This window comes from Simochromis diagramma, unplaced genomic scaffold (assembly GCF_900408965.1).
Source record: "Simochromis diagramma unplaced genomic scaffold, fSimDia1.1 OVJJ01000321.1, whole genome shotgun sequence".
Taxonomy (NCBI): domain Eukaryota; kingdom Metazoa; phylum Chordata; class Actinopteri; order Cichliformes; family Cichlidae; genus Simochromis; species Simochromis diagramma.
This window is the reverse complement of record NW_024386772.1, coordinates 7,722,257-7,842,603: the sequence shown is the minus strand read 5'-3', so window position 1 is coordinate 7,842,603 and position 120,347 is coordinate 7,722,257. Positions and strand designations below refer to the sequence as shown.

The following is a 120,347-nucleotide window of genomic DNA, read 5'->3' as shown; positions in this document are numbered from 1 at the left end:
ACAGGTTGTCAATCTGTCACAGGGCTAGCACAGAGAGACAGACAACTATTCACACTCACATTCAGACTTATTCAGGATTGCCAATTAACCTATCTCCATGCTTGTCTTTGGATTATGGGAGGAAACCAGAGTACAGGGAGAGAACCGACGCAGACACAGGGAGAACATCCAGCCAGATGGTGGTTCTTCATGCTGTGAAGACATGGCTAATCACCACTGTGCCACCCTGTTTTTTGTTAGTACATTTTTAAAGCTCTTCTGACAGCATATATTGACCACGCAACTTTAACCAATTTGTTTTCCAAATGGAAGTTAAGTGGAAAATATCACAGAAAGTCAAAATATATTCTCCTAATATTCAATCAAACAAGAAGCATTACAATTGCATTCATGAAGCCAAATGAATGGTGGTGCAGTGGTTAGCACTGTTGTCTCACTGAAAGAAGGTGGAGTTTCACTCCACCATCTGGCCAGGTGTGTGTCTGTGTGAAGTTTGCATGTTCTCACTGTGTTTGCGTGGGATCTTCCTGGGGTACTATGGCTTCCTCCCACTGTGGGTGGGACCAATTAGTTAGTTGGTGATTCTAAATTTTCCATAGGTGTGAATGGTTGTCTGTCTGTGACCATAATAAGAATAAGCGGAAGAGAATGGAAGGGTGGAAGAAAAATTAATAAACAGTTTTATCGTTCATGAATTGCCATTAATCTACAGTATAAGGAACCTGCTACTTCTATTTCCTAGAACTTATTTTAATTTATGTATTTATTTAGCTCATAGAGCAATGTTTGAACCCCAGGTAAGGCATTAAATAAAAACAATTTTACCAGCTTTAGTGTAGCAGAGAATTTGGCTCCCCTGTTAATGGCCCTAATTAAGGAGCCTTAATTAATAATACAACGTCTTAAAAAACAACATAAGCGGTGGATGTTACTGAAGCTTTAGTGCCATTACAATGTAACTGCGTTATTAAGTGTTTTTAAAAACGCTTGAATGCTATCAGTCAGTTATGAATTACTATGGTATCATAGTAATTCTGTACAGAATACTGTTTGTTGTTGATAATAAATGATATAACGTGTATTTTCCAACTGTGATTCTCCAATAAATTTGGAAAGGGAAGTTTTAAAGCTTTTTGTTAAACAGCAAATGTTTTATTAAAAGGACCTTTTTATATTTTTCATTTTAGAATATGAAATAGTGTGAGTCTGATATGGTTGGATAATACACTGGGGAATGTTTCACACCCCAACAAGCATGAATTACTGGGCCAGTAGCGTAAATGAATAAAGGGAATGTTTATCTTCCACAGGACATGTGTTGCTTAAATTTAACCACATAATCTTTCTCAAATTTGATACAAAATGCACACAAAACTGCTGCAGGTCACACAGTTTCAGTTAGCTCATTAATTTTGTGGTAATTATGAAAACAAATCCTACGGGCTGTGTTCTCTGTATTCTCCAACTGTAAAAAAGAAAAAAAAAAAGCTCTTTAATATTATTTAGTCGTACACATTTTATTTCTTACATTCGCTATATTTCATCACATTGTACATATTTACATTTTTTAAAAAACACTTGTGAGAAACCACAAGACAGACTATTCTAACAGTGAAACAAGAAAAAATCAAACTAATCAACTGTTGTGTGTCAGATGACTGTTATCATTGTTTTTGCATTTCAAATTTTATTGATGAAAGCATTCAATTCTAAAATATCTCAGGCAAATCCAGCCATAACCAACTTTAAGATGAGAGGAAAATAATCTTTACACATTAGTCTAAATTCTGAGACTCTCTCTGGGTTATTTTCACCGCAGAAGAATGCTGATTTAATGTGAAGGGGTGTATATTCATTTCAGGGCACAGCAACAAAGCAACAAATGGAACAATTTTCTGGCATCGCTGACTCCGCTGCGAGATGCCAATGATGAAAGCATAAAGATGGCTTCATTCAACAGAACTTCACAAAATTGCATTAACATACTGAACATTCAACCGCCCTCTACCCACTTTGTTAGGTGTATGCCACTAATGCAAGGTTAGTTCCGTTTTTTCTTTTAATTCTTCATGGCATACATTCAGTGAGGTGTCGAAAACATGCCTCACATATTTTGGTCCATGCTGACATGATAGCGTCGTGCAGTTGTTGCAGATTTATCAGCTGCATATCGATGATGTGAATCTCCCATTGCAACACATCCCAAAGGTATAAGATCTGGTGACCGTGGAGGCCATTTGAGTACAGTGAACTTTTGTCACGTTAAAGAAAGCGGCTTTTTTATCCTGCTGGAAGCAGCAAACAGAAAAATGATCATAAAATGATGGATATGGTCAGCAACAATACTGGAGTCACTTGGTACATAGGGGCCGAAGAGTGCTAAGAATATATCCCTACAACATTATACTCCCTCTACAAGCATGAATGGTTGGTAAAAGGCAGGATGAACCCATGCTTTCATGTTTTTTATACCAAATTCTGACCCCACCTTCCAAATGTCACAATAGAAATCAAGACCCATTAAACCCGACAACATTTTTCCTAACTTTTGTTGCTTAATTTTGTTGAGCTTCTGCAAATTGTAGCCTCGGTTTCCTGTTTTCCCCTTAATTTTTTTTTTTTTTTTTTTGGTCTTCAGCTGCTGTGCTGTACATATTTTAGTGATATCACCTCAATGAATGGCCTCAGTCTGGTCATTCTCCTCTCACCTCTGGCATTAGCGAGGCATTTTTGCCTGCAGAACTGCCACTCGCTGGATATTTTCTCTTTTTCAGACCATTCCCTGTAAACCCTAGAACCCTACACCCTAGCTCCTTAAATAGTCAGACAAGACCAACTGGCAACACTAACCATGCCACCGTTCTTTCATCATATTGATGCTCAGCTTTAACTTCACCAAGTTGTTTTAAGGATATATACATGTCTACAGCAGGTTCCTGCCTTGTAATTGGCTGATAAGATATTCCTATATATACAAGCAACTGAACAGGTTTACCTAGTAAAGTGACTGTTGAGTGTACATTTGAACATTTTGTTTTATATTTTAAGATCTTCTTTTCCTCCACTGCTCTCCTTTATTTATTTTTGACAATCTTGGGGAGGTTTAGTCAGCTATGATGGCTAAACCTCCTTCCTTATTTGGAAAGAAACCTAAATCTCTTTCTGTACTGCTATTTTATTACATGGGAGGATCTGGGGAAATGTATAATACCACGTTTTTTCCTTCCCTGACTCAGTGGCTGGCCTGAGTCAGGGACTCTAGGTCTACAGGGTATTACAGGAACACTTTCACATCTCGTATTAGCAGTTTTATTTCTCATTATTTGTTTATGTGACATAAATTAACAGCTGTTATGTAAATTAATTGTCATCTGTGTTATTTCTGTACAAACTTTACAAGATTTAATTAGTTGCAGGCCTGTATTGTAGCCGTTGTCATTACAGATTAATCTGCTGATTATTGTCTCCATAAATTAATTCAGTCTTTGGTCTATACCAGGGGTGGGCAATTCCAGGCCCCGAGGGCCGGTGTCCTGCAGGTTTTAGATCTCACCTTGGGTCAACACATGAGAATCACATGATTAGTTCGTTACCAGGCCTCTGGAGAACTGCAGGAGCTAATTTAGCCATTTAAATCAGCTGTGTTGGTTCAAGGACACATCTAAAACCTGCAGGGACACCGGCCCTCGAGGCCTGGAGTTGCCCACCCCTGGTCTATACCCTATCAGAGGATGGTGAAAAATTATTTTCCAGGGTCTAAGCTGATATACTGCAGGCAATAAGCATTTTTTTTTTTTTATTGTATATCAAATATTCCAATAAAACATTCAGTACACTGGGATGAGAGGGTTGGGGTGTGGTCTCTGTTTAAGTAGACATAAACACTAATGTATCTCACACAATTTGCTAAGTGCAGTGTTATAACAGTTATCAAAAATAAATAGCTATAAATAGCCATTTATTTACCACATGTGTTTGCAGCTGCCACTAAAAAAAGTAGAGTATGCTAAGTGTGTGCTAAGACAATTTTGTTAACATTAAAAGAATGGCAAAAAGAATAAAGAAATTTCATATTCTCCGCTTTTTATTGGAAATGAATTCTGCTAAGATACAGCAGTATCGTGTCGGAGCATGTCAGGCAGCAAAACGGTACAGTGGTTAGAAGGTTCTACAAAGGTACTCTGTCTTCTTCCCACAGTCTCACTAAGTATGTTAAATGGTTATTCTAAATTGGCTGTAGGTGTGAATGGTTGTTTGTCTGTTCTATGTTAGTTCTGCAATAAACTGGAGACATGTCCAGTGTGTACATAAAACCATCTGTCCTTTTGTACCCATTCATCTTGGCAACTGTATAATAGGAGGGATTAACCACAGTATATGTGTAAAATGCCACCAAAAGGGATTATGCTGTTTTATTGATTAAACTATTGTGTAAGATGCTGTATATGGATTACGCGTGCATAGCTTATGTTTGGTCACGTATGTTTTTCGAGGATTATCGAAGTATTTGTGGGCTGACACATAGAAATGGACAGCCTTGTGCCTCGTGTCTGTGGAGTGTTTAGCATTACACGGTACATTGGACAGTCTTTGGCACACGAAGTCTATGTGCAAGTCAAGTAACTAAAAAGTGGTGTGATACAACAGTCCCTGAGTTCAACATGGAAAAGTGAGTGCACTATTGCAGTATTCAAACATGTTCCTCTATTTTTTGACCAACACATTTTGGAATCTGGCCACAACCCACAGCACACTGGTGATATGAAGAAGATTTCCTATATATTATGTTTGCAGCGTCAAAGGTCAATTCTAACATTTTATGTTTCAAGACAAAATTTTAAAAGATCGTCTGGGACATTACTGCTCTTAAAATTAAACGCAACCTCAGATTACCAACAAAATGTGACATGTTACACTATGCCAATATTTATTTAATAAAAATACATCAAAATGTAGATGCAATGTGTGGAAAAACAAGAGGGTGAGTAGCACTAGGTACTGCTAATGAAATAAATCTGATTAACTGGTGATCAAGTTTTGGCAGTTTGCTGAGATGGAACATTCATGTGTGTGTTAGCACAATGCCGAAGAGGAAAAGCATCAGCAATGATCTTAAAGAGGCTATTGTTGCTACCCGTCAATCTGAAAAGCGCTGTAAGGCCATGTCCAAACAATTTGAAGCCCATCTTTCTACCGTGAGAAAGATTATTCACAAGTCTAAAACATTCTATTTTCCCAAGAGTGGAATCCCCAGCAAATTCACCCCAAGATCAGACCGTGCAATGCAAAAAATCTAAGCGCTACATTTCAAACTCTACAGGTCTCAGTTAGCATGATAAATATTAAAGTTCATGACAGTACAATTAGAAAAAGACTGAACAAATATAGCTTATTTGGAAGGGGTGCCAGGAGAAAACCTCTTCTCTCTAAACATGATATGGCAGCATGACTCAGGTTTGCAAAATTGCATCTGAACAAACCACGAGACTTTTTGAATAATGTCCTTTGAACAGATGAGATGGTTTTGCACCCACGGGTAAAAAACTGATCATTGTCAGACAGAAAACGATTACTTTAAGTTATTGCTGCCAAAGGTGGTTCCACAAGCTATTGAAGCATGGGGTGTCCTTAGTTTTTCCACACAGTGCTTCTGCATGTTGGCTTAGTTATTGTTAAAGAAATCATGACCTGGTATAATACGTCATGTGGTGTTGTTCTTCTGAAGATGAGTTGAAATCATTTTAAAACCCTTTAAGGACCAGATCATCTTTTTTAATAATGTCCTGATATGTAAAACCTTCTATTTCACATGAAATATTTCACGCTTGGAGCCACTGATATACAAGATGAATCTATAAATGAAGGAATGTTTGCTAGGAATAGTTTTGGTGATTTGCAGTGCAAAAGTGTGCGAGAGGTCAAAATCTATCTATTTTGCATTTTCATTTAGAAATGTAAAACAGATTAGACTAATGATTAGACATTATTCACTAAATTAAAACAAAATAAATAGTATGAAAGCTATCACAACAGTCGATGTTGTTATAAAGAAAGTGCCACCTTGGTCACACTCTGTAATTGAAAGGGGCGCCTCAGAAAGTACATACGTCCCCGAAGAAGGAGGGGTGACTGGAAACTGGCTGTAAACCTCTGGGCAGTTGGCTGTCAGCTGGCTTGTAGTAGTTGTAGCTTTATATGATCCCAATGTGCAAATGGGGTTTTCAGGACAGCATCCTTTTAATCCACTTAAGAATTAATCTGCAGGTTGCTGCAAGACCTAAAATCATAAACAACTTAAGAGCAGCAACCTTTTAAAGTTTTTTATTGAGCAGCAGAGTGCCATGTCAGCTCTAAAAGACGATGTAGTGTATTAGACTACAACTACCTGTTGTAGAGCTCACATGCAGCTCACAGTTTTTGAAGTTTGCTCTGTGTTAACTCAAAGAAAGTTTAAATTTGGTTTGTCCTTTCCCATCTTTTTTGATTTTCACATAGAATATACAGTAACTAAAAAGTATACAGTAACCGTTTAACAATAAAAGCACAGAGGTTTTGTGCAAAAACATATTTGTAAATTTCTTCTTATTGCAAACATAAATCTCTACTACTGCTGGATTTGGTGTAAGACATAAAATTCTGAGTCTGCTACAACCAAAGGACCCAGTAAGTCGACCAGCAGACTCTAGTTTTTATATTCAGAGATAACATGGCCATTACCCTTACTGTAATGACTGTACATGGCAGCTCACTCAAATTTATCTCTGTAATATGAGAATCGCCACCTCCTCAGGTCATAAACCCTCACAAATATCATATAAAGGAGGAGGAGAATTACTATTTGGTTAACAGTCATATAATAAGACGATTCCACTGCAGATGAGTTACAGGTTTCATAACTTTATTGAACAAGCTGGAAAACTGCAATCCCCAGTGGCTGATAATGACGCTATGTGTTTTTGTCTTGCGACACGTCTTGCAGCATGAAAGTATACCTCTCAAACACCTCAAAATTTGAAGAGAACCAAAATAATAATGCAGTTGAACAAGATTAATGCCTCAATTAACTGTTATCATCCAGTCAGGAGCAGCGTCACAAAGTCTAAGATACTCAAGATTTACAGCGCCACCTGATGGAGCAGATCTGGCAAGCAGTGTGTTCAAACAGTGGTTCATTTACACGTGTGATAATACTAAATAATATAAGTTCAATGGCCATGTTTTGGTCTCTATTAACTCATCAGAGAAATATGCGGCTCTTTAGGAGGTAATTGCTCTGTTTTGTTTACCAGCTAGTTGCAAACTTTATCTTTCTGACATTTCTTGCTGGACAGGTAGCGAAAGTGGATTTCTGAAGTGTTTTTTGTTCAAAACAACTGTTTACTGGTTCCAAAAGGTCAGGGAATTAGGCAGAAAATAAAAATAAATAGTAAAAAGCTTGGAAAATGAATTCAATAAGGTCAGTCAGGGCATAAATAATTGTGAGTAAACCACTAGAAGCTTAATAAACATTTGTGATTAGAGCACTTTTAAGCATGAAATTGAAATGTTAATGAAAGCAATAAAGACACACGCACTGCTTTCAGTTCAACAGGCTGGACCTGCAGTCACCTGCTAATGTAACCCACATGTAGATGTTTTAAACAAGTTTCACTTGCTGAGCGTCAGCGCTAAAGATACATAAAAGTGCCTGACTGTTGGCCTGAATTAGTTGTATGCCGGGGGCTGTGCCCAAAGAACTTCTGCAATCAGGTGGGGAAACGTATGAATACCGTGAATGAAGGAAAAATGGAGAAAAGTCCATGACATTTAAATGTTTCATGCTACATATGATACAAAAATCTTTCCTTTATTATTTCATCTATTAAATATTAACATGAATGTAAATATTCAGTAGATAAGTAAGTAATAAGCCCAAAGAACCTGGAATAATGGATATAATTCATACAAAAACGTACTACCATAAAATATCAGTGAATATTGCTGTTTCATTTTGTTTTTTTGTTTTTGTTTGTCTATTACTTTCATACAAAAATGATTTTCTCAGTAAATACTAATAACCGTCTTCCCTAAAACAGTAGCAGAAATGCCTTCAGGGCAGATTACCACCTTCTCGCAAGGTTTAGAAATGCAATTAAAGTTATGAACAAAATTACTCAGCCAAAGTAGATTTGTTTTTGTCTCCTCCAGTTTAAGAACAACCCTCCGATGATAAGTTACTCATCCATTGTCACTGTGATTGCACATCCAGTTCCATGATAGAGAATAAGCTCATTTCAGTTTTGTCATGGATAATGTCACCTGATTTTATGCTGCTGAATCACAACAAAACAGCGATCAAAGTATCCACATAAATCATCACTGACAGGGCATTTAAAAACAAATATACATTAAAATTTCAGATGCAAACTCATACCGTGCCTTGGCTGTGCGCAGACGTAAGCTTGGCAACAGCACACCCACATCTGGCACCAGATCATCAGTTGCATCTCTGTTTTCTACTTCTATCAGTATATTGATTAATAGTGACATTTTATTTATTTATTTATTTATTTATTTATTTCATAACTGTAATCGCTTTGTGTGCAACAATGTAAACAATAAGCAGCAGAATACAAAACCAGATGGACAGCAGTATGGTGCGTGCGTAACTTCCCTGGCAGTCAGTTTGGATCAGTTATACCTTTCAGCTACATGACTCACCAATTTGGATGAACACACAGAATCAGGATATCATCGAACTCGGATGCGCCACTGGCACAGAGACAAATTTCCTGCTTCTTGGAAACACGCAAAACATTGGCCAGGAATAATCAGCGAGTATGCTCTGCCATTTCTTTCACAATTCACACTGAATGACCAGGAAACATGCTGGTGTTCTTCTCTCCGACGAATAACAATAATATCTACCTATAGTCCTGTTGAGAAGGAGCAGCTATTTCCATGTTTAGTGCTGCAGTTGTTTGTCTGTAACACTGGAAATGAACCGATAAGACAATAGAACTTTTTTGTCATTGAGAGCAAAATGCAACAATCCAACTCAGTCTCCCCGAGAAATGACTCTATAGTCATAAGATTCAGCAGTGATATTATGTCATTTTCAGCCCTGATGGCGGCGTATCAGTCGTTCAGTTCACCGCTGTGTTTCAGACTGAAATGTCCCATCAGCTGTTGGAGGGATTACTGTGAAATTTTGTGAAAATAAGGCTCCATCAAGAAAAGAGTGTCTTCTAGCAAAAATGTTGGACCAAGCTAAACTTTTGCTGCAGTGCGATTTCTCATGCTGAGCCTCTAGAGATAAATTTCCTGTCTGAGTACTGTGCTTTTTCTTTAAATTCTTTAGATGCATTAATATATTACTTAAAACAAACATTGTCCATGCTTTTCATTGCCTTATAGGTCAAACAAGGCTAGTCAATAATAGGTCAATGACCCCCAACGACCACAGGTTATTTGGGAAAAATCTATGTATGTAATATGCGTATTCCCTGACTGGGTGGCAAGTAGATTCTGAAGATTGTGGTAGTCACTAGGTGAAACTAATCATAAAGAGGTTTAATATATTGCACCAAAAACCTCCTTGCGCTTGATTTGGACACTATCAGGTTGTTGTGGTCACCCATTATTTGCATAGAAGATACCAATTTGTGCAATACACTCTTTGTCAGAATACACATTTTTAACTAGCAACCAGTGGTTCCCATTAACTGGTCTCTAGACCTGTATGACTAACAGGGGATTTATACTTCTGAGTTTAATCTATACGTAGGTATGTCACAACCTCAAACTCTACCCTAAACCCCTACCCTGATGTGCAGCTTCCAGGAGGTGATACTACACATCACATCAGCACTGCTCACCACTACTGCAATTTGCCTGTTCTGTGCTTTTAATACCTCCCATGCATTTCTGGTTGCTTTTTTGTGCCAATTTTTAAATTTTTATCAGTAAGAGAGCCTGAACATAAGGGAAAATAATAATAGCCTCAATAGAAGGACTCGCAGCTGTCAGCTAATACCTGTAAGGAGATTGCTGAAACAGAATGGATGCGAGGGAAAGTACAAAGAAGTGGAAAAACTGGGCAAACTTGTTTGCTTACAAAAAAAAAAAAGAAATCACCACAACAAAGAGTGGGAACTCTAAAAAAAAAAGGTGCATCATTTTACTTGTGGCTATTGTGGCTGGCACCACATTAAAAACGTGGAGCAAAAACATAAAACATAAAACACCAAGCAAAAGCATGAGTGCTGGTAATGACATCAGCCACTTACAAAGCTTAGATCTTAGGCTTTACAAATATTTACTACAGAAGTCTAAATCAGCCACAAGGCTTTACTAGTGACCTTAAACAACGTGTCTCCCATTTACATGGGTGTTTTCCATCTGCTTACATACTTTTCCACATACTTTATTTTACAATGGCATTGACTCCTTGTCTTGATCTCCCTCTGTATTTATCTTTCTTCAGTCATAACCAAATGGTTCCGTCTTGTTCTTAATCACAAACTTGGAGTTGTAATGAGCACTTTTTTCCCTAATCAGCGCACAACTGATTGCCACCCCTCTTACAGCAGCTGAAATGCCCACCATATGAAACAAAACTCTTTCATATGGAGGGCACTGTACTGTAATGGCTTTTCGAAACAACAATGTTAAAACAATCTGTTGTTGTTTGTCGTTTCGTTCCAGTGAGCCGTGACTCATGCTGGCAGCTGCCCTTTAAGAAAAGGACTGGCGCAGGTGTGTATGTATATGTGCGTGTGGGCCGTGTTCGGCGAGCACAGTGATACAGTTCATGTGTGTAAATGTACTCAAAAAATGGGGAGAAAAAGTTGAATTGAAGATGAACATTGTGTTTTGATGTTTTCTATTTTATGTCTTTATTTATGCAGGGAATGTGAAGAAGAATTGCCTAAAAACGCTCCAGGGCATCAAATAGTGCCACTCTCCAGGCAGCGTGTTGTACAAAATGAATACAGCAGTGTAATATGTGCAGTCATATGCATCTATCAAAAACGTTAGAAATGGCAAATAGATTAGCATTTTACTTGAAAACGGTGCATCCCATAGACTATTGCAAGGTGTAATGAATTCATCCGTCATAAGACACAACGACAACCACACGTACAAAAGCAAAAATGTCGGCACATCAAAACTTTCGGTTAAAACACTAGCAGGTGAAGTGACTTGCCCTTTAACCTGGTGTGAAGAGGACTTTTCTGGTTACTGTGAAGAAGGGACAAAAATAATGAATTTACTGAATCAATGAAGTCCTTGATAGTTTAAAGTAAATTTGCCAGAGAATGCTTGGATGAGCATGATGTCATAAAGTTTCATTTGGAGTGAAAAGCTGTTCAAAGTAGTCACCCTATGTTTTGGAGTCCTGCTGGCACAGGTTCACTCATGCTGTGTGGTTTCTGTCATCTCCTGAAGCTTTTGTGGTTTAATTGCCATTCTTTCATAGTTAATGACGATTTCCTCATTCGCTGGCCTGGTTCGTTGCGGGTCTGATTGCTTCTTCCTTAGCAATTCAGAGATGTCTTCGGTTAGACAAATTACAGTTTTCTTGAGGTAAATTCTTACTTACATTGTTTTGGTGCTCTTTTGTGCTCTTGATTTCATGACATTTTGTCCTGGTTTAACTTACTATTGCAATGAGTTTGTTTCAAAATACTTAAGAAACATGCAGTTCTTCTGACATTTGTGTTTCCTATAACAATATTCACAATGCTTCTATTGTTCTAAAAAATCAGACATATTTTAGATTTCAGATTTCATACAATGAGAGGACACTCAGGCCATAAATGTATGCTTTACAGAACTGAAGGCTGGTTTTGACCTGCTGGACCTTACTATGATTCTGGCAGTTTCAGAAATCATCTTGGTTTATAAAGAACAGGAAGTCCACTTCTCATCTAATGAGCATTTCCATATAGAATACCTTATGTTCTTTCATCATGTCTCTTATAGTCTCTGCTGAGACGATATAATTACCGCTGCAGAAGATGTTTGCCTGCTGTTGCAGTTTCACGGGGTGCATTTTCAACACCAAAGTGGTCCCCCGGGGTCTTGTCAGTTCATGTGATTGTCATTTGCTTATGGTGATCCTGACACAACAGAGGGAGCAGGCTGAGGGGAGATGGATGCACCATTTATTAGAAGTTGCAAAAATGCATAACTTTTGGCTACTTTCTCCATCGCAAGTTGTGATTTTCAAAAGTCCAGAAATGAAAATGTTCAGGTGTTAAAACTATAAAGAACTTGGTTAAAGCAAGTCTGGAGCTCAAGCTGATTTAGCTGCCAATTTTGTCTGCTGCTATTAGCTGTGTTTTCCTGAATTAAATGTGAAGCAACTGTGGCATTATTGACTGAGAAGTCCCATTTCAACACTCAGCAGTGGAAGAATTGTGTTATCACCATGACTGCAAGCTACATAAACTTTCACTCTTGAGTAATAATGCTTTAGATTAATCAGGCAAATCGTGTTGTTGTGTGTGTTTCATCAACACACAGCAAGCCAATACTTGGTCCTTTCCAGGAATGAACTGCCACACTTTGGAAACAGTTTTTTCTTCTTTTCACATCGTGAATGAGGAATTGAATTGGGCTTTAGTGGAGTTCTCAACAATGTGCCATAAAATTGAGGCTGTGGGCTCCAGAGCATTCTAGCTTCTTCATTCCAGCAGCAATTGGTCACAAGTGATGAAAATCAGAGCTAAAATGTTCCTAAAACAGACAATCAGTCTACAAAAAAACCTGAAAATATACAAATATGTGAAACTAAAATGTTTAACTGTCCTTGCTCTGTGGAAACATAAATTATGTAAAAGATTATCTATTATGAATTAATGTTTTAAATACATCCTTATGATACTTAATTTTAAATGTTATAAATCTTATAATAACTTTTTTTTTTTAAAACTGAAATCATCTCTAGCCATAACTGGATTATCAACAGGCCTAACAAACAGGCCTAGGAGCCCAAAGAGTCAGAAGTTTGGGGGGCAATCTGCAAAACCATCGACTTTCATACCGATTTATCCTCTTCGTTCTTGGGGCTTTTAATTTAGCCAGCTGATATTCAGGCCAAGACTTCCTGTTACACATTGCTCTGACGCAGGAAGTATGGCAGGCATTTCAACTGCCTGTGGCCCATGTTCTTTGGCACCTCATCCTCCCATGCCACTAGATGTGAAATTAAAACCAAACAAGTTCCTCTGAACACGCAGAAAATCAAGCCAAAAAGAAAAACCACTGGTATTAAACGTCATATTTTTAAAGACGACTAGCATTTTACTGTAATGTTGTTTGGATCTGCTGGGTCAGTAACCAGAAAGCCTGTCAAAAGGCAATATTAATAGTTATTATACCCTTCCATTATATGAACCATCAATACTATGGATGTTTTTCTACAACTTGCTGCTATGATTAACTCACTATATTAGGACTCCTGGGCTTGTTTCACTTCCAACCGCAATCAGTGTCTTTTCTCTTTGTTAATGGTCACATGATCCTGAATCGTATTTTTAGCAGCAGAAACATTTACTGCTTTGCTGACATGCTGAATCTGGATTATGTGATAAATTTCTCATGCCTGCTTTAAAAATGGAAAAACACCATTGTCAAGCATTTCATTTTAGTCAGTCAATGAACAATTTTTTGCAAAAGGAAGAATTAATGCAGAGCTATTTTAGTCATCTCTCTTCATTAAAAAGAAAGTCCACTACAATTCAGTATTGAAACATGCTATTCCCTTGACTTTCAGAGTGACCTAACTTCATAATGATTCAGTTCTTATGAGTGAGTTTGGATTACTCTTCTGTCTTACAGCTCAAGCAGCAGAGCCACGAATCTCATGAGGACTGTTAAGCTGCTGCATTGGTAGTGATTGTCAGTTAATGACTGTATCCTGAGAGGCTGATATGAAGCCTAGTGGTCAGAAACATTTTGTCATTTTCATACAACTAAAATATTTTAAAAAAAACTATAATTTCCATGCATTGTATTGCTGCATCTAAAAGCATGCAAAGATTTAAAGATTAATTAGTATGCACACTTATTATAAGACTTATTTACCAGCAGAGCAAATGCATTAGACTTTTCAGCAATATTACAAGCTTAAATATCAGTGCTGAGGTCTCCAGCAGTGTGCCATCAAGTCTTTTGGAGCAAACTGACAATAAACCTGCACTGATCATTTATCCAGCCAGACAGACACAGGGGCTTTCTCAGCAGAGGTTAAAATTTTGCTTCATTAGTCATTCTTTTTTCATTAATTCACATTCAAATTGCATCTCCTGTTGAGAAAAACATCCAATTGTTCAACATCAACAAAATGCACCAATTTCTTTGTTTTTTCTTTTTGTATGACATAGTCGATTTAACACGAACATGTTTTAAAAGAAAAGCAACCAAAAATACCGCCTTGGTTTTCAACTAAGCTGCTGCATTTTGTGTGGATTTTACTCAAACAACAGTGTCCAACAATACTGGTGGTGTTAGTATCTGAATATATTTTACTGCCTGATTCGTAAGCTCTGAGTTGCTGATGTGCTGTAATGGATGAAAATTGATGCTTCATCCGGGATGCCTCCAGAAGAAAGACTAGCATGCTAGAATTGTATTGAGTCTTCTACCATGGTTCCCTCAGGTAAGGTCAGGAAGGGGTCGCCATCGATCATGTTTGCAGACTACATCTTTAGTGAAAGTAGAGAACATGTGGAAGATAGTCTGGAGTGGCGGGTGTGTGCACTGGAAACAATAGGAAGCAACACAGAATACACCGATCGGGTATAACATTTTGACCGACAAAAAGGAGTAAATAACATTGATTATCTTTTCATCATGGCACCTGTTAGAGGACAGTATAGAAAATTTTGCCCTCAAACGTTATGTGCTAGAAGCGAAAAATGGGACTGCATAGCCTCAGACCAGTCAGGGTGCCCACGCTGACCTCTGTCCAGTGCCAAAAGCACCAACAATTGATGCATCTGAACTTGACCAAGAAGCCATGGAAGAAAGTGGCCTGTCTGATGAGTCATATTTTCTTTTAGTCACATGGATAGCAAGGTACGTGTGTGTCACTTACCTTAGGGACACCTCACATAAGAATCAAAATGTCAAGATGGAGATGGCAAACAACTTGAGGTTTTATAATGACTAATAACTAATAAGCTGACTAATTAACAGGTGATGCAATGGTGATTAGGTTTGTCATTTAGAATCTCTTGATTTGAAATAAACACCATGAGACTTTGGACACCCATGTTGCACACAGGAAAAAATTGCCTTCTATTGTATGATTAAAGTTGTGAAAGAGTGCAACTCTGGCCACTGTAATTTATGGCATTGCCAGCCCTCCATTATTATCTCCAACCAGAAAGTGACGGTGGCAAATAGTTGGTTTTCATATTTCATCTGGCAAAAGAGCAACAGCCTGTATTGATGCTAAAGGGGCAAAACAGTGCTGAGAAAATAAACTGTGGGTAATAACACAAAAGTTTCATTTATTTATTTATTTTTAGGTATTTTCTGATTAATAATAAGTCTAAAAAATACACTTAAAAGAGATTGTGGTGCATTCTTTTTATTGCAGCTTGCTGTGGAAACTTTCCAGTCAGCAATGCAACGAGGTTGATCGACTGACAAACTCATTTTGCCATCTCTAGAGCTTTGACAATTGGGTGGGAAAATATTTTCATCCAGCAGCAACAGTGTTTTCTTCAACTTATACGGGCTGTGTTTAATATTCAAAGATATGGCTGAGCACCTCATCCGAAAAAATATAAACTGATTATGAATATAATGCAGATATTCTGATGCAGCACATGTAATGGCCACAGTATCACAGCAGGCCACTGATATGAATAATTAATCAGATCCCTCTCTTAAAAAGCAGTACATAAACTAAAACTCAAGAAAAGGCGGTGAGAGCAGAGCTCTACACCGACTGCACAGACCAGCCAAATAAAAGGACAGGAAATTGTATCAGAGAGAGTTTGTTGTTCATCATGCTTTCAGTCCAACTGAGAACATTTTCTGCAAGAGATAGGATACCTTCATCCAACCAAGGTTATTTATGAGATGGAAATCTACTTTGAAGGAAGTCCTGGCCAAACTGCAGCACAATTACATTATATAAAGCTAAGGAATCAGCACAATCATAAAGAATAATCACAACAAAAGCAACAAAATAACAAAAAACTATATATTAAGTCTCCATTTACATAAGTCTCCATTTACAAATTGCTAAGACAGACAGACAGACAGACAGATAGATAGATAGACAGATAGACATGTATGTATATATGTGTGTGTACACACACGTAAATGTGTGCCGGGTTTCGGCAAATGGCAGTATTTAAGTAATTTCCCCTACGGATCAATAAAGTATTCTGATTCTGATTAATATGGAGAGAGAGAGAGAGAGAGAGAGCTTGGATCCTATAAATGAATCACAATTGATAACACAAAAGGTTCTTGCATGTTTTGCTGCTGTGCGTCTGAGAGCCTCTGTTTATTTGGGAGGCAAAAGGATGGCAAAAAAGAGACAAGGACAAAGTGACCTGTGTAGTTATTATGTTGATGAGAGATCATATCATTTTGGCTGCTTTGACAATGGTGATTTTTCACTATTAGGTTCCATTAGTTTTAGTTTAAGACTTTATCAAGGAAATTACCCAGGATAATTTTCCATCACAGCACATGAGATATTGTAGTTTGGCAGTTACACAGCCTCCCCAACAAGAGTTGTTACAGATTTATGCAGTGGAAGAGCAAAAAAAAGTCACATTAAGGGTGAAAAACCTTTTATATTTCTGAGATAGAGGCTTGAGGTCAAATTTAACAATAAGCTTGGTAATAAATATGACAAAAAAGACACCTATATTCATTTAAGAAGAAAACTCACATTTGTTTCGAATAGAAATATTTCTTTCAACATACAGGAACGGCTACTTAATGCTATTTTCCCAAATCTATAGCACTATTGTGAGGAAACAGAGGAGAGAGGACTAAAAAGCAGGATGCAGGCAACAGACTGAAAAAGTAAGATGAAATTATTTTATTCAGACTAAGAAGGTTGACAAACAAGTCCAAAAAATAGGTATCACCAAAAAAAGGAAAAAAAACAGGAGGAATCATAGAAAGCAGAAAATTGAGGAGCTCAACAGAAACGTTGACAATGCACAACACGAAGACTTCTACTTATACGCAAAGGGCTGCTTAAACAACAGGAGACATGTGGGGAATGACAACAGCTGAACACAATTAACACAGGTGAGAACAATCAGGGAGTCAGGGGAGATAGACAGGAAGCAAAGCCAACAGAGGACATGAAAGAAAACTAACCTTCAAAGTAAAATAGGAAGCGTCCCAAAAGACACATTTTAGATAATAAGACAAAAGTGAGAACAGATGAAGGGAACGCTGGAGGAACAGATGGGGAAAAGTAACAAAGTCATGAAAAAAGTACAGAACGCAAAACCAAAGCTCATCACTGGAATAACCATAAGCTAAAAAGCCTTATAAACGAAAAAGCCGATTTGCCAGAAGAGAAGGCAACGGAATGTTTTGTGGGGTTTTTGTTCATGAAGACATCGGTGAAGAGTCCCAGATATTTAAACCTTAGTGGGGTTTTCCCCACAAAGGATCTGTGAAGGTGAAATGTCTTCACATGTGTGACTGGGTGAATAAAACAAGCAGAAAGTCATTTGATTGCTCATGTTATGCTAAGTGATTAAGATGCAGACATATTATAACTCAATATGTCTCTTAATGTTAACATGATTAACATGATTACCTTTTAAGAGTCATAAATATGTAGTTATAATAACTCTGTTGTGGTGATGGAGGGCAGGCGATGTATCTTCCCTTGTTTTCTCCAGAGTTCAGAATTATACCTTACAAACCTCCAGTTCAGACAAATTAACATCATCTATCTTGTGCTGTACTAGTTCTTGGCAAACAACAGAAATATAGAAAAAAAATACAAGCACAAAATTTGATTGAGTCACCCAATCAAATTTTTCTTTGAAAATGGGAAATAGGAGTTTATTGAAATATGTGCAAACGTGAATGGAAATAAAGTAATATAAGGCAAGAATGCAGTATGTACAATTCTGATGAGCTTTGAAGATCCTAAGAAAGACTGGAGATCCACTGCTCAAGACCATTAAGAAAAAAAAGGAACACCTGGCTCCTTGGAAGCAAAATATAAAGACATTAGGAGTGATCTGAGACTTTCACACACTAAATATCTTTAAAACTGAAGTTCGTAATGATAACATCTGATACATATTGCTTTAACTGTGTAGGAAGATTGAATAAATGATTCAGACTCCAGGTGTGCAATAAAGTATAACACAGGCAATGATGCATAAGGTTGTGCCCCAAAAATCCATACTGCATAATGACACTGAATCCCTACCACAGAAATAACAAAATAAAGAATATTCAAAAGAGACATCATGCCTACTAAATACAGTAGATTTGAGTGCAGTCGATACAGAATATTCTCCCACACAAAGCGAATGGAAGAGCTCCAACTGAAGAAGACATAAAACACTGTGGGTGGTGGTGAAACACCTCAAAAAGAAGTCGTGAAAAAACAAAAAAGTAACTGAAGTTTTGTAGACAGTATTTTGATGTTTAATTCTCAGTTGCTTTGCAAAGTTGGCGTTTGAGTCACGTTCAACATAGTTTGACAGTAAAAATGCTGAGGAGCACTGATATTTTGTTAAAGTGTGCAAAATCAGTCTCTACAATAACAGTGTCTACACTGTGAGGGAGCATAAAGTACAGGGAATAGAATTAGTATGAACTTGAAACTAAGCATCAGTCTTCTTAAACTCATGTGCACAGAAGCTAAAAAAAAAAAAAAAAAAAAAGTCACTCAGCTGCCCTTTCCCCATACTCTTCTTTTCCAGTTTAATCTTATTCCATTCCAACTCAACTCAGCAACCTGAGCCAAACCTAGTAAAACTACTATGATGCCCCCAGGAAAAGAGGCGCACAGCAACAAGCCCAAAACACCAGAGGGAGGTTTTTCTTTCTTTTTCCTGAACTCTTGCTCTTTCTTTCCTCTTTCATTTCTCCCAACCAAAGGACATAGCAAGAGAGGTTCATTCATTTACCAGCGAGCTGAGGAAAATGGATGATAGAGCAATTCTGAAACAAAATCAGAACAATAAAATGGGAAACAAAAGGATTGCTCATCCCGCAGGGGTAGGCGAGTCTTGTCACAATTGGAGAAGTTTTCGAAACGTCTCCTGCTGAGCCTCTCCTGCACCTGAAAAGAAATGAAAAGAGGAGGACGGCAGCAAAAGATTATTTTCATGAAATAAAGTCCATACAGCAAAAGATGAAGCCACCATATGGCGAAGCAGTGGGAATAGGTTGTAACTGTGCTGAAGGACGGGGACAGATATGGAGAGTTAATGGGACTCAGCTGCTGCTCGTTGCCTCATCAGGCCACCCCTCACCTCTCTCCGCCTCCTGACCAACAACCTGACGCGACCTTGGTTGCCACATGCATCCATCTTTTAGGGAACTTATTTCTTTGGTAGTTTTCATACCGATTGAATCAATGTAGTATTCTTGAATATTCGTTTTTTCAAACATGTCAAATAGAGAAATAAGCTAACGTGAGACATCTTTCCCTTGTTGTTTCTCAAAGAACTCATATGGAGATGAGGGTTTCATTAGCAGCCTCCTATACAGTTCACTTCAAAGCCTTTTTTGCAAGTTCCTGTGGCATTAAGGCAAAACAAGAAACATCCCACAACATCCACTGTAAACACACAAAATTCCCTCTTAAATCCCAGCTGATTATTTTCTCTGGAGACAACCACTGGATTAAAATCTGTGGGATGCTGCAGAAAAGCATATGCACCAAATAGTTAAAAAGAAAAGAAAAGTGAGTAAAACATAAATAATGGCCTGGATTTTAGCTTCTGTATCCGTGTATCAGTGATGCAATGTTTATTCTCATAGCTTATTGTATCTCAACACTGATACTGATGCACTGTCCTGAAATTGGATAGTGCTTCAAGTTAACACAAGATCATTGCAAATTATATGAATATTTAAATTCACAGCTTGAATCAACCAAATGCAGTATCTATAACAACTATAATTCAGTCTTCTTGCATAACAATGAGGACATGTTTTTCCTCTACATTCATCAACCTCCTGCTGCTCTCCTCTCTGAGAGAATGTTAGATGCCTTGCCAAAAGTGTTATCTTCCTCTCCTGCTGATAGAATGACAACTCCCCCAATAGGTGAAGTTTTGCACCTTCCAGAAATGAGACAAGTCGACCATAACAACCAGTAGAGCACTGCTGGAGCCGGCAGACACCTCATCGGACCTGTTTTTCATTCTGCTTGAGAAAAACAAAACCCAACACAGCGCCTCTGGTTGTACAACCAGCTCTCAGTATAGCGCTGACATGAACCCAAGGGGCGCTCACTGTACAACCACGTGAAGTCCTGTCTTCAGCATCTCTAGAAAAATTAATGAGCATGCCCACTCCAGAAGATCCCCTTGCTTCATCTCTCACTTACTAAGTAATCCAGTGGGCTTATAGTCATTACCTGAGTTGCTAAATGGATGAACTTTACTTCAAAGGCTCAGATTTGATAAACATTCTTCATTTATATAACTACCGCTAAGCAGACTTACATAAGCTTTAACACAATGGGAATATTGCCCGATCTACTGAAACATTTTTCAGCATTAAATGAAACAATATTCACCAGCTGCGAGAAAATGTGTATCTGCAAGCAACAAAGCGTGGTGTAATAAATCTGTTCAAAGCAGCTCCTCTTATATTTCATAAGCTGGAATTAAAATAAATTAAGTGCCTCTGTCTGGTCACAGTTACATGAAGTAAGATGTCACACAATTTGCCATTGCACCATCTGTCTTTAACCCAGTCTTCAATCCCAGTTGTATTTTCTCATTTGTCTGCTCACCAGCAAGCAGACTGGCTACAAGATCCCCAGAAGATAGATCCGCACCTGTCCCATGGTAAGTTAATTAAATGGAAAAGAAAACAACATTTAAACTTGGATTTCATAATTCTGTTGTTTATGGAGAGTTGCTACTTACAATCTTAATTCCAAAAAGCTGTTATGCTGCCTGAGATATAGATTAAATGTGTTAATAATATGTTAAAATATGTTAATAAAATACGAATAAGTTAACTAGCAACACAAGGGTGGAAAAGTAAGTGGCACTAAAAAGAAACAGCTCGAAGAACATTTTGCAACTAATTAGGTTAACTGGCAATTGGTTGGTAACATGACTGGGTATAAAAATAGCATCATAGAGAGGCAGAGGTTCACCGATCAGCAAAAAAAAAAAACTGCGTCTATAACTTGGAAAACAATTGCAGAACACAAAACAAGACTTTGAATATCTCATCATATATAGTAAACAATATCATAAAAAGATTCTGAGAATCTGGAGAAATCTCTGAGTGCAAGGGACAAGGCCAAAAATAAATATTAGATGCCTTCAGGTGGGACGGCATTAAAAACAGGCATGGGCTGAGGAACATTTTAGGGAGAAAATATAAGTGCCACATTCTTCTGACAAAAGAGAAAAGGGACCATCTAGACTGTTATCGGTGCTGCATCTCTGTTGGTATAGGAGTGCATTAGTGCCTATTGACAACCCCCGCATCTTGAAAGGCACTATCAGTATGTACTGGTCTTAGGGTAACGGATGCTTTCATCCAGATGAGATTTTTTCATCAAAGGCCTTGGGTATTTCACCAAGACAATGCTAAAATGCATACTGCATATATTACAACAGTGTAGCTTCATAGTAGAAGAGTCCAGGTTCTAAACTGGCCTGCCTGTAGTCCAGACCTTTCACCAGCTGGAAGCATTTGATACAGCATGAAATGAAAAATACAACAAAGAAGATCTAGGACTCTTTAGCTGCTAGACTCCTATATGAGATAAGAATGAGACAACGTTCTCCTCCCAAAAGCCCAGAAACAGATCTTTTCGGTTCTCGGGCATTTGTGGAGTGTTGTTAAAAGAAAAGAGGATGGTACTCTGTGGTAAAGATGACACTGACCCAACTTTTTAAAGACATGTTCTTGCCATCAAATTCAAAATTAACTTTTTGTTCTTTAAATGGTTCGTTTTTTTTTTTTAGTGTAAGCATTTGAATTTCATATGTTCAATGCTCAGTGTTCCTATGTTCAATCGGATTTTGTTTACATTTTCACAGCAGCTTTTCTTTCTTTTGTTGCATATTCTAAAACAATGTTGATGCAGCATAAGGATTCTGCAGCAAAGATTATTTGTTTCTAAAATATCTAATTGGGGAAAATGGAAAATTATGACATAAAAACAACATGTTAGTTAAAATTAAAGTATATTTGTGTAGCCTGTGGTCCAATAATCATCGGTCCAACAACACTCCTATTAGTAGACTGAGGATTTTATGACTATGTCCCCACATCAGATCTGGCCACATATATTTCCTGTGACATTTCTTCCAATTGAAAAAAAAAAAAAACTAAAGTTGATATTTCTGTATAAATAATTACCTAAAACTACCTGAGTTTAACACATCCAATGAAATTAAAATAAAAGAACTCAACTGAACCAAAGAAAATATTGCACTTAGCCATATATTTGTTTAAGACATTAACTGTTTTTACAGAGGGGAGAAGGAAAAAAAATATGTGGTTCCTGAGGATATGCAGTAAAACTGCAAGAGAAATAAGAATCCGGTGGTCTCAGTCAGTAGAATAACCATCAGTCATGAGTGTGTGCACTGGTTTTATTCAAAGAACCAGGATCTATGAAAGTCTTATCCTCACAATACATATTTGAAGTGAATTATTATCATGAACAAAAGAAGATTTATGAGTTCTTCAGGGGAAACAAAACACAATGTGCTGATCATGACTCAAATTCACAGTCAGACACACTGTGTGCAAATGATTGAGATTCAAAAACAGTATCAACCTCTTCAGAACCAACAAAGATTGCTCCAAGAGCAAGATGTGTGATAGCCCTGAAAGTCAAAAAGGTAATTTCTAATAAATCCTATCTAACACTGGCCACTGTCCATGCTCACAAGTCCACCATCAGGAGAACACTGAACAACAATGGTGTCCTTGGCATGGCTGCAAGGAGAAATCGAGCACTCCTCAAAAAGAACACTGCTGCCTATCTACAGTTTGCTAATCACGAGGACAAGCCAGAAGGCTGCTGAAACAATGTTTGTGGGTGGATGAAGCCAAAATTAAAGTTTGATTTTTAAAATGAAAAGCACTGTGTTTGGATAAAGGAAAGCACTGCATACCAGTGGTATTACTGTGTCGCAGCAATGAAACACGGTGGTGTGAGTATCATGGTTTCAGTGGTATTTTTGCATCTTATAACAGAAATAAGCTTAATTTTAAGTGAAAATGGATTATGCAGCATGACAAAAAGCACACATTGTACCAAATACTTGCCAAAGAAGAATGAAGTCGTTTTGGATTTTTCTCCAACATTAGTCTGGAAATCCACCAACATTCCCAATATCATAATAAATTTACTCCTGAAAAAATCATATTCACTTGACTACATTTCAAGGATCCGGGCAGAATGCTGATTTAAAACTGATTTAAGACTAGGATCATTCAGGAAAAGACATTTGTTCAATATTAAATAAATCACAATTACTATTTAAAAGAGCAATGATTGATATTGTTTTTCAGTTAAATTAATATTAACACTGCCAAGAGATGTGAGATATTTCTTGGGTTTGAGTATACCAGAGATCTTCTACAGTGGGATTTGGAGATCAGGGAAGAAAGAGAGGATTTACAGTCTAATGCAACATTCTGAGTCATATTTCAACAGTGTGACCTTTAGTCAACAGATATTCCAGCGATGTACCTGATCGAACTAGTCTGGTCTTTGATGTTTGTTATTTTGACTTTTCATGCCAGAGTTAAAAGTCCTATTATATGTGTTAAATATATATTGTATATGTTATTTTTAGAACCATTATTAACCTCCTATTTTAGCAAAACTGAAAGGTTTTAAATGATACAAAGCGATTAGACATGGAGGAGGGCTTCACAAAAAAACCCCGAAGGAAATCAAATCATATGTACTCTTTAGCTGATTCATGGGGAACTTGGTGTTAAGATCTAACCATTTCAAATGCTTGAAGTGTTTGCAAAGACTGATAAGTGGTGTTCAGTCTTCAAAAGATAGCTGACGGTAATAATGAAGCATTATTATTCCAGAGCTCCAGTGGGTTTGAATCTAAACGTCAAAGGGCGTATTTTTTTTTAAGAGCAGCCATTTTTTAACATAATGTTTCATCAGCTCAGACCTCTTAGAGTAAATGTTGCAGTTATCAGTTTACAGAGTGCTGCCTATAAAAAGCAGTAAGTGCAACAGTAGTGCAGACATTATGTTACTGGGAGATGTGGACATTATGTAATATTCAAAGCATAAACACAATTGGCATATTGTAGTAATAATGTTGATCAAGCACAGACAAACAACCAAGACAGAATAGTAGGTACGAAAAGGCACTTTGATAACTATTAGGGGGGGGGAATTAAACGCGTAAAAGGTGCAAAGCATATAAGGAGCCAAATGAAGACATGAAAGCTGAAAGTGGGAATCCTAACAAGGAAGCTGACAACAGAACAGACACAGACTAATGAAGAAAAGGTAACCAGACACAACAAGGGTGGAAAAAAGTTGGGAAGTAAAAACAAAGAAGCCAAATGAGGGACTAATCTTCAAAGTAAAACAAGAAGTAAACTGAAAGGGAGACCAAGGGTGCAGTCAGATGATTAAATTTGCAGAGGGACACTACTAACGGAGTGAAGTGACCTGGAAAAATCTCTCTGACAGCCATAATTGTTTGATTTCTCTAAATAATAAGGAAGGATCCCTCATTGGAACAGATTAAAGGTTAACTACAAACAATACAGTGCTGTGAAGAAATCTGCTTCTTATCAAGAAATGATCTTGCATTATAGAAGCTCTCTAAATCAATATTATGAGCTACATTAACTGATCAAAGTGGTTTTGCATTTTGCTATAGTTCAGTTGGCATTAGTCATGTCCATTCCTGTATTTTCAGTCTCTAGGATTATCATAAAGTGAACTTTGGGTCATCTTGGATAGGCGGTAAAGGGGAGCAGGGAATTTTATTTTGTGCACAGAAATCTTCAACAAAAAGGTGGAAAGGGGTTACCCTGGATCAGTCTCCAGCACAAAATACTTCATTTCAAAAATGAATACATTTCATTTTTTTAGGCAATACTTTACTTTTTCTGCAATTTGCAATTTCATTTTTTGTAAGTTCATCTTCTGGACATTCTAGTTTCAAAAGGACAGACATTCATCATCACATTGTTAAGAAGTCTAGTGCAAGTGCAGTCAGATTGTCCACATACTTCACATTTCCTAAGCTCTTATAAATTCTGTGTCCCACCTTTTCATGACATTTTCCACTGAGGTCAAGGAAAAGTGATTAGGAAAAGGATTTAGGAGGTCAGTTTTCTGGACCATATGTCTGTACTCCATCATTAAATTCACCTACAAAACCAGCAAGACAAAGACAGTGGGAACATAAAAATGGCAAACACCCTCAAATACACAAGGAAATAAGAAGAAAAAAGATAAGAATTGAAAACACAAACAACAGCTTATTAATAGGACCGTGACAACAATATTTGATCACCATCTTCTTCTTCTCTGCACTCTTTTATCACACATTAGTTTACTAACCCAGTGTGACAAATCACCAGAAAACATCCACACTTGCAAAAATCTTAACACAAAATTAGTTCAAAGTTTTTATCTCTCGGTTTCCCTTTTCCGCCCCGTAAATGTCAGTAGATATGGGGTTACAAATGTACACCGTGCTTTGTTTATCCTCAGTCTCTTTAACCCTCGTACCACATCCAACCTTCACCCCGTTTGCAATAATGTTCCTGACATTTTTCTGCAGGACTGCTGCAGCCCCCGATGAGCAAAGATCAAGATTGTTCACTGATATGCGTCCTTTTGTATAACAATGCCAGGGAAACAGACACAAAATACCTGTAAGTTTTTGTGTTTTGTTTTGTTTTTTTACAGTTGTCTGAGAGGCAATGAGGCACTATAAAAATGATGTCTGAAGAGAATATTTTCCCTCCCACGTATTCTTAGAAACACGCTTGTTTACCAGAAAATTTCCATTATATTAAATGGCTTGCCATCATGAACTAAAAGAGTTTCCAGTAAAAAAAAGAGTTGCGGTCTTCATACAGCCCTAAGATTTCAGATTCTTTTTTTCCCCCTGTGAAGATGGTATGAAATTATCATCATAATAGTATTCATTACTTTACCTCAGTGAATGCCTGCTTGGCTCAGTCTGCTAACATTCAGGGACAGGCACTGGGAATGATGAATGTTGTCAGACGAGCAATTCATTTTGGCAACTCAGGTCAGCCAAGGGAATGAAAGGCACGATGGTTAGAAAAGATATTTCCATTTCTTTAATTTCCTGCCAATTTGAGAGTTCCACTGTGTTAATATTAGAGGCAATGTTTGTTTTTATTAGTGGGACAGAGCAAAATTCAAAAAGGAGGTCTTTTTTCCAGAAAGATTCAGAGTTTTTTTTTTTTAAACCGTTTTTCCAAAAAAATCTGTTTGGTAAGAGATCAATTCTCTTTTCAAATCATTTGAGGGCTTTTCTAATTGGCAGTCCTCTGCACTCTTTTGCCACCAGAGTAAATAATGTCAGATTACACAGGAAGAGGCTTAAATGTATTTATTATTCATGTGAACACATTTTTATTTATAATGTAAGAAAGGTAAGAAATTTCAAATTAATTCCTGATTAGGATGACATTGAATAGCTGTTAATTATATTCTTCTGCCTTTTCAACAAACTTGTCAGCAGTACTTTTACTTCTTGTCTTACAGTCAAGGTAAAAAGCATAAATTATAAGGTTTACATATCAAGACATAATAAAATAAATATCTGGTCTTTAGTAGGTCTTAAATACAACCTGAGATTAAAAATAAAACATGTATTATACAGATTCATTATTTAATAAAAACTAAACCAAAACACAGAAGAAGTATGAAAAAAAATTTATTAGACCCTTATTGCTTCCGTGGGAATTAATAGGGTTAGTAGCAGCCAGGTGGTAATTATAAAATGAAGTTGATTAATTGATCATGAGCAAGTGTCTGTAAATCAGACGTTTTGCCAGTTTGCTGGTCTGGACTATTCAGCTGTGTATTATTACAATACCAAGGAGGAAATACATCAGCGCTGATCTGAAAGAAGCGCTTGTTGCATCCTGTCAATCTGGGAAGGGTTATAAGGCCATTTCCAAACAATTTGAAGCCTATTGCTTCTACAGTGAGAAAGATTATTCACAGGTGCAAAACATTCCAGACAGATGCTAATCTTTCCAGGAGTGGACACCCAAGCAAATTCACCCCAAGGTCAGAACGTGCAATTCTTAAAGAAATTGCAAAAAACCCTTGAGCTACATCTAAGACTCTACAAGCCTCAGATAGCATGCTAAATGTTAGAGTCCATGACAGTACAATTAGAAAGACTTGGCAAGTGTTTCTTGTTTGCCAGGAGAAACCCACTTCTATCTAAAAAGAACATGGCAACATGACAAAGGTTTGCAAAGTTGCATCTAAACAAACCACAAGACTACTTGAACAATGTCCTTTGGACAGATGAGACCAACATGAAGATATATGGACCTAATGCACAGCATCACATTTAGATAAAAACCAAACACAAAGCATAGGCAAAAAAAAAATAAAAAATACTTTGTGCCACCTGTCAAGCATAGTGGTCGAGGGATGATGATTTAGGCTTGTTTTGCAGCCACATGAACTAGGCACATTGTACTCACTGAGCTGACCATGAACTCCTCTGTATACTAAAGTAAACAAGATAATAATCCCAATCACACCAGAAATCTACAATAGATGCTGCTAAAGGACGTTGGAATGTACTTAGAGTTGTAGTTTTTCACACATTCTGCATTTTGGCTTTGTTTTTGTTAAATAATATGTCATGTTTTGGAGTTCATCTGAGATTAAATGCTCCAGATTTTGAGACCTGCTAAGGATAGAATACTTTTTATGAAAAGTAAAGTTCATATAATCCTTTGCAGCAATAACAAACCAAAGCAGTTAAAACTGGTGTTACGTGGCAGATTGTAAAGGTAATTACCACATCTCAGCAGACAGATCTGAATATCAAAATTTGTGGCTTTCTGTTTTCCTCTCTTCATTTACTATTATTTACAACGATACCTGCAGCTGTCCAGGGAAGAATGAATTAGCCTGTGAATGAATCATCATTTATCCTGAGCCGAAACACTCGAGTCCAATGGAATTTACATAAATCCCACAGTAATTCTGAAATAATTTAAATCTAAATAGCAAAGGGTTGAATAATCAACAAGTAATGAGAAGTAAAATTGGTCATCTGTTCACATCTTGCACGATCAGCTTCATCAACAGGCATGGCTGCTCCTGTTCATTCTAAGCAATCATCTTTAGGGGTCAGTCTCCCTTCTATGCAGTTAATTTTACCAAGAGGCATGAATGTTTCAGTTCACACTGTATTACTCATCACTCCTGAGACAGAGAGGCCAGATAGCAGCCATATTAATTTATTCATGTGAGCAATCTCTTTCTTTGCTGCATAAATGCAAATTTGAGCTCAATTAGGATTTTAATTTTCTTTTTATGGCAGGATCAGACTTTGAAAAAAAAAAAAACAATTTAGGACTAAACTGATTTCAAAACAAGAACAGCTTGTGAGTCATTTATTATATTGTATTTTCATAAGGAATAAAATATTTTCAGTTACCGTTTGTGACATAGATATATTCAGATATACATTCAGCATTAAACACATTTGGGGAAAAAAGGCAAAAATGAAATTTAACAGAATATTCATATTCAGTAAAATTACATTCAGACTCGAGCCACGCCTCTTTCTTTTTTTTCCCCCCCATTCTTTTTTGTGTTTTCATTGAAGTAGTTTTGTTTCTGCATCAGTTCTTCTTTCTTTCTGAAGATCTTTAAGGCCTTTTAGTTTTCTTTCTTTGGACATTGGCTGGTTTCTTCACTCATTCTCAGTCCCGTCTTTGCACCTCACCAGGTTTCTTTTGTCTTGTTTTGTTTGTTTGTTAAGCCAAAGCACTGACCTATAAATCATTTAAGCACCAAAGAAACCAAAATCAGTGGATGAACCAGTGTTGTGCATACACCTAACAGTAAGCAAATAATCCATTTGAAAATGTATCTTTGGGTAATTTGTTACCAACAACCTGTCAACAAAACATAATTGGTTCCCATTTCTTGCCAAAGATAAAACAGTTTGAAAAAAAAAATACTATTTTCTGACCATCAAGGCGATTCCCAAAAAACTATTAGCTAAAAATGTCACATCTTGGCAGGGTGTGTGTTATGTTCTTTTAAAAAAAAAATTGGAAACTGGACAAGTAGAGGACAAAAGAAGTGTCAGGCCTAAAAAGCAAACTACAGCAGATTGCACATGGTCCTTCATTTGATCCATCTACTGTTCGCTGAATCTTCATCACAAATGGTCTTGGTGGAAGGGTGACTGATGTGAATTCCTTCTTAAGAAAGGAAAATAGGGAGAAAAGACTGAGGTGTGCCAAAGTAGAAAAGAACTTGACCAGACACAACAGGAAAAAAAATAAAAATAAAATAAAATAAAAAAATAAATCAGGAAAAAATAAATCATTGCCCCCATTTGAGATTTTTCTAGCAAAACATTAGGAAATATGAGGTGGCTCAACATTTTTGCACAAATTTAGAATCTAAAAAGCAACATGCACATCCTCTAAATGTTATGCATCTTTGACCTCATTACTCAACTGTTGTAAATTACTAACTTCCAAACATTTCTACCCAAAACCATAAGAGAGCCTCTTTAGGCTGTTTATCTCTCTAGAAACTGGATTCGCTTTGACTGCAGTACTAAGGATTACTATACCTTTAAAAGCAAATTTAAAGAACTTTATTTTTATGGTAGACTTGTTACAAATCCACCCACAAATTAATCAGAATTCAAAAGAAAAATACTTATTTTACTTGAGATCAAGCTATCGTCTGGCTTGACCTAAGAACCAAATGTTTGCCAACACAGATGTTAATCTTTTGTACTGATTTATTTAACCATGAAAGACATACGAGCTGTAGAAGTATTCAGCAAATTGCATCTCTGTTTATAATATGAATGGAGATTTTTCCTTTTAGAACCAGGGGTGCCTGAGATAACTCCTTCTCCTTTGAACCTCTGCGCATGGTTGCATTTCATTGTTATTCACTCATTTGTACATGACAGAGCCCTTTTGGCCAAAGGGTAAAGCAACATCCCAAGTACGTGTCCAGCTGGAGACCTTTGTGGCAAGTCATTCCCAATCTATTTCTGTCACTGGACTAAAAGCATAAAATGCCCTCCAAAAATGATAGTTGCTTGTACATGAAAACGAATGCACTAAGACGGGAAGAGAAGATAAAGATATCGTATATGCATCTGGCTCTGGTGAATGGCGCTTCAAGTCAGGACAAGACTGTGACACTATACGACTACAAAATGTGCTTTTATTTCATGACCAGTTGTACTAAAAAATAAAAACAAATGAAAGTGTTCACCTCAGTGATTTAAAGGAGATCTGTGAAAATACGAAAGAAAGAAAAAAAGAAAAACTGAAATGACTGTGCTTATCACATTTTCACAGGAAATGGACATGTTTTCACTGTCAGAACCCAATAACACTTGAGTAGCATCCCACTTCCAGTTAGTCATACTGTGTTTGACTCTTATGTATTAGTTTTCCCTCTCTGTGAGCTCTCAGTGAGAGAATTATTACATATTTCTACATGGCTGGCAGTGCAAATTATTAGCATAAGCACCACTGGTAGATGACTTTCTGTAACAAAGCAAATACCAGTCTGAGTGTGTAGAACAAACACTTGGGGCAAACAATAACTTCAGAGAAGCACTGCATTGGGCTCTTGAGGAATATCAAACTGATTCTTGCATAGGTTTACATATTACTGATTCACTGCTGCTGTGTTAAGTTTGCAGGGCTTAAAAGCCAGCATCACAGTGTTTAATGTGTTTGCTTCTGTGCCTGGAGCAGTCAGCCTTACTGATGCCTCAACAGTGCCATCTTTTGATGACAGCCACTAAGAGAGCCCCTTCGTCATGCTCAGACTGAACGGAGCACACACTCCATAATTAAACATCACTTTATTGGCCTTCTGTACATTCTAGCAAGGAAATATCGTTCAGCTGAGTCTTTTCTGCTGGAATCTGGCTTTAAAGTCCGAACACTACTGAACACACTTGAGAGCGTTTCCTGCAGTTTATGAGCAAGGATCCCGTCCCAGTATTTACAAAGAAGAGAACCCTGGGGCTGTAAAATTTTCTCAGCCAAGTCTATCAAAGACAAACACATTGTGATGAGTTTCTCGTGGTCCATCTCTCTGAAACCGCTGGCATTGGGTGCCATGTCGCTCAGGATGACATGAGCCTTGCCGTGGGGAAGAAGCTCCAACAGCTTGGCATGTGTGGCAGGGTCTGTGACATCGCAATTGGACAGGAAGTGAGCACCATCCAGAGGCGGTATGTTCAGCAAATCAATGCCAACAACCATACCACGAGGCAACTCTGGATCTAAGGTAATAGGAAAGATAGTGACTTTAATTTACAAGCTTATTTTTTCTATTATTTAAGGCTGAGCTACAAGAAAGACAAGTCTGGATATAAAAGCCAGTTTATTTCCTTGCACGATCAACTAGAAAAGCAAGACAACTCATTTGATAATTATAATAACACATAATTATATCAAATTATAATAGCACGTGTTCTATATTATCATCAATACACGTTTCTTTTGTGAATTTTCTGCTTTTATTAATGCATCTGCCATAGGCTTCAATAACTTTCAGCTTGGTAATACATCACAGTCTATCACATCTGCTTCTGTTTTTTGCAGAGCACTGCTTTTTGCTTGTGTGGTAAATGTAGTGCAGACTCTTCCCATCAATCTGCATCACTAGGAATAAACGCCGACATGATGGATATTAAGAGCAGCTTCGGTTTCTGAATGCTAATATTCAAACCACACTGCAGATATTTAAAAACGAAATCAATCAATATGACATTTTATGATGCCTATATAATCTTATTAGGAAAATTAGGCATGAGCCACAATACTTTACGCTTGGAAAACTACAGAACCGCTACGCAATAGGGAAAAATCGGACAAAATATTGTAAGGTTGGGCTCAAAGTCGTCCCTGACATACAGTCTTAGCAAAAGCACAAACTCTAGGTTAAACGTCGTAACAATCATATCGTGGCGCCCCTCCCACAAACCTGTGTGATCTCACCTGTCCTCTCACCTGTCACACCTGAATTGACCCTCTGGACTGCCACCTGGCTCCAGGCTCCAGGAGCAGCTCCGCAGTCCACCACAGTGTATCCAGGTTGTAAGAGCCTGAACTTGTCATCTATCTCTAGAAGCTTGAAGGCGCTCCTGCATCGAAAGTTTTGGACCTGGGAAGCTTTGACATACGGGTCTTTAAGCTGCCGTCGGAGCCAGCGCTGCTCCGCTGGCGTCTTACCCTTCAGTTTCTTCATCAAACACAACGAGGAGTGCAGATATCTCCTCTGCAAGGAAAACATCCACATTGTTATTACAGTGCGCAGTCACGTGTACCGCATGCTGAACTGCGCTTGCGTCGAAACACACGAGCCCCCCCCCTCCTCATTGGTTAAGGGCAAAATCGTTAGGTGCGTGCCTATATACGTCCCCTTACTGCAAAACATGTACACAACAAGTGTTCCTATCTGGGACAGATTGAAGCTAATGTGCCTAATTTATTTTTCCATTTGTTTTAAGTTTATACTATACTGAGAAATCCTAGGTCACATTTCTTTATTTATTTTTTACTGTGTACAAAATCTTTTAATGTGTGAGAAGACAGGCAGGCTATATTAAGCCAGTTCAGCATCCAGACTCTTATTACAGTGCTGTAATATGTGCAGAAGGTGTGACACTGTCAAAGACAGACGAGGCCTTCCCTAATGCAGCATATGTAAAGCACAAATGCTTTTCAAAACGCTTTGGAGAGTTTGATTGACGAATAACACATTGGCTCACCAAGGTCACCAATTCGATTCCACTCTCTTTGGGGGTTCTGTCAGGAAGAGCATCTGATGTAAAACTTTACCAAATCAAAACATATGGAGCTACCAGCTGAGGCAAGTACCATGACATCCAAGTACAGGAGCCGAAGTGGCATTTCTTCATTTCCCCTGCAGTGATTTCACATTATGGAATGTTGTATGCTGTTAAATGTAGATTCATTTGAGGGCCGGGAGATCACATCTGTTAGTAATGATCTTTACATGCAGATAGTTCTCCAGATTCTTTATAGTCCAGCCATTGATCCATTTTCCTTTGTTTATTCAGTTGTTTATCCGGTTGGGTTTCTCTATAAACTTGTAATAATAATATGGGCCACAAAGATGATTTGTTGCAATTTTAGATTGGAAAATGTTCTTCAGTTTTTGAATGGTAAACTGAACCTTAAATTTTACAGATTTCAGATGGAATCTTTTTTTGTAAGGCATGACTAAAGTGCATTTAAGTATTATTGCTTTTCTTATTATTACTAATAGTCTACATAGTAATGAAAGCAAGTAAATAAGCTTCTAAGACCTGGATGACTGAGAACCATCAGAGACATAACGAAGCTTTTAGAAGCAGTTTTTGTTATATTAACAAAATAAAAATAATCAATCAATAAATTACTGATAACCTCCATTTGTTGTTGGGTTATCGTGAGATAACACGTGCTGTAACTGCAGCATTAACCAGCTGCAGTTTCTAGTCGAACACATTTCATGGTAACCACGGTTAACCGATCTAGCAAGAAAGCGATGGACCCGGTGAGCTGAGTTTACGTCAATCGTACTCATCCACGCTCTTACGTATCAGCACATCACGTGACAACCGATCTGCAGCTGCACGCGGGAGTTGTTGAACTCAAAGTATACTGTTTTTATAAGCAGTTTTTCTTCTTTTTTTCTTTCGGCCACCGCTGAGAAAAAATTCCTTTTTTTCAATACGCTAGCACAGTTTTACTTAGCAGGTAACCGTGTTAGCACACAGCGGAGTGTGCAGCTGATTACGCTTACTGTGCAGCACAGTGGAGATGCATTGCGTTAGTTTAACATCAGATTTCTTTACCTCCACACTCAGGCGAGATGTTGAGCTCCAAGCTGCTGACCCTTGTGCTCATTGTCCAGCCGGGCAGAGTGCTACTGGGTATGAAGAAGAGGGGCTTTGGTGCTGGAAAGTGGAACGGGTTTGGGGGCAAAGTTCAGCCTGGAGAAACCATTGAGGACGCTGCTAGGAGGCAAGTTTAGTTGCGTTCGACATTTTTTATATTAAAAAAATAATAATTATAATAAAAATAGACTCACGATTTAAATGATTTTGAAATGAAGTGATCTTAAGTGTGACGAAACTAATTGGGAAGCTACGATTCTCATGGGGACCAAAATTGGACAATAGAAGACTGGAAAAATGTGAAATGGTCTGAGTCTCAATTTTGACTGTGACACTCAGATCATGGGGTCAGAATTTGTTGTAAACTACAGGAAAGCATGGATCCATTCTGCCTTGTATCAGGGCAGTATTGGTTTAATGTGTGGGGGATATTTTTTTGGCACACTTAGGGCACCTTAGTACCAGCTGAACATCATCTAAATGCTACCAGCCTACCTGAATATTGTTGATGACCATGTCCATCCATTTATGCACCACGGTGTGCTCATGTTCTAACGGCTCCTTCCATCAGAATAATATGCTTCATCCCAAAGCTTAAATCATCTCAAACTATTTTCTTGAATCCCCACCACAGCACGTTTAGATGTGCAACTATGTTTTTTTGTTTGTTTGTTTTTCTAGTTGGGTTTTTTTTGGGGGGGGGCACAAATTTCTGCAAACACAAAGCATCTTTTAGGGTTTTACAGGTGTAATTTTTATAGCCCTTGTGGTTTTATCTAAAGTAGTTCTAAATCTAGTTTAATCAGTTTCACAGTCCATATTATCACATCAATATCCACTTTGATACCTGCCAGGGTATCAACACACTTACAGCTTTAACATGAACCATTAAAAACATATGACAAAACATAACACTGGGTTTGGGATTTTAAGACGAAACTCTGTCTGTGTTTGTATGCAACAGCAAAGTACCAATGTTGTGCAAGGATTAAGAAAACGACTGAAAAAGAGGGAGTTTGATATGTTTTGAGTACTCTGTAAGTGTGTGGGGGGGAAACACATTAATGTGAAGTCTGGACAATCTGTGATCAATCATCTGCAGGAAATTTGCTTCAAAGCAAAGGAAGGAAACCCCCAAAAAGCTATCGGGCGAGTTCTCAAGCCGTTTTTCCTTAAACACGTAGTGAGACCAGCTTTGTGTTTAGGATATTTGGATGCGATGGGTAACAAGACTGAGTTAGAAACACTTAGTTCTTCATGTAATGGTCAAGTAAGGGCAATAGTGAAAATCATCTTAACCCACTTCTCAATCCTAGCTTCACTCCTTCCATTTAATAAGTCCTGGTCAGTGAATAGGCCAACACCAATCAAAACATTTCTTTTAGTGAAGGGAACTTAAGGTTGTGTTTGGCTTGAGTACTGGGGGCTAAAAAGCTAAAATGAGGACCCTTAGATAACGTGCTGTGACTGAGAATATTACTAGACAAAAGAGCTTCTTTTAAAAAGTGTGATTGATTAAAGAAAAAGAAAAAGAGGAAAACTGCAGTTTGTAATTAATAGTCCTAATCATATAAATTAGTGTCTGTTAATATGTTGAGTGTAATGTATAATATTCTGTGAAAGGAACGTTAAAATTCACTTGCTGCTGGCATCTACCAGCAGCTTTTAATGTGGAGTGTTTTCTTGGATGCTGCTAATGCATCATTTTTGCAGTTGTTGATTTTTTTTTATGATTGGGATGAATCCCCTGAAAATAAAACAAAAAGAGCTACTGCATCGTTCCAGAAAATCTGAATTTTTTTTTCAGTCTTTTAAAAGTCGTCATCCCTGCCCCTAACAGTTCTTATCTCTGAAGCTCTTGTGATGAGTAAGATATGTATCAAGTGTACCTTTACTAAGATTTAACATTCTGTAAATGAATGATGACACACACGGCTGCAGCTTTCCAGCCACCAGCCGAGCACATCACCAACAACAGGAACTGACAGGACCCAGTACAGACTCTTTATGCCGGCGAGGCGTGATTGCGGATGCCGCTCAGGTGCGTCCGCCTCCTCTGCAGCGGCACCACAGACCACGCCCTGCCACACCTTCATAGAAAGCGACAAAGCTCTTATATTAATTTCTTCTCTGATGAATAAAGATGGGAGAGAATAAAAGTACTACAAATCTGACATTCAGTCAACCTGAACATGCTATTTTGGCATATTTTACTACCCTCTGCAGTTTGCAACAACACTTTGACCCCGATCTCAATGTTCAGCCCACAAGCTCTTATCCAGACCTTTCACTCTCATACTAATTTTTTTTAATAATCTTAAAATGTTTTGCGTAGAGGGTAAAGCAAATGCCACAAATAGATTGTGTCCTAGAACCACCGATATCATTACTTTGCCATTTTTAGTTGCTTTTAGTGCCCGTGTGAAGTCTACGGTGAGCTTATTTTTAAGACCCACGTAATTAATCATTTATTTGATGTTTTTTCCTTTCAGAGAGCTGGAAGAAGAAAGTGGTCTCACGGTGGATGCACTCGACAAGATCGGAAATATCAAATTTGAATTTGTGGGAGAGACGCAGCTACTTGATGTCCATGTTTTCAGAGCCGACACATATAATGGAGAACCGACAGAATCCGATGGTATCACATCCGCTGCACCACATTGAAAAATGAAGAAATCCAGTGGTATCATAGTTTGAAAGTGGTTGAAATGAGAGGAAGCAGAGAGCTTGGGGTGGTGAATTTTAGTTCACTGTTGCCTATACGTTTCAGATAATGGTGCCCTATGAGAGGAGATGCAAAGATTGTTTGTTGCACAGTGCCTAACAGTTTGGCACGAAAATATTTTATATTTCAATATATTTATAATAAATATAATTGAGTCCTAATAACGTGATATAAACCATTTTTCGTAACTTACTGTTAAAGTGATGTTTGACCCAAACTTATATCAACAGTTCGTTTTTCATATCTGTCACATTTCTTATTGAAAATAATATTTTAAAGGTTTTATAAAATCAAATTTGTTGAATATGCAAATCCATCCACTTTGGTGACCCCTTAATAATAAGTGAGCAGCCGAAAGAAGCTTTTTAAATGGAGTTGAGTAGAAATGTTAAGTAGCAAGTAAAACTATAATATAGCTAATAATTGTGCAGTACTGGAGCAGATGTTCATAGTTAAGAGTTCTGTGAAGTCTGTGAAAAGCATTTGACCTCCTCCTGACATCTTCAGGGGGCTTTGTTTTGCAGGCTCTTCTAGTTTTATATTTTTCCAGCAAAATTTAAAGTGAAACAAGCAGTCTGAGCAAAGCAATTGAAGCCAAATTCTTCTAATAACTAGAGTCAGGCTCTGACATTAGGTTTTTTTGAAATGTTGGCCCACTCTTCTATGCCAATCTGTCATAGTGCAGCTACACTGGGGGGGTTTCATGGCGTTTGAGTTCCATGCAAGGTTTATGATAGCAAGAATAGGAATAGGCGTGATGTGCAAGCACTTTGTGGTTTTTGATTTGCACTACTCGGTCCTCCCTAGCAGGGAGGACCGAGTAGTGCAAATCAAAGGTAAGGTACAATAACTTACAGCAGACAGAAGATTGGAGTGTGTGTTCAAAGCAGAAGGTTACAATAAAGGTTTGATTTTAGTGATGTTTCTTATTTGAAAGAAATGAGTACATGAGGTTAGAGAGCTGAGGTTCAAAATTCAAATGCTGGTCAAAATAACTGCCAAACTCCTCACAGATTATTTGATGTTGCAGGGCTAATGACCGATCTCCTTAAAGAAGCTGTCAGGCCTGAACACATGGGCCTCAGTTTTGAGATGCTTAAAGACACTCAGTCGGTAATGATAGTGAAAACTGGTTGATAGGTGTAATAGGAAAGTATAGCTACATATTATCAGATGAGCAGCAGTAAGAAATATGAGATCTCTAAAACATGAAATATGTAATGAAAGCAGAAATGGTACAAGGGTGGAGCTTTGAGAGATGTCACATGGGAAAAGAGAAGATAAAGACAAAGTTATTATGAATTTTGAAGTCTCTGTCAAATAACTATTATTAAAACCATTTGAAAGCAGTGCCAGAAATACCAGATCAATAATATGTTAATTGGTTTAGTCTGATGACTGGTATACTTTTTTTTTTTTTAAGTACAATGTCCCTCAACCAGCTGAAAAGGCTGGTAAGCAGTAGTTTTGTGAGTTATTTTAGAAATTAGTAGAAGTCTGGAAACGGGATCTGCAATGTCTAAACCAGTCGTATCCTGTGTTAGATTTTGTTTGACTATTTGACTGTTTTGTGTGAGATACACAGAAGTAGGAGCGTGTATAGTATATTTGTGAAGTGGAAAGAAAAATCTATAATTGTGCTCTCAGTGGTAAAGATTGTAAATAAACAAAGAAGAGTTGATGCCCTTAGCAGGAAGAACTTGCAAGGATGTCTTTCCAGGCAATTTAGCCAAGGTCAGCAAGGTGAAGTCTGGAGGCGCTCGGCAAACCTCAGCTCCTCGAGCGTTCCGGCATTAGCAGTGAACCAAAGAGTCTGGAGGGTAAAAGAAGTCAAACAGTCAGGAGGTGAAGTGATAAGTAGAGGGAAAAAAGCTTAACTGAAATGTGGTGAAGTTAAGGGAAATTGTGTAATGTGGTTTTAACACTGATTTAACAAGACAGAAATTAAAGTTGGAAAATACTAATAACCAATTGGGGGATTAAGTAAGTATGAGGTTTGTTTAGTCAAGAATAGTCTAGTCAAGCCATTAAATTAAAAAAAAAAATAAAGATCCAACCATTTCTATCATCTTCTTAAGGTTAAGAAGGAATGAATGAATATGGTGGAGTTTTTTCTCTCTAATCTTTGACTAGAAAAATTCTAAAAAGAGTAATTTTAGTGACAATAATTATTTCAGCACACTTATGAGCGTTTTAAGGCACATCAAATAACATTAAGTGTTTGATTTTAACAGCTTATCATATAAAAGTTTTGTTTTGTATAAAACAGATAAGATAAGGCAGGAATGAGTGCAAGTGTTATCTGCACTGCCGTAGGATTGAAGTCCTAAAGCAACTTGAATTGATTTAATAATAATTCTCTCCATTCTCTGGACAGTAACTAAGAAATGACAGTGAAAAGGCAGATGATATCTGAAGGCAGATGATAAAATGCTATTTCATTCTCCAGAGGTCTGATTATTTTTTCTTTTGTTTTCTAGAAATGAGGCCCCAGTGGTTCGAAAGTGACAAAATTCCTTTCAGTCAGATGTGGGCCGATGATATACTGTGGTTCCCTCTGATGCTGCAGAAGAAGAAATTTGTTGGATACTTCAAGTTTCAGGGTCACGATGTGATTCTCAGCCACACGCTGGAAGAAGTGGAGGAGCTCTGAAGGGAAATAATCGAGCTGTTACTGGTGGCATTTACATCAGGGACCAATATAAAACCTGTGAGAAATACCAGGAATAAGCCAACGGTTGTTTTGTGTCATTATGCGGAGGAAACGAAGATATCCTGTGGAGGGTTTACATGTTACGCAGCTGTAACACAATTAGAAACCTTTTTATTTCTTTACAGGGTTTTTTCCCCATGAAAATCAAAGCAGCACTACACTGAAAGAAAACATCCATACTCTCATTTTATTTTTAGAGTATCCGATTCAACACAATTCAGGAAGCACCTCTTTAGTGGAATATTTACAGTATATACAGTTCTGAATTCATTAGGTTTCATATTCTGTGCAGCACGTTTCCAAAATAAGGCGATTACCAAAATAATTGTTTCATACTGTGTGGGAGTTTCTTCATAAAATACACGTTTAAACCAGTTCATTTGCAATTTGAAACATAGCTTCTTTAACATGAACCCCAAATTGCACCTTTGTTACATATATTTGAGTAAAGTATATTCTCTGTTATATGACAGTATGTGTGTACAAAAAACCAAAAATGTACATAATTTTAGAAAAGTACAAAGTCAGACAGCGAATGAGAAGAAAATCCAGCAAAATTCAGACATTTTTGTCCGGATAATAATACATCTGTTGGCTGATGTGCGCAAAAATCTTCTTAAAAAAAATTAAAGTGATGATTGTTAAATTGGGGTGATGCAGGAGTCCTGCTTTTATGTACAGCAAAGGAGTGTATTTAGGCAGCTTTGTCTTTGGTAGTAAATCAATAGCTTATAGTGTTATTATTGACATTATGTCACTAGTGCCAGACATTATCCTTTCATAGATCTCACCTCTGCCCTTCATATTATCCTACAGTTTAAGGTCAGATGTTTGAAATAGCTTATAAAATAAAAACTGGGACGCTTGCAAATACTTCAGGCAGCGAAAACTCTTGTTGTAAAAAAAAACAAAAAGCAGGAAAAGTATGCCAATACACATCCCTACGAACTAACATTTATAAAATAAAATAATATACTGGTTCAATGTTATTAAGCAAGAACATTAAGGTTTTTAATAGTCCCACCCTTTAATAAAGTCAGCCTTTCTGTCCTTTACTACTTCTTTCATCTTAGTGTGGAAAATTTAAATATCACATACAGGTGCTTTAACTAAAGCAGAAATTAATGCACCAGCCTTGTATCTGTTGTAAAATAACACTTCATAGGATTTTCCTGACATGTTCAAATAATTATAAAAAGTTAATGGTGAACTGGACTTTAAGCAGAAGCAGAGCACAAAGTGTTTTACGAGCCAGCTGTTCCATGCAGGTGATATGGCCAATGATCAGACAAAACAAAACTGAATGAAAAAGCTGTGCTCCCCCCCCCTTTAGCATTATTTTGTAGTTTGTAATCCTCAGTGGCTGTGTTTTTCCTTTTTCATCTCATGTACATTTAGGTTTCAGATGGAGTGTTTCAGTCCATTGTTACCGCTGAAGAGACACCCAAGCTTTGGCTGCAATTCACTCCACACCTCCCCCATCTAAAAAGAAAGGGAAAACAATAGTGTATTTTACTGCACCGAATATATTGCTCAATAGTTTCCAGCTTTAAATAAAAAAAAATAAAAAAAAGAAGCATTCAAGTACTTGAACCACAGAAACTGAAAACCAGCGATCAGAAGGAAGTACATAACCATTACTGCTTTGCTTGGTTTCTAATCCCAGATGAAAAAGTTCGGTCTGTTCAGCTGTACCATCCATCAGTTTCAGTAGCCAATTTAAAACTTATTTGACCTTCCTGGAGTGGTGTCGCCATAAAGGCGGATCTGTAGAAAAGTTATTTTCAAAAAACTGTCTCACCTCTCGGTGTCCTTGGACCTGGGAGTTAACAAAAGATCCGAGAATGTGCGAGGTAATCGGAAGGTAAGTGAAGATAAGCTGTGTTTCTTGATGAAGGCAGAATAAGGAGAAGTAGTTACGTAGCTCCATGGTCTGGATGGCATTTTCTTGCTGTTATTAGAATAAACATACAGGAAGATGTCTTTACCGTTTATTAAAGGATGGAAATGATTAGAAATAAAACACTTTATATATGGAGCAAGCATTGTCTAATTTCATATGTACAAGTGTTGGGACTAAATAATGAAAAAAAAAAAAAAAACAACATGATGAAGCTCTACTCTCATTGCCAAAACAAGAAGCACACAAATTATTCAATTACATTTAAAAGAGTCTATAGGATTTAAAATTTTCCATTTTGTGTTGTCACGTCAACACTGCAATTACCTTTCATCATTCATTTATGACTGTTGTACATAATAATACATATCTCACATATCAGTCAACTAATAATCTCTATTTTTAGAGAGCATTATATGCATTGACGGGACACTTTATGTATATTTTGCCTGCATAACCATCTCCAGGGTTTACAGAGAATGGCTTGAAAATGCTTTGTAATGACAGAGGTCAGAGTGGAATGGCCAGGCTGCTTCGATCTGACAGGAAAGCAACAGAAAAATAAATAAAAAGTAGCAAAAGAGCGTCTCTGAATGCACAACACATCTAACCTTGAAGCAGAAGGGCTACAACAGTCAAAGACCACACTAGATACCATTTCTGTCAGCTAAGAACAAGAAGCCAAGTCTACAAATTCACACAGATTCACCAAAACTGGACAACTGGAAACTGATGAGTCTTGATGTCTGCTGTGAGATTCAGATTGTAAGGTCAGAATTTGGTGTAAACATCATGAAGGCATGGATCCACCCCGTTTCGTTCAGGCTGGTGATAGTGATGTAGAAACACGGGGATATTTTCTTTGCATATTTCAGGTGCTTTAGTACCAGTTAAGTGTTTAAACAGTCTATTGAGGAGTATGCCTGTCCATTTATGACCACATTGTCCCCATCTTCTGATGGCCATTTTCAGCAGGTTAACATGACAATGTGTTCACTGTACTCGAATGGCCTTCATAGTCAATACATCTCAATCTAATAGAGCACCATTGGGATGTAGTGGAACAGGATAATGTGCAGCTGACGAATTTCTCTCATCCCCAACATTTATTTTTTATTTTTTTAATGGCTCACAAGGCTATTGCTCCATTCATATGCAAACCCACACAATTATACGGTCAGTGTGTGTGTTTTCAGGGCACATGTTACTTTTATATGAACTTCAGTCACTGTAGAATTTTACTTTTAAAGCAATAAAGAAGTTCACACTCTAAAGGCTCACAAAAGAGAAGATGAAATGATCACCTGAACAATTCGCGATTCCAGCTGCTCCACAGATGCCTGCTCTTTGTGCTGCACAGTGGCACTCATCATCTGCCTCTTCATCACACTGTACTTGTGCAATGCTTTCTGGTGCTCGTGGAGGACGCCCTTCTCATGCCGCTCACAGAGATCCTTGAGAAACAAAGTACTTCTTTATTTGACTCCAAATTGTAGGGAAACACGCTGTGCTGCACATAACAACCAGGGGTAATGGAAGAACTTTATGCATGTTGTTTTTTTGGTTAATAGATTTGATAGACGCTGTGGAAAATGATTTCTTGTTAACCCACCAGCTGCTTTGCAAAATCAAAAAAAAATTCCACCCACGAATAAAAACAGCAATTTCAATGGAGTGAGGTTAAAACAGTCCATTACATAATAGTCTGACTTTGGTTACTAAATGCACTTCAATTTAAATTTACAAATATTTATTGTGCTTCTATCAGAAAACAGCAGGCAGAACAAAAGTAACTGCCACACAAAAGGTTGAGGATCCCCTGGAGGCGGAGTGAAAGGCGAGAACCAAAAGTGAAACTCACTCACCCTGTACGACTGCAGCAAATCCAGGAAAAGATTCAATTTTTCCACAACATCATCTTCTTCTCGCCGGCCCTGAGGACATTAACAAAACAACATTTATTACCCAGTGCCAGTTTTGGACAAACACAGCAGAGCAGGTGGTGAAGATGAAAGACTGAGGGCTGTACCTGCTGAGCAGCTTTGTCAGACAGCACAGCAAACTCCACAGAAAGGCTCTTCAGCGACTGGCGCAAGGTCCCCCAGGTGCTTTGTGAAGAGGCCAAGGAGGGAAGAGGCGAGGCATCTGAGCCCAGTGTACTGCAGAAAATACAATATTACAGAGGGAGAAAGTAATATTGTGGTGTGCTAGCTGCCAAACTCATTTCAAGTTAACAACCAGGAACAGAATCACAGATAACACTGAGGATTTGAACCTTATTACCAAAAACTCCAATACCTGCGGATACTACAGAAAGATTAAGTTTATACCCGTAATAATAAAATACCTGAGCTCTTTGCCAAACATGAGGAGATCAGATGCATTGTCCTTAGAGCGCTCCACCATTTTCTCAGCTCTGTCCCGCAGCCTCTGGAAGCTGTTGTGGATATTTCTAATCATCTCTCTGCTTGTCGAAAACTGAGCCTGAATGTCAGCTGGGAGATATTCCTGTAACGCAAGCGAGGCAAAGCTCTTTTGTGCCGTCTGAATCCTTAAAAGCAGGCGATTCTTTATGAGAAAAGTACAACTGGAGTCATCAGCCATGTGCAAACCTTTGCCTGAGTTGCGATTCTGTTAATCATGAACTCGTCACCCGTTTTCTTACAAGTGTCACGCAGCCTAGACTGAACATCCTGTGTGGGAAGAGGAGGGTGAGGAGGTCAGAGTTTGGGGGGGGGGACGACACAGATTAGCTAAAACAGGATGCATTGCACTGTCAGTCATCATGACCATAATGCTTACTGTGCAACAGCCAGCACAAAAGAAACAGGGAGTAAGTTAAAGAAACGACATACAGAGCCACTGAAAGTGAGGAAGGTCTTGACCAGCTCATCCTCTGAGAAGAAGGGATGTCGAGCCACCAAGTTAAGAAATCTGCCGAGACCACGTCTCCTCCCCTCAATGAACTCCCGCTCGGAGAGCGAGGTCAGGACTGTGGACAGACGCAGCAGAGAGCAAACACGATGAGCAGTTTGACCAGGAGTGTTAGCACTGACAGAGAGGGGTGTTCGGGGTATAAAAAGGGGGCAAACTTTAGCTTAAACTTGAAGTCCATGTCAATTTACTCAAAAACCATAAATGGAGAACTCTTCCGATGTTATGCATCAAAAAGCACCAATGGTGGGAAGGTTGATTTGCATATGATGATGCATTTTTTAAAAATATTCTACAGTTGATTAAGACGTAAGTGAGTCGGTGTCTAACCAAGCGTGTTTGTGAGGATTCATCAGTGCATAAGAATCTACATAAAGAGGAAACAGCTGGATTTTTACACATCACTAGTTTCTTTGAAAAAAAATTTTGAAATTAATCAGACACATGATGTAACAGCTGTTTGAAACCTCCTGCATTAATATTTAAACTTTTATACTTTACCCGGCCAAACTGCTTGGCTACGTGTTTGTCAACCATTCTGTCGAGAGTATACACCCAAATAATCTCCAAACAAATCTGAAGTAACAGACATGTTCAGCTAAAAAAAATAAACTGTAAAATGATTCGATGCAGAAACAAAGACCCTGACCTACCTCCTTTTAACATCCTTTTAGGTGGCAAAGCTGGCACGACTCTGTAAGCAAATCTCTGAAGCAAAACCTCGTGGAAGACATCAAAGTCGCTATAACGCCGGTAAACTGATATCTTATAACGCTGAATAAAACAAAAAGACAAGAAAATTTAAGAGAAAGAGTAATAGTGTAGTAGTTCACATAGTGTTCTAGACCATTGTAACACACATATTTAATGTATCAGGTTTTACCTGGCTGGTGACCTGGTACTCCACATGTTTGAGGAACAGGCCTTTCTTCTCAGGAATGAGCTCCACCTGGACCGTGTCTTTCCCCAGAAGCTCGTCCAGCGTCTGCGACAATGTCAGCACGTCGTCCTGAGCCGGCTGCATCCTCAGCGTGCTCAGGTCCCTCGGCTCCCCGAGCTGAGGTTTCGGTAACTCTGACAACCACACAGCAACAACCAAGATCCAATATTTGTTTTCCGTGATTGAATCAATGAGTCTAGAGAGAAGTGAATTTCCCAACTGCGAGGAATGCCGATGTTAAAACCAAGACTACGTGTTTCCCTCTGTTTGTCTCCTGCTAGCCCAGTATTGTGTGTAGCATTCATGTGATCTGCTTTTCATTTCTTCTAGGACATTCCAGGAAGAACGTGAATTGAATGTAATGTACTCCCACAAATGCATAAGACTCATTCTGGAGCTGACAAGGAAGTGGCATGCAGCAAGCTGCCACACTGGCCACACCTGAAATAACAGAGAGGGCCTTAAATAATCACAGAAGGTTGGGGATGGATCTAACTCAAGCCAGCATAATGGCTACCTCAATGAAAACCATAAAAACCTCTCCCCCTGTCATCTTCCCTCTGTGGGGCTAGTGAAAGAATGCAACACTTAAATATAGCAAAGTCTTCCCTACCAAAATAAAATAAAACTAAATGAAGCCACGTGAGGCAAGTGAAATGAATATTTTATGCAGTTGGTACTTTTCAGTTTAGAGCTGTCATTTAAAAAAAACCCTTCTATTTAAAAGTGAAACCTTACATCTACATGGTCAATAAAAAGAGTGACATTTGTATCTTTGCAAATGATTTATCCTGACAGCAGAGGAAATGCTGGCGTTGCCATTTTACACACTGAAGACTTTCCAAACTACTCATTAAGTAAAACATTTACTACACTGCTGTCACTGTCCCCTACCTAGTATGCAGTTCTCCAAGAGTTTGGGACTCGGTTGCTTGCCCTGCTGAGCGAGAGCAATCAAAGCGAGTGCTTTATAGAGTGATAATTTGCTCAGGAATCCATCGGAGGAGTCAAGATGCTCAGCAATCTGAAGAGAACAAAGACAATATGGCCTCAGGGTCACAATTTTACAGTCTGACAACCAAATTCAAATGTGGTTTGCATTCCTTTTGCAAAAAGTGCGCAGTATACACAAAGGCAATGATATGCAATGAGGTCAGGGAACGGGAAACCTGCAGACATTGTGACTTCAGAGGAATTTCATATTGTGGATGTGTTGTACATCTCAGCATTAATGCAAACAAAAACCATGGGATACACCGCTATGTATTCAATGCCTACAAGCCAACAATACTTCCTGCTGATAAGATATTCATCCCACTATCATTTGTCTCAACCACTCCTCCAACTCAGGGTGACAGGGGCACTGGAGCCTATCTCACAGTGGCAACCTGATAAAATATTATGTCTTTATCTACTCTGTCTGCATTTGCTAACACTAACTCACAAAGCATCCCTTATCAAAATTAAAGTGAACAGTTGAGCAAAAATGTGGCATAGCAGCCCATTTAATTTATTAAATTGTCTCTTTGGCTAAAGGATTCAATTCACCAGTCTGTAATCCTTTTCTATGCCAGCCTCATGTCACTATAAAACTGTGAGTGCATGTGTCACATTGGTAATATGCAAAAATAGGGATGAGTCAATGGGATATTCCTCTATTATTTCGGTTCAGTGTGGGCTGTATAGTCCATTACAGTAGGCTGCTTTGGGCCAGTGCCGGTTAATAAGTAAAAGTTACAGTTTTAAATAACACTGCAGTCTCTACTTGTCGCAGCATGAATGCTTTAAATGTGGACCCCGCACCTGGTTTAAGACCACCTTGGAGAGATCGGTCCTTTGGAGCAGCCGCTGAAAAACCTCAACCTGCACTCTCTCATCTGTCCTACAGCGGATGGCCTCATGCACTTCCCTGTAATAGGCAGGAACTGAGCCTAAAAGAGGAACAACACCTACATAGCATCACAACTGCCCAAATATGAGAAATATGCCATCATTATAATGAAGTGGTAACCAGTGCAGGGGTCACGAGAAACTAATTTTATGAAACTACAGGATTTATTTCCTATCTCGTGGTTTTATATTACCCCTCATAGAAATTACAGGCTACTGTGTTGCCTTGAATCTTTTAAGGCATCCAAAAAACAGACAAAAAAACAAACAAACAAGAAAGAAAGAAAAAACATCGGGAATTATTATATTAACAACTTCAGTTTTAGAGCAGTGCGGACTAGATAAGATTAATACAGCTCAGATAAGATCACTACGGGGTTTTTAGGTATTTCAGTGGACAAGGGAAAGTTTTCCAAATGGAAGTAAAACAGCTCCCAAACTAAGTAGCACTGTTCACCGCTTACATAACCTTTACCGGGAAAAATCACCAAGACTGTAGCTTTACTGGTATCAAGAAAGCATCAACTGGTGAGATAAAACGCGCACATGACGGCTATTCAAAAGAAGATTGATTCCGATCGTAATGTTGCCTACTCAGAAATTCTCATAGCGATTTTAGTTCGCAGGAATATTCACACTTTAAACTTTTCCGACATCGCAACGTCGAGAAAAATAAATAAATCCAATGTGGAAATCATTTGGCGATAGTGTCATAAAAAGGACTTTAAGAAGTTTTGGCACTCTACCTTCACTGATCTCTCCTGCCATGGTTCAGCCTGTCATGTGAGCACGGGAGCACCTCCATGTGATTTCCTGAAGAAAAGAAAAAAAACATGCAATTTATTTCTTAAAGTTGTAGCGATCGCTGGCTCAAGTCCGAGCCCAGAGATGAATAATCCACATGAATTAAGTGCAGCAATTTACTTACAGCCACAGTTAATCACCAATTGTGGCTTTAAACTGCATTAATCCGAACCAAGAAACGGATTTGGGGTGTGAAGAAGCGATTTATGAAGCTCCCAACTCTGTGAGACCGAGGTTTATCAGACTTGCAATGGGGGAAAATGTCTCGAAGGGGGATATTTATTTCATGGTTTCACTTGGGAGGTTTAATTTTAGTTTATTCTCTGTTCCTCATTCTTTAAACTTGTCTGCATGAGCAATGGTGCCTTCACGTGCTCCTTCTATATTTTAGCTTGAGGGATAACAAGATGCACAGGCACGTAATTGACGTGATCGTTGTTGCTGTACACATAACCGTACTGTTTTTAGCTGTATTATCTTTACGTGTTGTTGTTGTTGTTGTTTTGTCGTAGATATCAACAATAAAGCAGAAAGAGAATAGAAACATGAAACAAAATAAACAGAAAACACTCTCAGATTATCAATACACATTATTTTCAGGAATAATGTGCAAAAGGCTTGAGCCACACTTATTTCATTATATTTTGTTAGAAATATGAAATACAAATTTTCCCTCTGTTCTCCTTCCTTAATATTTTTTAGATAAGTTTATTGCATTACTTTTACAAGACTTAATTTTTCTTCCCGCTGTTCAAAAAAAATAATTAACTATCTTAAACCCCTTAGTGGAGACAATTTTCTTAGCTATGACTCAATAGACAGCTAGTCATACTTTTTCCGACATTACCCTGAACCTCCCAATAGCCCTACGCTGCGGCTCCTCTGGGTGGCGCTGTTGGGTCATGTTTTATTTTTTAAAACATATCGACGGTGTTGGGCTACTTTTTGCGGGCCGGGGCTGGGTTGGCTGCCAGCTGGGTGAATGTCGTGAACAGTCGCCGAGTTGGGTTGGCTCCAGCCTCCCGCACGAACGATAACTGGTTGGAGATCTCGCTCGGTAGTTTGAGTCGTTGCGGTGGGATAAGACTGCGAGAGATGAAATGAGGAACTACCAAATGAGCAAGGCAGGATGCAATAAACCGCAGAGGAGAATGCCAAGTGAAACAAAAGAGACTGGTTCTTCTGATTCCTCCTCGACTCTCAGCGGACTCAACTAACTAGCAGCTAAACCGGCTAACGTTAGCAGACTTAACGCTGGCTAACCTACTTTACGGGTATAAGTAGCTCTTAAAAAAACGAAGATTTTATGTGATTTTAAATGGACTTCTGTGCTTGAGAGATTACAGCTAACATTAGAGCAAAGTCCCAACTGTCACACAACGCCAGAGATAGTTAAGTTGACAGAAAGTAACTAGCATGACTGAGGTTTACATCGAGTAGTTAAGGTTAGCTGAGTGCTAGCTGCATCAGTGTTTGTGAAGTTAGCGAGCTGTTGTTTTGTCCGGGCTCGTATTAATATGTAATGAAAGCATTTAGGATTTTATACGTAGGTAAAAAAATAAATGAATGCAATGTTTATGATTGTCAGAGTGAAGAAAACACTTAAACATTACTGCATGTGTTTTTGTCATCCACCCCGGCTACAGATTGACTGTATGAGGTGGATTCCCCTCCGTGTTTACACTTTGAAGCATCCCCTCTCTCCAGCCCGCTGTCCGTGGATCTCATTGACATTTGCTCCCCATGGCAGCGGTGGTTAGCTACACTCCACCATGGTGGGTGAACCTGCTGCACAGACTTCCACATTTCAACTTAAGGTTCGAGCAAACGAGCAGTGACTTCAGACCAGAAGACTGGACGTATCAACAGGTAAAATAATACCCTGCAAGTTCCTAGACTCGCACTTGGGGCTGTGATATTATCAAGTGCTTGTTTCGGTATCAGTTTGATAAAATCCCGAACCTCCATTTCGCAATTGTAGCATGTTTGGGCATGCTGGGCTACAGTCTGTTTTTTGTTTTCTTTCCTGTAAGGTTGTCATTTAATATTATTAGTTGTATTGGTGGCAGCTGATCGTTCTCTCCACCTTTTGATCCCTGACACCATCTGTGTGTGTAGCTTTCCAGACACTAACCAGCTGGCAATGTATAGTGTAATCCAGGCCACATAAGCTGACCTAAGCAACCACTTCCTTATGTCTTATTTTCCCTGTAATCTTATCATGGTCAGTATTTGTTACACCACATGGGGGGCATTAAGACTCTGGAGTACCCAAAGGAAAAATATATTTATTCTAACAGACTCACATCGGGGAGGTTAAACTGAGAGCAGGGGTTAAGGAGGATTCTGCACAGTCTAATGAGTAGTTTAGACTCTGGGGGGAAGGGAAAGCAGGGCGTTTGTTCATGTGATTAATATTAAATAGAATCTTCTACATTTAGGTCACATAAAGTGAGAGTTTTGGAGAGTCTCTGCAACTTGTTATGTTCATTATAGGTACCCAGCTCTAGGTGGTTATTCCCTTCTTCAGACCCATTAGTTCTATTGTCCTTTAATCAATAAATACATTTGAATTGCCATGAACAATGCATTGCTTTCTTTTTGAATTTATGTTCAACAAAGATGGTGTTTATCATCTGTGAAAGCCATGTTGTTAGATCCAGGTAACACTTTGCAGTCCTTAATTGTGTGGAAACTGGTACAGCTAGTCTGATAAGTAATTGTTTTTATTTAGGTTTTAATAAAGAGAGATCTGCAAAAAGGTTTGATAATAATTATAATTATGACGACAGACTTAAATTCCTCTTTTTATGTATGTTCTTTATGCTGTTGGTGTTAGAAAGCGCGTCATTACCAAATCCTGAGTACTTTTGTGGTTTTTAATAAAGCTCTGGGTCAGTGATTACTAAGAGCAGGCAGACTAATGTAGAGGAGCATTTTGAAAACAAGTGTAAAAATCTACAGACGTGAGTTAACTTTAAGAGATGCATCAAGATCTAACCCCGTTTCCCTTTTACCAAGGAAGAAGATTCAGAAAATCGAGAAGTGAATCACGATTCCTCTGAAACGAGGAAGGCGTGTTCCAGACATGTGTCTGCAATTCACGGTCATGGTCCAGATCTTATACAGTTAAAAGGATGTTTACACTTTCACTTCTGATTATTTCCCTGTTCGAACTAACATGTTACCTGCTATCAAATTCCTTTAGTTAAACATTGATTTTAATGGTGCGATTAGATTTTAGTTTGGAGCAAGTGAGCATTTTAAGGAGTATAAAGTTCACAGCTTTTCACAGCAGCTATCCTGGTAGGAGTTGATGGATATAACAAAAGAATAACAGCTCTCAAAAACTATATTTCACTTCATGCCACAACTTGAGAAAAAAAGAATTCCTTTGGTCCCAGTTTGCGAAATGTTACACCCCTACTGGATAACAGCTGTTCAGGAAGTTCAGTGTGAACAATATCTCTTTAAAAGCAACAGATCCCTGTTGCTTTTAACAAGACTAATTAAAGGGTAATCCAGCTGTTATCTGCTATATGTTCCTTTTCTCAATTTTTCTCATGACAAGTGCTGCACATAAAAGGTGTTATCATTGGGACAGCTTACAAACCATAATTATTGACTGACTTTAATTACAGGCTGCTAATTATTGCCAGTGCAATGCTCCCTCTCAAGCTTCAGGGACATTCTTGACTCATCCAGATGGCTGAGACATTAATGGGGCTCAGGCTGCATCTAGGTGATTCAACTTTTGAGTATGTCATTCTTACATCTTGCCCAGATGGTAAAGATGTGATGCACCAAAATTAATCCTCATTATGATCACAGTCTTTCCTCCTGGTTGAAGTATGCAGAGCAGCATGGATGAGGCATGGCATTATTTGTGTATATCACTGGGAACACGGGGAGTAGTCAAATGCTGGCTGTGTTCACTCGCTGCTTTGCACAGGTCACTAGGGCGTGTCATTCACTGCGATGCTTTGTTGGGGAAACTGAACGAGTAGAACAACACTGGGTTTTTCACAAAAACAAAAGTGGATGGAAATCTGCCCCAGCAATGAATCCTCAGGAGCATGCAGTGAACACATAGGCCCTCTGTCTGACCTACATACGAAGAGCTACAGTTAGTGGAGAGAGGTTTGACTATCACATTGTACATCATTATACATTCTTGCGGTTTTTGCTGCTCTTTGCAGTTGTGTCTGAGATCAAGTTCTCAGTTAAGTCTTTCAGTTTGCAAATCAGTCAACAGACTATTTTGTCTTCATGTTTCTATTTAACATTGAAGCACACACCACTGTTTAGACTGGGTGTAAAATAGCACTCAGATAAGATAGCAACATACTTGAAGTTGTGTGCATTTCCATTGTGGGACACTTTAAAAGCATTTTATCCCAGTTGTTGTTGTTGTTGAGGAGAATCCAGTAACAGCTATGACGTTTTCCATAACTCCATTCTTCTTTTTACCAGTCAATCCTGTTACTGGGAGGTGTGGCGCTTGCCTGTCTGGCTCTGGACCTCCTCTTCCTGCTCTTCTATTCCATTTGGCTGTGCTGCCGGCGGAAAAAAAACGAGGAGCAGCCCAACGCCGACTGTTGCTGCACAGCTTGGTGTGTCATTATTGCAACGCTTGTCTGTAGGTGAGTATTAACATGGGACTGCAGTGGTGATAAACAGTGTTGGTGATAACATATTACTCTTGAACAATACAGACAGCCTAAACACTGGCAATGGTTCAGTCCATGATGTCAGATCCCCAAACACAGAAGTTGGCAAAGGATGAATCTACTGAAATGACTCCAAAAAAATCCAGAAATGTTTTGGTTTTTCTGATTATGTTATAATGAAATGGATGTTTGATCATTTTGGTGTTTATGAATTTCCTTCTTTGTTTCTAAAGCTTGGAAAACATGGCAAGTGTGACTGTTTATTTAGCGCTTGTAACTCATGGCGCTACTCTTGTTCTTCTTGTTTTGTAATAGTGTTTTGTAAACCAATTTTGGTTGAGCAAATTGTTATACGGAGTTATGAGGAGCCCAATGATAAAATGAAATAATTCAATCAATGATAGCTTTTTCAGATAACACATGGTTTATGATTTGATTTTGTTTTAGAGTATGATTAACAGTATGAAGTGTTATAGAAGTTTGCTTGGAGCAAATCATAATGGAGGTACTGCACTCGGCATTAAGATTTGTCTTTTTGTTGTTTTGTTGTTTTTTTTTGGTACTGGTTGCTTTGCATTTGCATAGCCAGAGATAAAGCCTTTGAAGCATTGGTAAAGGGCAGTAAACCAATCTAAAGCCATTATTAGCTGAATATGCAAATAATGTGGTCAGCTGCTACAGATTCAGAGTGGGTTGAGCCGTGCTGAGACAAGCAGTCCTTTGTGACATAGTTCATAGGGATGAATTCAATAAATACCTAAATTTGTGCAGTTTTATAGTTTATTGGTTCCCGGTGGTATTATCATATTAAGTTTGCAAAATTGGATGAAAGTGCTTACGATGTTGGAAAATAACCACATCGAAATAAAGCCCAGACTTTGTATCTGATGGTTATTAATTAGTGGAAATGTCAGGGTCTGGCTGCATAGGTAAATCTCTAATGTATTTACAACCTGATCTAATGTCAATCAGCAGTATCCTTTCCTCCAGTTGATAGTCCCATCAATTGCTTGTCACAGAGTTGATGAAAGTCTAATTACTGGCCTGCCTACTTTGCAGTACTAACAGCTGTTTCGCTTTTGTTGCTACAAGTCACCTAGTTTCATTCAGTGGTTTCTGTATTGTTGCTAATGTCTTCCTGAACCATCTAAGGCAGTACATCACTCACACCCACACTGAAAGCCTCCACATACCATTGTATACAGAATAATTTAAAAACTGTTGCATTCCTGTGTATGTTGGATTGTTGCCACCACAACTGTGCTGATGGGAATAAACAGTGTGACAGGAATTTGTAAAGAGGAGGATGTACAGTATATGAGCATTATGTACTTTTAGGTTTTACATTATTCTTTTTTTTAAGTGCATAGTGTGAGAATTGTACCATCTGGACACAGTTTTTGTCCTTGGAAACTGAATTTGTTTCCTGTTTTCCTCCTCCTGTTGATGGGCCGCAAGAGAGCCATCACATTTGATTCAGAGTAGCACATAGAGCTTGGGGACCTGATGAGTACAAGAACTGCATTACAATCACCGTATCTGTGTGCGCGCTTGTACCCACGCATAAATGCTGAGCAGGGGGGGAAAAAAAAAGTTGGAGAGATCTGACATTTCTGTTTTGCTTTGCTTTTGTTCTTTGACAGTGGGTCCACGCTCAGCATCACAGTATCATTGCACAAGAAACTGCATCACTTAAAAATAAAGGGATTATCTTCTCACTTTTTTTTTTCTTTTTATGAATAGTATAGTTTCCACAGGGTCACATCTCACCAGGGAGTTTAGTTTGTTTTGTACTGTGAAGCTGCTCCTATTTACCTTTATCACACTGCAGAGTGTGAGAGGAAGAGATTAGCAGCACTCCAGGAAAAGGGAAAACCTTCTGATCTACTGAGTGCTGTTGGCTGAACACTTTTAACCCACAATGGTTCATTCATAATCATTTCATCTGATACAATCTGTTTATAGGATGAATGTCATAGCATAAGTGCTTCCAAAATGTCCACAGCTGCAATGCAGGAACTGATGTCAGAGCTAAATCTTTATTATTGTGCAGAATTGGAGTTGATATTTTATCACTGAAATATTAGAATATACCAAACAGTTTTATTGTAAATATAGTTAATTCTGTATGTTTTCAATGATATTAGGATTTTAATAAATGTGAAACTGTTTGTGCCATCGATGTGCCTTCGGAAACTGTTGCTCATGCATTAGAGAGAGCTGTTTTTCTGCAGCTTGAGGCCTGCCTGTGCTAATGGGAGCAGACCTCCTGCCTCAGTACAGCCTTTGTCAGTCATAGTGTGGGGCTTGGGGCATAGCTGGTCCATTCCTCTGTGTTTCCATGGTTCTGTATGGAGTCTTTCTGCAGAAGCTCAAAGGAGCCTGTTGACTGGGGTCTGAACCGACAGGGTTAATGTAGAGTTCACACGCCTCGCTCCCTGGCTAGCTGTCCCCCTGGCTTGCTCTCTTCTCTGTCTCCTCTCTGTGTCTTTTTTAGCTAATCCCTCCTCCTCACCACCCTGTGTCCCCTCCCTTCCTTTTGTCTCCCTTCAGCGCTGGTATTGCCGTCGGTTTCTATGGGAACGGCGAGACTTGTGATGGAGTGAATCGAATGACGTATTCTCTCCGCCATGCTAACCGCACGATCACTGGAGTGCAGAAGTTGGTAAGACACAGTTCACAAATTATACCAAGAGGTTTAATAATTAATCGCTTTGCTGCCACAAGCAACCCCAGTTTCATTAGAGCTGTGTAGTGAGCCCCGCTTTTCTTGTCTGAACTCTTATCATGGCCTTGTTTGGCCCTGTTTTGGCTCTAGGTCTATGACAGTACTTCCTCACTGAACCAGACAGTTGATGACAATCTGCAACAGCTTGAGGGGCAGTATGCACAGCATGCAGACTACCTGTCCATCATCCAAAAGCTGCAGGGCCAGCTGGATGAGCTGGTCAGACAGATGGTGGAGATTCCCTTCTGGGAAAACTCCAACATCTCCCTGGATGAGTTTGCTGGCAAGATTGAGCTTTTTGACTGGTACAGGTAAGACTGGGACAGTGGAGCCAAAGCACCACTTTTTGCAGTGGTATAACAGCAGGCTAATTATCTCATGCTACATCTATTTTATTAAAATGATGCAGAAAAAAATTGAACTGTTTTACTGGTGCTTATTACAGCATTTATATTTCATTGAAATTTAGTTAGTTTTTTCCTAGTTAGACAGTGCTGCTGTGTTGGATGTATTTCTGTATTAAAATGTCTTAAGTGATTCAAGATAGCAGGATGCAATGGTAGGTACAAGCAAGCAGGAATGTCTTTAAATTATTCAGCCCATAATTAGGTAGCTGACGTGCTTAAAAATTGCAAGCCTGGACTACATTTCTCTGCTAGAAAATTAAAGCAGTGTTTAATTTTCTCATGCATAAAATATATCCTTGTTTATCACATAGTCAGAAAAACCAGCTGAATGTACTGATTTCTGTCAAATAAGGTTACAGAGACTCCTTGCCTTTACTATATGTGGATCAGTTATGCTGATATCTGCAGCACCCCCAAAGGACAACTGTGAGTGAGAGAGGAAAAATACCCTGGAATTGTGGTGTCAGTTAAATATACCAATTATATCCTTGAAGAATAGGTTCACAGTCTGTTAACAATAAACCCTTTCCCATAATACTTGCTCTTACATGCATTCGAAAGATGTGATTTAATAGTTACAGGGAAGAAAAGGAATGCTACCACCTAGCTACAAGCATATATTTTTGTTTAAATTGTGCTCTTTTAGTATCTTATCTTATCCAAGTTGCAGGGACAGCAGCCTAAAAAGGCTTATTAGCCTCGCTCTTCCCAGCCACATCTTTCAGTTTAAACAGGTGGACACGGTTTCCAATCTTGGGTCTTGCCTGGGGCTTAATCAAATTCCCAAACCACTTCATTTGTGGAGGAGTAGTGGCTCTACTCTGAGTCACACCCAAATGACCAAGCTACTCGCCTTATCTCTAAGGGAGAGCCAAGCCACCCTTTTGTATATGCAAGTAGAAGTCCCGTCCTCAGTCAGCCAATCCACAGGCACTGCTGCAGACCTCTAATCAGTATTGCAGAAAACATTGTGGAAAGCTGTTGTGGACAGCCCCATAATATCCAGAGTTTTAAGAAATGCAGGGCAAACCTCATTCACCTAGCCACCCAGAAGATGTTTAACTACAGTGACCTCCTCTCCTGCGAGAGATGAGTCACCCCCGGACTCTGCTTCTACTATGGAAGGCATGTCAGCGGTATTAAGGAAATCCTCCCCAATCCCCATTGCATTTAGAGCAATGGGGCAATTTAGAGTAGAGCACCACTTCCTCCTATGAGTTGTTCCATAGTCTCATTGAACTCCTTGGACGTGAGCTATTGCTTCAGCTACTGCCAGAGCTGCACTTTGCTTGAGCTACCAATATCTCTCAGCTGTCTCTGGAGTCAAACAGGATAACCAAGTCCAACAGGACTCTTCCAACAGCTCCCTTCAACTCTGATGTCTGTGCCAGCACCACAGCTCAGCTCCTTTCTACACCCAAGTGTCCAAGTTATACGGCTGCATCTGATCATTTGATGATCAAACTTTGAAACACTTAAAAACACTTATGCTTGTAGATGGTGTTCATTGTGCACTAACTGTAGTTGGCACAGAAGTCTAAAAACAGAACACCACACAAGTTCACAGTGGGCAGACCGTTCAAATCCAACCAGGTTGCACTGTCATTTCCCATGTTAGCATTAAAGTTCCCCAGTATCGATGACTCACTCTTTCACCTGAACATGCAGGGAGGTACTGAACGAGGAGATTACAAATATACCCACTCCTGCCCACCACCACTCACCTAGACAACTCCTGAGTGGACCTGATGGAAGTTCATCCCCCACTCCAGGAAACTGGTTTCGTAGCCTGAGCTGTCCATTAAGCTCGGGATATCTAATGCAATTATCCCACTCACCACCTCAGACTCCTTCTCCACCAGAAATGTGACATTCAGTGGTACCAAAAGCCAGTTTTTGAAAGCCAGAGGTGAAACCGCTAGGGCTTCTGCACCTGACTACCATCAAGTCCTTAAGGCTTTGAACCCACAGGCGAGTTGACCCCTATAGCTACTTTGGGCTGCTCTGCCCAGCCACCAGATGCATGGTGAACTGGTCCCTTGATATTTATTTATTCATTTATTTTGGGGGTCATCAGAGGGCTTTTCTAATTCGCTCTTCCATCTGGCCCCTAACCCTCCTTTGACATCCTTTTCAGTAAATGAGTATAAATATTCGCTGGTAACTTTAATTCTCACACACCAGGGTTGCCCTCTGGGTTACTTATGACATGTCACTTACAAGTTGCCCCAAAACAAGTATGACTTAACCTCAGTTATTTTCAGGTTCTCATTTCTTTATTTTTTTAGGTTTCATGTTCAAGTGTAACAAACCTTTCAGGAGGCATACCTATAATACACAGGATAAGCTGAAATCATTGCGACTGATGTTAAGAGAATTACTTCTTTACTGAGAGATGGTTAGCTGTGCTGCTTTGACCATTTGTTGTTAATGACATGTGTCTTCACAGGTGGCTGGGCTACATAACCCTGCTTCTGTTCGATGTCCTCATCTGCCTTCTGGTGCTGTTTGGCCTCATTCGCAACTCCAAAGGAACACTCATAGCGTGAGTCTCACAAGATTCAAGGGGAAACTCTTGTGACCTGGGAAATGATTTAGCTGAGTGGCGGTTACCATACATGAAACCACTTCTTCATTACTGTTCAGTTCATACAAAAAAGTTTGTTTGAAATTTCGGCCCTTTTAAAACTAATTTCACGGGAGCATCGCATCATGATCAGATCAGTATTTTTGATAACTGCTGTTGACACAAGTGACATTTTTGGCCTGACAGGTTTGCGTTTATTTTGTTATGTACTATCTTTGCACATAATAACACAGACTCTCAGTATCAGTTCTTGATATTGGATATCCTGTGTTCTTTTTGGATCACTCAATATTGTTCAGTATTGTTGTTTAGCTGCATCTGATTTTAGTTGCTTATGTAATCTATCCATGTATGTATGTTGGTGATTTCCTTTGCTTTCCTCTTCTATCCTTCTGCCTTTGCAGCTGATGCTATTCTTTAAGATTGATCTGCAGATCTTTGTGTGTTGAATAAATTGTCAAATTTTCTATCTTAAATATCTTTCTTTCTTCAGTGGATTAAGTTGTTTTTGCACATGAAAGCTGCTGCTGGTTAAATATACTTCTCACTTCCTTTCTCTCCCCAGGGTGTGCCTATTTGGTGTAGTGGCTCTGGTAATCAGCTGGGTCTCCCTGGGGCTGGAGTTTGCTGTCTCTGCTGTAAGTTTCTGCATCACTGCATGATCCTGTTGGGAAAACAGTTTTTGTGGGCAGCCTGTGGCTGCAGAGCAGAGTTTTATTTCATTTAACTAGTAGAGTTCATGAGTCAAGATATAAGGAGTAATACACTAAATAGTCATGAAAATAGCAGTGCCTATGAGAAGTACTATGCTACACAAGACCTGTTTATTTCTACTGAAACTCCTTTTACTAAGTTAGAAAAATAAATCACCTGTAAATTAGTTATAGTTAGTTATAGTTATATTAGTTATAAGTACTTATTACAGAAATCCTTAAGACTAATGATATTGATTAAGATGTGTGATTAGAAGGAAAAATAACTGGTTATTATGCACTATGGGGGTAATATTGCAATTTGTGCTCCCAGAAGCAGAAAGTGATAAAACTGGCTGCTTCACTCAGGTTAAAAAAATAAATCCATATATTTTGTTTATATTGTTTTGTATTACATAATTTAAAGAGGCATTTTAAATGAATTTTCCAGGAGGTTGAAAAATGTTGATGAACATTAATCTTTATTTATGCAAATTAAATATCCCTGTGGAGGATTTCCTCCCCTGCAGATGAATCAAGCTGTTCACACCTAAATGTGCTTATTTTTATTTATTTATTTAATTAATTTTGTTTGATTGCTCTCAGCAGAGATTGAGGGAGCCAGCGACATGAAGTGTTTATTTTTTGGTTTGTTTATTGTTTTGTTTTTTTGTTTTTTAAAGCTGCAATCAGTTCATCAAAGATGATGATTCATTTGCAATCATGCCTGTGATGGCGTTTGACTGCATTTGAATGCAAATGTCACCAACTGAGTCCTGTTCATTTATAAGTCTAATTTGTGTTGTTTTTCTAGACCACCAGTGACTTTTGTGCATCTCCTGATACGTATGTCACTGAAGTGACAAAGCAGTATCAAGTCATCAATAAAGGTATGAGCTCCTCTTATAAAGATCATTATGTGGTAAAGATTCAGTAAGTTCTTCAAAATAACTGAATTTTGAAAGGGCAGAGAACAGGATCTGAATGCTTTGTTGTGCTGCACTGAGGTCTCATTGTTCTGAAGGGTCATCCTTGCTCTTCCCCATAGACCATAGCAGGTTCCAAGTACTACTACCACATCTGCATTGGGGGCAGAAGGACAAGGGGCTGCTTTTTAAAAACCACTACAGACAGCTCTCAAACTGTCTGATTTTAGTAATTGCCCCATCTGTCTCATGATGGGACTCATGTAAGATGGAAAATAGTGCCTTGGATTTGCATGAGGAAGATAAGAACCAAGGAGCACAGTATCCGGGGCGCAGTATATTTCCTGCATCCTCCTTCAGTCCTTGGAAGGGGGGAAAAAGATAATGTGTCTCTGAAATAAGACCCATAATCACACGTTATAAGCGCCACCAAGGATTTTGGTGCTCCTATTTCTGCTTAAAATCCCTTATTTGACATCAGCTTAACAAAATATATCTTCTTCTAATCTCTTAAACATGGAGATTGCCATGCTTTGGGCAGAAACCAGGACATTAGCTCTACATGCTCCGTTGTATGGTTAATCTGAACAATGAGCACTGGCTCACTGTATGCACTGAACTGTATAATGCTGCAGCTTTAACGCTTTATTTTACCCTAGGGCTAATTTATGCAGTGTGGGGGTTTTCAGTTTTGCTTTTTTTCTCTTAAACACATGCTAACTATTTAGCAGGAAAAAGGAACTCACTTATTATTACTGTGATGAGGCAGTAAGTATATTGCTATTACAGTATTAAGTGGGGGGAAAAAAACTGCTGTAAGTCCAGACTCTGTTCTTGTGTTTGTCTTTTTCTCCCTTACAGCTTTTGCCTTCATGAAATTGGACTAGACAAATCTCTGGATACCACAAAGTGTTATTACAGCACTGGATTTATTGCTTTTCTCCCCTCAGTGGTTGTGGTAGCATCATTTCAACAACACTCAATGTTATTTTTCATGCGTGTGCTTTCTCGTTGTGTGGTTGTTAGGCATTTTATCAGAGAGAAATTTAGGCTGCATTTTGTTCTGCTGCAGCCGGTTTTTCTCTATTATTATGATGGTTTGTTTTCAACACAAATAGTGGCAACAGTGACAAAGATGAGCTGCAACTCTGAGCAGGCTTGAACTCCAGAAACTCCATAAATGCTCAAAACAGCTGCATTTGTGCGTTTGATCCCTCTGTGTTTGGAGGAAGTTGGTTCCTTGTGAACATTTGCTTATTTAGTCTATATGACATCTGGTTTTCAACACATCCTAGTGTTTGGGAATACTCACAGTGCAACTCATTCATTTGTTCTGACTACTAAAAATCTAACCTAGTGCAGTGACTGGATGCCAAAGCTATCTTGATGGCATGGCTCACTGGCTCTAATCATAATACCGAACAATACGTGTTTGTTGTCCTTTCTTTTGAGGGATCCTCACAGAGTTATGAGCAAAACAAATTCTTCTACACGGGGAAATGGCATAATACTATGAAAATTATATAAACCCACTTCCTGTCCGTTATATTTATTTGATCATGAAAGCCATAACTGAGTCATCATTTAACTATGTTCTGATACCAAGTGACACAAAAACTGATCCCAACCCCATGATGAGGCATCCGTAGTTCATCCACAGACTTCAGGAAATCTGCTCCTCCTGATATAAATGTGTGGGTGTAGTTGTGAGAGCTGGACCAACAGAAGCTTGCTGATATGTACTTTTAAATGCCGGAAATTCGCTTCTCATGCTCAGCTGTGTGGGAAAGGCTCCTGACACAGCAGTGAGTTTGGATGTCACTAACACCATGTGTCAGGTTGGTGGTGTTCTTACTGCCTCTATCCGTGGACGTTTCTGTATTCCACCGCTTCTGAGTCACGCTCTCACGCAAAAGCATTTCTCATCCACTCCTTCTCAGTTCTGTGATTTTTAACCTAACTGAAGTGGCCGGTAATAGCAAGCGAAAGTCTGAAAAATTAATTAGTCTTCTTTGGCTCATGGTGTACTGCAAGCAGTTGCAAGTATGGTCATGTTGTAATTTAACAATGACTCTAGAGGTGTTGTTTTCCTGAAGCTGTTTGCAGTAAAGGCTTAATCCTAAGTCTCTCTTTGGCTGTGTAGTGCTGATTGTTCAAGTGTTGCTGCGTTAGGAGAAAAACACATTTCCATTTAACCTCAAAGCTCATGATTAACTTGTTCATAGTTACAGTAGCCATCAGTGTCTTACAAGGCAGCATTCAATGACTCAAAACTAGACAGTAACATAGTATATTTTGGCCTTGAACCTTAATGTCTGAACCAGTGACTCTGTGAAGACGAAGCACAGTGATGCAAGAATGAGAAATATAGAAAAAAGCCATAGCTGTCTTGTCCTGCAGTAGTTATAATCAGTACTTTTTGACAGTATCTCATGTTTTGAAAGTGGTAACTTGTACTGATAACCATGCAGAGAATCTGATGCCCACCTTTACACAGCTATTTATTGAGATTGAGCCCTCTCTTTTTTCTTTTTTTTTTTTCTTTTAGTATTTAACATTGTAGGATCTTTAGGCTTGGTAAAGCCTTGAGGCCGTTGTTGCAAATTGAAATTGCATAAATAAAATTTGATTGTTGAACTCTGGGGTTCACAATAAACATTCAGAAACCTGCTGCATTGCCTGGCTAGTGCTAAAAGGCCGACACACAAAGTTAGCAGCTGAATACCTCTGTGTACTTAATGTTCCTGGACTCCGACTTGTACTAGTAGTAAGTTGACTTTTTATGTTAGTAATTTGTTGTTGTTGTTGTTGTTGTATGTTTCCCAATGAAAAAGTAGATTCTCAAACATGGCTATGTTTTTAAGACCGAAGGTCAAATTTGCACAAATAAACTCATGAGTCAAAAGCTCAGGCTTCCTGCTGCTCTAATTGTGCTGTTTCTAGCACTTGTCTATTTTCGGCTTGACGTCAAAGGGGAGGGATATCCTTAACATGGTCATTGCAAGCAGTCGGCACAAGTTGTGAGCACAGAAGTTTTACAGATCTCCTGTGCAAGAAAGCTAAACACAAAAAACCTTTAAAGGGGCAGGAGCTTTAATAACTACTTTCACACAATGGATGAACTGATATAACGCGCTAAGGCCCAGTATTGCATAAATGCACATTTGTTTTTGAACTGTAAATCATGCAGAGCTATATTGCTAGACTACAAGAATAATATATGGTCCTTGACATTAGCTTACTAGTTCCCCTTTAAGGTCAGCTTATTGTGATGTGCAAGACATTTGGACCATATTACAAAATCTGACAGTGATATAGCAGTTTTTTAGCTGCTAGTGGTATCTTTTAATTTAAATAGATTTGTAGCTGATTAATCCTCTATTTGATGGTAGGGTTTTTTAAGCGTCTTAATTTGTCTCAACCTATGAAAGCAAGGATTTCCTTTCATAGGTTATGTGCAGGTTGTTTGTGAATATATTTTGCTCTAATTTTTAGTGCATTTTGAGTTAAGTGGAATGTGTTGTCATATCTGTTTTTATAAAAAAGTGTTTATCAAACAGTGAAGCTAACGGTGCCTGTAATTAATTACGTTGCAGGCTAGATATTCATTGTATAAAAGACAAAGAAGAATAATGAATATAACAGTAATGCAATCAGGATAAAAAGAATAATATTAATACATAATAAATAAGCAACATGTCTGTTTTCATACATGAGCAAACTGAACAAGTGCACATGAAAGATTCCTGGTTCAAACGCATATCCCTGGAACAGTTGCGTCAGGAAGGGCATCTGGCCTTAAGGGAGCAGCTGAAAAAGCTGCCACATTTGCCATATGATAAGCTAACAAATGTTGTTAACCTCTTTGCAGTTGAATAGAACAAACATCCTGAGGAAACTTAAAAGTTCACATATTTGGCAGTTAAAACCGCTTTCAAGTTATGTCGTCATAAAGACTAGCCGCAGCCCTACATGTAACTTCTTGTGGCTCTGCCAACATGTTCATATGTGTTCTGTTTTTTCTTGCAGAAACCCTTCAGTACTACCTTAGTTGCAGTTTGGAGCAGAGCAATCCCTTCCAGCAGGTTTGTTACATGTGTTATTAGATCCATCTTTGTGCATGTTAAAACAAACCATTTTAGGCTCATAATGCTAAAATCTCAACAGACATATTTTCTGCATGATGTATGACCTTGTTATTAGGAGGAATGCAAGTAAGCACCATGGGCCACTCCCACTGCCTCAAAGCAATTTTTTTCCATGCAGTAGTACAATACATTTCATTATGCCAGCAGGAAAGCTGATGCAGAGCAGCACTTCCTGTACGTCCATGGCGATAGTGTGGGGCTGCTTCAAAGGGTGTTGGGCATGAGAGATGTTGTACAGAAGTTACAGTTACTGTGAAACTGCGGTTTTCTTTAATGGAGTCCCTACATTTAATTTCTCAAGCTCCATGAATAAATTAGAAGTTTTGAGTGCAGCTAAAGCTAGGCATCTATTGTTAGTCCTTGTGTATAGAGAACGAAGCGCTATATATACATTATATAAGCCTTGAAGCTCTATAAACTCAGCGTGATTTCACAAGACATCAGCTTGACTACAAAAGGAGACAGCCACTGAAAGCCTCTGGCACTGATTTAAAAAATGGAAATACTTTTGAAATATGCTGGACTGCTACAATATTCAGTCTTTTTTTCTTTTCAGAGGCTTTCCGGGAGCCACAAAGCATTAGTGGAAATGCAGGATGATGTGTTTGAACTGCTTCGATCTGCCACCAGAGAGTATATACAAACCAAGGTATGTTTCCTACACCAATAAATTACCCTTTACTTGTAGTCCCACATTACATGGTATCTCTAACGGTTTGTGATGACACAACATACAAGTGAATGGGACCTGTGCGGCCTGCAGAGAAGTGAAGTGCACCTGTCCACATAAAGGCCTGCTGACAGCCCACCTGGGACCTGCATTATGTGCATTAGGCTTTCAGTGGCCCTTGTCAATACAACACTATGCTATTGTCCAGGGGTGGTCCTTACTCTGTGTTGACAGAGGCCTAAAGGAGAGCTGACATGGGGAACAGAGGGAGGCATATTTCACTTCACATACCCACACAGTGAAATTTGCTGAGGTGACGGAAACACTTGTTTTTTTTTATCTGGCAATCAGACATTTTCTGCCAGATCTTAAAAAAAAAAAAAAAAAAGAACTAGAGGGAAAAAGGGAACTGTCCATTAAAATGTATCATACATTATAATCTGCTTTTTCAGCTCTGGCTCCTTTGTACTGCTGTATAGTGAAGCGAGACAAATCCCTCATAAATGTGGATTGAATAATCACATTATCTCATTCTCCATTGTCAAGTGTTTAAACTATTAACAGACAGGATGAGGAAACTTACTGTGTAGTGTGTTTTCAGGTAAACAATGAGAACTGCTCTGATTTTTACTTTGTTCCACTTTTTTTTGTGGTTTCAAGCCATTGAGCCATTTTTCAACAGTGCACATTTTGAGTTTCCCATCGCTAATTTACAGGGACGCTTGGAAGAGATCCAGAGGATACTGAACACCACAGAGATCAGCCTACATCAGCTCACTGCATTGGTGGACTGTCGCAGCCTGCACATGGTGAGTAGAAGAGTTACAAACTGAGACACTGTTAACTGTGGGGTTGCTCGTTGTCTGATTGAAAAAGGGCCGGCGGACTTGATTTGTACTGACATCCTTGTAGTGCAGCTTAGTTGTATAAAGCAGCCCGTCTTTTATGCCTGTGCAGTTGACTACACCTGCCATCATAAATAATGTTTCCTTTCCTGTATGCAAGTTCTTGTCCAACTGATGCTGGCTGTGTACCATTTATGAAGCTGGCTGAATGACAAGTACTTGGCTATGTCTGTGCTTTGGAAGATTGTCCCTCAGTGGCTTCCAAATTCCAAGTGCACATGTGCAAGTGAAGCACTTTTCTCGGTGCTATCTGCTCTCGTCTCTCTCAAAGAGTTCCTTGGCTAGCAACACAATTATTTTATGTAAAGAGAGAGACTTTAGCAGAATACAAATATTTTTTTTCCTGCAGTGCATATAGTCAAAACTTTTCAGTCACGATGAAAAGATGAAAACCTACTCTGCTCCCCTCTAGTTTGCCAACTGTGATCTCATTTGTTTGACCTAGTTTAAACAAGAAGTCAAAGCAGACGCATGTTAAAGACCCCTTTTTAACTTCTTCTCTTCTATTTTGCCCTTTTCCCCTTATGTTTATCAAAAAATAAATAAACAAAACAGTTTGAACCTATTTAAATCTTCCAAAAACTAAAATGAACACCTGTGCTTGTTACAGGACTACGTCCAGGCCATGACGGGACTTTGTTATGATGGACTTGAGGGTCTCATCTACCTCGTGCTCTTCTCCTTCGTCACTGCTCTCATGTTCAGCTCCATTGTGTGCAGTGTGCCGCACACCTGGAGAGGCAAGCGGTACGACTTTCATTGACCTCATACAGTTTGCACAGTCCTCCTCAGAAAGACCTTGTAAAGTGGTGCAAAAGCTTTTAAGCTAGGTTTATATTGAGGACTTTATACACAGTGAGAAATAATTCAAGAGGAAAAGCCCATTAATTAATCATGAATTTGTTGCATGTTTTTGTAGCCACTTGTTTTTACATTACAAAGAAATTACATGGGCAGAGAAACATGATTGTTTTTCTGTAAGACTTGCGTTTGTCTGTGCTTGAAAGACTGGTCTTTGTTCACTACTGGGACAGGTCCAGGAGGCTCTAGCTGCATCCTCAAATAGATTACTTCCTGTTAAACCCCCATCAAATGTGCAATCTCACTACGTTTTTTTTGGTTTTTTTGCAGGGGTGGGGTGAAATCATTCTGATTTCTCTCTTATTAACAGCAGATATGGTTTGCTAACAGGAATGTGGTTTCTCAGGCTCAGCTCAGCTGCTCCATATAATTAACTTACCATTGGGGGGGGGCATGTTCATCAGTTTGATCTCAGCTAGAGCTTCCTGTTATAAAGCAAGCGATTACATGCTACCAGTCTGTTTTTCTCAGTTTCCCTGCCAAGCTTGTTTTATTTTATTGCTGTAATAATGCAGCTAATTACTTAACAGCTTGAAATGGCAGGTCATTATCAAGATGTGCTTTTAGTATCGAAGTTTAGCATTTCCAGTGCATTAGTGTTGTCAGTAAGTTATTAGCACAGTTTTCCTGACCATGTAGAATCAAGTGATTGTATTGTGAAGTGCTCTGAATGAGATTCCATGATGTCATGGATTAAAAATGCATGAAATCAGCCTGTGGGAACACTAGAGGGAGACAGGCTCCATGTTGCCAGCGTTATTGTTGCTCTGTTTTGACAGGCCATGTTTAATCGGTTAATGTTATCTCATACACTACTGAGCTTCCATGTTTGAAAAGAAGCAAATAGAATCCCATTGTTCTTGCAGAAGTAATTTTTTTTTTCTTGGTCTGTTAAAAATCACATGCAAAAGTAGGGCTCTTTGAAGGAGCAGGGCCAATTAATTGAGTCATCTTCTTTGCTTCAAAAAGCAGAGACCTTATCTTATTGTCTCCTCCCGAAGCAGAGATGAAATTGAATCAGAATGTGACTCAGACTAATGAAAAACGTGACCACGTGGCGTCTTTATGTTCTTTTGTTATCAGTGAGATGGGACACGGGGTCCCCCTGGTGGTGGTTTTATATTGTTGTGTGGTGTTTTGCAGGAGCGAGGAGGAGAGTGAGGACGAGTCTCTGAGCCATGGAGGGAGGCAGAACCATGATAATTTGTACCGGGTTCACATGCCGAGCCTGTACAGCTGTGGTAGCAGCTATGGTAGCGAGACCTCCATCCCTGCTGCAGCCCACACCGTCAGCAACGCACCCGTCACAGAGTACATGTAAGACATTACTGGTGAAATTTAAAGGGAAAACCACATTAAAGGCAAGAGGGGTGGATGATATATTTTTACAAGACAGCCCAGATTATGCACAGTGAGGCTGACATTAGATTCCTTGTGTATTCAGGAGCAAATTTATCTGTCCCCAGACAGAGCTCTACTCCTATAGCAAGCCATGTTATGTGCAGCAGATGCAGCTGGTGTTCTCCAGCTGTGATGCCTGTGAAAATCAAAGCCGTCTGCCTCCTGAATAATGCACACATTTTGGGAAACTTGAGGAGGGAATGATGATTTTTATCGCTATAATTTACTTGGAGATTTTCATGCTCATAGTGTATGGTTTCAAATCTACAAATCTGTTTGTGAGTACTGACACTGTAGTTGTGTGGTCACTGAGTTTGATCCAATCGTGTTTTTTCCACTTCAGGGCTCAGAATGCCAACTTCCCTAATTCTCGCTGTGAAAACACACCACTGATAGGACGAGAGTCTCCTCCACCTTCGGTAAGTGTTGTTTTTCCTGTCAAAGCACCTCATAAAAGTATTCAGTCTGGACCTTTACACCAGAGGAAAAACTGAAGAACTAAACTAGAAACTGTTAACTTTATTTTAAGAGACATGTTGAATGAAGCTAACTAGACAGGTGGTGTCTATATACTGCCGTGTGACTTTGATGCTTCCTTGGAGTTTAATTAATTAATGGTAAGCGGACATAAAAAGGTGGAAGGAGAGACAGAGAACTTCAGAGCATCTGTCTCCACTGCACATGATGCACTGACTGTTTGATGGATGTTTATCTTTGCTTAACGGCATTGGCACCATGAAACTATCGGGAGATTGTTCGCTTTCTCTGCTTAACTCGCTTTCCTTTCTCGTTATCACCCCCTGCCTCTGCCCTTAGGTTGTTTACACACATTTTTCTTTTAATGTATTTGAACAGAGAACCTATTCAAATTTCTTGTTATAAGAAAAAGTACCCATATCTTTAGTATTACTACGTAAAAGCTCTAATCACTTCTTTGTTTTGTGAATCGTTGAAGAAGCTGTGGTTTCCGTGTTAGTCATGGAAAACCCCAGTAAATTCACCAGAACCCACCAGATTTAGTTCCTGACTTCCTTAAAAGATTTTTGGAAACTTTATGCTGTGAAAGTTGCCGTGCCAAAAAACAAAAGCTCATTTGTTAGTATAAGCCTTATAGAGATGAGTCTCTGGGAACTGTTTTGTTTTTGTTTTGATTTGGGTTTTTTTTTGTTTTGTTTTGTTTTTTTTGTTTTTTTTTTAAGGATCCACCCTTCTGAGTCTTAATCAGTCTCTCCCAGCTTTAGCAGTGCTGTGCTGTACTTGATCTTGTTAAAAGAAGGGGCGACAGAACTCTTGCTTTCTCCTTCTTGAAGCTCCAGCTTTCTCCCACAATTTAAAAATACAAAAGGTGCCTTAATAGGGAACTTTAAATTTCCCACAGATGTGGATGTGTGCGTGAATGTTTCTCTGCCTCGCTGAAGTTTCGAACCTGTCCAGGGTATAGTTTCTTCACAACCCTTAAAAGAAAAACTACCATAGCTAATGGAAGTGCCATGCTGTCACCAGTGTTTTCTGTGTGTCACTTGAACAGTTACAGAGAGGAGAAACATCCTGCATACTGTCCATAGCGCGTTGCTTTTATTGGTGATCATAAATTCATTGAGTAAACATAATGTAAACAAATGGCATAACACAATGCTATAAATCCCAGTGCATGTGTTTTGATGCCGAAGAGTTATTAAAATGGTGTTGGTTTGTATCACGAGGCAACCTCGTCTTTCCCTTCTGCGTATACCTGGCCTGAACATCACCAGATTTCCTGCTCTCCCCGGTGTCTGTGTGTCTGTCTGGACCTCGACACTGCTTTGTGTATCTTCTCTATATACTCTCTTCTTGTCGTTTTTGTTTTTGCTTCTGCGGATCCATACAGTTGTATTTGACTGCTGCGGACAGTAACAGCGGTCACTGCTGGCAGTTAAAGCCTTCGGAGAGTTCAAGATCGTTTTGGTAACCTCATCTGCTATGCTAACAGGTACTAAACATGCCCGCTTCCTCCCCCTGCTGGCCTGTTCCTCCCCTGTACCACTTCCCAAACTCCCAGCTCCCAGCTCTACTCACCCTTTATTTAGGACCCACCAGATCTAATGGACCCCTCACCCTCACTCCCCCTCTCTCCCGACTCTTGCTAAATGTCCTACCTGGTGTCTCACCTGATGTTTGTTTCCTGTGGCCCCAGGCTGCATGTCCATTTACCCCCTGCAACTCTGATATATTGGGAGGAAGCTGTAACTCTGCCTTAAGGCACACCATGATCTATGAGTCAACAACAGTCAACATTAAATTAAAAGTCCATTAAACCATTTCAGTGATAATGTGGATGTGCTTTGTCTTGATTCTTGGCTTTGAGGGTGATCTCATGGGAGTTACAAGTAGACATTTTAAAGTCTTTTAGGATTGTTTACTGGCGTGTAAAGCAGGGACATATCACTTAAAGGTACTGACTTTGGTATGACCTTTAGTGTCTTTCTATTTTCTAACATTTTCCTCACTGACACTACATTTGATGATAAAAACAAATTCATCCATCATTTCTTTACATTCTCAAGCACCACCATTATCACTACAGTGGTTACTGAGTATGTAAACGAATAGTTAACACCTGTGCTTGTTAGTCTCTGTAAGTATTTATGACAATGTGGATGAGAAAGTAATGACGGTGTTCTGAACTGAATCCAGCATTGCCTGAGTTCTTGCATTGAGAAGAAATGCATCGTGGGGAAAAAATATGAAAATACTGATATTTGTTTTTAATTTATTTATTTTTATTTTGTTTCTGGACTCGAAACATTGAGACAAGCTAGTAAGAAAACTGCAGGGTGCTGACAATGTTTACAGACAGTTCAGCCTTAATAACTTTCCCCAGCCTAGAAGATTTTAAACTGTTCAGTAAAACTGGAAAGATTAAATCACATTTCATAACTTATTTTTAGAATTCTAATCCTTTTTGCAAAAAAATAAAACAAAAAAACAATAAAATTGTAAACTTAACCTAAATTATTATCGCCATGGTGATTGACACTGTTCCCTAACAGCAAGAAGGTCCTGGGTTTGAATCCCACCATCTGACCTGTCCAGAGTGTATCCTGCCTTTAGCCCTGTTGTAGCTGGGATAGGCTCCATCCCCACCAGCCCCCTGAATTGGATAAGTGGAAGAGAATGGATGGACAGACAATTACAGCCATAGATTGCGTATAAAACCTGCAGATAGCTTTAAAGTCTTAAAAGTGAGCCCAGTGCACAAGTGTTTAAACCCTGCATTCTTTCTAATAGCCAGAAGGGGGCAGTTACTTTACCCGAAAAAAGTCTGGAGCCGAGAGCAAATGTCGGAGTCCAGCAGTATAGAAGTCCTTAGTAAAACTGACCTCTTCTCCTTTTTGATCTGTGACTCATATCCTGATGAGTTAATTATCTCAGACACTTTTTAAGTCTTACGTTGTGCAAATTATAATCACCATTATAGGCAAAAGAAAGAATCCAGCATTGCATGTTTCAGGGCGTGGCTACCTATTAATTAATAAATCACTGCTGAATGGGGGGTGTAAGGTGTGGTATCTGTCAGTTACACAGTCACATCTGTCCATTTTATCACATCTAGTTTAAAAAAAGAACAGTGAAAATGCTCAGCCAAGCTTTATAGCAGGACTTAAATAACTGATGGGTAACGTCACAGCGGCTTTGTCCCTCTTTAGCATACAGCCTACGGTTACAGCCCTTCTAATGTTGAATATTTTACTTAAACGTGCATGGTAAGTGTTGATGTTTCAGCCCATATTGTTGGAAATACTTGGCTTTCATATCAGCAGGCTGTCTGGACGGCTCTGAGGGTTGATCTCAAAATCTGACAAAGTGCCAACCAAGTGTTTCGACAGGAGTGTGAAATGCAGCCTTTGTGTTTGCATCACCTGTATTCAAAGAACGCATGGCTGTATCCTAAATCTATATGAATGTTTGGCCCTGCAAGCGAGCACGAAGTCTGGCAGGATAAGAGGGTCAAAATGATCCTAAATTGCGTCCAGCTCTTTCTAGTCTGATGTCTGTGTACTCTGTAGCTGTTGTACATGTATGTATTTTGTATGTCTGTTTGTTTTTCTGCTGCTGCTTACCTTTTCTTTTTATTTATTTCTTTTTTTTGTAAGGGTAAAAATCTGCCTTTTGAATCCTACACAGAATGTGGTTTCAAGTATTTTTGAGGAGTGGTACCTGGAAAAAAGTGAAACCATGATGTGAATTGTCTTTTTCTTTTTTCTTTATTGTTTTTCTTCACAGTACACCTCCAGCATGCGGGCAAAGTACCTCGCCAACAGTCGACCAGATCCCAACAACACTCCAGCGCATTAGACCCCGACAGGCTCATCTGGTCTGCAGCACTGATGCCACTGAAGTCACTCAGAAAGCCCCTCCATCATCTTTTTTTTTTCCCCATAGATAATTTTTCTCTCAGTCTCTTGCTTCTTGCTGCCTGACTTGACTTAATATATGAAACCAAATGTGCTTTCGCTGGCTGGTTGAAGCAGAGCTTTGGGACATCCATCAAATCTCATCTCATGAGTTATGAGTGCAGGAACTTATCTACATCTCCTCGGCTTACGTTTACTACTGCACGAATCATCATTGGTGCTGGGAAATTAACTCTGACATGATGGTGCCAGGGCTGACTTTGAATCTTTCTTTTCTTTTTTTGTCTTTATGAATGCACCATGACACGTACCAGTCACATCTAACAAGCATTGCTGTGTCAAGGACTCTGGAAATGCTCATAGACTAACATTGATTACTACTGGTTGTTTTGATTTGTAAAGTACTGTACCATACTCAGAGAGGAATACATTGCACATTCATACAAACTTTTTTTTTTTTTTAGTTCATGTATTTTTTTTGTCTCCTCTAAAGCATAACATACAGGAAAAAAGAAAACTTTTTTTTTCTCAGTTCCTCAGCACTGCTTTCTGCTTACTGGCTTAAAAGTACAAGGTATTGTTATTTTTAATGTGTACACGTGACACATGCACCACACACTTGGATTTCTCTGGCACTGGCATGCTGTTGCATTTTTGTCTTAAACCTGATTTCTGGAAACCGCTTTCCTGCAGTATTGCACGTCTTATAGTCCTTTGAAAGAGAACTTTATTTTCTTCTTCCTTCCGAGACCCTGTTATTTCCTGTGGAGTGTGCGTGTTTTATTTTTTGTTTGTTTTCAGACTGTGTTGAGCCCCTGTTACACAGCCAGGACTGTGTGAAGCTGTGATTGTGGCTCATAATTTGGATTGGACAAAGATGAACTGTGTTGTAGGGAAGCAGCACTTAGTGAGATGATTAATTTTTCTTTTATATACTACTGGAAGCAGTAAAAAAGCAGACACTTTTAACTATCTATATATAGAGAGAGAGAAAGATGGTGAAGCAGGGGAGTGTGTGAGATTTCTTTTTATATTCCTTTTTATTTTCTTTCCCCTTACACACTTCAGGATAGTATGCATTAACCATGTTCCTGTTAAATAAAATCATGTGCTCCCTTAGCAAAACTGGGACTTGTCCACACACATCTATATCCGATGATACCCTTCCCTGCAAAATGAAACGGCTTCCTCCTCCCAGTGACTAACTCTCTTAATCCACATGTGTATGTAAAAAGAAAATATGCATATCTCAACAGAAATTTCAGGAGAAGCTTCATGCATAGGCAGTGCAGTGTTTCTCAAATGTGTTTTAGCATTTATAATCAAAAACTGTTACGGGTGAGTGGATGCTGTGAAGGGATTGCAACAACTGTGCTCTCTGTACAATCTGAAAATTCTTTGCTACGTTTCCTGTTGAAGCATGACAAACTTTGCAACGTGCAGTGAGATGTTTGTACTTCTGCTTCCTCAGCTCGCTTCTTAGATGTGCTTCGTGATCAGTACAAGAGGTGATGTTGAGACTGTGCCAACAAGTTAAGCACAACCCTTACTGTTTTGTTTTTTTAATCTCTTTACTTAAAGTCTGAGAAAATGAGCCTGACTGGTTCGAACCACCTATATTCTGTTAAATGTTATTACACTGATGCAGTTTTTCTCCTTTAGATAGTCATACTCTTTGTTGTTTTGTAATGCAATGCTATTATACTGGTTATAAACTATTACAAAATGAAGAAAAAATATTGAAATTGGCATTTTAATTTCTTTAATTTCTACATTTTTAAACAACTTTTTTTCTATTGGGTTTGCTAGTTTATTGTTTTTAGTTTAGATTTGTAGAAGCACCGTGTGTTACTTCATTAATGTGAATATGGTAAATAGACTTAAATTTTTCATTAAAATTTTTGTGGAGGAAAAAAAATCACTGTAGATGTAACTTTTTTTGTAAACACTGTGGTCGTCTTGAGCTTGAATGCTGTGTTTCAAAATTAAAGAAACCTTAAATGTAGTGCAATAGGTCATCGCACTTCTTTGTGCTGTTGAGACAGAAAATCCCTCCTGACATCCAGTAGGTAGCAGCAAAACTTCACTGTAGTTCTTAGAGACAACTGTTCAACTGCTCAAATATTTAATCAGCCAGTTACATGGCAGCGACTCAATGCATTTAGGCACGCAGATACGGTCAAGACGATCTGCTGAAGTACAAACCAAGCTTCAGAATGGGGAAGAACGGTGACTTAACAGACTGTTGCATGGTCTGATAATCTTATAGATTAACATACAAGATTTTCTCACACGACCATCTCTAACGTTTAGAGAGAATAGTTTGAAACTGAGAAAATATCCAGTGAACAGCAGTTCACCAAATTCCTTCTTGATGCCAGAGATCAGAGAAGAAAAGTCAGACTACTTAAAGCTGATAGGAGGCAACAGTAACTTATTACAACTAAGGTTGAGAGTGCAACTGAGTTATGCACTCTCTGAACACTCAACATATGTAACCTTGAAGCAGAAGATTACAGCAGCAGAGGATCACACCAGGTAGGAAACTGAGCCTACAATTTGCACAAGCTCACCAAACTAGAACAATAAAAGACTGGAAAATATTGCTGGTCTGATGAGTCTTTATTTCTTCTGTGACATTTGGATGGCAGGGTCGGAAATTGAAGTAAACAAAGTATGGATCCATCCAGCCTTGTATCAACAGTTCAGGCTGGTGGTGGTGTAATGATTTGGGTGATACTTCTTTGTGTACTTTGGGCTCCTTAACATCAGTTGAGAACTGCTTAACCTGAGTATTGTTGCTGGTCGTGACTATGCCTGCATCACGACAGTGCACCCATCTTCCAGTAGGATATCACGCCATACCTCAAGCTCAAAATCTCTTGGCCGTCCCTTGTACAAGACTAAAGACTAGGAAGGACAGAGCCTTTCGGTCTGTGCCACTAAGGCTATGGAAAAGCTGACCACTCCAGCTCCATTTAGCTGACTCTGCAGAGTCTCCTGCTACTTTATGTTATGTTTTAATGTGTGTGTGTGGGTGGGTTTGTTTTGTTTGGGGTTTTTTTGGGGGGGGGGGGGATGTTTTAATTCTTGAACAGTGTTTTGTGACTTATGTCTGTGAAAAGCACTATAAAAGTAAAGTTTTACATACTTACAAAGTTCAAATCATTGCAAATGGATTTCTTGAAAATGACAAGTTTGATGGACTAACAGTCACCAGATCCTGATCCAATAGAGCATCTTTAGAATAGGGTGGAATAGAGGTTTGAAATTATGGATGTGGAGCCAACCAATCCACAGCGACTGTGTGATGTCATCATGTCAATATGGCCTAAAGTGTTCGAGGAATGTTTCCAGCACCTTGCTGAGTCTATACCGTGATGAATGAAGTTAGTTTTGAAGGAAGAAGGGAGTCCAACTCTGTACAAGCAAAGCGTACCTAATAAAGTGGCTGGTGAGAGCATACATCTAAATTGATGCTGTTTAGAAATTATGTTTTATGTTCACTTTGGTCTGTTCTTTATGGGTTGTTGTTTTTTTGGTAATTCTCTTTAAGCATCAAGTGCTCTCCGACGTCACTACATTTAATGTAAACATACAGCACAAACAAAACAGGATATGAGTCGTGACGCTTGACTATTTTAAACAGCTAAGTTTCTCAGAAAATGTTAAGGCGATACTTTCATTTTCAGCCCCCACAGGCTGCTGTTTTCAGAGACAGAGCTCTAAAATTACAGTACGCTGTTGGTGAACTTCGTGCAGCATTTAGCAGCTAAAATGGCGGGAATCCTTTACAGTCACTGATGCAAAAATGACTCCAAATAACTGAAAATGTTTAAAATGTTTCACGCTCTTTAAAATGTGCTGATAAATCAGTTGGTTTAAAAGCTTTTGGACCCTGAGGGGACATTTGTGAGAGCTCAAACTCCAGAAATTCATTTTAAAATGTGCTCCTCAAACTTCAAGTCTTCAAATCGACTGAAGTCAGCATTGAAGAGGAAGTGTCCTACTCAAAGAAATCTTTGGCAGGCAAAGTAAAACTCAAGCAAACATGGATTCACCTCTGTTTGCACCATTTTGTTATGAGCTGTTGCATCTGTGGATGCCAAAAAGAAACCCTTCATAGCAGTGACTGGATACTGACCTGATGCTAACTGTCTCCTGCATGTAACGCATGTAGTATAGATAAAGCTATAGAATTTAAATTTACCAAGCCAATTATCAAAACTGGTAATAGTATTTACATACAAATGAGCTGAACTGAACTGAATTAAAGGGGGAAAAACCCCAACAATCCCTTACGAGGAAGCACTTGGTGACAGTGGTGAGGAAAAACTCCCTTTGAAAAGGAAACCTCCAGCAAAACCAGGCCCAGGGAGGGGCATCTGCCTCTGGATTGTTTTTTGGGGGGTAACGCTGGCCTCATTTTCTTCTTTTTCTTGCAGATTCTCCTGGAGTGTCTCATTTTGGGTCTGACAATGATCTGGTTTGGAAATGTTGGACTCAAAGGCTGCCGCAGTACAATCTTCTCTTCTTCTGTTTGCTGGAGTTTGTTTTTGATGTTTGTGTTGTCCTGGTTTTACTTCTCTGCAATTTCCAGGTAGAAAGTTTTAGTCTTTTCCAGTTCTTGTTTTAAGTTTTGTGCCTTCAAATAATTTTTTTCACTAAGGGTCTCAATAGTGCAGAGTTTGACTCTGAGCTCTGTGATCTCACAGCGTCCTCTTCCTGTTCTCTGCGTTTTGCAATTTTCTCTTCAAGATTTTTGAAGAGCTGATCGCAGAGTCGATTTCATCCTGCTGTTTCTTACATCGGATCTCCAACTCAGCTTCTCTTCTGCATTTTCTCTACTCCACTTTAGCTGCAGGCAAATCCAGTCATTCTGGGATTTGTTCTTGGTACCTTTGTGGTTTGCAGCTACCAATTTGTAGTGATTTGTTTGCTGCCCGTGCAGATAAACCTTCAGTTGGAATCTCAGCACAGGAATCTCATCTCTTATATTACATGGAGGTCTGTCATCATTGGGTAGAAAGTGAGCATTGGGCCAATGTTTGTGTTTCGTTGCATACTTTTCACGTGCCTCATCTTTATTCTAAAAGCTCACTGTAAGTCTGAAAGGGAAGGTTTACTAGATAGTAGTGAGGCATCCTATGAAGTACAGTTGGGAGATAGTAGCACTGATAAAAAGACAAGAGGTCAAGCTGAAGATCCCAGAATCAACAAGAAGATGATGGTAATTCACATCTTTCTGGTTTGCATTATAAATTTTAATTTCCAGAGTTATTTCAGTTACTGTAGAGAAAACATATGAGTAGGTTTGCCTCCTCCGAGGAATTTACAAAAATTATATTAAAAGGAATTGGCAGGAAAAATTTGTATTACCATTTTTAAAAAAAAGGCTGAGAGGGGTTTCCAGTTGCCTCATAAGTTACGGTGTAGATTTCCCTCAAAGCATAATTCAAGCATAAAAGCATCTGTTTCTTCAGCTAAAACGGGGGCGGCATGTCCAGCTAATGTGTAAAAATTACATGTGCCAACATTTTGAATGAAATGTAGAGGAGAAAATTTGAAGGTTTTGGGGTCATTGTTGCCTTCCTTTTGCAGAAGAGTCGGATTTTTTTTTTTTTTTGTCTCAGGTTTATTTCTGTCGCTATGCAGTAACATACGACAGTGTGGTTGTAGTTCAATGTGAGCTGAGGAGAATAGGCAGCCTTGTGTTTGTGACATCTCTGGGCAGACAGCAGGCGAGAGGTCAGTGTCAGCACCGGGCCACTAGTCTGGTTTTGTCAACTTCCTTCATACCGCCAACCAGCTGCTGTTACCCTGTTTGATACTGCAACTGATCATTCAAGAACAGACAAACAGACTTTTGTATTTTAAAAATACCCCTTTTTTATCTTAAAACTAGCTACTTTATTTTAATTCTTTAACTATGTGTCACATTTGTCTATCAAAAATGTCTCTTCTTAGTTTAGCCTGCTGAAAAACAGTTGTAATATTCAGATTCACTTTTTCCCCGAATGATAAATGCCAAGATTACATCATCTCCCGGGCTCCTGCTGTTTTTTGTGCGGGCTGAGCAGTAAACAAACAAAGCACGATGGAGGCAGGGAGGTTTTCACAGCCCGTCTAATACAGAGACGCAATTGAAATTTCACACAGCCTCACTGTCGAGGAAATTGAATTGCACTGCTTGTTGCTGGACTGGAGGAATGCATTACTAATGCTTTGAGGTGACGAGCTGAATGGAGAAGGGGAAGGAGGGGGGAGCAGTTGGGGAGGGTGAGACTGCACCCTCTGACCCCCCCCCCAAAACCCTCAGACAGACACTTCCTGAGTCTGCTTGGGCTCTCTTCCAGATGGTCGGACCATGGCTTTCCTTCTTCTCTGCCTTCTCAGTGCCAAGCAGCTGCATGACTGACGGCCAGGAGACACACAAGAGTTGAACCTCACAAGGCAATTAAGACCTCCATTTAAAAGTGCACCAGTGTAATCAGCCTAAACCTCAGGGCTGATATTGCCCCTCTGAAATCTTTCTGGCGCATCCTAATTCAGCTCTTATATCAAACAGCAGGCATTGGGGAAAAAAATAAGAGGATAAGCAATTTTAGCAAAAAAACAAAACAAAAAACAAACCAAACAGAACTTTATTTGAATTTATTTTTTCTTGACTTTCTGGAAGCGTCAAGTTTCCATTTGGCAAGTGAAGTTGATGATAGTTACACACAAAATACCTCTGTCAGGGTCAAGTTGGGCTCCGTCTGTCGGCTTTAAATGTTGACCGCCATTCACTCTCTTACATACACCATAAAAAAGAAGGTCCACCGTCTTTCAATTCAAAGGTTTTATGCATTAAGATATAAACTTTTAAAAATGCAATGTTACAAAGTTTCTTAAGTTCATTGAGGTTTGCAGGCATTAATTTATGCACAGATTTCTTAAGACCCTGCTACCATTGTGGTACATTGAGGTCTGGCGATTGCTACACTCTGTTATACATTTGCTGTTGTGCTTGGGATCATTGTCCTGTTGCATGAGCCCGTTTGAGCCAAGCTTACCTTGAATATGTTGGTATACCAAAAAGTTCATGATCGAGTCAGGTGCCCCGCTCCCGTGGCTGCAATCATCACTGCTACATCTTATTGTCTGACAGTATGATTTGTTTGTGCTGTGTTTGGTGTTCTGTAAATGTGGTGCTGTGCATTATGGACAAACATCTCCACTTTGTTCTCGTTCCTCCAAACGCCGTGATTCCAGAAGTCTCGTTGTTTAATTAGAAGCTACAAGTCAAGTTTTTAATCATATTGTCATTAACTTTAATATCTAACATGATATCTGATGCCTGTAGGGGGTTTTGTTTTTGCAGATTCTCTGTGCATTGCACTCTGACCCTCAGGAGAAATTTGTTGGACATCCAATCCTGGTAAGATCAGCAAATGTCTTGAATGTATTCCACTTGTGAAAAAACTTTGGATGAAACTGATCAATTGATTATCTACTGGCTCCTACTTACCCCCTTAATGTCTTTGTAAACAGTAAGTATGAACTTACTAGGCTTTTTTTTTTAAACTCATTTTAAGACCTGCAAAGGAGCAGATGATTATTTTTATTATTTTTATACATCCTTTTACGCAAGGTTTTGAACTCAGAATAGCTGCTTTTATTCAAAGTAATGCAATAAGAGCAGTGAGAGTGAAGCAGGAATAAAAAAAATATGTGTGCTGAGTAACTAAAAGAGGAGCAACTGCTTACTAAGTTCAGTAAAATAAAGGCCTCCTCACGTTTGTCACAGCAATACAGTCATGTCACTTTTGTGGGTTGTTTTCTGTGATTGACTCAAGGAATGAATCTCAAGGAAGCTGACTTTTTGTGATGAAAGACACTCATCGGAGTAGAAAGTTGAAAAATGTTGTTGGTATATTTGAATATTTGAAAAATACACACAACGGGGTTAATGATCATCATTGTTGATATGCAGGCTAATTAAAATAAAATAGTAGAATCTTTTCAGAAGGTTTGAGAGATGATTAATGAAAGACTAACGTTCCACACACTTTTCTATTACCTGTGATTTTAGTGAAATCACTTTTATTTTACAATTAGATGGCGTCAATTATGCTGCCTTTGTGGTCACAAACCTAAAAGATGATGACCCACTGGTGTTATTTTAAAATGTGTTGTACATCCTAAGATTATCATAGCTTTTGTATTTAAACTACAGCTGTTAGTGGCATAAAATGGAAAAGTTCCATGTAATTATGAATGGTTCTCACGCTTTGCCATTCCTCATCTTGTCATCACAGTATAGTTGAGGCAAACTCTACACGTGAGCACCTCCGTGTCCTGTCACTGCTTTGTTGCTCAGCGGGAGTGGAGGAAACCGGGCGCCTGGCTTGTCCCTTTTGTGGCAACGCTCCGAGGGAGGCTGCTGCGTCCTGAGAGTCAGCGCTCACATCATTCACACCTCACCTCCTCCTTTGTGCACATCACCCCAAGCAGTCAGTGGGAGCACGTAGCCGAAGAAAGATTTATGGAGCAGGCCATTTATCCATGTCCTTGCTTTTCCCCCCCTTTTTTTCTGAGCCCTGCTCACTGAGATGCTTCACGACTTTCTCAAAGTTTCCTTCCTGTTCTTCTGTGTGAAGAATTTGTCATGATCCAGTGGTTCACCACCAACTCCAAAGAAAAAGCCCACATAAGACATTTAACCACATGATCTCATCTAGCAGCCAAGACATTAAAGTTTTCTTATTACCAAGGTTACGACAAACATTCAAAAACACCGTCTAAATGAGGAGAGAGTCACAGTTTTTGCATTCAGACACATCTAAAAGGTCTTTTAGTGGCTTTGGTCAAATATTATGAGCATAATGTAAAACCTTTGGTTGCTTGGTGAGAGTGTTCCACCAGCTGTCCTCCACATAAAAGTCTGGTGCATATCAAACCAAAAATATCCTTAACAGTTGGTTACCAGAGTGTTGCATTGTTATGTGGAGATGAGTTATCAGTGCCTGAGGTCATACACCACCGTTTGCACCCTCATTTGCATTTATGCAAAACCTCTTTAACCTTTCATGCAAATGACCTTCAAACAATAAATTTACATAGCAGTACCAAATAATTAAAAACCCAGCTCGCCCGTGATAGACTCGAGACCTGTCCAGGGCTTACTCTGCCTTTCGCCCTCTGACAGCTGGGTTAGGCTCCAGCCTCCCTGCGGCCCTGAACTGGACAAATGGTTGAGGCAATGAATGTGTAGATGGATGGATTAAATCACCATGCAGAAATGTAAGGTTAGCCATGTTATTTTAATGCAGAGTTACTGAAATCAGTCTTTTAAGCCATGTATATAAACGTTGGGTCACTTTGTAAAATGTAAATTTAAAGACAATGAGTGGTACTAAAAAAGAAACAGGAGGAGGAACATTTTAGAGTAAACTGACAACAGGTCATAACATAACATGGAAATCATTGCATAGGTTTAGGAACACTTCCAGAAAGCTTACCGTGCCATCCACAAATGCATGTTTAAGCTAAAGAACAAGCTATGTGTGAACATGGTACAGAAACGCTGCAGTCTTCTCTGGGCCAAAGCTCATTTAAAACAGAATGAGACAAGGTGGGAAACTTTTCTGCGGTCAGACGAATGAAAGTTTCAGATTCATTTTGGAAAACATGGACACCGCATCCTCCGGGCTAAAAAGGAGCGAGACCACCATGCTTGTTAACGGGACTCAGTTCAAAAGCCTGCAATTCTGAGTGGATGGGGGTGTGTTAGTGCCTGTGGAATTGAAAGCTTGGACATCTGGAAAGTCAGTGCTAAAAGGTATATACATATTTAATTTTCCCGATGTTTATGAACTGTTGCTTAAAAAAAGAAAAAGAGAGAGAGGGTGCTAAACAGTGGTAAATCAAATTCAAACAAGCTTGTGTTTTTCTTGATATGATAATAAAATATGGTATACGCAAATCCTCACATTCTGTTTTTATTTCCATTTTTCTAAAAATTCCAACATTTTGGGAATTTGAGTAGTATGTAAATCCAGTATCTTTTTAGATGTTATCATCTTATCCATGTTTGTAAAGCTGATAACTCCTGATCAGCTGTGCAGCCGAATGAGAAAATGAGCATGGCACTTACAAACCATCTATGCTCTGTTGAACATTTCCAAAACATCATTACACTGATGCAGTTTTCTTGTTTGGGGGAGCTGTCATATTCTCGTTGCTATGTCTTACCCAAGGCATATACAAAGTGATGGGTTTTAACCTCGTCATTTTGTATTTTTAATCTTATTAAAGTCAGTCTTTCTAACACTTTTAGTACTTTAAAAATCATCATGTTGAAAAATGTGACCTTTTTCTCCCACGAGCAGCACAGTAACATGGAGAATATACTCATTTTAATTGCTCATTATGACTGTTTTACTTGTCTGTCTAACTTTTATAAACTATTTACATCATCTCATGCAGTATAATCTAACTGTATTGATTACTGCATGTCAAACACTTTAGCTGCTTCAGTAAAGGATCAGAAACTAAATCCTGCGCAAACAACCAGGGGGCCACAAGCCAGTGTACTCCTAGTGCTGGTCCCAAGCCCAGAATAATGAGGAGGAGGGTTGTATCAGATCTTAGCCAAGTCAAATATGAAGAAATGAGCGTTCCATACTGGATCGGTTGATGCCTGAGCTAACAACGACCAGCACTGGTGTTGGTGCTGATCAGCAGGCTCCCATTGGAAACTGTTCTATTGTTGGACGGAGTTTGGACTGTGACTTGTATAGGAGAGAGCTGGCTGATATGATGAAGACCGGGAATATAGATGTATAAATTATACGTACAGGAGACCAGGTGGAAGAGAACGAAAGGCTAGAAGTATCCAAACTGTTCTACCATGATGGAAGTAGGGGTGTGGACAGGATTAGGAAAGAGGATGTCAGAGGGACACTTCAGGTTGAGTGGATTAGACATGGAGGAGGGAGAGTGGACACAGTAGACAAAGGATGCTGAAGATTTAGCTGCTGAGTAAGAGCACCACAGAGGAGGTTTATGGATATAGAGAAGAAGCACATGCAGAGAGTTGGTGTGACAGAAGAGAATAAAACAGAGGCACTATGGTGACCTCTAAAGGAAACAAATGAAAGAAGAAGATGGTAGAAAGCAGTAGAGTACAGTAGAGTATAAAGCCCAGATACTGATGACAAAATTCCAACTAAAACAAAGAAATATAATTACAATTTTGTAAAAATGTCAATGCTTAAATTAAACAAGATTTCTGTTGGAAATCAATCAGGACGATTATGTGACTTTTTTTAAACATGAGAGCTGAGATAAGATTTCTCTACAAGCTGGTTTTCCTCAACATTCCTCAAGCCCTCCACTCGAGTGCTGCTTAGTAAGTTCAAGTCGTTCCATTGCCAGGATATGTGATACCTGGATTATGGTAAACTCCCAATTTAGGATGGCCTATAGAGCACATGCAGAGCAGGATTAAGTTCTGTGCCAGTTGTTGTGAGATCTCTCCGCGGGCCCTGTCCCGCCGCTCCTAATCCTGCAGACAATGCAGGCTGTTAATTGGAGACTGACTGATATAGCAGAGGAGAGTCACGAAGACAATGTGCGAGTGGCCTGCGTCGCTGTAATCCTCTACACTCTGAGGAATGTCCCTCTGTGGCAAGCATCCATACCTCACCAGATCTACTCCCAGCACCCCTTTTCCATACACACACACAAGGGGTTTTCCATTCTACTGACAGTTACAGTGTTGTTAATGAGTGAAACACGAGGAGGGGAGCACCTTTGCAGAGTTGTGAAATTTCACATTTTCCTCTCAAAACACTGATAGGAGGTGTAAAAAAAACACACGGGGGTGTTTGTGTTTTAAACAGACTGTTAACAGGCTAATTCAAGTGTTTCTGTCATTCCAGACCTGTGACACTTTTAGATCTGAAAGATACTGACATCTCTTCATCAAAAACCAAATCTAAATACTAATGTGTATTAAACAAACCTTAATTAAATAAACTATCAATGCTGTCGCACAATGACAAGGAGTAGAAAGATCCCCAGGCTTTAGTTAACTTTACATTTCTTTTATTCCTGTTTTAGATATTTTGTGTCTCTTAAGTCATTTTGAATTTTGTTATATTTCTCTTTGCGGCTTCTTTTTAAGTCTTTCTGGTTGTTTTGCGTCAGCTTGTCTCGATTCTTGCTTTGTCGCTGTTGTTATTGTCTCTGCGGTTGTTTTGAAAGTCTTCATGGTCACAGTTTCGATCATTGTGTGGTTCCAATGTGTGTCGTTGTGGTTGGGGTTTTGCCTCTTTGTGTTGATCTGTGTGTTTTGTGTGACTTTTTGTGGGTTGTCAGTAATTTAATGTCTGTTTATTTTTTCTCCTGTGATGATTTTGCATTGCTTTAATTGTTTAGGCTCTTTGCGGTTGAGTGTTTGACATTTAGCATTTCACTTCATACTGAGGTTCTGACCCTGGCTCCATACCTGGTAGGGTAGGGTAAACACTGTGGATGGCCATCTAAATACCAGGTGGACTAGTTCTTTATCATTTTGAACTGAGTGAAAAGCTTTCCCAGTAGTCATAAAACACTTAAAACCGCTCTCAGTCTGTTGGGTCATTACATGGGTGACAGACAAGACTCTCCGTGTTTTTATATTCAGTTTCTCCCCCTCGGTGAAAACATGTGGGTGGGCAGAGAAGCTGCATTTCTCCTAAACCATGACTCAAACTGAGACAAACACAAGTCATGTTGGCTTTTTTATGTTTTGTCAACAGAACGCAACAGACATTTTGGATACTGGATTCTTTATTAGTGAACAAACCCAGAGAAACAGCCCCCGGGTAACATTTCACCACGGTTCACCGACGGGCAGGTGCTCCGCCTGAGGTGCCTGTTTGCGGTGACAGGTGAAATCGTTCACCTGTCATCGCATCATACATATGCAAAACACTTGAAATCATTCCACCTCTTTCAACCAGTCATTCTAAACTTTCCATCAACATTTCCTACGAGCCTTTCAGTGACATGCAAAGTACCTGATTCAGTTTTTACTGGACTAATTACTCAGGTAGTAAGCACACTCTTTTCATGTTTTGCAAAAACAAAAGTATTTATAGCTGTTAAATATTGCAGTTTCTAAGAGTCTGATTGCTGCTACATTTTGTGTCCAACACGCTCTCTCCTTTAACAAAGCTCTGTTCAATCAGTCTCCCTGTGTGAGGGTGAAGACTTGGCCTAAGCTCTGGGTGGAAATTGAAATGCTAATAGCATACACTTAAAGCCTCAGCCTGGCTGTGTTATCCTGCATTTGCTAGCTGGTAATGGATATAATTAGAATAGCAAGGAAGGCAAATATTGGAAAACCACCAAAAGAAAAATATGTAACAGTGATAATTGTTTCAGAGTTGCTCAGAGATCTGAATTACACGTAACCTCCAGGAATTGGTGTTTTCCAATCCGCTCTTGGCAAATTTGTAAAAGCATCCAAACTTCTTTTTTTACTGACTTGTACTTTTAATGATTTACAACTGGGAAAACTGTGTAAAACTGCAACCGACTCTGAGTTTTCCTCCAAGGTTAAAAAGATTAAAGACAGATTAGACCGAGATTCTAATGATTTGTTGTTTATATAAAAACCTTTCCCTCTTGCAGGAAAAGATCAAACTGCTGCTGATCCAATTACTGTTTGCACATTCACAGTTTAATAATACAAGAGTTTTGCACTTAAGCCACATTGTCTTTTTCCCATGGGTGCAGTGCCAGGGAACAGATCTTTCTCTTCCTCTTAGCAAGACGAAGAAGCAGAATAAATGTCTACGAATCAAAGTGCCTTTATTGCTCACTTTAGTTATATGTGTGAAACCCGTGTGCAGATTAATTGGAAATGTTTTGTGAGTTAAAACAGAAGAGAAGCGGGGAAATTTAGGCTGCAGAGGGCTCTTGCTGTGTTTGAACATGAGCTTTAGACACATGAAAGACTCAAGCTTTTCCCACTATACATCCATGGAAGACAAAGCTGTGATTATGGTTTGTGGTGAGGATGTTTGCTGTGAGTGATTTGTCTCCCATGCAAGGCTTTGGTGATGGATCTTCAGTTCAGTGTCTCCCAGAGTTCAGCCGGGATGTGCTTCGTTTCAAGTAAACTATTTATTTTAGGATTAAAAAAAAGAAAAAAGAAAAGTTGTTTTAATTAATATTTCATTCTCTCACAGTGCAGAAAATAAAGTGTGGCAGATTTCTGCCTTCTTTAAAAAGTTCCCGTGTTAGTAGTAATTTGGGGGGCTTTTTGTTCCTTTGACATGTTAAATCCCTTGTGGGAAGACACTGAATTGCCGTCCGTCATAACAAGTGGTGGAAAATAAAAACTAGATAAAAATAGCAACACTTCAGTGTAAAAAGAGTCCATTACAGACAAAGCTGATAGTGTTGATACATAAAAACATTATTAAATATAGGGCGGAAAGTGTGACCCACCAGTAATTTTTTATTTTGAGCCCAGCATGAAAAAGTCCACTCCTGTACATTTAATCTATCACATCTTGTTATAGCAGCACACAAAAACATATCATTTCCCTTAAATGACAACTCTTCTGGTCTACCTGTCATAACAGTGACTCTAACAGCCACCTCCACTGATAAATAAACATATAAACTGACACAACAATCAAGAATTTGTTGTGTGTGCGGTTTTAAATTTCTTTGGACTCTTTTTTTAAATATTAACCAGGGTGGCTGTAGCACAGAAGGTGGAGTGGCTTGTTAAGAGGTCAGCGGTTTAATATCTGGCACTTCTAGTCTGCGTATCAAAGTATCCTTGGGCAAAATACTGAACCCTAAGTTGCCCATGACGAATCCATCAGAGTGTGTGAATGAGGCTTGTGACAAGAAAGCACACTGAGTGTTCAAATGGAATAGAAAATCATTCTATGAGTGCTTTAATTACGTGGTTTCTGTTTGGTCTTGTTCTCTTAGATTTGATGATGGTTAGGCTCTGATTCCTGTTTTGATGTTCATTATCATTCCTGTGATAACTGGAATGACTGCGCATTGGTTATTCTTGGATTTATAGAGTTTAGTGTTAGTTTTGTTTTATTTTAGCTGTTATTTGTGTTTCATTTAGTGCGCGGGACGCTCCTGTGTCTAGTTTGCACATTCTCCTCATGCCTGCGTAGATTCTCACTTGGTACTCTGGCGTCTTCCCACAGTCTAAGAACATGTGGTTTTAGGTTAGTTGGGGAATCTAAATTGTTTGTAGATGCCAATGGTTGTCTTTATGTATGGCAGCCAGTCTAAGAAGTACCCTTCCTCTTACCCTATAACAGCACCGATAAGTGCAGGGAGGGCTGAGAACACCCTGCTTCTTTCATCATAGTAATATCTGTTGAATATTGGATTATGAAAAGCCATCTCTGAATGTAGAGGGGATGTGTATCATGAGTGTAACCACTACAATTCATGCTGAAAGGGTCATTTTCTTTCATTGTAAAGTCATGTGTACTACAGCTATCAAATCCACACAGAGGAATTAAAAATAAGCCTCAGCTATAAAGTAAAACTGAAATACTCATATAGACCAGTCTTTAGCATAGTCACAGGTCTTTAACCTGCCAGGCTGTTTGTACAAAGTCTGTTTGATATCTAAATGCAGCAACGTGAAAATCATCATCATCCTGTGTCTTGCAGATTCTACTAAGGCCGCTTCCACACCTAAATCAAACTATTTCCTGTACTGACATGTCATCTGAAACAGGCTGTCTTTTGTTGTCTGCTACTCCCGAGAAAGGACAACTGTGGAAAAAAACAAAACCTTGAATCTCCCAGTGTCGTCCAGATTTCACGAGTGACAGTTTTGTTACAAGATTTAAAGTTCAAGTGTCCATAAAGGACCAAGTACTACAAATAGGATTAATGTGAGCATTAAGTGTAACATCTTAAGCTTGCAAGACAGTCAAATAAAAACATTACCAAAAAATGGAAAGTTTCTCAGTGGTTATACATTTTTATTCAGAGTTTTAGGTCCCACCGTGGGTCCCATGGTAGTTAATACCAGGATCAGCTCATAATCCCTGAGGAGCCAGTTATTGGGAATGAACTGGTCAAACCCTCCAGATACTGGAGAATAAAACACCACAGTCATTTAGCACAGTTTAAAGCAGTCCAAAACAAAAAAAAAAAAAAAAAAAAATACAGGTCATTAAGTGTATGTAAACCACAAAGGGGGAAATTACATTCTAAGCATAGACAATCCCTACTCGTTTAAACAAAGGCACAGTACACAATACTGTAATCAAGATGTATAGCGTAACCCAATATGGGTGAGAAATGACACAGAGGGAACACAGACACCTCCATGAGGAAACGCTGATGTCGCTTTCACCTCGCAGGCCTCAACAGTAACCAGCTGATGTTATGTGTAAATAAGGAACATTCATATTGACAACAACACAGAGGCTCAACAGTCTTTTGTGCAAACTATTATAGACTGCGGCTCAGTTTACCCATCTGGTTCTCCTTTTCTGTGCTACTGATTCAAACTGCTCTTGCTTTTCTTCTTCGAATGGGAATCATCCAAACTAAAAAGACAGTAATTCTTCTCTGTTGTACCTTTCAGAGGTGAGGAGCAAACATCAGCCCATTTGAAACACAGCTGTGCAATATTAAAAAAAAAAAAGACTTGTCAAAGCAAAGCAAAGCAAAGGTGACTATAACCCCAAAGCAAAATCTCTACCACTCATTACTTTTCCTTGATTGTAACTAATGCAAGGAGTGTTATTAAATACATCAAAAGGAGCAAATGTTGAGATTTTGAGGGGTTATTTTTGTTTTTTTTTGTTAGTTTGGCTACAAATCTGAAGTATATCATTAGAGGACGTAAACTAGGTAAGTTCGTGAAATAAAAACAAAACTATGAGGAAGGGAAAAGTGCTTTGTCCTGATACACATCAGATTGGATCGCCAAAGGATGCATTTGAAAATCTGCCAACTGCCAGCTCAGGTTATGGGGAATATAACACTGTTAACTTAAAAGCACAACAACATCTTCATATTAGAGCAAATGTCCGGAGTCATCTGATACAAAAGAAATACCCAAAAAAGCCAATTAAATGAGAAAAAAAAAGCCCAAAGCCTACAAACATAGACTTGAAGGGCTCTGCATTTTAAAAAGCAAAAAAAAAGTGTTAATGTAAAGCTGGCAAAAGGCTCAAATATAAGACAATACATTCTATGAGAATAGCAGATACATTTACAAGCAACATGTACATCACAAAGCTCAACTGATTGCCTGCAAAGCTTAACGATGAAAGCTACTTCCTGCAGAGCTGAAGTCCTCCGACCGTACCCCATAATACGGGATGAGGCTCTGGCTCCAGAGAGGAAGGAAGAGTCCCGAGGCGGGCCGCACAGCAGCCCAGTAAAACTATTAAAAACCATGCACCACTGCAGCAAGAATACAGCAGCCACATGGTCTAATACCAAACACTGGTCTCCACGAGCCTTTCAGATACCGAGGCAAGACGGAGACGAGGATGAGAAAGGAGCGGTCGCCCTAATAGGGAACCTGGGGAGGACACCACGGGGTGTCTGGGTACAGGAGACAGTGCACAGACTTGAACCTGGAAGACAAGAAAAAGACTTAGATCTATGTTGAAAATGTGCTTAAATTAATACGTCTTATAATTAAGTACAACGGCCCCTCACCTTGATGGATCCTCCTCTACTGGAAACGCTCCTTTCAAATTGATGATATTGCTCTTGTTTTCAAACATCCCATAACTTAGAGTGATCTGAAAAAAAAGAGCAAAAACGTGAAAACCACATTCACTCGGATTTGTCCTTTTCTCGAGGATGCAGAATGTCCTATAAGCCTCTCACCTGCTTATGAATCTCAGATCTGGACACCTGTTGCAGGTTTTCCAGGTGGGAGTGGAACAGGTTGCTGCGGGTCAGGGGGACCCCCAGAACCGACTCGATGATGTAGCCGATGGTGCAGTCGTCCGGAAGACGGATCTTCTCGGCTGTGTTCATGAAGTGACCGCCACTGAAAAATAAGAAGTCACCTGGTCAGTGCCAGTGTACTCTGCTCTACTGTACGAATCCTTTCTACTGACAGGAAGTCACTTTGAAATTGTAACATGCCTCTGAAACACCTAAAGCCTTGCACCTACTTTCTTATAATGGCAGTTCTAGAGTCTCTGGGTGTTGCAAGCTGGTTACAGATCCAAGTAAAGACACGCCCAAGGTTGGCATTGTGGTGTGGGTGGGGATTTGGGGCACTACTTCTTGCCTTTATTTTTATTGGGCTTTAGCTTAGAAATTTACTATTCCAAATGTAGTAATCCATTGGATCGACTATTGAGGACGTTTGGGGTGTTTTGTAGTTTATGTGTTCACTACAAGGCAAATGCAATCTTAGTGCAGTATAATTATAAATATCTTACCTGGCCCATGGGCTCATCTTCAGCGCCAGACCCCGACTCACACAGAAACCTGCTCCTCCTGTTGCAAACCAGAAATTCACTGGTTTCTATAAAAGGAGAACGAAAAGGTTATTAATGCTACCATCTGGCGAGTCACCATTGAAATATATACTGCGATATCAACAACAATCTTCAGCATACCATCTTATTGTCGCCCAGCCTCTCTGTGGCCTCTATTGGCCGGTCCAGACTGGGTTTGCCGAGGTACATGTCCTGGGTGTGGGGGTACTGGGACAGGTGCTTCACCAGGGCCCGGACATTCACGTAATTGTCATCATCTACGTGACAGAACCACCTGCAAAACAGAATAGTTATTAGATCAAAGACATTCTCGGCTAATGCACAAGTGAGCGTTTTCTAAAGCGATGCTTACTTTTTCCCCGACTCGATGAACTTGTCATATTCCACCGCCATCTTGCAAGACAGAGCTTGTCGGCTGTGTGCCGCAGAGCAGTTGGTGTTAATTGCATGACTCCCTGTGGCGGTCATGAAAGAAACAGAGTTATGGCTTAAAACATCATCAAAGAAGCATCTGTGTATTTCAAAGTCATCTTTCACAGAGGCAAGAAGCTCAGAGCAAAATTTTTATGGCATTTAAAATGGGATTGGGTTTCTCATTGATGGTGCCTTTCTCAAACAAAATGCATCTTTGTTGGCAACTTGAAAACTCCCTCATAAAACTTACCAATTTTCTTCTTCAGCTCATCATCTTCTCCATCTGTGAAGATGTACGTCTGTAAATAAACAAGGGAAGTCACAGATAAGGAGACTTGGCCTTCAGAACCACAAAATTATAGCTACTCTGGCTGATCATGTGAAGTGGCCACACGGTCTTATTCAACAGTGTGTTCAAAGTCTCTCTCCGTCACATCCAGCTGGTGTGATTAGCATCAATCAGCGTTGCTTTTATGCAGTGGAAAACGCATTGAGTTAAACAGCCTCCTGCTCTAATAAAGGCCTTTTGTCCTGCATTTTACTCTCACCATGGCAACTATGCAGCCGCCCCGAAGCATCCCAGACAAACAACAAAGGAGGAGGCAGACTGTCCACCTCCCACACACACACCCCGTTCGTGTATCACATCCCGTGGCTGAGCCTCGTCGCTCTGCTGGACCTGCTGCCGAGCTTCAAAATGATTAATGCTGATAAAAACAGCAGCATGAAAAAAAATGTCTGTCTCTTTGTCTTCGCATCTGTGTGACTGACAGATTCAAAAACGTTAGAAGAATTAAAACCACCAGACTGCAGGCACTTGTTAAATGTAGCAATTAGTCATAAAAGGAGTAAAGAACAAAGGGCACCTTACAGGAACACACTTAAAAGAAGCGGGAAGAGATTAGACTTCTCTTTATGACAACTCACACAGAGCAGGTGCGAGCTGCTGAATAGCGGTGATGAAAAGGCGGCCGGCCCCAGGCTTTGTAACCGCCAGTAGTCTGTTTACTCTTCACCTCAGGTGAGGCAGCACCTGCCGAACACCACGCTATCCTATCTACGCCACGTGTCTCTACATGCCAGGTCATGCTCCCTTAACCCTCACTAACAGATAGAGCTCTAATGCCTGCACGTTCACCACCATCGCCCTGCTGCTGAGCAACTGCAATCTGTGATGTGCATCTATAAGCAGGCCGCTGACTTTACTTGAATTAAATGAAACATCGGTTGCTCCAGTTTAGTTTTTGTTTCTCCCCCCCAACACAAAGCGAGGCTGCTCAAGCAGTTTGTGGAACAAATTCTGAGCAGATGTTGCTCAACGCTAAAGCCATGAGCCTGTATTTGTTTAGGGAACAGTGGTGGTTTCGCTGGTGAAGGGATCAGAGGCTGGCGCTGTTTGCTTTAAAGCTCGTTCAATAGACAGCCTAATCACTGAGGCAGCTGCCAGAGCTGCCTGGGTACTGACAGAAAGAGGAGGAGGGTGGATGGAGGAGCGGTGGTGGGATTCTCACTGCTGATTAGTAAATCAAAAACCGTGTGTGGCCAATCACCCCCTTTTCACCCCCTGTCATCTCCCCCCCACACACAGCCAGAGCCTCTTGAATAGAACAATGCTGTGAGTTTTCATGCTGGGTAAAGTCTCCACTGGGTAAATGCTGAGAGCGTTTGCCAGCATTTGCATACAGCTGCAGGAGTTAACTAAAGAGAAATCTCCCAGTGAAGTTTTTTCCTTAGTCATTGTTCCTTCACTGAAAACTTAAAAGAGCTACTTTCATGGAATACTAATTCAAACAAAAAGAATGCACGAGAGAGAAAAGAGATGGTCCTGTGTGGAGCAGAGATAAGAGGCGAGAGGGCAAGAGGTGAGGAGAAGAGCGGCCCTGCGCTCCTGATCACAGGAAGATCTGGCACGGCCCCGTCTGAGCTGAACGTGGTGCCTGGCTGGCTGCCTCCAGCTCCACAGGAAGGAAGGGCACTGGGCTCCCTTCTTTTCCATCATCCACCTCCACCCCGATTCCTTCCCCTTTTTGTCCCAGCTTTTCAAAGCATTTCAGCACATTTTGTGCAGACTAATAATTTGGCAGACATCACACAGGATTAGAATTGTTTCATCAGGGATGCAGTAAAAGATAAGTTGATGGCATAAAACGCATGCATTTGTTGATTTCCAAATCAGAAGTTGCAGATTAACAGCAGGATTTCCTCCTTAATGACATCCACCCACTTTCTGACCGCTTGTATTTTATTTCTTTACACTGAAGCCATTTGAATAACTGAACTGCAGCTCCAAGTGGGTTTTTTTTTTTTCCTAAATGCTAAAAGATCTCATTGTTGGACGGCTGGCTAATTATCAGACTCTTAAGAGAGGAATGCATGGCACACCACCGTGAAGATGTCAGTGCCAGCTGTCCAGACACTTGAAATAATTTTGCACACTGGAAAAAAAAAAAACGCTCATATGTGCCAGATTTCCAAATGAACTCTGGAAAGAGAGAAAGTAAAGCGGATGGTTAGGAATTAAACTTTAAACGTAAAGTCCCAGCTACTGAGTGTTTTTTTCCCAAAAGCATTTATTAACAATGCGCATAAAGACCCAAACAAGCTGGATTTACAAAAGTGTTATTTATGCTATGTATGCGCTCAAAGATTAAGAAGGCCACAAGCACTATTGTGTCAACAAACCTATCACAGAGATAATCTACCTTCCCTGTTCTCACAGAAACACCACCAGATCACATACTGAGCAGATGTGAGAAGCAAGCAAGTGTAAAAGCCTGCAGAAACATACTTGCTTATACAGAAATAATACTTTTTGTCCCTTGTGTCTGATACTCCAACATTGATGCAAACTCCACAGATGTCCATCAGCTGAGCGTGAGAATCAAATCTGATCACAGAGGATGGCCATATGTACATGGTGGGAACTCTGAACATCATATGGCTGGCATTAAGGCCTTCCATTGTGCTGTCTCCCCTGACCACCTGGCACCCCTTCTCCAGGAACTCCTTCATGCATTGTGGTGCTCAGTCTGTCCTTTTTGTCCATGCAGCCACCTACCAGCTGCCTGCCTCACAGCCCTGCTGATAATTCTGTTTTAAATGGGTTAACTAACATCATCCACTGCAGTAATTGCAAACAATTAGCAGAAGCTGTTCCCATGTAAGCAGCTGTTGCAGATCATAGTTTGATCTACTCCATCTAATCATTACTCCTTTTCACACAGTGATTGTGACAGTCTATTATTATTTGAAACCCTGGCATCAAACAGATCCCCTTCAACTTTATTGCTGCTTGGAATAAAAAGAAAACCTTTATGTGACTGTAGCCGAAACAAATTACAACGACTTCTGCAAAAGCGCATGTGAGGTGTAGGATAAAATCACTTTGACTAGCTACTGTTTCCTCAGCCTTGTCTTTGTGCACCCTCTAAAGGAGCTTGGTTTTCAAGGACATTTTCATACTCAGCGTGCTCTTTCCCAGCATAAGCAAGCCTATAGATGCACCCTTTTGTCCCAGGCATCCCCTAAACGAAGCCCCCACGTTCCCATCCCTCCACTAAGCTTGACCCAGACTCAGCTCCCACGTTCCCATGGAGAGAGGGGAGACAAGGGGCTGGGAAAGCTTTTCTTCCCCCTTCAGAAAGAAGCTTTGTTAGCCCTGGAAGGGGGACAGCGTTGGAGTCGGTGGCTGTGAAGCATCCATTGCACCGGGGACATTCACAGGGACACCTCAAAAGAGGGGGGATAATAGAGAGAGGGGAGAGAGGGGGGTTGAGAAGAGGGAGTTCTGAAACTGCTCCCTCCGTTCTCAGGGACATCACTCAGGGGAAAATAAAAAGTGACAGAGCAGAGGGAATTCAGCATGGTGAACAGTGTGGCCGTTTCAGTATGTCATCTGGTGACAAGGGGAACAATAAAGCACCGTGAACAGCGATGAAACATCATCATCACCTGCATGCGTACACTGGATTATTGTTACAACTATGCAGCGCGGGCTCAGTAACAATGACATAATCTACAAAGTAAATCACTGAAATCTTTAACTTTCGGATTGTGCACGCGCAGTGTTTTGATAACGAGCTGAAAATGTTCCATGCTACACTTTTCCCATTTACCTGTTGCACGTTTCTGGAGATCCATGTCTCCAGAAGCAGACTCAGCCGGGACTGGTGGAACTTCTTGGTGGTCTTCACTGCGATGAAGATGTCATCCGCGCTGATGTTCTCAGCTGGAGGGGGGTCCGCGAACGAGCGTGCGGGCTTCTCCACCTCCCTCCGTCCCCGGGTCAGTTTGGTGAAGTAAGCCGAGAATCCTTTCTTATCCCGTGCGCTCTCGGGCGGTGCGCTCTCCCCTTCCCCCGGCGTGGCATCTTGGAGCAGAGCGCGCGTACCGATGTCCCGTTCGCTCGTCACCTCGCTCACCTGCACCCGGTGATGCTGCACTGCAACCAGGAGCAGCAGCAGCAGGCAGAGACATGCTGTGCAGGCTACTGAGATTGCGGTCTTCTTTCCATTATTTTTCAACATGATTAAACCTAAATACGACTAAAACCTATAAAGCGCCTAAACGAACTCCCAATGCAAAGTCCATATGGTATTTTTTTTCCTCAATGAAACGCAAAAGGACAAACATCAACTCAGTAGCGCCGCATAGCTGTATAATACAGGAGCGAACGTTCACGAGGAAAATATATAAGCTTCGACACTTGGCCACGCCTCGTGGGAGGTCCGTGAAGCCAGCGTTCAGCCTGTGATGCAGCAACGGGGCGTGCGTGCGTGAGTGCAGCTTGTCCTTTCACAGATCATGAAAGTGAACGTTTGACCCAAGTAAAACAAAAATTGCAGCTGGTCACGAAGAAAGGTGTGTTTCAGAGACTGCACCTGGAGAAAAAGTGCATCATCCCCACAATGCTGTGACTCATCGGCTAATAAAAGGATTCTGTTCACCACACTGAAATCACGCTTATTTTTCCCCTCTTTAAATTTCTTTCTTTTTCAAAGTGAAGCTATTTGAATTCGCCCGAGTGTGAGCCGGGTGTTCACCAGACAAACAGCCTCCATTGTTCTCCATTGACCTTGAGAGGCCACTAAACAGTTGGCCATTCCTGAACACTTGTTATTCAGATTTTGGCTCTGGCAATGGAGTGCTGGGATGCTGACCAAAAGAGATTCATTTAGACCAACATTCAGCTGGTGGAGTCTCAATAACCCGCAGCAACCGTCAGGTTTAGGCAGTCTGGTCAATCACATGGGCAGTGTTGGTCAAGTTATCAAGTTATCAAGTAATCAGTAACTAATTACTGATTATTTCCCCAAAAAGGTAATCCCGTTACTTTACTGATTACTTATTTTCAAAAGTAATTAATTAGTTAGTTACTTTATTACTTTTTAAAAACACGATTTACAACCTGAATAGGTAATAAAGCAATAGATCTTTCAGCCCAATTCTACTTTTTCTGCATAATCCATCATACAAAATGTAATCAAATGGAAAAGTCTCTTTTTAAAACTTGTTTTATTAGTTTTAATCTTTTAACTTTATGCATCAAGCAAAAATGTAATTATATGCAACATTCTCTGACTGTAAGAAATTTGTTTAACATTTAAACCTATTTTCTGCACATTCCAGCACATAAAATAAAATATTTTTTTGTGTTTACACTCAGTCTTTCAAATAGATGCAAGTAAAACACGGCAGAAAATAAATAAAATCAAAGACTAGCGGTCCTGTTGCTCTATTTTCACCTGTAAAGCAGGAGTGGGGTAGGCGGAGGTTTGCCCAGGTGCAGGTGAGCCGCAGCGGTCAATTGAAGACTCCGCGAGTTTCCCCATGAATTTCCCATTACGTGGTAGCGTGGTGCTTGGAAGTTTAGGGGTTTTTTTCGCTGTAAGAATAAGTTTTCTTCCCACGCGCAAGGGACACTAATGTTTTTGTCACTTTTTATGTAATCAAATTCAAAGTAAGGTCAGTACTTCCACGCTTTAAACGCTGCACGCTCATACTCTCTCCCGCACTCGATATATTATCCATTGTTGATCTGCACACAGCTGTTGTCACGAACGTGGCACTCGCTTACGTCATTGTCATGAGACATTCTCGCAAAAAAATCACGTTTTTAGTAACGCAGTGTGCTTACGGGAAAGTAACGGTAATCTAATTACCGTTTTTGCAATAGTAATCCCTTACTTTACTCGTTACTTGAAAAAAGTAATCGGATTACAGTAACGCGTTGCACATGGGTTTATTATTATCACAGTGTTCTCCTAAGATGATCAACAGTATCCAAATTAGGATGAAAAACTGCACAGACCATAATGATTGTAATACCAGCAAACTAACAGTGTCCCAAAGACTAGGCGTATCAGGGGCATCAGGAAAAGATCAACAGTCACACTTGTCCAAGTCTGAAGTCTGTGTTCCTGTTTGACTCTGTAAGTCTTTGCAGCAGTTGCAGTTCAAGAAATGAAATCAGTCTTTTTAAAGAATATGCACAAGAACAGCATATTCTCCGCTGCAGGTGTTTCATTCTGTCTAATTCTGAGACACGCAAGACAGAAGTTACTTCTCCGCTCTGCTGCTCCAGACAAGGCTCTTTGTCCACCTTTTAACAGTGAGCACAGAAAGGCGTCTAAAAGAAAGCATGAGAAACCAGACAGAAGGGGCTGTCTCTGTGGCTTTCATTAATCTTCAGTCAAACGCCTCTTTCTGCTGGGTTTGCATGGATTTCTTCCTAGCAAGGAAACTGTGTTTTGGCTCTTTAGATTTGTGAAACAATGTCAGCTGTTAAAATGGCCAGTCAAAACTCTCTCCAGTCTTAGAAGCCTCTGCTCCCTTTCCCGCCTCCCTCTCGGTTCACTTGATTTCAGCCATTTGAAACGCTTTCAGATGCCTTTCCTCTACCTCTTCTTTGACCTCTCCATCTAACATTACTGCTGAATACCAGCGGTATTAAACCTAGTTTATTCAGACGAGGCCACTTCCTCACCACATTGACCACAAACCCACAAATAAACACACAGTGTGCTTGATTTTTCCCTTTGAAGGCATCAGTCTGTCAGGGGATCTGAGCCCAGATGATAAAATTAAAGGGTTGCTATATATAGCTCTTCTATTTCCAAAGGAGGCTGCATGTGAAACACATACAGCAGGTAAAGAAACCCAGGATGAAGTGGGACAGCGTGATCACCCAAGCCCACAAAAAAATCCACAAAAACCTGAAAACACACTCGGCTATAAGACAGAATGGAAGACATTAGCTCAAGGCAAGATTTTCTTTCCATTTCTTTCCATTTGTTTAACATTCCCGAGGATGGCTCCATGAATGCTGCTGCTTTTTGAAGCCTTTGTTTATTAGTGAATATTTCAGTTCCAGTCTTCCATGGTATATGCCATGTTGCTTCAGTACCGAGTCTGTCACTTTCACACAGTGTCAGCAGACCAGGTCAGGACATTATTTGAAGTTGCCCTTTTTCATATGCAGTCTACTTTGAATGCAATCTCATTACTGGCAACACTCCATTTAGTTTCAGCAAGAGAGCTGCATGGACAGAGCTTGCAGGAGGGAGCATGGATAAAGCACGCTGTCTAGAGCTGTGTTTAAACAAGAACTCTGGAACATGTTAAGAGAGTCAGATTGGAACAGTGCTCAAAGTTTTCTCTTCTGACACATGCAGGAGGTAGAACACAGGACAACAATAATAATATGCCAAATTATTGTTACCCTGGCACAACTGGAAATCACTCTATAGGGCTACTAGATATGCAGCTGATTAAAGATCATCCAACAGTGTGAAAAGAACTAATGTCTCCTTTAATGTTCCTTAAAATGGGCTTAATAATCAGATCTCAACATTTAATAAATATTTCTGTGAGTTTTGCATTTATGAGTAACACATAAATCCTATTACTTAGGATTTATAAGTAGACAAATGTTTGATAAATTGAGTATAAGACTCTGTATTTTCGTTCTAAACTGATTTAAAAATAATTATTTAGCTAATTTCCTAAGGTATACATGAGTTATTACAACTGCGTTTCACTTGTCATTCATTTTGGAGGATTTTGTTGCAGTTACTAATATAATTTCTGACGTTATTATAAATGCTAAAAAGGGCGAAATGAAGTATAAACTAGTCAAGTTTGATTACTTTCATTTAACTTGCTGAACTGATCAAATGAATGTAAAGAAGCAAACATATAACCAGTATGCAGCGCATGTTTCAGATATAGCACACTGTCCAATTTTATAAAAACACTAACCAGGGTGGAGGGTGGTACTGGGCACCCCGATCAAAAGTGGGACTGAATCTATAAAAAAGTACAAATGGAATAACACCACACTGAGATGGGAGCCAAGTGGTGGGATCAGTCTTCAGTTCTGTTTATTTTCCCACCGTGGACACACTATCTCTGATGGGATTACAGGTCACACCAGAAGTGAGAGCCAGGGGACCGGCCGTCCGCCTCAGATCTCGGTTTCAGTTTCCCTCCTCATGCTACATTAGCGGAAACTCTCCAAAGACTGCAACCGAGAATGCTTCAGCTGCTTTGAGAGGAGTAAATATGACCCATTTTTCTTGATTTACACACAGAATTCCCAAAAGTCTGAAAGTAGTTCCTTCACGTGAGCACAATGGAAGAACAAAACAGAGTATAATACGAGATAAAGTTCAGATAAAACACGCAAATGCTCCCATCGTGAATATTATTTTCATACTGTATTAGTGTGGAGATATTCAGATAGTTTACTTGAAGAAATATTGCCTTTTTATGTACATTTTAGATTTGGTTGGTTTCATGAAATATCTATACTGTCCATCCAAACTGTTGCGCTTGTGATACACTTCTCTGTTTTCACAATAGGATGTTTGTCTCTAAATTGTACAAAACCACCTGTTGCCACTGGAAACAAGACACAACAGCGATACTTCACAAAGCTCTCAGTAAACCCAAGAGACCACTAAAAGCTGATGAATTATATAACAGGTGAATTATTTCCATATCACAATGCATACTGTAAGAAGTAAGTTGGTGGATGAATAGCCCAGAAAAGCTCGTGTTTAACAACAACGCAGTGTTATTACATTCTTTTCGATTGCATCAGAGCAACTCATATCCTGTTAATTGTTTGATGCATTCCTTCCTTCTCATTCCATATTGAAAACCACTGCAAATGGGTTTTGCCTAACCCATCTTTTCAATCGCAAAGTTTTCTATGTTTGCTTGCCATCACGTTGAGTACACTTAACTTTTGATTTTTTGAAGAAGGAATCAGTAGCAATAAAGTTTTTTCTTAGATAAATATAAAGGGAAAAAAACCCACAGCAGTCTGAGCCAAGAGAATTTTTTCCTGAAGAGGAGAAAACCATAACTCTGCAGGTCCAGTGAAAACAGGAAACTCACTGCTGGTAGCTGATTTTAAAGTTCCACACACACCGCCGTCATATTTGTTCCCTTCACACTCTCCTCTTTAGTACTACAGCTATTTGCATAACTGTTCAGACCTGACAGTCACCCCCTGCTTCTGCCCTACTTCCAGTCTGTCAGCCTAATGCTTCCCAGCACTCTGTCTTTGTGGCAGCTCTTGTTGTTCCGGGAGCATCAAATGATCAACATATTAAACTGGGAGGACTCTTGTCTATTCTGGTCTGGTCTTCTGCCTCACATCCAAGGCCCCGGACTTAAATGCATTTAGTGGGTTGGCCCCAATTATGGATATCGGCTGGGGGCTGTCATGGTTTCCTACTTGTTGTTTCACCAGTGTTACGGGGGGGCTTTATGTTGTGAAACACCGAGAGTTGGAGAGATATGATCTCTGTGTGTATTGTGGTGGAAGAATAGGGCTGTGGGATCTGATACTGTGGAAATGACAGGGCAGTCTGATGTGTCAGACTCTCACGGGACGGCAGACACAGTGGAGAGAGACTCTGGTGGGAAAGTGCTGAAGTTTCACTCCAAGAGTGTTTGTGTGGGTGTTATATGTATTGTGTCATTTGTCTTTTCTTTTTTTCTCTTTTTCAGAAGATCGGGGTGACTTGTGCATTTAGATGCTCACAGCCTGAGTGAAAAGGTTACAGTTTAAAATGTGAACCAACTGGAACAATGTTAAGTTTAAAAAAAAGACAGTTTCCCACAGACTGCAATCGGATGAAGCGTTCTACTTTGTGATTTGTCATTGTCATTTTGTCATAGCTGGCTGTATGGGGGTATAGCTCAGTGGTAGAGCAATTGACTGCAGCTCAAAAGGTCTCTGGTTCAAAGCCAGATGCCCCCTTCCTCTTAAGTATAAAAGACTCACTGCACAGGACAGTACTTGACAAATAGGTGTTCAGTTGAAAAGGCATTTCAAGACTCACTAGGCGGACAAGTTCATGTTATTGAGGATCTTACAGGGAAAAAACAAAAGCTGTTTTAAAAGTAGATCTCCCAGAGAAAACTCACCCAAGAATGTGCAGACTGCTTGGGATTCTCTTACTGTGAGGCAACAGCGCTAACCACAGAGCCACTCTAAACCAGTGATGCCAGCTGACAGAGGAGTGGTGCACCAATACATTATTAGGATCTGAACCCAGCTTGTATGGAAGACTTTTATGATTCCCTCTTTCCGGTGGCTTTGTGACCAAATAAAAACTCCCTTTTGATCTTACACTTGCAGAGGCTCCTGTCATTCAACCTGTTAACCAAACCTCTGCTACCTCTTTTTCCAGGCCTTTGGATTTAGTGGAGACCTCCTCCAGGCTAAAAGGAAACTACCACTGAACAGTTGTCATTGGGGAAACCTTAATATCTCTAAGATGTCCTGATCCCCTGAGCTTTTTTTCACAATATTCACCTCTGATACCACAATACCTCACACGGCGCAACGGCAGATGCTCGGTCATCTCTGCATCATTCTACATCTGTTGCTGTTTATGACTTTAATGAATGTTTACTCTGCAGCCGAAAGTCTATTAACAGCTAGAAAGAATAAACACCCTGCTTTCAATTTCACAGACTACAAGGAATCAGTCTTTTACATGTTGTTTTTAAGACTCGTGAGGACTTTCGTTCATGTTTTTGTAATGCAGAGCAGCAAAGTTCAGGCTTTTTGTTTACTGGGAGTGAACTCTACAGGGAGGAGGGTGATATACAGCAACATGAGGGACTGGGCAAATTAAGGAGCCATGACAATGAAAAGCAGATGTGACTGCTGGGCAGTGAAATGACTTTACTGCCATGTGAAAACATTAGACAGTGCAGCAAATACCAGTTAATTGTTGAAGACACTTGCACCAGTAGCTGGTTGAAATCATCTAATTTAAAGCATGTAGGTGACTTTTTTTTTCTCTGCATATCTCAGCCTCACAAACTTTGTTTTTATGACTGGCTAATACCCTTAAAGTAGTATTTACACAACTTTGGGGGGGAAAGTAGCTTTTTTAGCCCATTAGATAACACTAGTGGAAACTTCAGAAATTTTTCCTCTGTAAAATGAGTACATTTGCATAACTTAATATAGACAAATGAATCAGAAGTAAAATGTTGTTCTTTTGATTGCTTTGTTGGAATCCAAGGGTTGTTGTTTTCTCATTATTTTCTCAGCGTTGTAAGCTCTTTTAGTTTCATGATCTGATAATAGCTATTAATATCAGGGAGCTGGTGTTAACTGATAGCTGGATGGCTCGGTATTAAAGGATGAAGCTTGCAGTAATAAGGCCAAGTACGGTTTGCCACATGGCATGGTTTGAACATGCCACCTGTCAGGAAATCCTGCATGATTATGGATCCCACAAACACACACTTTCCTCCCAGACTGGCCACCGTGGTCAGTGGAGGGAATCTGTTCTGTTTTTGACTGGGATTAATTCCTGGCACCGTCACTGGTTCAGCTCCAGCCGGGAAACAAGAGCAGCTTCCATCCCACAGGGCAGCGGTTTATCTCCTGTTGTGGGTCCAACTGGGCTGATCCTCTCATATTAAATGGATTAGCGGAGGCCTTATTCTACTGTCAGTAGGATTGTAGAATTTGGGCTTTTTTTCCCCTCCCAAAAAGTTAAAAAAATAGTGAATTTGAATCATGTATTTATAAAATCTGATCTGTGTGCTTTTCTTTGAGGTATTTCTGCAGACTAGTGTCAGAAACATGATTTTCACCTGATCTCCCTAAGTACCAGTCATGTTTAACCCGCGTTTAGTCGTGTTTAGTCCGTGGGAAACTGCAGCATTAGTGCTGCTTACAAGCCTTTTGATTTCCCGTGGGAGACATCACGACAGAAGCAGGCTACTTTGGCACCCAAATGCTGCATGGCATGACTGCAATCGAACAGGTCATATTATGCAAATTTAGGAAAAACTCACATCAAGGCTGATCAACAGATGCTCACCAAACATTGTGCACAATCACAACTTTACATCTCTTTTATGATGCCCACTGCAAAATTTTTATCAACCTACTGTCCACTTTCTGGAAGATTGCACTTTAACAACAGATAGCCTGCTGCTAGATCTCTGCCAGTCTTGAAGCAGATTCATGAAAGGTGCACCTCCCTGTCTGTAGTCTTTTATATTAATCTCCTTCAGGCAGCCGACTGAATCAGCCTCACGGGTTTCCATACAGGCGCCACTCTGATCACACAGTTTAATAGGAGGCGATGTCTGACCGAGCTGAGATCAAGCTAGCCACAAACAGCCCTGACCCTGGAACACAATGCCTGGAAGTCAAGAACCAGGCTCTGTCAGCCTATTTCAGGCCAACAATGTTAACATGATCTTTACAGTGTTCTTGCTGTAATGAGGAATTTGTGTCACTTGACAAAAAAGGCAGATAGTGGGTGTATTGTTGGGTTTTTTTTTGCCCTTGTCAATGTTATTTAGTTTTGCTTTGTTTGCTAAAAGTTCCCATCCACTGAAATATGGTTTTTAAATTAGTATTTCACTTTTTGACCTTCAATGTTCAAAATGATGTATGCACAGCATTTAAGGGTTGGATTATAAGAACTGCCAAAACTGAGAAGCCCAAAGACTCCAGTGGAATGGATTTTCAGCAGAGTAGGGAACATCTTGTGATACTCCATATGCAGCCAAGCTTTAAATATCCACTGTTTTTCAGTGATTTTAACCACTGAAATTGGATCTTTTGTTTTCCTTAAATAGTTAGTCATAAACACTAGACTCTTACAAGCAAAGGGTGGAGAGAGAGAGAGATCAAAAAAGAAAAGTAGGCAAAAACAGGAAGAAAAAAAAAGTTTTTCAGAAGTTTTAGGAATCTTTACTTGGCCACTCTGAGCTAAAGTTTCCTTTGAAGACCTTGAAGGCTGGAGTCTGAAACGATGCTCATCAAAATCTAACATGGTCGAAACTTCCAAATGCATCAGTGTAATTCAATTCAACTCAAGTGCATCTGCAACTACATAAAAGAAAATTTGACAGTATATAAAAATATGAAATAAAGCTTAGGTTATATCACCCTGATTTCTAGTAGTTTTAGCACTGTGATCTACACCAAACCACCCCCACCTTATGATGGACTGAGATGGGCCTGCTATCGTTAAAGTCTTATGTCCATTCATTGAGGCTACACTTACTTATGGGCCCCTTCCCACAACCTCCAGGCACCTTGGGGGAAGTCATCCATGCATAACTGTGTTCCTTATTCAAAGGCTGAATGTAGAAGTTGTCCCAGAGGTTGGCTGCTGCAAGTGCGGCATTAGCAAAGCACATGCTCGCCTTTCAGACGGAAACAATACTGCCCTTTGTGTTGGGCCACAAGTGTCTATTTTGATTTTGAAGGGGATCTCACAAGTGGATAGACGATGAGGGGACTTACAGGAACAACACACAGGATACGTCAAGGACAGCATGCTACCAGAAAATTAACAAGTCCTCCAGCTATAAAACAAAGTGTGCTTTGCTGCAACATTTAAAAACAGTCACGCTCCACCAGATCTGATATCGGAGGAGATATTATCAGCTGCCTGAGATGGAGAGTAACATTCTCTGCAGCTGCTGTGACAGGTTGAATTTATCTGTATTTTTAACTTGCATAACAGATTCTATTGGGCCAGCTACAGACGTCAAAATAAGAGCTTACTGTAATGAATAGAGGAAACTACAGGATTCCTTTACCCTGTAAACAACAGGAGAAAGCATGACAGCCAAAGCATGCTTGCATAGCTGATAATTGTCATGATCATACTTTTTTTTTCTTTGTAATTGTAGCGATCTTTAAACTTTGGGTGTTGAAGTAAAATTCAGTTTTTCAAGTTAAGCAATAAAGTGTTGTCTTCATCTCCATCCCCCTTCTTATGGCCTCTTCACTGGTTTATAAATAGCAATGACCCATCTTTAAATAGGACATTGCTTTGTCTATTGTCTTTCCATGTCTGTGCTGTCCTGATCAGTGATGCTGAAGAAATGCAGTAAACATCCTCTGACCCGGCTAACCTAGGACTCCAATTCATAAACTCCCTGTTATTAAACCTTAGTTACATTACTAAATTCTCTGTGTGGTTAAAAGCAAAAGCAAAAAAAATAGCCAGTATTTGCTTTCTGTTTTTAGCACAAACTATTGGCCATATAGCTTCATTTATATGTTTATAGTAGTATTTATATATAGTATTTGGTATTAAATATTAAAATAATGCATCAAGGACAAGAAGAATCATTTTAAGGAGCTTACTGTTTACTTCCTGGGACTCTAATCCCTCATACAGGGGGTTACACTTCCTCATACACAGATGTGACATTTTGTCTTTTCTTTACCTTCTTAGCTAAATATACTTTGTTTATTTTGGAAAAACTAAGTTTCAGTTTCAAAATCCACTGTGGTGATGTACAGAGGCAAAACTGCAAAAACTGTGCCATCGCCCCAAATCTGTACTTTCTCAGCTCTAAATAGCACACAGAAAAACATCATCTAGTGAGCATATAATAGGATTTAGTAACCAAAAAGTTGAGCAAATTTCCTTTCAGAAGGTGGTTAGAAACACAAACTGAGCTAGAAAGAAAGTAAGAGTTGATATTTACTTAAATTCATTCATCATTTCCAGGAGGGGTTACAAACTAATGAAAAATGCTCTTCCAGAAGTACTGAGTGACTAAGGTTGGGATTGTTGTAACTTGCAGATAAATAAGCAGACAGCTGTGGACACCACGAGAGGATAATTATTTCTGACTAATTCTTTCAAGTCTACATGGATTCTGCCCTGAGGACACAGTTTTTCCAATAAAATGGATAAACTGGCAGGGTATGAAAAGCAGAATGGGCCAACACAACAGTGGCAATTGTGGATCAGAAGGAAAAAATAAAATTATGATGTAAAAAACAAAAAATCCCCACCATGTCCTTTTCCAGTCTTTGTTGATGGAACTGCTCAGATGAAAGAAGTTTGTTGTGTATGAACCGTGTGAAATAAAATAGCATCAGACAAAATACACAATCAAATAAAACCAGCATTTGTTTAAAGATATGCTTTAGTGGAGCTTTTCTTTTCAATGTTGTCTGGAAGTAGCCTCAAATTTTAATAAAACATGGATAGTAACTTAATTTTTGCCAAGTCTTGCTTCAAGAAAAACTTCCATTTTGAACCAGTGCTTCATTTGGTAAAATAGTTTTCTTTAAGTTTGTTGAGATGGTAAAGAGGATAAAAAAAATACTTGCTGAATGCAGTAAATAAAACATGCCTAGACGTGCCTTCTCTTTTTAACATGATTAGGCTCAGCATCAGACTGTTTAAGAGTAGTCCTTTAAAGGAAGTTTAGGGGTTTGGGGCTTGGGGTGTACTGGAGTGGTGGCTCCCTATTCTTCTCAATACCCTGCTTTGCATTTTCATTGGTATGAAGGCCATCTATCAGGATCCCCTATAGGCCTTTTCATAGCCAAATAAAAGGATCACTGTGGACAGACCTGTCTGTGGGTTGCCCAGACATTGGAGACAACAGATGTGTTAAATGTAGCCCTCTCCCCCACAAAAAGCCCAGAGAGCTGGGGCTGCATACTATCTAATGGAGAGGCAGCTTTATGTTAATTGCTGAATGGAGTCAGTCAAAGGTGCTGTGAGCTTTTGGTGAGCATGTTCAAGGAATCCCACATCATAAAGAAATCCTCACTTCCCTCCACTTTCAGGAAGAAAGCACTACAAAGAAAAGGCCATAAAATAGTTGCCGGGGTCTGTAACTGAACGGCAGCATTAGATCCTACAAAAACCCACCATGTAACTTTATCTGGGTGTAAAACTATGCCTGGACCTTGGATCAATGTGACTTTAAACCAGGGGGTGCTGCACTGAGCCTCAGGGAATCAATATGGCAATTATTTTTGTGATATTGTTTACTTTATTATTATTTATTATTATTATTTATTATTTTATTTTTTTGTTTCACACATGTTACAGCAGTAATGCATTCCCATACACAACCTTCCTTTCAATTAAAGTAACACTGTTTCCATGCATGAAAAGGAGCAGGAAGAAGAATAAATTCTTATTGATACCTGCCCCCTATCTGTGATAATACAAGTAAGCAACCAAAATTACACTATGACAATTTTCTGCACATAACAAAACAAAACAAAGCAAACAGAACAATATACTCAACAATGAGCAATACCACTAAATATCAAACGAAAAGGATAATTTTTCTACAATTAAATTCTATTCTTTTCAACTTCTTCATATTGGTTTATCGTTTTATTCTTATAGCAGATTTTAAATTGAGAAACATTTATACAACACTTAAGATGATCACTGAGAGAACTCCAGTTTCTTATGCCTATGACTGTTGGACACATTTGCCTTTGTGTGGTTCGAGCAAACCGGCGCTTAAAATAAAACTTCCTTCTGCCGTCCCCATTTTCTGAACACAATACAAATAAACTTTGTAACTTAAGAGGTGGTGTTTTATTTTTCGCCCTAAACATAATAGTTAAAGTCTGTAATTTCACAATGTCTTCTAGTTTTAACAATTTCGATTTTATAAACAAATTATTAGTGTGTTCTCTATATTTAACATTATGCATAATTCAAAGCGCTCTCTTCTGTAATAAATATAATGGTTTCATATTAGTCACGTGTGTATTTCCTCATACTTCAACACAATAGCTCAGATAGGGTAGAAACAATGAAAAATATAATATTCTCATTGTCTTGTAATCTAATATATATCTAACATTACCCAGGATATAAATACTTTTAGCCAACTTTTTTTTTAACATGTTCAATATGTGATTTCCATGTTAACTGGAATCTATTATGCGGAATGGGAGTCCTTTACCAGACTTTTAGCACAAATGCAGTAAAATAGGCAGAATTCGAATCTTTTAAGGTACAGGTGAAGAATTCATTGCTAGATTAAAAAAAATCAGCATGTTGATGTTTTTCAAGCAAAATGCAGGACCAAATTTTAAAAAAATCACTATACAAGGGCACAGCTATAGAAACTAGTTAAAATATTTAATTGTGCATGTTTTGCTAATGCAAATTAAGGCATCATAGCTTTAAAAACAGATAATAAAAGCGCAAAGTGCAAATGCAACAGATGTCTACAAAGTGACTCAGTAAAGTCTTTGCACACAATAAAGTGCAATAATCCATCTTACTTCATTTCATTTTTTATTTATATAGGTCAGGAACTAGTTTAAATAGTAAATTAGAAGAGCTTACAATATCAAGAACAACAAAGGTCTGAGTTCTTAGTGATGGTGGGAAAGAAGAGCTGAAAGCAGCACCATCTGAGACAAAAGGGACCACATAAACCTCCCTGTATGCAAAAATAATCGAATTGTAGTTTTTAACTGTTTATAAAAAAATATAAAACTACTGATATCTGTGATTCTGACGCCATTAGGACGTCTTATCACACTTTTTAAAAAATAAATTTTGTGGTTTCACAAGGCTCTCTTATTTTGACTCAGTGCTTTGGTTGGAGATAACAATAGAAAACATGGCTTCTAGTACGATAGCAAGCTGTGAGAGCTTGCTGCTGCTTCCCTGCTGGGCCCACGCTTACCTCCTGTATTCCTGTGGGAATCAGGATAATCCTTGGTATCGCACCCTTTTGTCACAGCATTAGTGTTTCATTTTATTTACCCACTACATCTTATACATACTTAGCTTCCTTATTCATAGCAACATGCTGTATACCTTATATTAAAGCATATTTTCAATATTGGAAACTTTATTGGTGTTACTAGAATTAGAAGGTTTAAATTCAACTTCTGCATCCTAGGACCCTTTGTGACACTGAAGGAGGAGGAACAAAGGTTCCTGCATCAAACCCTTCGGTCTAAACAATGGCAGCTTGGCGTGGTTAGCCTGAGGCGAAGCCATCTGCCACTGAGAGTGGAGTCTCTTTGTCGGCTATTGTGGAATGTGGAAGCAGATTGATGAGGGCCGGGTGATTCCTTTAGGCCCCGATGAGGCAGCAGGCAGCACAGAAATCCGAACAGACGCCACTGGGAACTCCCTCTCCTTCTGTCTCCACAGCAGTCACATGACGGAGCAGCCAGACAGTGTTAGAAAAATCAGTACAACTTGTGTTCTCAAGGATCATTCCAGGAAAAAGGCTTTATTTTGATAGCAGTGATAGCTTGAAGGAAAATGAGAAGAATGAATTTTCTTAACTGTGCTTCTTTCTCCTCTGCTATGTGGTGTGGGGGACCAAGGCTGGAGCCCTGCAGGTCATGTCCTTGCTGGGATGATGACCTCTAACCCTCTCAGCAGGTGTGTGTGGATGGCCTTTATTGAGAAAGGCCTGTCCAAAAGCTCTGCAGCTTTTGGAGTGGGTGGCTCAGTGAGGGGGGACAGGGCAGATGTTGTATGTGAAATCCCCCAGGGAAAGTGTGCCGCCATTGAGGGAAAGGGTCAGGGCAAAAGGGCGGATCTCACACAACCAATACAGCAGGCAGCCATGGTTTCCATGGCAGCTTGCTTGCATCACTAAGCTTTCTGTTGTCTGGGACATAAAATGGCAATTTAGGCTCTGGGATCTCTGGCAAAACAAAGCTTTATTTTGTTTCTGGTTGCAGATATTCTGCAGAACTTGGTTCAGAACCACATGCAAGATCAGGCTTACTTTTGAGTAATTTTGCAGATGCAAGAAATATGAAGTGACAGTGAAACAGGAAAGCAGGACTCCGTGAAAACAAGCAGATATAAAAACAAAACTGCTGATGGTATATTGTTTAATTTTTTTTTTAAGCTGTAGCAGCCTGAGAGGATCTTTATTTACTGTTCAAATCATTCATCATTTTTTAAAATAATTTTTACAGTTCAAAAGTACTGTATGTGACTGTGTGCGTGTGATTTTCTTGCATACTTTTCTGTACACCACGCAAACATGAAATCTTTATCTATAAACAGTCACTATAATAAGAAACCTTAATGTCTGTAGATGGTTTCAGCTGGGAGAACTGCAAAGCCACGGGGTGCTGTAGAAAAGGCAGAGATAAAAAAGCAGACCTTGACGTTCTGACAGTTTACTGTGGCTTCACTGTAAGTCATTTCCTTTGAGGTGATGGCTACAGAAGAATCAAGTCTTTGATCAAATCCTGGCTTCAACATCTTATCTCACCAAATGGGCAATAAATCATTCGCTTAACTGAGTGAAAGGCAGTCCAAAGATCCTGCTAAGCTAATTATGTCTTTATTGCAACTTTAAGGGAACTTTTTGTTCTTCAGCTAAAATCATTGGACAGGATTATATGTCATATTATGATAACATGTTACTCCAAAGCTTGTTAAAGACAATTTATTGTGGGAGTTAAACACAATTACAACTTTTATCAATCTTTAACATCAAAGCAACATTGACTATAAATCTCAAAAGTCTTGCAATGCTGAAATAAGGAAACCACAAAGTATACTGCAGCATCAAGAGCTTTGTTCTTGTCAAAGGCCGCTCAAATAAAGAGCCAGCTTGAGTTATAAATGGCTTGAGGAAACAACAGACATTACAAATAATTAAGCGGAAGCATTTTTTGAGATGGCATTGACAGCAGAAACCTTACAGCATTTTTTCCCCTGCTAAACCTTGTATGTAATAAACCATTGGGCTAGGGGGTCCCTGTTTTCATACAAAGGACCTTTTCTGCAACAGTGCTCGTAGGCCAAATGCAAGAGCTATCAGTCCTGTGATGCATGACATTTGTATAACATTACCAGGGTCACGGCGTAGACTGGAGTGGGTCAGGACTCTGGACAAACTGTGGATTTCAGTCGGCATGAAGAAAGCACAGGTCAGAGCACACTTAGATATGCATCTTAAGCCAATGCTTGGCCACAGTGACTGAAAAAGGGCCATCGCTCTATAAAGCTACTGTTGAAGAACAAAAGGAACAGTCTCAGAGGATAAAAGAAATATTATACAATATCAGCAGATGCATCAAAGGGTTCAAAAGTCAATTATTCTGTTCAGAAAACATTAAATAAATTCATTACAAGCCTTTTTAACTCAATAATGCCATAAAACATGGCAATAGGTATATGAGCCGAGAGTTATTCACAATGGTGGGAGTTTTACTATGCTGATCTTGGAATAAATTATATAATAATTATAATTATATAATAGATTATGGTGTATGTCCTGTATATGAAAAATGGATGGATTCATTGTCACCTACAGGTTAGTGAAGGCCTGTTGTGAAGTCTAAAGCTGACTAGTTTCTTGGTGTTTTGAAACATGGCCCATCATCTGACTCACAGGCGAACAGCTACTCGGCCATGAGATAAATTTTACTCTACTGTTTTTGTTATTCTTTTTTACTTTAAAAGGGACTCTATTTTACAAAATAAGGCTTGAAACTACCTGCTGAGGCCATAAACTCATTAGGAAAGAGTTGGATGGATGGCAGTGGTTTGAAAAAAATTTATATTTAGGTCAAGTTTCAAGTTTGGAGCCATTTTTCTGCTAGCCAAAGCTGCATTTCATCAACCATGTTTGTCTTCTGTGGGGCTAACTCTTTTTATATTTGCAGTGTGTACATAACAACTAAAGAAAGGGGAATAGTAACATTAAAAAATTACATCAGAAGCACAAAGGAGATGTATGGTCTGGACTCCAACAATGGACATCTGTTAAAGATTCAAATGTCTCAACAAAACATCATAACCATTCAGCTGTCAGTAATATATTCTAATCTAGGCCAAAGTGGTTGACCGACTGACAGCCAGTGTTTGTTATAAATTCAGTCATGTCCCACTGTCACTGAAAATTGAAATACATTTGAGGTGACGAGAAAATGGACATGGAAATTAAGCCTGAATTAGTTTTTCAAGATGTGGTTTACAATAACTTTATCTGTGGATTATGTGGTCCAGGAATTTGGGCAAAAACTATGTGAAAGGAAACTGAATAATTACATTTACAGGGATTCAGAATTTAGGCAGTGATAAACAAGATTAATTGATGAAACTCTGGCTTCCTCTCTTCCATGCAAAGACAGAAGATAAGTATCTGTATCATCAACTTGTGCCAGAAAGGATACATGTACCGCCAGGCGTCCACGAGCCAACACAAACATGGAAACCTCTTCACTGTCAGAGCAGAGGTAGAGGGAGGAGACCTTCCCTCTGATTAGCTGGAAAGGGTCATCATCCCCTGACATCTCTTTGTCTCTGCAGTATTGACGGAAAGATCCCGATTTCCCAGGTCACTACCGCTGCTTCGTTGGTCTTGGCCAGAGTTTGCCTGACGTGTCTCGGTGTGACCTTTGATGAGACAATGAGAACATAGTCACATATTCAGGAAAGGTGCACATGGAGATTGTGCCTTTGTAGTCGTGTGCTGTAAATACCATCCAGGAATAGCTTTTCTTGTGATATTACAAAAAAAAAAATTGTGGATGCAACAATGCATCAGGCTTATTGGTGTGTTAGTATTTAGCAGATAATAAATCGGTACAAACGCATCATGATAAGTATTATAAATGTATTTTCCCTGTCCCACACAGTAGTGAGGGGTTTACTTTTACTCTCAATACGTTTAACATCTGAGGATGGTGTCCGTGTTTCAGCCATGAAAAACATGACATCGGCCAGCTTTAGCCTCCGGACTCAGCAACAGCCTGGAAAAAACATGATACAGGCCACGCAAATAATCACAGAAGGATATCATATGTTGAAATGCCATACATCAGTCGGACAGTCTTCAAAGGCTTTAAGGACTTTACACTTGCCAAGTCATGCCTTAAGGTTGGATATAGAGTCCTCCGTAGATGAAAAATGACAGTTAAGAGCAGTATTCTTTCTAATTATACTCTTTTATATTGGTTTTACACGACTTTGCGGCAAGGTCACCCCAAAGACCGCATTTTACAACAATTCTTAAAATCCTGCGGTTTCCTAAGTGTCATTCCATGCTTTCTTGTTCATGAGTTGTAGTAGTGTAGAGTTCTGCAGTTTGTAGAATTTTCCATATGTTGCCGAGCCTTTAAAGAAGGCTTTTTGAGATGATTCCCTAGGCCTTATTCCCCAATCGGGATCCCACGTGTGTGTGTGTGTTGGCGTAGATTAGAATAACAGGACAAACACTGAGTAGGATGTGAGCCACCCAACTCTGACCTCCATCTGTGCGGTTTCCTCTCCATTCTTCCTGGGTGGGACTCCCCCCAGGAGGTCCAAACTTACACATACCTACTGTACCCCAGTCGTGTCTTCCATAGTGCAATGCTATGACCTCTTGGACTAGCTGTAATGTTTCTCAAAGTGCCAAGGTTGGGGACCTTCATAGATGTGATTTTGTTGCAGTTGGGCTACTGCCAGCAGAGATATGAATCTCCAGTCATGGTGCAGGAAATCAAAAATAAACTGCAGAACACATTGAATTAGTGGGACCGGCTAGATAATCCACCTTTATCATAACAATTAAGTTAACAGACTTGTTTCTCAGAAAACATGTAGTGTTGACATCATTTATATCTGAGGAACATCATCTTAACACAAGACTTTGTGGGAAATGAGCTGCAGCAGCCTTCAAGGCTAAACAATGAAGCAAAAGAACAGCAAAGAGGCAAAAATTACACTTCCTTATTCTTTTATCAGCAGGGAACCATATATGGCCAAATGATTTGCACCTCCAATAACACTCCAGGGTTGAAAAATCCGTATGCTCTATAAAGGCCTGAGTCAGAGTTACAGCAGAAAAAAGAAGAATGTTTGAAGCCTGGTACAAAAATCACTTTTGTTTCTATAGTGAATATATCCCATCATAACAAACAGTGTACTGGAGCCGATTTACTTTAATAGATAACCAGTTTAATATTTATTAAGGCTTAAAACTGTGTGCACGAGGGTTTTAAATGCCACTGGTCACCGGTGACTCTGCATCAGGGTTAGGCAGTTCATTTTCTTAAGGGGCTGCATGAGAATCTATGAGATACTACTGTGATGGACATCAATAAGCTAAACTCGGTTCTGTTCAGTATTAATTTTATCACTCTATAAACCACTACTGGCAAGAGTAGATGTTACAACTAGGCCCTATTTGTGGCCTGTTGAGAAAATTAATTGGCCACCCTTGCTCTATGAGGGTATGAACCGATGTTTTATTGGCTGCTTTAATTTGAACTAAGAGTGTGATGAAACAGCTCAAAAGACACTGTTAAAAATAGTTATTTGATTTCAAGTAAAAATTAGAACTAACGAAAGAGAATTAACAACAGTGAACTCTAATATCACATCAATTCAATTTTATTTATACAGCGCCAAATCACAACAACAGTCGCCTCAAGGCGCTTTTTATTGTAAGGTCGACCCTACAATAATACATACAGAGAAAACCCCAACAATCATATGATCCCGCCATGAGCAAGCACTTTGGCGACAGTGGGAAGGAAAAACTCCCTTTTAACAGGAAGAAACCTCCAGCAGAGCCAGGCTCAGGGAGAGGCAAGATTAATAACAAGTATGATTCAATGCAGATGACTGGAGAAGAAATACTCAATCCATCATGGGAACCCCCCAGCAGCCTACACCTATTGCAGCATAACTAAGAGAGGATTCAGGGTCACCCAGTCCAGCCCTAACTATATGCTTACTATATGTTCATCATGCCAATAAGGTAATGGTGATAACATCGGTATGTTGATGTTTAGTAGCAATCTTAGTTCATATTCTAATTAGCACCAAATACAAAGCACGACTAAGGCTGGAGGAAATTTTATTCTGACGATAGCAGCAGGTAAAAGGTCAAAGATCAGTTACAATTACATGATTGGTACACAAGTTATGTATCCACTGGGGATGATGAGTTTATCTCTTCAATAGTTGTTAATATCATCCCTTAGAGCCATACTGGTAGCCCATCTTTAATACCAGGCAGTATGCACTACACCTTTGGATACTGTTAGACCTCCATACTGACAACAACTGTTTGTTTTTTCCAGTTGTTTATCTGTCTATCTCAGGGGTGGGCAATTCCAGGCCCTGAGGGTCGGTGTCCCTGCAGGTTTTAGATGTGTCCTTGAACCAACACAGCTGATTTAAATGGCTAAATTAGCTCCTCAACGTTTTCCAGAGGCCTGGTAACGAACTAATCATGTGATTCTCATGTGTTGACCCAAGGTGAGATCTAAAACCTGCAGGACACCGGCCCTCGGGGCCTGGAATTGCCCACCCCTGGTCTATCTTATTCTTGTGAAAGTAGTACTGCATATCAAGAACACTTACAGATACAGAGCTGGTACAAAAGTCCCCTAGAACCAGGCATGAAATGATTAGAATTTGGTAGTCAAAGGTCACTGAAGCTCAACTATTCCTATGCTTATTATGACAGCATTTTAGACAAATTTATAATGAAATCAAATGAGAAAGTGCTGATATTAAGACCATGTTGATGTTCTTCCTTGTGATGTTATTATTTTATCCAAAAATAACTTTCTTAGTGCCATAACTCAAGAACAGAAGTCAGATTGTGTCTGTGTTAATTTGTGAAACGTTGTTTACTGTTATGACTACAACTTTGTGTTTTGTGTTTATGGGCAGACAAAAAAACACTTAATACTTTTCATTAAATTCCTTTAAAGTCTCATTTTTATCCAGTATGTGGAGACATGTAAACTCTAACAGCTCTGAGCTGGCTGGTGGTGGTAATTCTAGTTTTAAGCCCTGAAAATATACAAATGCCCCCGCAGCTTATGTCTGCTTTTTTTTCACATGCAGTCTTTTAGGTTTTGCATACAGATACATGCAGACAGAGATGCAAGCAAGAATTTGTCTGGTTGGCTGGAACACTTCCACCCCGTTATGGAGAATGGGGTTCAGTCTGGTGTAGATCCCAATCCCCTCAGGAAGTGTGTGCATCAGAGCAAGCAAAAGGAAGTTTACACTGCTGCTCAACAGATCGCTGTTTATGTTGGGGCCACCTCTTGAGGATGCAGAGGGGCTTTGATTTTTCAGTGTACCATTAGATGAGTCACTTTTTTCCATATGTTAAATGAAAAGCAAACAAAGTGATTATGTTGTTGTTGCTATTTGAGGGTTACGGACCGGTGGTATGGTGATTCTCTGAGTCTGGAAAGTTGGGAAGGCTTATTGTTAAATCTAAATTCAATATCAGTTGATTGGAATACTCTAGCCAACAAAAAAGAATCTGAAAGCATCTTAATTACAAAATCAATTGTTTTTATAGCTAAAGAGCTGACAGCCTCATAGATAAAGACAGAGTGACAGACAAAAACTCACTGACCATTGTATGACCTTTCATAAGGTCAGTCAGAGTTCATCCATTTTCTTTTGCTTGATTATGCTTTTGCTTTGCAGATTAAGCTTATTCTGTGAATACAGTTCAAGTCAATCAGACAGTGATTGACTGTGTTTTTCCTTTTCTATTTGATGTCTCTTGTTTTATCTTTACCTGAAAGTTGCTAAAGCAGAAAAGATTATTGTTGCTCTGCTGATCAGAGAAACTGACAATGAAACAGATTGTCGAGAAACTCTTTGTTTCCTTCCCTCGATTTCTCCACACAAGCATAGCAGGACTTCTTTAATGGGTCTGCCAAGGCTGTGTTATGTATATTCCTGTACTTATATGCCTCAATGCACTTGTCACAAATACAATATGAAACAGCAAATCTCTCAACTACTGTTGTGTCTAATTGTTGATTGTAACATGTTGAGAATGTTTTCATTTGGAATTTAACAGGAAAAAGTCGGAGAGGTCTTCATTTTTAAAGCAGTAGTGTTATAAAGATCCATACCATTAACTAGGCTCTTGAACCGAGGTTTCTTTGGTCAAAGTGTCTGGATTACTTCTTTGTGTAGCACCTGCTTTGGGCTACTAACCCATTACACAAGCATAGTTAACAACTTATATAAGTGTAAAAGATTGTTTGTGCTAGAGTAGTCTATTAGTCTATTAGTCCTATTAGTTTTGTCCACAAGTGTGGCCTAGCTCCTGCATTTTGCTTATAACAAAAATAGACTTGATGTTAAAAGCCAGGGCTTTTTAATTAAGACACATTTGCATGTTTAGCTAATAAAATGCAGAACTGGGGCCAATTCGATATGGTTCATGTCTCAAAATAAAGCAGCTTGAAACATTTTCTAAAAAGGGTTGTATACCAACTATTGGACGTAAATGTAAAAGTTATGCCCTAATAAGTCTCCAAACACAAACACACACCAATCTGCTCTCTCTTCTTACCAAATATGTTTTCATACATGTTACAAAATGCCACTTTGTCCCAAGAGACAAAACATTACAAACGATCAGATTTCCTCTCTTTGAATTATGGTGGTCTTACAGATGCAATCTATCTTAAGAAACGAGATTTGGTGAGAGAAAAACGACGGCTTTGTTTTTTCTGTTGCGGAATGTTTGGGATTGGCTGTTATCTCCAACATGTTTTACGCACTGCAATGAAACAGAGATGTTCTGGCAGCCAGGCACACAATGGCACAGGGTTATCAGCCGTGTCACTTCAGCTTGTCTTGCATTGAAAACACCCCCTCTGTTTCACGGGAAGGTGGTCTAACATGTGCTTGGCCTGCAAAAGAAGTATGTCAGCCGGGGTCATAACTACCACTGAGGACACGGGAGGTGGGTGGGAGGTCATGCATTTTTTGCATTGAAGCGCTAGCATTCATTTGTCACAAAGGGTTTGAATAGGTTTTTAAGGTTCTTGTTTTCAGGCTTCTGTTGGATTGTACATAAAACCTCTCTGAGTAAGAACATTTCTCTAACAAAGACATGCCAAATGTTATTTATTTTCATTGTACCAGCCTACATCAACAACTCTCGCCCATAAACTGAACACAACAATGTCATTTTGATAGTACTTTTCTTTGATGTTACATTGCAGAATTGTTGGGGGAGTTTCTACTGTGTTATGAAGAAGGAAATTCAACCAACTATCTGTGAGGTCTGTCAACATGTGTGTTCTCCTTTTTCTGTCAGTGGAAAAGTTGCAGCCTACATCTGAGCCTCATCCAGAGTGAAATATTTTAATAATCTTATGATTATGGTGAGATTTTTAACATTACACATAACATATGCATGGTTGATTTAGAGTAGGAATCCTGCCAAGGTGGAAAGACACAAGATATCCTCCAGATTTCCTGAACTATGAATCACAAAGCTCTTAAACTGAAATTGAAAATGTGCCATCGTGTTCAATTTTATTCGTTTTAAGCAGGTCTCACTAAATAACCAGCATTTAAGTGGCCTTTAATGCTTAAGGAGGTCGAATTTGTAGGAGATCCCATGTGAATACATTCCTTTCTCTTGACTAGATACAGATTGTATTGCTACAAAGGGAACATAATTGAAATCAGTCAGAGAGTTATTGGGTGTGGTCCTTCCATCTGATCTCTTTTGTTCTCTTTTCAGTTGTAATTTACTAAAGAAACAAGATACTGTTTTTTTCCATTCATAGAGAAAATAATAAAGAAACAGGTCATTGTGAAATCCCTTTCACTTCCTTCCCTTAATGTGTGCAGCACACAAGCACAACTAGACCCCATTACAAAGGCTTTTAAAACTGTCATATGTAGCCCACACATTTTTTAATAAGCCAACAAAAAGCCAGAAGAGATTTCTGCTGATTTAAGATGATATCATGTTGAAATTTAGTTATTTTCTTTAGAATTTAAGAGATGTCAGTTCATCATTATTTAAGAAGAAACTGGACATAAATTTACACATCATTTGGTTCTTTATCCAAACATCTGCATCCAAAATGTAAACATTTATTGCACTTTTGCACTCTGTGAATTATTTGTACGTAAATAGGGCCATGGCACAACCCAGTATCAGCCATGCTTTAGCTGTCAGACAGATGATCTCACATTTGAGTCTAGAATACTTTTACAGACAAGTTCATGGTTGACTCAATGACTTCAAGGTGCCCAGGTCTGTAAAACAAGCCCCAATTCCCTGAATGCTGCATACCAGCAAACTGCCCAAACGTCTGCTTTCATAGAACTGCTCGCACTTGTTGATAATCAATTAATCAAGTGCATTTGATTAGCGACAGAACCTGCTTGCCAGTTGGTCGTTTTCTTCTCTTTTTTGCAGTTTTTCTTATCATTGGCATTTGGGATGAATTTGTTGGGACGTCTGGGAAAATTGCGGTACTGTTTAAACACACCTGAATGATCCAGATCAGCAAACTGCCCAAACTTCTTCTTCTGAGTTGCTCACACTTGCTGATTATTGCTCAATCAAGTGCATTTGATTAACAGCCAAATCCCTGCTTGAAGGTTGGTATGAGGTGTGTGTGCTCATCTGCTGTGTTCCGTTTCCACCAAATGCGATGTGATGCTCGCCAAAGGACATTGTTCGACAAGTCTTCAGAAGCTACTTAAGATGT

The 120,347-nt window shown here is 39.4% G+C and overlaps 5 protein-coding genes across 10 annotated transcripts; 2 read left to right on the top strand and 3 right to left on the bottom strand.

The window, feature by feature from the left end:
• Nucleotides 1-26,780: 26,780 nt before the first annotated feature.
• Nucleotides 26,781-32,800, bottom strand: mrm2 (mitochondrial rRNA methyltransferase 2). Of its 2 annotated transcripts, none has more exons than XM_040046428.1 (2): nt 32,440-32,800; nt 26,781-31,721 (listed from the first exon to the last, which is right to left on the bottom strand). In XM_040046428.1, exons 1-2 carry the CDS (start codon nt 32,738-32,740, stop codon nt 31,291-31,293), a joined length of 732 nt encoding a protein of 243 aa, XP_039902362.1. In that variant the 5' UTR covers nt 32,741-32,800; the 3' UTR covers nt 26,781-31,290. The 2 variants fall into 2 exon arrangements, with proteins under 2 accessions (XP_039902362.1, XP_039902371.1); XM_040046437.1 differs by having other exon boundaries at nt 32,452-32,800.
• A 1,174-nt stretch (nt 32,801-33,974) lies between these two features.
• Nucleotides 33,975-41,150, top strand: nudt1 (nudix (nucleoside diphosphate linked moiety X)-type motif 1). Of its 4 annotated transcripts, none has more exons than XM_040046422.1 (4): nt 33,975-34,206; nt 34,317-34,473; nt 36,839-36,984; nt 39,612-41,150. In XM_040046422.1, exons 2-4 carry the CDS (start codon nt 34,322-34,324, stop codon nt 39,722-39,724), a joined length of 411 nt encoding a protein of 136 aa, XP_039902356.1. In that variant the 5' UTR covers nt 33,975-34,206; nt 34,317-34,321; the 3' UTR covers nt 39,725-41,150. The 4 variants fall into 4 exon arrangements, with proteins under 4 accessions (XP_039902356.1, XP_039902349.1, XP_039902329.1 ...); XM_040046415.1 differs by having other exon boundaries at nt 33,977-34,105; nt 39,552-41,150; XM_040046395.1 differs by having other exon boundaries at nt 33,979-34,206; nt 39,552-41,150.
• On the bottom strand, nt 39,953-48,534 carry snx8a (sorting nexin 8a). The gene is made up of 14 exons (XM_040046381.1): nt 48,377-48,534; nt 48,195-48,261; nt 47,362-47,489; nt 46,453-46,582; nt 45,502-45,692; nt 45,272-45,392; nt 44,540-44,676; nt 44,297-44,377; nt 44,032-44,192; nt 43,714-43,843; nt 43,550-43,618; nt 42,989-43,138; nt 41,586-41,735; nt 39,953-41,266 (listed from the first exon to the last, which is right to left on the bottom strand). The coding sequence occupies exons 2-14, from the start codon at nt 48,214-48,216 to the stop codon at nt 41,186-41,188; spliced, it is 1,551 nt and encodes a 516-aa protein (XP_039902315.1). The 5' UTR covers nt 48,217-48,261; nt 48,377-48,534; the 3' UTR covers nt 39,953-41,185.
• Nucleotides 48,535-49,185: 651 nt separating this feature from the next.
• On the top strand, nt 49,186-74,646 carry ttyh3a (tweety family member 3a). 2 transcript variants are annotated; one of them, XM_040046361.1, is made up of 16 exons: nt 49,186-49,526; nt 49,899-50,121; nt 52,726-52,895; nt 55,476-55,587; nt 55,741-55,961; nt 58,507-58,602; nt 59,210-59,282; nt 60,151-60,226; nt 64,292-64,347; nt 64,967-65,059; nt 65,797-65,889; nt 66,596-66,732; nt 67,990-68,163; nt 68,591-68,666; nt 70,115-70,216; nt 72,511-74,646. In XM_040046361.1, the coding sequence occupies exons 2-15, from the start codon at nt 49,996-49,998 to the stop codon at nt 70,193-70,195; spliced, it is 1,584 nt and encodes a 527-aa protein (XP_039902295.1). In that variant the 5' UTR covers nt 49,186-49,526; nt 49,899-49,995; the 3' UTR covers nt 70,196-70,216; nt 72,511-74,646. The 2 variants fall into 2 exon arrangements, with proteins under 2 accessions (XP_039902295.1, XP_039902304.1); XM_040046370.1 differs by lacking the exon at nt 70,115-70,216 and having other exon boundaries at nt 49,188-49,526.
• A 13,982-nt stretch (nt 74,647-88,628) lies between these two features.
• Nucleotides 88,629-96,240, bottom strand: lfng (LFNG O-fucosylpeptide 3-beta-N-acetylglucosaminyltransferase). Its single transcript, XM_040046348.1, has 8 exons — nt 95,683-96,240; nt 91,818-91,866; nt 91,506-91,608; nt 91,274-91,427; nt 91,094-91,179; nt 90,528-90,693; nt 90,354-90,439; nt 88,629-90,268 (listed from the first exon to the last, which is right to left on the bottom strand). The coding sequence occupies exons 1-8, from the start codon at nt 96,091-96,093 to the stop codon at nt 90,202-90,204; spliced, it is 1,122 nt and encodes a 373-aa protein (XP_039902282.1). The 5' UTR covers nt 96,094-96,240; the 3' UTR covers nt 88,629-90,201.
• Between the last annotated feature and the right edge of the window lie 24,107 nt (nt 96,241-120,347).

Excerpts from the sequence above, each read along its gene's own strand:
- mrm2 (XM_040046428.1), bottom strand. The coding sequence starts at position 32,740 with ATGTGGATGTTTTCCTTGCAGAGGAGATATCTGCACTCCTCGTTGTGT. Across the intron at positions 31,722-32,439 it reads TGTGACAGGTGAGAGGACAG|ATCCAGAGTTGCCTCGTGGT; the intron begins GTGAGATCACAC and ends CTATTACCTTAG.
- nudt1 (XM_040046415.1), top strand. The coding sequence starts at position 34,322 with ATGTTGAGCTCCAAGCTGCTGACCCTTGTGCTCATTGTCCAGCCGGGC. Across the intron at positions 34,474-36,838 it reads ATTGAGGACGCTGCTAGGAG|AGAGCTGGAAGAAGAAAGTG; the intron begins GCAAGTTTAGTT and ends TTTTCCTTTCAG. Across the intron at positions 36,985-39,551 it reads AGAACCGACAGAATCCGATG|AAATGAGGCCCCAGTGGTTC; the intron begins GTATCACATCCG and ends TTTGTTTTCTAG.
- snx8a (XM_040046381.1), bottom strand. The coding sequence starts at position 48,216 with ATGGCAGGAGAGATCAGTGAAG. Across the intron at positions 47,490-48,194 it reads GGCAGGAGAGATCAGTGAAG|GCTCAGTTCCTGCCTATTAC; the intron begins GTAGAGTGCCAA and ends TTCCTCTTTTAG. Across the intron at positions 44,378-44,539 it reads TCCTCACTTTCAGTGGCTCT|GATGTTCAGTCTAGGCTGCG; the intron begins GTATGTCGTTTC and ends CTTCCCACACAG.
- ttyh3a (XM_040046361.1), top strand. The coding sequence starts at position 49,996 with ATGGCAGCGGTGGTTAGCTACACTCCACCATGGTGGGTGAACCTGCTG. Across the intron at positions 65,060-65,796 it reads GAGAGTATATACAAACCAAG|GGACGCTTGGAAGAGATCCA; the intron begins GTATGTTTCCTA and ends GCTAATTTACAG. Across the intron at positions 66,733-67,989 it reads CACACCTGGAGAGGCAAGCG|GAGCGAGGAGGAGAGTGAGG; the intron begins GTACGACTTTCA and ends GGTGTTTTGCAG.
- lfng (XM_040046348.1), bottom strand. The coding sequence starts at position 96,093 with ATGTTGAAAAATAATGGAAAGAAGACCGCAATCTCAGTAGCCTGCACA. Across the intron at positions 91,867-95,682 it reads TCTCCAGAAACGTGCAACAG|ACGTACATCTTCACAGATGG; the intron begins GTAAATGGGAAA and ends GTTTATTTACAG. Across the intron at positions 90,440-90,527 it reads GATCTGAGATTCATAAGCAG|ATCACTCTAAGTTATGGGAT; the intron begins GTGAGAGGCTTA and ends CTTTTTTTTCAG.